Source organism: Lissotriton helveticus, chromosome 6 (assembly GCF_964261635.1).
Source record: "Lissotriton helveticus chromosome 6, aLisHel1.1, whole genome shotgun sequence".
Classification (NCBI taxonomy): Eukaryota; Metazoa; Chordata; class Amphibia; order Caudata; family Salamandridae; genus Lissotriton; species Lissotriton helveticus.
Window position 1 is genome coordinate 933,361,310 of NC_136067.1, and position 144,179 is coordinate 933,505,488.

Here is a 144,179-nt window from a genome sequence, read left to right on the forward strand (position 1 = left end):
GTCAGTTGCAGAAAATTATTACGGAGGCTTATGAGACCGTGGGCCGTAATAGTTTAGGTGTTCAGCCTTTCACGAAGAAAGAAAAGCAACAGGAAGCTCAGCAAGGGTCATCTGATAAGGATGACCGCCCGAAAGTTCAGAAACAAAATTGTAGTAAGAACAAAAAACAGGGGAAGCAGCAGTAGCAGAAACAGGGTTCCATCCCGCTTCGCCTACACCTGCCCCTGTTGAGCGTAAATATGATTTGCGCAACCGCAGTACTATTAAGTCGCCTGATAGGTTTCAGGTTCCTGAACAACGTTCTCCTTGTTCTTTGCAGGAAATATCGGTAACAGCCACCGGTGGAGGAGGTGGCGGCAGTGGTCAAGGTGCCCAACAGAGCCGTGATCAACCTCGTAAGGCTGACGGAAAAGGCAAGCAGGACGAGTCACCATGTCAGAGACCCCAGTTTCAGAAGAAGAAAGTTGCTGCTGTAACAGCGAGATATGCCACAGATAGTGAGAACGCAGCTTCGGAATCTGACATGGGCTCTGACGCTGCTGGACAGCGCGGCGGAGATTACCATCATTCGAGAGGCGCTGCATCCACTACTGAAGGTGACTGTGACTGACACCTTTGTTGTTGTTGAGACAGCAGACACCAGAGTGGCTCCCCCTGATAGGCTTTATGAAATAGTCCTTGTGATTGAAGTTGACATAGAACGTACCATAAAAGGGGTATTTTGGGGAAATCTAACGACTACTTATGACATTTTATTGGCAGAGGTCGACTGCCCCCCACCGTTTGTCGTAGCCGCTCCGCAAGGTTGAGGAGGTGATCCTTCCCGCTTTCGCGCACACTGTGCCGAAGGAGCAGGTGCTGCAGGTTGCAGAAGATTGGGCTAAGGCGCTTGCGCCAGCATTTTACTGAACTCATTGTGGATGGGACAAATTATCCCCTCGACATGAAATCCTTTTGCGGTCCATGCCACAGCCTCAACCCCAATACCCCATATGGCGTGAGGCGAAAGCCTCTGTATCCGAGATCCTTGAACAATTGGAATATCAAGGTGTAATTGAAACATCTGTGTCTCAAATGAATAACCGACTTTTTACTGTGACCAAGCCGGATGGCTCGTACCATTTGGTATTGGATTACCGCCACTTAAACTCACATTGTCGTACATGCGCGGTGCAGAATACTCACAGCTCTGCTCTAGTGGATAGTCTTGTGCGTAAAAGGTTCAAAACCACACGACATTTCCAATTGCTTCTTTGCCCATAACTTGTAACCCTTTAGTAGTGAGTGGACGAGTTTTACTTGTGGCGGCAAACAGAGCCAGTTTCTTCGTTTGCCCATGGGCTACAGGAACAGTCTGGGTGTTTTTGCTGAATACACAGTGTTGTTCCTGGGCTACGAGCTCAACACTGAAGGTAGAGGCTTGGCTCCTCACTTCTTGGAGAAATGGGCTCTCTTGTGCGCTCCCACAATACTGAAAAAGCTACAATCCGTACTGGACTTTTTGAATTTCAGCCGTACATACATTCCGGAATATGCCCAGCGTATCAAGCCACTTTATGCGTTGATATAACCTACTTTTTCCAAATCGTGTGGCTGCCAGAACATTCAGCCGTCTTGCAATCTTTGCAGGCTGACCTACTTGAATCTAAGTTCTTGTCGACTCGTGATAACCACACGAACCTGGTGATAAGAATCGTGCCAGGGGTGGTGGGTTTCACCTACCTCACTTTTAACGAGGCAGACACAGTTCCTATTGCTTACAAGTCACACCTGTACACTTCGGCAGAGTTGCGGATTTCTTATGTGGAAAAAGTTTTGACAGCAGTGCAAATGGCGATTCTTAAGGAACGTGTACTGTCGCATGGAAAACGCATTGTGGTTGTTACTCCGTATCCTGCCTTGGAGGCAGTAACGAAGGCCAGTGTACCTAATTCCAAGGCTTTGCACCCTCGGTGGATACAATGGGCTACATCCTTGACATCCCCGGATGTAACGTTTGTTTTCGATTCCTCTTTGCAGACTAAGGAGTTTTTGCAGTATGAGATTGTTCATCCTGCTCCACTGACTATGCGACCACTGAAGGATTTTCGTTGTATCATTTACACTGATGGAAGTGCTCAAGCGGCTACGGGTTCTAGACACGCGTATTCTGCGGCCTGTGCAATTGTGGTTGGTACAATGGTGGATGGTGAATTCAAGTCAGATGTTGTGCATACACAGACATTAGGTGACTGTGAAGTACCGAAAATTATATTATCACCACCCAACAATAATCATTACATTACAAAATCCCCTTACCATTACCAATAAGCAGTCGGTCGGCAGTGTAGAAGGTTCAAGCGTTTATTACACAAACACAAACTCTGCCAGAGGAGCTCCTTGCGACCTGACCCACGAGGTCCGCCAAGAAGACTGCTGGCACATTGTCAGCACATCACATATATACAGTTGCGTTTGCATCATCATTGCCTAACATGGAAAAATACAAATTGGTACAGGCTAGTACAGTAATAGGAAAACCCATATAAGGCACACAAAGAGCTCCTGGTTTCGCTCAGGCAACAAGGTCAGACGGGTGACTCCCTTCTGTCTTCTCAGAGACGGTCCACCCTGCACCCCTCCCGGAATGTGCTTATCGGCCCTTCTTCAGCTAACTATGACCTTGCCGAGTCTAACGAGCTGAAACAGCAGTTTCTGCAACAGTTGGTTTCTTTCCCAGGAGCAAGGCTTTAGAGCTAAATGAGAATAGGGCCTGTGAATGCACGATATTAAAGAGGGCCATAATATGGTTTTCATATAGCGTAACGTGGTGTGAAGCTAAATTAAAGTAAATACCGCAATACTACTTTTTGCATGTCTACAGTGTGAGTTTAGGGACACCATGCTAATCCTAACATATCGATTATCAATACTACGTGATCAGAAATCGATTCTGGTACCTCAACTGTACCGCCCAATTAGCAGAACAACGTGCTCTGATGCTAGCGTTGGAGTACGCAGACCCCAGTGTGACTACTCTTGTTGTAAGTGATTCCTACTACTGTGTACAGTCTTTCAATGACAATCTACCCTTTTGGACTCAAAATGATTATCGTGACTCCAAAGGTCGCACAATAAAACATAAAATGATCTGGGTACGAGTGGCGGAACTTAAAGAACGTCTCCCACTCATTTTTGTAATTCATACTCTGGGTCATCAGCGCGTGGGGGTTCACGCTGTTGGCAACTGTCTCGCAGACGAAGCTGCGAAGACAGCAGTAGCAACATTTGCAATGGCAGTGGTTACACGTTCCAAAAGTAAGATTGATGATGACATCTTGGCAGCTATTGCCGCGACTGAGAAGGGAGGTAATTATCCTACGGGTTTCCCTTCAAAGTATACTTATCACTTATGTCCCGATAAAGTTCCGTATGTGAGAATTAACGACGTTGGTGACAGACTGATTCCCAATGCGGACCGCAGACAGGCTTTGATAACAGCAGCCCATGCAGGGATGGCTTTGGCGCATGCCGGCGTGTCAGCTACTGTATCTCTCCTTCAACAACAATATTGGTGGCAGGATTTGTATAAACAGACACGTGATTTTGTCCTTCAATGTGGCATTTTTCAGCAAATTAAGCCTTCTTCTGCTGCACGCCCGAACCAAACTCAGTTGTACATATCTAATAAGCCACTTGCTTGTGTTTATTTGGATCACTGCGTTCCTTTTTCCTCTGATTCTGCGTATAAGTACATCTTAGTAGCAGTTGACTCTTGCACGCGCTTTGTGGGGCTGTGGCATCAAAGGAGCACCAATGCCAGAACTGTCATAAGAGATTTGCGTGTCTTTGTGGGAATTTTTACATGTGGCACCTTCCATTCGGACCAGGGTCCAGTGTTCACCTCTAAGGCGTACAAGGATGCCATGGGTTCATTGGGGGTTCAGGTCAAATTTTTGTCTCCATACAGGCCCGAGGGCAATAGTGTTGTGGAGAGGATGAACCGTGACCTAAAGTGATCATTGGCAGCAAAGGTGTTAGGTGCTGGCAGAGAATGGCTCACCCACTTGAATAGCGTACAGCGTGCACTTAATAATCTCTCTAGAAGGTCTCTGGGTGGGCGAACCCCATACGAAATGCTCTTTGGCATCAAGGTGTTTGTTCCGGACCTTGACGGTCTAGACATGGCGGCGGGAGCCGCATCCTTTGAAGTAGACGAACATTCTAATGTTTTGCAGAATCTACAAAAGACCAGAGGAAGTCTTGCAAAGGAACACTTTCCCTCCACGTCTGAAGCTGCGTTGCAGATTCCGGTAGTCAGCTGGCTACCTCAGGTTGGAGAACTGGTCAGGGAGAAGATCGAAAACAAAGAAGAATTTGGTCCTTCCTATCGAGCTCCAGTTGCCGTGCTTGGTATGCAGGGTACAAGAACAGTCATTTTACCTCCTCTTCCTGGGCGAAAGGGGAACAGGTACATTTCAATTGACCATGTCAAACCACACAGGGTGGCCGATACTGTATAGTATGACACCTGCGGTTTCGTGTCCAGCAATGGTGCGACACTCTGTTTTGGCCCCGGATCCTGCTATCAGGCCTGACGTTGCCATCGAAATGAGGCCGCTTACGAATCCTATATTGAATCTACCTGCTGGTGATCCTCTTAATGACACTGAATATACTTACCCAACTGATTTATCTATGCCTGATTTGGAGACCCGTGTGGCTAATCAATCCCGTTTTTCCTTTGACACTGGCTCATTCACATCAAAGACCCCTTCTAAAGTTTCACTTTTTGTTGCCTGGTTAAACATTTTTTTTTTATCCCACCTTGGATTTACATTTCGCTGGTGCTGATTGCAATTTTTTTGTTCATGTCCATAGGATTTGTGGTATATATTTTTCGTTTTATCAATGGACACTATGTTGAAAACGTCAATTCGAGTGATTGATGGAACTTTGGCTCCTCACTCCTCTTCGCACATCATGAAGAGGTACCAGACTTATGTTAATATAACTGCTTGGCCCGTTTTGGATGGGATTGTATGGGATGCTGTGAAGTTCCAGATTCATGGTCCCACAGAGGTTATTAATGCTCCAAATGTACTCCGTGTTTCTATGGGGGATGTGGTTAAACAGAATATTCGCTCTGATGATTGGGATGTTAAAGCGGTTGAAGCTTTATTTACTGATTTGAAATATTATGCTGCCTTCGATGCTGAAGATTTATACTTAGAGTGTGCAAATTATGGCGATTTATACTGTTACCAACATTTTGACAATCATTGTCTGTATAAGACTAGCTCATTCAGAAGCATGGTTAATTTCACACAGTGGGAACATTGTCCTGCGCCAGTGGAAGGTAGCTCCACGTTTTTGAGAACGTTTTCCTATTTTACTGATTTTGATCAATCCAACCCTAGTGCATTTTATTTTAAATTAACTGGAGAGTCATTTTCCAAGGTTAGACTTACCCACACCAAATTACTTTATTCAAAATCCTTTATAGACCAGTTGGCTGTTGGTGGCTATGAACTATGGAGAGATACTATTGATCTTAAATCTGTTTGGGGTTCTAAAATTTGGCAAGTGCAAGGCACGGAGGCTTTGCATCGTGCTTGTCTCATCCCGAACCATATGTTGTTTCTGAATGACACTATTTCACAAACGACATGCTTTGGATTGCTACTTCTAAACAATTTAATACTCCTTTCTTTGCTGGTTTGGGTGCATACCCCGATTGGAATCATCTTACCAGTACACCCTTAAGTGAAATACAGGCATTGCTTAATAATTCCTCTTTTAATGTTTCCAGCATTAATCCCGAAGGCTGGTTGCTATGGCAAAAAAGTGCAGATTCCTGCCAGCATCGCTTTCTGGGTCTGACCCCTGGCTGGTTGTATGATGTTACAACGCGATCCAAATGATCGCGGTACACCACAACGCATCTTTTACTACGTTACCACGACTTGCGCTGTAGGGTGCTGCACTTAGGAATAGTAAGATTTACTATTCCAACTCCAGCCTACGTACAGTAGGGAAGGTGTTGGAATAGTAAATCTACTATCCCTTAGTCTAGAGCGCCCTCCAGCGCAAGTCGTGGTAATGACTTGCGTTGTAAAAGATGCGTCGTAATAGCACCGCGGTGTTTTGACCGCGTTGTGATGGATGTTTACCCCCCTGGCTATATGGCAGTTAGAGTGGATCCTGTTTTCAAACTCACCTTTCAGTAAACACCTATTCTGTTGGCAAGTTGTGCCAGAGTTGGCTCAGACATTCATCCTTAGCGTCTGTCAAGTCACATTTGTCCAAACTCACTGACTCTGTCGATTTAAATGATTTTGTTAAGGGCCCTGCGGGTGGCAGATCGAAAAGATGGATATATGCTGCTTACAATGAAATTTGGAAACTGTCTCTGATTGAAGCTGCTTCTAGGCTTAGAGCTATAGATCAAGCTAATTTAGAAAAAGTGCTAGCTGTGGTAGACAATAGCATTAACACCCTTTCTTCCCGAATTTACACTTTAGATAATATTGTGTCGACTGTGGTCGATATTGTACAAGAAGATGTTGCAGTGTTGTATCATGGGCAAAATCAATTGCGTTCTGTCATGCAGTTTGTCTGGACTTTGCAAACACTTAAGAATGGTCGAGTTCCTTTGGATTACATGAACACAAGCTTGTTATTTCTGCCTTTTAATTTGACTTTGAAACAGCAATTTATGTCAATGAAAGATGCCACGTTTTCCCTGTTGCATATTGAAAAATTAGAACCATTGCCTTTTTCTGTAGCAGAGGCAAATTCGGCTGTTTGGCTTATCCAGGGGTTAATAACCCTACCGTTCTCTCTTTTCAAATTCGAGAATTGCATGAAACACTATGCTATAGGCAGGTTTGAGCCTCTGGGTGGAGCATTCCTTCATGAAGTTTGGAACCTCCCATTCACTTACAGATGTTTAAGGGATGGTAAGGAAGTGTTTTTAAATGGTGAAGATTGTGTCTCTACACCCGATCATTCATTGACATGCAGAAATCTTCAATTGCACGGCTCTTGTAATGTACTTGCACCAAATTTAGCGTGTGTTTTAAAAGGCACCCCAGTCCCGGCCATTACACCAACATTCACGCTGCTTGCTAATGGTAGTTATTTGTTACTAAATAATGAAGAGTGTTGCGGGTTAGCCGCCGGTTTTGCTTACATTGTTACCGTTTCCCAGCGTGTTACTTGTTGCAAGAATGGGTTCTTCTCTCTTCCACATAGCAGGCTTGATGCTTCTATCTGGCCCTCGATTCCGACCTTGAAAGCAGAGTTCAACAAGATGAGGAGAATAACGGCTCTTTTATCTCAGAAGGAAGTTCCCCTTACATCTGCGCGTGAGACATTCTTCCTTCACGTTGCAAATACTCGTACAGAAGTAAATGCTTTATTAAACACGGACCTGCCCTTGCACCTTCGGTGCTTTGATCCACACAATCCTGAATGCCTCGTCGACTACTGGCTTGGCTAATTTTTTTTAAAGTAGTATGCTCTGGCCTTGTTACCTCTTTTCAGACTATATTCGGTGTGATCCCTGCATTTTTTCATTCGATTTTTTCGAGCGTCTTTGGAGGTTCCCCTTGCTCCTGGCGTTGGGCACCAGCATTCTGCTTTTGTTTTGTTTGTTGCAAAATGGATGCACTGTATATGTCCCTAGATGTTCAGTCCCGGCTGCTAGAATACTATGGAGTGCTGCCTTTGGCGACTCTAAGTGTGACGTATGGTTTAACCTTCCGGTTCTCTTTCTTCACTTGCGTGCAGCCTGTTTTTCATTGCCTGGATTGTGAATTCGAATGGGCCCTGGATTTGTGTCTCTGCAACACGGTGTCTCCTGATCTGGATTTTGATCTACTAATGAGTCCCTTAGTTGCTCATGAAATAGACTGTTTTGGTAACGGGATTATGGCCTGGTCAGCGGCACATGGGGTTCTATGCAATTGGAACGTTTGGACTGCAGCCAATGACTTTCTGGATCGCAGTTATCTTGAAGTAAGCACGAGTTGTCCTCTGATGATGCTAGAGGCTCCGGCAATTGAGGAACATGTATGTTCTTTCCCTTTGCTTGATTGGATGGCTGAAATGTTCACGGATGAGAACACCGACTTCTTGTTGGCAGCAGTTGCGACATTGGGTGCTTACACGTTGTTGGAATGAAGTATTGATTTCTTTTTACTTCATAGACACGTGCTAGACTCGTGAATATATTTAATTTTTATCTTGTTTTTCCTTACGAGGCTGTGGCGATTTCCCACTGATTTGAAAATCAGCAAACTTTTCTGAACTTGGTTCTGTCCTCTTCAAACTTGAACTCTGCGTTCTAGCATGTTTGCCCTGAGTGCTGTGTGTTCCCCGAACATGGGGGGGTGTCGTAAGGTCTATGAGCCTCTTTTTGCGTGCATGTTAAGTTAGCATGGCTTATTCGAAGTTTAAACGCCATTTGTCCCTTTTGCTGCTTTTGCACACGACACTGCTTAGCTGTTTTTGCTGATTTAGCTTGGATGAAGGTCTATACATGGAAAAAGGGTTGTTTTTCGATATCTCTAGACATACATCGTATCCCCAGTCTGTACAGCGAGTGCTAAGCCGCCAAGGTTATCATAACGTGAGCCTGTTTATTGGCTTGTCCGTGTAACACATTCTAGACACAACAATTTGGCAGCTGCAAGCTGAATAGAATTCTGGCACCTGTATCATAGCACACTTGCCAGAATTGAACACACTTGGAAGATTCCAGGCATGCAGAGAGACTAACGGATCCTGATGTAATTTACTCTTGCTGAGCGGACAGGTAAATGGGGTCCCCCTAAGAAAACTCCAGAGACCTTCTATAGTTTTGTAATACTTACAGCCAGATTCATCATTCTCCCGTTTTGCGAGCCCCTAATAGCGATTCATAAGGAATCGCTATTAAGGACTTGCAAAACGGGATTCATGTAGGAATTGCAAAAAATATTGCGATTCCTACATGTTCCTTATTTGCGATTAGCAAATTGCTAATCGCAAATAAGGAATAACTCCAGGCCCATAGGAATGAATGGGGAGTTATTCCTTATTTGCGATTAGCAATTAGCTAATCGCAAATAAGGATGCGATTTCAAGGGTGCTGGGGTGTCCAAAGGACACCCTGTAGCACCCCTGAAATGTAATCTACATTGGTGTTGCACACACACATGTCCAAAGGACATGTGTGTGTGTGTAACATGCAACTTAGAAAAATGCATTTAAATGCATTTTTCTAAGTTTTTGCTATTTACCACGAGGTCTGACCTCTCGGTAAATAGCGGCCCAAAATTGCAATTTTGCAATTTTAAAATGATTCATAAATTGCATTTAAGGAATCTCAAATAGAGATTCCTTAAATGCAATTCTTCGCAAATGTGCGCATTCTTTAATAGTGAATTTTGCATTTGGGATGATGAATCCCAAATGCAAAAATTGCACTCGCAAAAGGCAAGATTCTGAGAATCTTGCCCTTTGCAAGTGCAATTTAGCTTGATGAATCAGGCTGATAGTTCCTAGATATGGAGGGTGTTATAAATAGGCATTTTTATCACCAGTTTGCACTATCATTGTAACATGATTCCTCTTTTTGTATTTTATGGAATTGTAACCATGCTGTCCGTATTATTATTATCCATATGTATGCTGATGTTGTTTAAAATACTGCGTGTGTCTCTATTTTACTCCTGTTGTGGACTGATATGAACGTATAACAAAAGAGTGTTCTCACTTCCCCCCATTCCTGAGATGGTTCTAAGTCGCATGTTCTAGGTTGTCTAATCATTGGTTTCTTTGCTATAGGACGAAGAGCTAATGTGACACTGATTGCTAGTGTGGTAGGGGATTTTGGGTACTAAGGTGAGTTTTGGTACACCCTAATTCACTGAGGTCCCAAGTCTCTGTGCACAGTTCTGTGTTTGCGCAGACTCCCTGTTACAATATGAATCTAGCGCGTAATGAATGATATTTTGTCAAAAGCTCAATGTTGTTATTAGCATTTTCCTTCTGTTTGAGGATTTGCAGTCTGCGCAGAAAATGCATGAACCCATAGATATACACATTGCCACTTAAAATATTAACAGCCACTCACCTGCTGTTTAGAAGAACCCTTCCTTTCATTGAATATTTGACAGAGTACTCTATTATCACAGTGTTTCAGGTACACAGTACCTATCAAATTAAAACAACTTATTGCCTCCAATTTCAAATTTAGTTAGGGAAAAATAGAGAAACTATTTTTAAATTAGAAATAATACTCATGAAAGGAAAGCACCACCACACAAATGTTCATTGTACACAGTTTCCCAATTATTATGCACATAAGTAATGGATATTCCACAAGACAGTTGAGATGCATTTTTTCATTGCTAACACCTAATTACGTTCTGCAAGAACTCAGCACTAGTATTTGTGTGATCTGAAGAGCACGAGTTTGAATGCCGGCATCCATCCAATGTCAATACTTTGAGAATCATTTGTTGTTGTATGCCGCTTAAAGCTCTTTTTATCATAGTCATCAACAGCTTAGGGCAAGAGGGTGAGTGCATTTCAGTTCACCCTGTCATACCTCCTATGTGAACAAAAAAGAAGAACACAAAAGAAACCTCCAGGTAAACAGGGTATGGATAAGTGCTACTGCGGTGTCCCTTTTAAAGGACGGTTTCTCTCACCCACATGAAGTTGGCATGCTTCATCATGTGGTAACCTCCCCGTATTATGAACCTTGCCATAATGCGGGCTACAACCCCCACTCTGAGATGGAGGAGCTCAGAAATGTTATATGTGCTACTACAAAAACATCTACTATCAAGCCACAAAGGACTTGATGCCCTTTGAGTTTTGCACCAAGGTAAAGTTGAAGCATATTACCTGACATTTGCGGGCAATATCCACCAGTGGACTCCTGATTGAGTGGATTACCACTTCAACCAACGGTCTTGTATATTGATTGTTTTTTTGTATCACTTCTTGGTTACACACACTTTTGTAGTAGCATTCGCAAGGTCCAGAAGAAGGCAGCCACACCTCTTCTGAGGGTGTCAGGCTGAAACACCTCGACCTAATTTTCACTCTATGACAGGTTTACTCCCCTCCTGTCAGAGCTTGTTTTTTAATCCTGGACTAGGGGGTGCCCTAATAAAGTCTATTGTGTACCCTGTAGCTAGTTTTACTTCACAATTATTTTGCTTTGCACATCTCAGCACACCCAGCTCACCATAGGTTTTTAGAAGACCTCTTTCTAGCAAAAAAAACATCTCAGAGCTCCTACCTCTCAGGGAGGGGGTTGTAGCCTGCATTATGGCAAGGTTCATAATGCTAGGAGGTTACCCTATGGTGAAGCATGCCACCTTTGTGTGGGTGAGGGAAACCGTCCTTTGAACTGGACACTCCAGTAGCACTCATTCATACTCTATAGACTCAGGGATTTCATGTTTTTGGTTTCTTATTAGGGGAGTCAACCCCTGAAGGTCTCTAAACCTACTCTGGCCCTCCTTGTGTTTTGATATCTCCTATATGACCATACCAGGAAGTAGACTGGCAAGCCCTCGCTATCATTTGAAATGACTGTCATCTATTAAGGTTCAATATCCCTCCTATCAGGCAGACACAGGGAAGTATTGGAAGATCAACACCTTTCAGCATGCTTGATCTTAAGTGTGTGACTGCCTGATTCACTTATACATCCTGCCCAAACCAGCAACAATTCACTCTGATGCTTATATTATCTGCATGTAGAGATCTTCAAAACCCACAAGTAGGAAATATAAGAAATATGATGACAAATAATCTCACACATGAACCAGACTAATCCCACAATTAACCAAACAATGGGCCAAAACAGCCATCTGAAAAAAAATCACAAACTATCAATTCAGGTCCTGATTTAGAGTTTGATAGATGGTTACTCCATCACAAACATAACAGGTATACCCTCCGCTGTATTACAAGTGCATTATATTCAATGGCTCTTGTAATGTGGCCTCTAAATTAGGCCCTTAATTCCTACACAAACAGAGTCTAGCTTTTGTCAACAAGCATTTGCAATGCAATAGGTCTCGCATTTTAGAGAGTTAGAGCTATTGGTCTTGTAAATGACAATGTCTTTTATCTATATGTTTTGTTATGGAGTGTAGTGGATGCGTGATTAGAGAAGTTGTTGTAGCACTGTCTAAAGGACTAGGAATGGGGAATTACCACAGTGACCAGAGACACAGCTTCAGCACTGCCTTTAGGACTTAGATTGAGGGAATTACTAACGGACCAGAGAAGCAGCTAGCTGCACTGTCTAGAGGACTAAGAATGGGGAATTACTACTGGGAGCAGAGAAACAGCTAGTAGCACTGTCTAGAAGACTTACAATAGGGCAATTACTGATGAGACCAGAGAAGCAACAAGCAGCACTGTCTGGAGGACTAAGAATGAGGAATTACCACTGAAAACAGAGGCAAAGCTGCAGCACTGCCTTGATGACTTAGAATGAGGAATTATCACTGGAACAAGTGAAGCAGCTGCACCACTGTCTATAGTACCTGAATTAGGAATCACGAATGAGACCAGAGAAGCAGCTAGCAGCACTGTCTAGAGGTTAGAATGAGGCATTACAGATGGGACCAGAGAAGCAACTAGCAGCACTGCCTGGAGGATTAATAATGAGGATTTACCACTGTGACCAGAGACACATCTGCAGCACTGCCTGGAGGATTTAGAATGGGGGAGTTACTGACGGGACCGGAGAAGCAGCTAGCAGCAGTGTCTAGAGAACTTTGAATGAGGAATTACTGATGGAACCAGAGAAGCAGCCAGCAGCACTGTCTAGAGGACTTAAAATGAGGGACCAGCGAAGCAGTCCAGCGGAGCAGCTAGCAGCACTGCCTAACGGACTAAGTATGATGAATTACCACTGGGACCAGAGACACAGCTGCAACACTGCCTAGAGAATTTAGAATGGGGGACTTACTGACGGGACCAGAGTAGCAGCTAGCAGCACTGTCTGGAAGACTTAGAATAAGGAATTATCAATGGGACCAGAGAACCAGCTTTCAGCACTGCCTAGAAGTATAAGAAGGATGAATTACCACTGGGACCAGAGAAGCAGTTACCAGCACTGCCTAGAGATTTTAGGATGAGGAATTACCGGCAGGACCAGAGAAGCGGCTAGCAGCACTGTTTAGAGGACTAAGACTGATGAACTACCACTGGGACCAGCGAAGCAGATGCAGCATTGTCTAGAGGATTTACAATGAGGACTTACTGACCGGACCAGAGTAGCCGCTAGCAGCACTGTCTGGAAGACTTAGAATGAGGAAATACCGACGAAACCAGAGTAGCAGCGAGCAACAATGTCTGGAAGACTTAGAATGAGGAATTACCAACGGGACTACAGAAACAGCAAGCAGCACTGCCTATAGGATTTAGAATGAAGAATTACCAACGGGACCAGAGAAGCAGCTAGCAGCACTGCCTAGAGGCTTAGAATGAGGAATAACCAACCAGACCAGAGAAGCAGCTAGCATCACTGCGTAGAGGAATAAAAATGATGAATTACCACTGGGACTAGAGAAGCAGCTGCATGACTGTCCAGAGGACTTAGAATGAGGAATTACCACTGGGACCAGAGAAGCAGCTTCAGCACTGTTTAGAAGACTAAGAATGAGGTATTACCACTGGGAACGGAGAAGCAGCTAGCAGCAATGTCTGGAGGACTAAGCATGAGGAATAATACCGGGGAACAGAGATGTAGCTGCAGCACTGCCTTGAGGACTGAGAATGGGGAATTACCACTGTGACCGGAGAAGCAGCTAACAGCACTGCCTAGAGGACTTAGAATGAGGAATTACCAATGGGACCAGAGAAGTAGATAGCAGCACTGTCTAGAGGACTCTGAATGAGGAATTGCCAACAGAACTAGAGAAGCAGCTAGCAGCACTGCCTAGAGGACTAAGAATGAGGAATTACCACTGTGACCAGAGAAGCAGCTGCAGCACTGTCTAGAGGACTTGGAATCAGGAATTACAGTCTGGGCCAGAGTAGCAGCTGGCAGCGCTGCCTAGAGAACTTAGAATGAGGGATTACCAATGGGACCAGAGAAGCAGATAGAAGCACTGTCCAGAGGACTTAGAATGAGGAATTGCTGACAGGACCAGAGAAGCAGCTAGCAGCACTGCCTAGAGGACTAAGAATGAGGAATTAACACTGTGACCAGAGAAGCAGCTGCAGCACTGTTTAGAGGATTTTCAGCACTGTTTAGAGGACTAAGAATGAGGAATTATCACTGGGACCATAGAAGCAGCTTGCAGCAATGTCTAGAGGACTAAGAATGGGGAATTACCACTGTGACCAGAGAAGCAGCTAGCAGCACTGGCTAGAGGACTGAGAATGAGGAATTACCACTGTGACCAGAGACACAGCTGCAGCACTGCCTAGAGGACTTAAAATGATGATTTACTGACAGGACTAGAGTAGCAGCTAGCAGCACTATCTAGAGGACTTTGGATGAGGCTTTACTGCTGGGACCAGAGAAGCAGCTAGCAGCACTGTCAAGAGGATTTAGAATGAGGAATTACCCATGGGACCAGAGAAGCAGCTAGCAGCACTGTCTAGAGGACTTAGAATTAGGAATTACCTACGGGACTGGAGAACCAGCTAGCAGCACTGCCTAGAGGACTTGGAATAAGGATGTACCGACAGAACCAGAGAAGCCGCTAGCAAGCCCTGCCTTGAGAACTTAAAATGAGGAATTACCAAGAGGACCAAAGAAGCAGCTAGCAGCACTGCCTAAAAGACTAAAAATGAGGAATTACCACTGGGACCATCGAAGCAGCAAGCTGCACTGTCTGGAGGATATTGAATGAGGAATTACCAACGGGACTAGAGTAGCAACTTGCAGCCCTTTTTAGAGGACATAGCATGGGGAATTACCACTGGGACCAGAAGAGCAGCTAGCAGCACTACCTAGTGGACTTAAAATGAGGAATTACTGATGGGACCAAAAAATCAGCTAGCAACACTGTTTAGAGGACTAAGAATGAGGAATTACCACTAGGGCCAGAGAAGCAGCTGTGTCTAGAGGACTTTCAGCATTATCTAGAGAATTTAAAATTATAAATTACTGACGGGACCAGAGAAGCAGCTAGCTGCACTGTCTGGAAGACTTTGAATGAGGAATTACCAATGGGACCAGAAAAGCAGCTAGCAGCACTGCCTTTAGGACTTAGAATGAGGAATTGCCACTGGAACCAGAGAAGCAGCTAGCAGCATCTCCAAGAGGACTTAGAATGAGGAATTACTGATGGGACCCGAGACCAGCTAGCAGCACTGTGTAGCGGACTTAGAATTAGGAATTACCTACGGGACTGGAGAACCAGCTAGCAGCACTGCCTAGAGGACTTAGAGTGAGCAATTACCACTGAGACCAGAGTAGCAGCTAGCAGCACTGCCTTGGAAAACTAGGAATAAGGATGTACCAACAGAACTAGAGAAGCCACTAGCAAGCCCTACCTTGAGAACTTAAAATGAGGAATTACCAAGAGGACCAAAGAAGCAGCTAGCAGCACTGCCTAAAAGGCTAAAAATTAGGAATTACCACTGGGACATAGAAGCAGCTAGCTGCACTGTCTGGAGGATTTTGAATGAGGAATTACCAATGGGACTAGAGTAGCAGCTTGCAGCCCTTTCTAGAGGACTTAGCATGGGGAATTACCACTGGGACCAGAAGAGCAGCTAGCAGCACTACCTAGTGGACTTAGAATGAGGAATTACTGATGGGACCAGAAAATCAGCTAGCAACACTGTTTAGAGGACTAAGAATGAGGAATCACCACTAGAGCCAGAGAAGCAGCTGTGTGTAGAGGACTTTCAGCACTATCTAGAGAACTTAAAATTATGAATTACTGACGGGACCAGAGAAGCAGCTAGCTGCACTGTCTGGAAGACTTTGAATGAGGAATTACCAACGGGACCAGAAAAGCAGCTAGCAGCACTGCCTTTAGGACTTAGAATGAGGAATTACCACTGGAACCAGAGAGGCAGCTAGCAGCACCTCCTAGAGGACTTAGAATGAGGAATTACTGATGGAACCCGAGAAGCATCTAGCAGCACTGTGTAGCGGACTTAGAATGAGAAATTATTGACATGACCAGAGAAGCAGCTAGCAGCACTGTCTAGAGGACTGAGAATGAGGAATTACCACTGGGAACAGAGAAGCAGCTGTAGAGCTGTCTGGAGGACTCAGAATGAGGAATTACCACTGGGAACAGAGAAGCAGCTGCAGCACTGTCTAGAGGACTTAGAATGAGAAATTACCACCGGGACCAGAGAAGCAGCAGGCAGCACTGCCCAGATGATTTAGAATTAAGAATTAGCAATGGGACCAGAGAAGCAGCTAGCAGCACTGTAGAAAAAGGTACCATAACGAAGGGAGCAGCCGTTGGAGCCAGGACTGGGAACAGCCAGCTATGGCAGGCGATGCAATCCAGGTCCAGCACGAAGACGTATAGGAACTGTAAAGGCTAGGACCCAGGATGGCCAGCAACACATGCTGACATTATACAGGCCATTGACCCAAACCAAGAAGAAAATTGTTGAAGGCAGACAAGGTTGGAACCAGCAGCTGGCTGCTGATGTCATCCCAGTCCTGTGGGTAGGACAATGGAGGCTTACCCTGTCCCAGCAGCTGTGACTTACTGGGCATCCTGGACAAGATTAAGGATAAGGGAGCTTTGCCAACAGAAAGGAACATCAGCTGCAAGTTGCAATATAAAACTCTCCTCCACACTCAACAAATTAGCACAGCTGTTTGGTAATAAACAGCTTGCCTTAAGGTTGGTCATTGTCCTCTTTGCCTAAACTGCTTCATTGTCTCGTTCTGGGGGCTCCCACGATGGGTCCGTCGGGATGCTATCTCGCTGGGGCCTCTTGAAGAGTAGGTGGGCCAGGGCACATTTGGTGGTGCTGGGTGGTGTGTGTCGGAAGGCGCCAAGGAATTGGACAAGTGCCGCTTCTGCATCTTCCCTTTGGTCCACGACAATGCACAGTGCTCGGTTGAGCTTTTGCATCAGACGCTCCACCTCTCCGTTGGCTTGAGGCCACAATGGGGTGATCTTTTGGTGATGAATCGCTCTACTGTCTAGGTAGTGTTGGAACTCCTGGCCCTGGAACGGGGTCCCATTTTCCAATTTGATTTCCTCATGCAGACCCATCAGTGCGAATGTCTTGTCTACGACCCTTTTTATGTGTGTGAACGCCGTCGACGCCACCACCTCCGCAACAGGGAACTTCGAGAAGGAGTCGACCATTACCAGCATGCAACGTCCATCTGGGAAACTTCCGAAATCCATGCTGACCTTGGCCCAGGGGGTCTCGCTGGGTTCTTCGGTGATCACCGGCGCTGGATCTCCCTCTGTGATGGTGCAGGCATGGCACTGTCTCACCATTTCCTCCACCATGGAATCCATTGCTGGAAACCAGACTTTATTCCTCAGCCTGGCTTTTGTCTTGGCCATCCCCTGATGTCCAACATGCGCCAGCAGGAGGATCCGTCTCTGCAGCTGTTTCGAAATCACGATCACATGTCCTCTCAGGATGACTCCCTGCTCACCCATGCTAAGTTCGTGACGCACTTGCCAGATTTGTTGTTGAGCGTTGCTGTCTTCCGCCCTGAGGCCTCGGGTCCCGTCCATGAAATGGGTCCAGCCATTGCTCAACAGTATGGTCTTCACTTGGGATAGTGTCTCATCCTCATTAGTGGCACAGCCGATTTCCTCAAGTGACATAGCCGTGGGGCACGCCTCCTGTGAGACCATTTTCACAAATGCCTCTGAGTTGGATACATCCGCTGATGAGTTTTGAGGCGGCATGGATTCTGGGTGGTGTGATAGGTAGTCTGCCGGGTTGTGGGACCCAGGACGAAAAATGACCTTGAAATTGTAGGACTGCAGCTGCACTGCCCACCGCTCTATTCTCGGGGTGCCAGCCTGGACGATCCTGCAAAGAGCATTACCACTTGGAACTCTTGGCCACACAGGTATAGGTGGAAATGTTGACACACCCATTTTATCGCTAGGGCCTCACTCTCCATTTGGGAATACCTTGTCTCAGTGTCTGTGAGGGCCCTACTGGCAAATGCCACCGGTCTCCAGGCCTCTGGGCTGTGTTCCTGGAGAAGGACCGCTCCAAGGCCAACTGGGCTGGCATCAACGATTAGTTCAGTACGCCGCCCTGAATGGAAGTAAGCCATTACCGTCTTGTCCAACAGCGCTGTCTTGATGCTGCTGAACGCTGTATTGGAGGCCGCGGTCCACTCCCACGTGTGGTCATTGCGAGTGAGAGTACGAAGCGGTTGGGACAGGGCCGCGAGGTTCGGAATAAATTTCCCACAGTATGTGGCCATGCCAAGAAAACTTCGCACTGCCGTGGGGTTCTTCAGGGTGCTGGCTGCTCGGATGGTGGCAGCCTTCTTGGGGTCCACCTGTAGTCCTTCTTTGGTGAAGGTGTACCCGAAGAAATCAATGGATTCCTAGTAGAATGAACACTTTGTGAAGTGTTAGCCCTCAGTCTTAAAGTCTCTGCAGGGTGGCCGGAGGTGAGTGTGGTGTTCTTCTAGGGTGTTTGAGAACACCAGGATGTCGTCACTGATGTTGATCATGCCCTGCAGACCAGACAGTGCTTCCCTGATGGCATTTTGGAAGACCTCGGCTACCGACGACACCCCTAAACTGAGTCTCTTGTACCTCCTGAGGCCAACGTGCGTCGAGAATGTAGTAATGTACCTACTCTCGTGTTCAAGCTCTAACTGGTGGTATCTAGTGTTCAAATCCAGCTTTGAGAACCACTTGGCTCCGTTCAGGTCCACCACTATGTCGTCCATGGTGGGCGTAATGTGGCGTTCTCTCTTGACTTCAATTGTGGGAATAGGATGCACACAATTTTGTCGCTAATTTTCAAACTTGCCACATGTTCTCCTTAGGTTGCGTGCAGACTGATAAGGTGCTAGCCCAAGTGACACCAATCAAGAATAACTTCATGAGGAGGGGCGTCCTCTCGCCCCAAACCAACCGCACAGCTCGATTACTCCATTTTGGCATTTATTACTCCTTTATGTTCATCAATATGTTCTTTGTATTCCATCATCGTTTTTCATATTTGCTACATTTATATTTTCATTGACACGTGGAATTTTATGCCATTTTCAAAATTTCTAATGTCCAAGATGTGTCAGTCCGGACCTCTTTACATGAATACGACTGACGCAGAAGTTCATAAAAGGCAGTGTTTATTCAGAAAATACCCAATGCATTTTGGTCTACAAGGGCCCTTGGTCGGGGGTCACTATAAGTAAAAATAAAACAATAAGACAATAATCAGTTTTTGTTTCATAATTCTACATCTTACCCTATTCATCCTTACAGGTTGATGTACAATTTATAACAATTCCACTTTGCATTTCATATAGCTCGTATGTCCACTCAATAAACACAGTATAAATAATGGTGTGAATGATCACCCTCCTTCTATTAAACAGACCAATGTTTTCCTTTACCGTTACCTCTTATTCCCTCTATCTTTGCCACCCAGTCACCATTCCCTGCTTGCTGTCATTTTACACTTGCGTATACCATTTCCCCTCTCCTAGTCCCTTACCTCCGTCCTCCTCCCGCTTTTCCAACAACGTCCCAACCTACCAACATATTACACAAGCCAGCTGTCACCCATACTCTCTCTCCCAACAATTATCTTTCCTTACTTGCTACCAACATTCCTTGCGCCTGTTACCATAATCACCTTTCAATTCCTTTCCCTCCGTCCTCCTCCCTCTTCTCTACCAGCGTTCCAGGCTGCCCCATTATATTCCAAAACAGCTGTCACCCACCCTCTCTTTCCACTAACTGACTACTGATATGTGTTGATAACCTTCAATGCATACATTCACACGCTTTCATTTAAGTCGCCAGCTCCACTTTTAACCAACAGCTGTTCTCTCTTGACTGCCATGTTTGGTAGCCTCATGTCCACTCAGAGCCAGATGGCTCCAGGCTGCTTGGGTTTGGGAGCCATGACCAGCGGGGACACCCACGGGGTGGGGCCAGACACTTTCTCAATCACGTCAAGGTCTTCAAGCTTCTTTAGCTCTTCTTCCACCTGCGGGCGGAGATTAAACGGCACTCTCCGATGCCTTAGCGCGACCGGCCTCACGGTGGTGTCGATGTGGAGCTTGAACTTCTTTCTTTTGAGTTTGCCCAGTCCTGTGAACAGCCTTGGAAACTCCCTTAGAATGGCTTTGGCGTGGGAGTAATGGATCTGGTGGGCAAAGAAGGCCAGCCCCAGGTCTTCAGCTGTATGGTAGCTGAGCAGCGTACTTTTCCTTCCTTCCATGATGTGGAACCTGGTCACCGTGGTATTCTGTCGGCTGATGATTTTGGCGTGGACGACCCCTCGGAGAGGGAGTGGATCTGTTCCTCCATACTTAAAATTCCGAGCTTTGGTGGGTGTGAGCGGGTGCCGTGGTGATAGACCGGCATACTGCTCCGAGTCCATCACGTTGACAGAAACTCCCATGTTGATGAGTGCCTGGACAGCCGTCCCTCCCACCGAGATGGAGCACATTGGTGGAGCACATTGGTGGCAGCCTTCGGCGATTGTCGGTCCTGCTGACATACGACACAACAAACACTTCGTCATCATCATCCTCGAGGGCAAGGCAGCGTTCCTGGTGCTGGACCTCCCTTGTCGATGGCAGGTCATTGATGGAGACTTGGCAAAGGCGTTGCGACATGCCCCGTGGGCTCGGAGGAGCCTGCCTGGACCGACCGCTGCGGTACAAAAGGGGGTGGTGATGGACGGAGCATCTGAACCAATCAAACACTCACACCCAGTCAAAAGATCTGGGTTTGATCCATCACCGTTCTTTAGCCCACTCTGCCACCCCAGTTCAGACATGGCTATATGCAAATCAGTCTGACCCTGTGCCTCATGGGAACAGTCCAGCCCGAACTGCCAAGCCATGCCTTCCCTGGACCGGAAACAAGCTTCCGAGGACCGGTTTCTGGCATTCCAGCCGTCTTCAGCCCGGCTTGCTTGAATCCAGTGGCAAAGTGAGAAAGGGACTCACGTATGAGCATACCCTGCCACACTTATGGCGGCCAAAGCGGTACAAAAGGAGGTGGTGATGGACGGAGCATCTGAACCAATCAAACACTCACACCCAGTCAAAAGATCTGGGTTTGATCCATCACCGTTCTTTAGCCCACTCTGCCACCCCAGTTGAGACATGGCTTTATGCAAATCAGTCTGACCCTGTGCCTCATGGGAACAGTCCAGCCCGAACTGCCAGCCATGCCTTCCCTGGACCGCTGCGGCACACCTTGGCAAAGTGATTGATCTTGCTGCAGCGGGAGCATGTCTTTCCTCTTGCTCCGCATACAGCCTTTGCTGAGTGATCGTCACCACAGTAACCACAGGGTCCTCCGGTCGGCGTTCTCAGCACTTGGCAAGCCATGGTGAACATGTCGACGGACTCCGTGTCTGACTGCGACGCCCGTCTGAACTTGAACCTCTCAAAGTCGGGGTTAAGTTGGGGGTTAAAATGCCTGTTGAGCGCAGTGACCGCCGCCTTATAGTCGTCGTCATTACCCGTGTTAGGGAGCGTTTCAAAGAGGTCGTAAAATTCTGAGCCTCCGTAGTAGATGAGTAGTGACGTTTTCACGGTGCCATCGGTCTCCCTGGTGCCTTTGAAGTAATAATTGAGCCGTACGACCCACGTTTTCCATTGTGGCGCTGCCGTGGCGGGGTCTGAGGTTTCGCTGAAGGGTGGTAGTGGGGCGACAGCCGTTTGACCGTACCCTGGGGGTGGTGCATTGACACTGCAGTCCAGGTTTCCTCCCCCGGCCTGCTGGCCGGCAGCACCGTTCGGAGCTGGGTCACCCATGGTGACTGCGCGTCTGTGTGCAGGTGCGGTGGTGCAGTTGTGGTGCTATGAGTCCACAAATGTGCTTGCGTGCCGTCACGTGGCCACGTACAGCTGACTGGTCTGTTGGCCTTGTCGTTGCGAGTGAGGTAGCTTCACTCCTTTGCGTCAACTGTGGCAGACGGAGTCTTCCTAGTGTGTTGGTGAAGGAACCTAGTGGGAGCAGGTGTGTAGTGCTGTTCTCCCTGTAAGACTTTCCCCTCTGATGCACCTTCTCCTTTTTTTTGTTTTTGCTGGAGGTGCAGGATGCAGGCAACTCATGGAGCAGCTGTGGGGATTGGGAGCCTAGCGCCAGAAGAGGAGTAGGTCCGGAGCAGAGGCTTGCAGGAAGATGTCCCTTCGCGATGCTGCCGGTGCTGGGAGTATGGGGCCGCGGTACCGCACTTACCCCACAGCGCGGAGGACTCAAGCGAGTCAGGCCACTCACCGCAGAAGGAGCACATGCCGCCAGCAGAACACGCTCCCAGTGCACGGGGAGACGCGTGGGATGGGTGCAGAGTGAAGCGGCAGGGTGTGCGACCCGATCCACGTGGGCATCAGTGGCGGCAGCGGAGACACAGGGCAGGATCTCTGACCCACGCAGGAGCGGAGCATCACAGGTGAGCTCTGCAAGCTCCCAGCTGACCGGAGGACATGAGGCGGTGCACACGTGCAGTGCGACCGGCCTCGTCACCAATGTAGTGCAACGGGACCTCGTGGGTGAAGGCCGCAACAGCTCTAAAAAAATTACGCCACACTAGTATGTTATTGCTGGCCAGAAGACCCCAGGCAGTGTTCTTGACGTTTGTTTCCCCTCTTGTGTCGAGTCCGCCCCGAGGGGTGTATGGATGCGTGTGTATGCGATACATTGTTGAGGAGAGCCCGGGTGGCTCTCTACACGTCCCTCATTTTACGTTACTCTACGCCCTGAAGGACGAGTATGAGTAATCGAGGCATTAATTGCTTCACATGTATAAGAACAAAAAATCTTTTGAAGCAGCGTACCCTGGATAAAAACGACTGTATAACTATGTATGAAACTAAACGCCCACTCTTACCAGATTAAAAAAAAAGTGGCGTTCTATTAAAAATTGTTAAATGTAAAAAAAGCTGACACCGTAAAACGCTCTCCTTATTTTGAGCCTACATGAATACCATTAAATTCTGGGCTTCCTGACATTTACATGCACGCAGTTTAGGTGAAAAATGCTGTTTTTGGTCATGATTTAATGGGAAGGTTCTGGCTTCATAAATATTTGTTGTAAATATTATTCAACTTTTCTCAGAACATTTATTGTCTGTTTACCGTAGCCGCCGAAGGGCAGATTCTGCGCACAGAAGATTTATCTGGGGCTCTTTGGAGTACAGCACATGAGAAGCAGTGCTGGGGCATACGCTGGGGACAGGGCCTGTGTGTGAAGCCACAGAGATGAGCATTAAACTCCGCCGTGACGCTGCAGCCGAGAGACCAATGGAAAGGCCATGCATGGGAGAACCCGCACTGCCATAAGGTAAATAAATTACAGCTCCCTGCTGAATACACCGTGCACCTTGTGGGCACCTGGGGGCAGAACTGTGCCAGCACTTTACTTACAAAAGGGAAGCACTGCAGGTGCCCAGCCTCAAGCAGAGCTCTAGTGGTGAACATATGTGGGATTTGCCCCTCTTCCTTTTCAGATACAAGTAAAGTTTATGACTGGATTAAGTGCACACCTGAGTGCCTCCAGAGCATCTGCCATGGATTACACATACAGGGCAGTTCCGGATTACCAAACATGCAAAGTAAGCACTACTCCTTTTAGGGGTGGCGACAACGGAACAAAATACAACTTAAATCAAAATACAACTTAAAGTACATAAACCAGAGACATGAGATTCACATAACAGTTTGGGCCATATGTAGGTAAATACTATTTACCAATTCTAAAATACTGAATTTTACCGATTCGGCATTTCAGAATCGGTAAATGGTATGTGGGTATTGATTCGGTAAATTTTACCGAATCGGTAAAATTCGGTAAATACCGATTCAGTATTTACCGATTCGGTATTCCCCATTCATTCCTATGGGCCTGGAGGCCCTTAGGAATGAATGGGAATTACCAATTTGGTAAATATCGAATTGGTAATAGGGGGAAGACTTACAAGGGTGGCAGGGTGTTACAGTGACACCCTGTTGCACCCCTGAATATTGCATGGGTGCACATGTGGCACACATACATGCCCTAAGGGCATGTATGTCTGCCACATGGCACTTTTGGAAAAGCACAAATTTGCATTTTCACAGGTTTTCGATATTTACCACCAACTTGTAGTTGGTGGCAAACAACGAATCCTTAGATGAAAAATGCACTCATTTGAGCGCTCCCTACAGTACGGATTCGGTAATTTACCGAATCGGTATTTAAGAATTCGGTAATTTACCGATCGGTAAAATTCGGTAAATACCGATTCAGTATTTACCGATTCGGTATTCCCCATTCATTCCTATGGGCCTGGAGGCCCTTAGGAATGAATGGGAATTACCAATTTGGTAAATATCGAATTGGTAATAGGGGGAAGACTTACAAGGGTGGCAGGGTGTTACAGTGACACCCTGTTGCACCCCTGAATATTGCATGGGTGCACATGTGGCACACATACATGCCCTAAGGGCATGTATGTCTGCCACATGGCACTTTTGGAAAAGCACAAATTTGCATTTTCACAGGTTTTCGATATTTACCACCAACTTGTAGTTGGTGGCAAACAACGAATCCTTAGATGAAAAATGCACTCATTTGAGCGCTCCCTACAGTACGGATTCGGTAATTTACCGAATCGGTATTTAAGAATTCGGTAATTTACCGATTCTTTAAATTACCGATTCTGTAAATTACTGAATTCTTAAATTTGGCCCCTACATCTCAATAGCCTAATATCAGTCGGTAACGGCCGAAATTCGGGAATTTCGGCCGTTACCGACTGGTATTGGGCTACCTACATCTGGCCCTTTGTCTTTTAAAAGCTCATCTTCTGGCACCTGTCAGTTTGTTATAAAAAAACCTGTGCATTGGGTTTTAGGAGATCATTTGCGAGGGGGGGGGGCAAAATGTTAACTGCCAAGGGGCATCCATAGGGTTTAATCCAGCACTGATACAGGGACACCTTGGGCTCACTTCATCTCCTTCAATTGTTCAATGACATCATGTCACACTGGGATCCCACTTCAGGAAACTACTAGTTATTGGTTCCAGTTCCTCCAATCATTCACAGTGATCTTTAGTAGTGCTTAGTTGCCCAGCATATTGCCAAGGGGATTCCTCTAGCTCATCCTTTCCCAGTAGTGGTAACAATAGATGCCAGTTGGGCTGAGAGGGGAGGGTTCTCCAGGAGTTCTGACCGTTCATGGCTTTTGGGTAGTGAAAGAGACGAAGAGCTCTTCCAATTGGAAGAAACTAGTATCACTATTCAAAGCCTTGACGCCCTTTGACCCCTGAGATTTGGACAGGCAGTTCGGATTCGGACAGGCAGTCAGTTGACTTGGGCTTATGTAAATGCTGTGGGGGGAACCAGAATTCTGAGTTGCAGCCTCTTAGCTAAGCAGACACTTCTTTTGGGCAGAATCAAATCTCCTGTCTACTTCAGAAGTTTATCTTCTGGGGATGGGGAATGGGTGTGCAGATTGGTTGAGCGGAATTTTTCTAATGTCAGGTGCCCTCTTTCTCCATCCGCTCGTGTTCCTTTCCATCCAGAGGAGGTTCGGAACATTTAGTTACTTTGTATCATTTCCGAATATTGTTTGGCCTTGGTTATGGTCTCTTCCTCCATCCACTGGAAGCCTTAGCAATAGATGCAATGTCTGTCCAGTGGCCCAGGGGGCTCTTGTATGCCTTTCCCCCATTTTCTTTGTTGTGCAGGGTTTAATAGAAGATCAGAGAAGATCATGCGGATGTTCACCTGATTGCGCCTGCCTGGCCCCAGAAGCCATGATTTCCTCTGCTGTAGCAGATGGCAGAGCTCTTCCCTTGGACCTTTCCAATTCATCCATCTATCCTCAGGTCTCTGAATCTGCCAGAATGGTCTCTTCAGTGCCGGTACCCTTATCTATCCTATAGTCCAGGCGCTCTTGCACTCTTAAGAGTCATGTTAGACACTGGAAGAATTTTAGTTCTTGGTGTGTTTCCAGAAACCTTCGGTTATTATCATATGAGGGGCTAGGATCCCTGACTTACTGAGGGCTGTCTTTTATCTGGGCTTGGCTGCCTCCTCTTGTAGAAGTCAGAAGGATACCATTGGAACAATCAGAGGATCCAATCTCCTTTATTTCGATTTGTTAGCCGACTGTCTGCTGATTTTCTTTAAGGTGTCCAGTGATCCACTCTTCTGTCCTTCCTTGGGATTTACCTTTTTTTCTGCATAGTGGCCAGGTTGATCCTTTGAACGTTTAGATTGCACTCCTTTAAAGTTTTTAACTTTCAATATTTTTATCTTGGTGGCTATATCTTCTGGGTGTAGGGTGGGGTAAACCGGTGCCCTATTGCCCCACTCTCCGTCTATTAGATTTTTTTCAGCTAAGGTACTACTTAGGCCCGATTCTTCCTTTTGGACTAAGATTTTGTTCCATGTTTCATGTGTCTCAGCCTTTGGTATACCTATTGTCTTTCTCGATCTTACGATAGAAGTAGAGGTCCTCTGGCAGTCTCTAGATTTGCATACAGTCTATCTCGATCTTACTATAGAAGTAGAGGTCCTCTGGCAGTCTCTAGATTTGCATACAGATTTAGCTATTTATTTAGATATAACTTATTTTAGGCAGGTGGATTTCCTTTTTTGTCACTTTTGGTTTAGCAAATAAGGGTCATCGTCCTTCTACAGCTACCCTCAGCCAGTGGGTCAAATGGATTATTGCTGATTTACCAGAAAGCAGAAGTGTATCTTCTTTTTCAGGTTCAGGTCTTTCTACAATAAACATTTCGACATTTTGGGCAGCTTTTGGAACTGCCACTATTAAGGACATATGTGCTGTTACCACCTGGGATTCTCCTAATACCTTTATTTCTCATTACAGGTTATTTATGGGAAACCAATAAATAACTCTTTTGGTTTTGTTTTACAGTTTTGAAGTGATGTATTTAAAAAAAAAATAGAAAGGGATTAGAAAACTCCTATTGTTGCTTGGGTACTTTCTCAAGAAGCAATTACTAAGAATGGCTGGACGGGTGAGGAGGCAATGCATCTATTACTTACTGGTAATCTTGATCACTCAGAGTCCTAGTCCTCCTCGTCCCAGGTCAATTTCTCTTCCGCCCCTCCCCGAATAACCATGTTCTGACGTATACATTTTGACTTGGTGTTCAGGAGGGTGAATGGGCTAGTCCATCATTTATCCTAATCGGTGGAGGAGGGGCCAAACCGGTTCCCGGCTCGGTCTGTCTGGTTGATTGACTTTTTGGTATTTTTATAAATATTGGTGAACACTGTACATGTAAGAGACAGAGCCTCAAGAGGTAAGGACTGGGATGATAAGGACTAGGACTCGAACTAATGAAGATTACTAGTATGTTACTGAAGCAGGTGCTCAGTCTCAAGCAGCGCTCTAGGGACAAATGTACAGCCATAGTGGTTTTCGGCACACAAATGCACCTCACATGCTTCACGACTGGTGAGCACCACACCATCCCAGCAGCACTCAACACACAGGTACCATTGCAGGGGTGGGATGGAGGAAACAGACACTGAGATGGATAGAAGATGGGGGGCATGGCACATGTAAGGGACACTTTGACAAAAGGACTACATGGCAGAGGGGTGGAGGAAGGGTGTTGTTGGAGTGAAGGGGGAGCAGCAGGAGGGAGAAAACAGTCACTGCAGTGACCCGATGCAGCTGGTCCAGGGGCAGACAGAGCGGAGGGGCCTCCTTTTTTATAAATGAAAATAATAGCAACAATTGCATTATACTATGAATTAACAGCAATGTGTGTATGAACTACTTTTTTAAGCAGTTCTCCTCCTCGAAATGCCATTGGCTGATACCAGTGCTGATGAACAACTCTGAAAGCAAATGTGTAAGCTAAGCTGGATCACAGTAGTCAATGGCTAAAAAGGGCCAACCAAAAGCCCCTTTCTGTATCTAGAGTATGCCTATGTGTGTGATGTGTTTTGTTTCATGTTGTATGGTATGTAATGGTGTGTGAAGACATGAGCACTTGCCAGACAGCTAAAGATGTTTTCCGGCAAGACCTAAAAGAGAAAAGAAAATCAGTATATTTTGGTTTTCCAGGATGTTGAGGGACAACAAGAGGTTTGCCATACAGCAGGAAGAAAGCTGAGGAAGCCAACACAGAGGATTATAAACCAACTCTCAGGGAATACTTTAGTGCTATTTAGATAGCCAAAGCTAATGTTTTCACTCAGAATTTATAAACGAAAATAGGTCAGTGTGCATTTTGTTACAGGTGCCATCCAGGCAGTACACTTAAATATCACATAAATAAAACTAAAATGGGCTGTAGATTTTCAATTTTAAGAAAAGTGTCAAGAAGGCGTTCCAGCTATGCAAATACACACATATGCTTCAAGCAGTAGTTTGGCTTCGGGACTTTCATGGTGGGACTTTTTTTCTCAACCCTCAGATTTTGTGGAAGGAATGGTGACTGGAGCACAAACCAGCTCTTGCAATTCAGTTTTACCAGTCCTGGGGGTGGGGTGCTAGTGAGAAACACTGCTACTGCTTTTAGTACAGGGGGCGATATTGCAGCTCTGTTGCAAAACCGGCCACCGGTAACAAAATGGCCCCCACCAAACTAAAAATGGCCCCCACCCTTCTGGCCCACTGGGAAAACACCCGGTGCCCGCTATGGCCAGTCTGGCCCTGAATGGTGATCTCTGAGATTTAGTTTTGATCAATTGCATTATGTTTTGCCTCAGAAGAATGTTGAGCTTGCAATAAAGTTGGCGTGTCGAGATGATTGCAAACAATCTGAAACACACTTTGCTTTTTAGCAGCACCTCATTCAGAAGAATACTGATTACTAGACTTCTAAAGCCCCTATATACTATATGTCTGGTCTCTAATGTAGCCTTAAAGCCAGCCTGCTGCCAAGGCCTATACTTGTAGTTAAATGCCCTAAACTCGAGTTACAGGTATAACGAGGGAGAGAGCCTTTAACAACTGGTAAAGCTCAAGGCAGAAGAGCTGTATGGCTCTTAAAGCATTCCACCAACTGAGGGTAGAATGTTCTAAATGAAAAAGGGAGAAATAGAAAGACAAACATTGGAAAATAGTAGCAGAAAGCTTATAGCAGCCATTTTTAGAAGAACCGCTTTATTGTCTTCAAAGAAACTCTCAACATTTCAATATTTGATAATATGTGTTAATTAATACCCTGCTCAATATAACTCATTTGATTGACCTCAGGAGGATGATCGTCTAAGTCTACTTGCTAAGAATAGAACCTGCAATCTTCAGCTTGCAGACAAATTGCTGTAATGAATGTGTTAATCCACTCAGCTGCATGGGGCATTTGCATAAACGTTTGTCTATGTCATACGGTGAATCAGTATCACTAGTCCTTAAGGTAAGAGCAAGTACTTTGAAAATAGTTTTACAATTTAGTCATCAATCGATTTGTATTGGAAAATGTAACATTCATCTATTTCAATCAATGACTAATACTAAAAGTACTTTATTTAAATAATAATTGAGATTAGGCGCAAACAGGATGTTAGCATCTTATGTTTATTAGAGGATAAATGATTTACAGGACGCTAAAAGGGTGACTTAAGAATGGATGGAGGCGGCGATACACCCATCACAAATATTGCTGTTCGTTAAATTCTCAATACATAAGTACCAGGCGATCGTTGCATTTGTAAAACTGTCTGATTGCTTTGCGTCTAGTAGAATTAGGCTTTTGAAGAAAACACGAAGGCTTGTCTTTTTTGTAATTTTTATTTCGTGGGTGTTTCAAGAACATCCTGGGAGCCCCGGGAACCAAGGAGATGTGCATCCCTGATTGTTCTCATCTTGCCCTGGCTGGTTACTTCTTGAGAGGTCCACTATGTGTCACAGGCGTGTACTTAACATAATCGTTTTCTGGAAGAAAAAAAGAAGCATGTGTCATTAAAATCAGTGTTTTTGTTATATCTTTTAATCCCAGTTTAAACCCAGTTTTTTTTTTTTTTGTGAAAACCTTTATTGATTCGATCAAAGCAGTACAAGCGCAGGCCTACAACCACAGAGGCCGGCCGCAAACTCAGGAAATATAAGCAGAAGCATTGCACATGTTTACGGCTCAAGGAGTAATCACGGTGTAATCATAATACATGGTTGTAGGCACCACGAAGCACAAGGATGGAAGAGGTTTCATTTTTTATAGTTTTGAAGAAGTAGCTGTGGCTATATCATCGAAGGCATCACACTACACGATAAACAAGAAGAGACGGGAGGGGCGTATCCCTCCACGCAATCGGGAATCGGTGATGAGCAATACGGCCTAAAACACACTACGCCCGCCGGAGGCAGGCCAGTAGTAAAGGTCAAACAATGGCAAGCAATTTAGCGAAAGCATCATCCGAAAAACCCACCCTTCCGAGACAATAAAATAGAGGCAAGTGCAGATGCCCGACAGAGAAAAGGATGAAAGAAGGAGATACAGCCAACCCTACTAAGAAAGGAAGAGAGAAAGGGACCATAGAACAAAACAAACTAAAATAACAAAACCCCCCCAACACCCGCCACCCTACATCACCGTAATGGCTATGGCCTACCCCACTAACAGCGTGCCTGTCGCCCCAGAATTACCCTAAAGAAAGGAAAATAAAAGATAAAGAAAGAGGGGAGAACAATAAAACACACTCCCGGTCTCCTTAACCCCCCGCCATTAGCGACCTCCCCAGGACATATTATCCACTAGTAAGAGCAAGTATTGACCCCCTACAAGGGGAGGACATCATCAAAAAACTGCCCGACTCCCATTAGAATAAAAGGTACATTTCTGGCATAAATCACAAAGCACGGCTAACTCCAAAAAAGTCAAAAATCAACCCTGACCAGTACGGTTCTTTACAAACGCCCAAGTGGCCCGAGCCACGGACATCAAGGTAGTCGAAGCGTCCAGAACAATTTGGGGCCGCAGAATCGGGTTGAAGATAGGAAACAAAATGGCGACATCCGAAAATACGACAACAAAGGATGATGAAAGGGAAGGGCGATTCTCTCCGAAAGTCACTGAAAAACTGTCCATGTCGCTCACAGCCTTTAGCGACGATGTTTCGCCAAACAGGAATCCGGTATGGAAAGCCAACAACGTTCGTGGGTGCGCCATCTACGAGGCCAGAGCCATAAAAATGGGATAAAGCAGGTTTCCGCTCGAGGACCTCGGAAGGACATGCAGGATATTCCTCGGGAACCATAGCTCACTGATAACTGGTCGGAACATCGTTGTCCGGTCTCAAGCAAACAGTATCCAGCGTTACAGACATTTGTTGGTACGTGACAACAAAGTGAGAGTGGAGCGCCCCAATGGCGGCCATTACGGACCTCAACGATGGCGCGCCGTCCGTCCCCTCCACCTCCGTCCCCCGAGACGAAGCAGGACTCGGGCCACGGAACACCGTCGAGGCACAGGCACACACTGAGCTGGCAATAACAGCGGGTGCTTTCACAGCAGGCAGAGACGGCACCTTCGCCACCCGCGGGGGCCAGCCCGTCAACCCCGGCCTCCCAGAAGGGTCTCCGGGCGTCGGACCCCCGACCGTGGCCACCGATATTACTTGCGTCACCGTAGCATGTCCGTCGAGAAGCTGGTTGCTTTATTATCAGCCGGAAGCGGAAAAGTGATCCGAGATCGGGAGACCGGATGCACCCCTGGTCCCACAGCCGCTGTTGTTCACTTCCAGCCCGAATGGGCCAGAAATCGAGGTCCCGGCGGAAGCCCTGGAGCAGGCCGAGGATAGAGCTCGACGTAACTTCGTCTCCCGGTAAGTTAGAAAAACCGGACTTGCACCTCAGTAGTCAGAAAGACTTCATGCGCATGGGAGTCCGGCACGATTGAAGGATAATAGACAGGATATACGAGCTGCCGGCGGAGGTCAGCAGAGCCGGGAGCTTATGCGGCCATCTTGCTTCGTAGCGTAGCTCCTCCCCTAAACCCAGTTTTTAATAAGCGTGACGTGTGGATTTATTTTCACAAATGCTCACTTTATTCTTCTCTGATACTCCCTCCTACGGACCCACACCTGCATGTATAGGCTCCGTGACGTCCCCTGTGAGCCAAACCATAACAGCCTCAAACTGCGGGGAGCAAGGGGATGTCGCAGCATGCATTCTTCAGCCCAAACAATAGCCAACATTGAATCTTGATTCCACCTCATGCCTCTCTCTCTTCACTGATATATTCTCCCTGCCCTTAGCGTTGGTTCATTTTTAATCCCTGCTTTCTCCCTGGTGTACAGTTTTTCCATCTTTCTTTGACTCCGTATTTCCCCCGTGCTGCTTTCATCGCTCTCCTCCTTGATCAAAGTCTGATGATTAAAAATAAGTCTTTTGGCCCTATTAGAGATAGCGCGCACTTTCTCTTAAAACAGGTGCACGGGTTGCAAACAGAGGAAGTGCCCCCTCTTCTATTGAATGCCCTGCCCCCAGGGCCGCTGCGAACATGCGCTGCCTTGGGGGCTGCGCATTCAAGTGAAAAATGGAGCGCCTTTGAAGCAGCCTCTCCGTGTCTCACTGTGCAGGCGGCAACCAGCCTGCATTTTTCAGGGGGATCAGGGATCCCCTTGCAGGTGTGTGCAGTGAGTGACTGCACCCACCTGCAAAGGGGTGTCTGGCAGGTCCATAGGACTCCCGTTGCCCCCTTCCAGAGGGCTGCTATCAGGGGGTGCACTGAAAACTTCTTTGCCTCTGCAACCGCGTCGGTAATGCGGCGCGGGTGCAGACGCAAAGGGATTCCCTCATTTGCAATGGGGCCAGGCCCCTATGCAAATGAGAAAACACCCTGGGGTGATTGCACTGGCGCCATATGTGCATTAGCACTATCTGTATTACAGAAAGGGCCGCACAAGCATCTGCGACCCTTTCTGTGATGACAAAGTGTCCCAGGGCGCGCAAAGCGGGTGCACATGCCTGTTGAGCCCTCAGAGCACTCTTCATAATATGTCTCCTGGTCCCCAAAAAGAATGCTGAAGGACACAACTTGTAACCACCAGCTTGGATTAGGCATTGGTTGTTAGAAAAGTGATTTTAGGAGACCTCGTTGGCAAGGGTAGGCAAATGGATGTGGACACTTTCGGATACACAAGCTGTGTTAGTAAAACAGGAGCAATATGTGAAAGTTACAGCAAGACATCCTACAACAAGCTTCTGGTTGCCTGTGTTAACTGAGCATGTTCAGCCATTTTTCAGTGAGGGTAAAAGTGTTTTCCACTAGTCTGACTGTTCTGTCAGGAGACAAGTGCCACTACACTTATATCAGAATGCTATATGAATATTGAGTTTTAAAAACTGTGTTATCAGAATTTAGTGAACAAAATATCCACGACTACAATATTGTGTCATGAGTATATATTTGCTGTACTTGACTCCACGTGTAAGTACCTTGAAGATATAAATATTTTCAATTTACGTACATGTGGACTTAAGAATAGTACTTACGACTATTCACTTACCTTCACTAATGATTGTAGTTGATATTCTGGCTACAGGAGGTTGGCCGCACTATATTTTTGATATTCTCACATGAAGCCCTTTTATCATCATGTGAACCAGTGCTTTATATGTTAAAAAATAACTGTCTGGGCCCTCATCAGGAGGCCACTGCAGTTTACATCACACATTGCCACTGTACTTACACAACTACTAACCGTCATACTGCTACTAGTGTGACATTTCAGACTCTTCGAGGCTGCAAAGCTTTAAGAATGGATTGGGCCGCAGGTATTAGTTGTTTTAATGTGCATTGAATGAATAACTGTTTCTCTGCTCATCTTTAAATTACACAAAGAGCGCCATCATGTGGCAGTTGTCATAAGTGCAGGTTCTTGAAATTAAGTGCCAATGCCGCAAATTAAGTGCTGGTTCTGAGTACAGGAAACCACTGGCTCAAATTAAGCACTGATGTGAATCTATAATTTAGCTTTTGGCACGAGAGCTTCAGAAATGTTGTACTAATAAAGGGTACATCTCTTAAGATGATTTGGACTTACTTTGATCTTTTTTTACTTTTATATGATTTTATTGAGAATGATCTATATTGATTTGTTACTGAATTTATAATTAAACCTATTAAACTCTGATCTTAAAGTTCAGTGGATTAATGTGAAGCCACATTGGTTGCACTGTATTGAAATGATAACCAGTGATTTGACTCCTCTTACCGCTCACTCTACTAGAAAGACCTATCCCCTCTGGAGAGAAATTGTATAAATGGGCCTAGATTTGAACAATTGGTAGCATTATCAGATGGTTAGTTAGTGAAGTGAAGGGAATTAGAACTTGACCCAAAGAATCTGGATCCCAACGTTGGTGCCCTTAGTCCAGAATTCAGGATTAAAGCATGGAGAACAGACGGAGTTCAGTGACGTGCATTGAAACAGCAGTGAAGGAGGAGTGAGTATTAGTAGGGATGTGTGTGTGAAATGTATGCTTAGCTTGTGGTACAGCATGGATTGTGTGATGTCTGACGGAGATGTTGTGAGAGTCGTGTGAATGTGTTTGTTGAAGTTGTTATCGGTTCCGAGGTGACCTAAGATACCGGGATATATAATAAAAGTGCAGAAGACACTGTGTTGTAATTGTCTGCTAAGGTTTTGTGTTTTTTTTTGTGACACCTTGTTGATGGCCCAATTGAGATAGTGAACTTTGGTATGCAAGATAGAGTTGTAATTGGTGTGGTAGACTTTTTGCGCAGGAGGGAAACTATACTGATTTGGGTGATATCCTACTGGTCGAGGTTTGTATTGTGGATGTGTGTTTGGGTGAGTGATTCTATCCATTCATTTAGTGAAGCAGGCAATTGTTAGTTGTTTTAGTATAAGCAGAAGTGAATGAGAGAAAGTGTGGGAAAGATGGCGAAGGGTGAACCGTTGAGAGGACTGAGAGTGACGTCAAGGTGTGCAGCGCTGGTATAGGTCGATTGGTGTGATGACGTGCTGAGATTGGCTGAGATTGTTCCTTGGATGCTGTACAGTAATTAGTGATTGTTTTGTTGCATAACCTACATTTTGTTTAATTTGTATTTGAATTAAAATTGTTTAAATAAGAGATTGAAAAGATGAGATGTTTTAAAGCAATAAGGTATGATATGAGGAGTTGTAGGTGTGCCTACTAGAATTGGCGAGGAAGAACCACCGAAGGGTACGCCAGCACATTATATGGCGACAAAAGTAGTGCTACATACTAATATTTGGCACAAGATCACAGAGAAAGAAGGCTTGCTGATGTTTCCCCACCATGGTAATTTCAATTTGAGAATTATTGATCATTTAAGGGGGATATTGTTTGCAATTAAACCATTACCTAGACCCACACAATTTGATGCACTTAATGCATGGGAACATGCAGCACATGTAAAGCAGAGATACAGATACCAAGGGAGGATGACAAAAGCAATGCGTGCATATGCGGATGCGAGATGGGATGACCAACAAAAGAGATGGACACTGGGTATGATTGAGGCAGCAAGACTGTCTCCTGCTATTATAAGCTAGGGAAAATAAGTTGAGAGAAAGCAAAGGGAAAAGAAGAAGAAGGGAAATGCAGACAGTGATAGCGACACAAGTAATAGCTTATTGAATGGATGGTTAGCTGAATGTCCGCCTCCATACAATCAGACACAAATGGAAAGTGAGGGAAATGCGAATATTACTGATAGTTCTGAAAATGCTTCAGCACCAGCTACTCCTAGTCCTGGTGTAGTGGGGGTCATATCGCCTGGGGGGACACAGACTATAACCTCGGGAAACTGTAACTTTAATTTGGCTTTGCAGCTTCCGGATGCTCTTACAGTAACCAGTAACTATTGGCCCAATTGTTCCTATATACGATCCTAGCTCCCTTGGAAATGGAGGTCAGGGAATGCCTGCTTCTACGGAAGTAAAAGTAGTAGAGAGTCAGAGGATGCAATTTGTACCATTAGTTCCGATAAATGAGAGTACACCTTGCGCAGAAAGTGCTGATCCGTCTGCTTTGCAGAATGGATATGAACATGTAAGTTCTTTTCAGCATTAGTAGGTCTTGACTCACCTGTATGGGAAACAATTCCAAATGCATGCAACAGAATGCCTCTGGAGAACACTACTCCAGAGAAGGGAACTTCTGGGGGTCAACATGTATTCGATGTCTAAGACTTAGAGAAGTGGTTGAAAGAGCATAATGAAAAATCATTAGGAAGCCAAAGTACTGAAACCAGTCATGGAACTATTAAGTCAGCTGTAAAAGTGGATTTGGTGGATATGCTCAAATTGAAGATTGAATTGGATGCAATGAAAAGTGGAAGCTTTGAACTCTATTGAAAAGACTCTTATCAACCAGGTGAATTGTTGTTAATGAGTAAAGATGTTACTAGAAGAGCGAGACAAGCACATGAGAAATTATCTGAATTGGCTAATAGATATGACATTGATATGGAACGAACTAAGGCATTGCAGTAAAACCAAAGACTTGCATTTAGTAATCAGGATATAGAGGATATGAGGATACCAGGACTGAAAACACAAATTCGAGAGCTCATACTTTGCATTAGAATTTGGAATACATTTGTTAGATGGGAAGAGAGATGGGGTAAGAGGAAAGCTTCTAAGAGAATACTGGGAGAATCTCCTCAGGGAAGAGAAAAGAGAGTGGGTGTCCAAGCTTTTACTTTGCTAGATGCGCCAAGTGGAGGGTATGTACATGTACCTTGGAGTAGAGGAGAATTTGCGGCATTTACAAATGATTTCCAAAGATTGAGGAAGAAACCTGTGGAGTGGTACTATCAGGTTAATCGACGTGTAAAAATTTCGAAGGTGCTGTGGATTGACTTGAACATATTGTTTGAAATCGTGGCCCCTAGTGATTTATGGTCAGCATGCAAGATAGCTATAGATTGACCTGAAGCTGAGCCTGAAAGATAGGGTGACCAGGCGTCCCAGATTTGCCCAGACTGTCCCGGTTTTTCACCACCTGTCCCGGCAGATTTCAGGAAATTTAGCTCCTGTACCGGTTTTTAGAGAGGGTTGACAGAAACGGCGGGAAGTGTGTTTTTATATTTTACAAAGCAGAGATAGTTAGTAGTTGTTTGAAGAAAGCAAGCTACTGGGTTTAAAAAATGCATTTTATGTATGTTCTAACTGCCTGTTCTTTAATTCTCTGCTAAGGAGCGCTGTCATTCTGTGAGGCAGAAAAATTCTATTCTGTGACTGAGGGCTCAGACTCTTCACTAATGGGCTCAGAGGAGGAGGAGGATATTACCACAGATCTGTCACTAGGGTCAGAGTCGGAAGGGTCCCACTCTAGTGAGCACAGAAGTAAAGAAACACAGAGGAAAAAAAGAAGAACTATGATAAGGCGAGACAGAGATATAGATAGAGCAGCGTCAAGTACAAATAGGAAACTGCTCTGGGACTATGGTAGTACCTCCAAGATGTACCAGGAACACGATTTAGGCGAGGCCCCTGATAATCACCCTACTAATGCCTCTCAAGACACAACTGAAGCACCACCTCAAGCGACCCTGGATGGAATGTTCGCCATGTTGAAACAGATGCACCTAGAGGCTCGCTTAGAGAGCAGGAGAGCTAGACAAGATACTAAAAAAATACAAGCAAGTATCAGGAAAATGAATAAGAAATATGAAGAGGTGGAAGAAAGGGTGGTACAGGTTGAAGAGAGAACTGGGAGATTGGAGGATGAAGTCACGGACTGGCAGGCTTCTAGATTGGAGCAAGGAAAGGTGATTGAGGACCTACAGTGGAAACTGGAGGATTTCGAGAATCGCCAGAGGCGGAACAACCTGAGATTTTTGGGTATAGAGGAAGGAATTGAAGGGAAGGACCCAAGGGGTTTTATGATTAAACTATTGAAAGGCGCTTATCCGGAGGCAGAGTGGCAGTGGGAACTAGAAATTCAGAGAGCGCATAGATTCCCACTGACGCAGAAGAAAGCAAGAGGCACTAGCCAGAATGCTCTACCTAGGGCAATGTTAGTTTTCTTTGGAAATTTTTTGGCCAGACAGGAAGTTATGGAGACTGCCAGACCAGATAAAAAAAAATCATTTGATGGGGTTACATTCTTTACCAGGCCAGACTTCTGTCACACGACCGTTGAAAGGAGATGGAAACTCAGGCAGCTAATTACGCCATTCCAACGCCAGGGTTCTGAAGCTTACCTGATGTACCCATCAAAGCTAAAAGTTGTTACAGGGGGTCGCATAAGAATGTTTTTTTCAGAAATTAAGGCAGGCGAGTACCTCACAGAAATCACAAAGAATCAAAAAGGCAAAAAGAGTAGGGATTCTGAACCAGCATAAGTTCCATATTGCAATACTTGAGTAGTATGGAATATGGCAATATATGGGGGATATGGGTAGGAGAAGGAGGCGACACTACAGTAGTGAGTAGCCACACATAGGTCAAGATTGACCTATTTGCCTGTAACAGGGGGGGGGGCAGCAAGGGGAGGGGGGACGACGGAGGGTTGGGGGAGGGGGGTGGGAGGGTAAGGGGCAGTGTAGAATTAAGGTTATGTACAGCACAAACTAAGAAGATGTGTAAGTATAAACAGGTGACAGTAAACACTTTGAGGAGGTTGATTGCGGGCTCAACTTTTAAGATCAGATGGCGTTAAGAGTGGCTACCATTAATATCTGTGGCTTGAATGACAGTGGGAAAAGACAGAAAGTTGCGGCTATGTGTAGACTATTAAAATTAGATGTTATATGTTTTCAGGAGACACATGTGAGAGGAAAAGACAGATATCTGATGGACCAGCTAGGGTACGAAGTCTTAGCATATACACGGCAAGATTTAAGAACAAAAGGGGTGGCTATTTTTGCAAAAAAAGGGATTATGGTGGTAAAGAGAAAGAAGGAAGACGATGAAGGGAGATGGGTGATGGTAGAAGGGGAGACAGCTGGAGGTCGATACACGATTGTTTCCGTATACGGTTCTAATGAAGATGAGCCTGATCTTTTTGACCTATTAGATGCTGAGTTGGCATTATGGCCAGAACCAATAATCTTTTGCGGGGACTTTAATATTAATGGGTTATCAGGGTTGGGTATGTCGGGAGGGGGGATGAAGGGTGACCGCAAGAAGAAAATGCGAAGAGCTATTGCCAATTTAATGGGTAATAATGCACTGGTGGATGTTTGGTCAGCACACAATCCCACGGGAACAGGCAGCACCTTTTACTCTGCTCCCCACAAAGTCATCGCTAGACTGGACTACTTTCTAGTCTCTAGCCCCCTAGTTCCAGACTTAAAAATAGAAAAGTTACCCCGGGTTTTCTCAGACCACAATCCACTGGTATTGACTATCCCCCTGTATTGCAATGTTATCCATAAAGAATATAATTGGACCTTTGAAAGAGGGTTACTTAAAGAAGGAAATTATGTTAATAGAATGAAGGTGTGGATCAGACAATTCTGGGAGGAAAATAGAGGTACGGCATCTATAGGAGTGGTCTGGGATACATTCAAAGCAGGGATAAGAGGGGAAACATTGGCTTATACTTTTAATAGGAGCAAAAAAGAAAAACTAGAATTAACTAATAGACTTCAGGACCTAACGGTGCTAGAACAAAGGCTTATTCAGGCAGTTATCAACCAAGAACCCCTTGAGGAGGTCCTATTAGAGATAGAGCTGAAAAAAGCAGAGACTGGTGATAAACTGGCAAATAAAGCGGCAAGCAATTACTTAGCAAAAAAAGAAAAATGTTACAAATTTAATGAGCGGGTAGGTCATATGCTAGCAATTCGTATTAGGCAAGATTTGGCAGCGGGAGAAATTAAAGAAATTAAGGGCAAAGGGGGAAACGTTGTGACTAAGGTAGAAGACGTGAGGGAGGTGTTTAGGGAGTTCTACTCTGAATTATATGATCAAGATTTGGAAGCCATGGAAGATGAGATAGAGGATTACTTAACGGGCATTCCTCATAAAGAATTGAATGAGGAGGATAAGGGTACACTGGATCTACCATTAACATTGGGAGAAATACACAAGGCAGTAATTAATCTCCCCTCAGGGAAGGCTGCGGGCCCCGACCAAATTCCGGCGGAATTTTATAGTACTTTCTGAGACATCCTGGGGGTCGATATGCTGGAAACTTTAAGGCATGCACAGAGGGGGGAAAATGTACCACATTCTTGGGCCGGAGCAAATATTATTGTCATTTTGGAAAAAAAACAAATCACACTTGGATCCTGGATCATATAGGCCGATAACGCTTATGAACGCTGATGCAAAGATCTACTCCAAAGCACTCTCACAAAGACTAAGTAGGGTAATTGAGGGGTTGGTATACACAACACAGCACGGATTTATACCTGGCAAGGGAACCACTCAGCATACAAGACAGATGGTTACTATATTAGATGCTGTGGGTGCCACAGGAGACCCTGCCTCGGCCATCTTCTTGGATGCAGAGAAGGCCTTTGACAGGGTCTCCTGGGGGTACCTGTGGAAGGTCTTGGAGTGGTTCGGGATAGGAGCAGGCTATATAAAGGCCATAAAGGCATTATACTTAGAACCCACAGCCAAGGTAAGGATAAATAAAGGGTATACTGAGGGTATACGTATAAGACGCGGTACAAGACAGGGCTGCCCGGCTTCACCACTGCTATTTGCCCTATATCTCGACCCTCTTTTGCGTAGGTTGGAATGGAACCCCAACATTATCCCGATCAAATTACATTCTCACGAGCATAAAACACTGGCCTATGCAGATGACGTGGCGGTGGTCACCCCAGAACCAGGGTCGGCTATTTTGGAAATCGAGCAAGAGGCTGTATTGTTTGGCAATATCGCAGGCTACTCTCTGAACAAAGGAAAAACACAAATTATTCAAAACGATTGGGTGAACTTTCAAGATATAAGAGTAGTTCCCGAAGTCACGTACCTAGGTGTGAAAATTACAGCTGACTTGGACAGGTTAGTTGAAATTAATATGAGCCCGTTACTGTCAAAAATAAAAACAAACACAGAAAGAAAGAATAATTTACACCTGACCTTAATGGGTCGCATTAACGTAATTAAAATGGTAACATTCCCAAAAGTTTTGTATCTGTTTAGATCTATTCCATTATTTTTTGATAATATATGGTTTAACAAGCTGGAAGCGATCTTGAATAAATTTATTTGGGCTAAAGGGAAGACAAGGAGAGCCTATAGACACCTAACAGTAGATAGAGGAAAAGGTGGCTGGGGGGCGCCGGATTTCAGGCTTTATTATTGGGCCGCTGTAATGCAGTACTGTCGGGGGTTAATAGGTGGGGGAGGTATAGAATACAGGATGGAAACTGAGATAGGATCAACTAATGTCTATACTACACTAATGGGTGAGGAGGCTGAGAATGGGTTCTTAAACACAACCAACTTCAATTATTTCAAACATACACGGTTTAAGACTTTGAAGGCAGCATATAGGGTGTGGAAAGGGGTGGCAAAAATATTTGGTTTGGGTAGATTTAATAACTATACGCGGTTGTACGCAAATTGTTCACTGCCAAGGGAGATTTTCAGTGATGGCACTATGAGAGATTGGAACAATAGGGGCATAGTGAAAATTGGGAATCTACTGGACAGCCAGGGGAAGATGCTACAGTTTGGGGCCTTAAAAACGAAATTTGGGTTAGAACATAATAGTTTTTATAAATATCTCCAAATCAGAAGTTTTTTAATGCAAAAACAAGGTGGACCGGCAGGATTGGGTCAATGTAAAATTATGGAATATATAGAAATAGCTAATAAGTGTACGATCAGACAACTTTACGCGGAACTGAAAGACAGTAAGACAGACGAAAGGGCAAAATACTCACAAAAATGGACAGAAAAATTGGGGTCAGGGTTAGAAACCTTTCAACTATCTTTGGACTTGGGTAGAACAGTGTTATGTTCTGCAACTCTTCAATCACAGCATTTTAAGACAATATTCTCACTTTATCACACCCCGGCTAGAATCGCCCAGTGGGGTGGCACGTCAGGAATAACATGCCCACGGTGCAACTCAAATGAAGCAGATATTGTACACATGTTTTCGCAGTGCCCACAATTGTTTACCTTGAAAATGGCCTTTGAAGAATTTTTTGATAAATCACTTAGGATTAAGATTAAATTTACCGATGAATTAACGATATTGGGGGCGACATATATGGCAGAAGCTATGCCAGTAGAGTTTATTTTCATTTCACTTGCAGTGTATCGAACATGCATAGCAAGAAACTGGTTGAATAAGGCTCCCCCCCCATTCCAGGAATGGATCGCAAGCCTTCTCTCTATATACAATTTGGAAAAGGCAATCTATGAGAGGAAAGGCAGGAGGGTTAAGGCATTAGGTAATAGAATATGGCAACCTATTACAAATTGGAAAAACAATAGGCTAAACACAGGTTAGTGAAAGAAAGGTCGCCATAGATTTTTCATGTTTTTTGCTTTCTGATTTTTTCTTGTTAGTTTTTTTTTTTTTTTTTTTTTCCTTCTCTCTTTTGGTCATGGTATAGGAATTGGTAGTATATATTACACATATGTTTGTTTAATGAATTTTTACGTCATAATGTACTGCAATGTATATAAACACCTGTAAAAATTAGAAAGTTGGTATGTGCTGTAAACATATGCAGGAATATGTGGAAAAAATTTCTTGCTTAATAAAAATATTTAAAAAAAAAAAAAGAGAATACTGGGAGAATCTCCTCAGGGAAGAGAAAAGAGAGTGGGTGTCCAAGCTTTTACTTTACTAGATGTGCCAAGTGGAGGGTATGTACATGTACCTTGGAGTAGAGGTGAATTTGCGGCATTTACAAATGATTTCCAAAGATTGAGGAAGAAACCTGTGGAGTGGTACTATCAGGTTAATCGACGTGTAAAAATTTCGAAGGTGCTGTGGATTGACTTGAACATATTGTTTGAAATCGTGGCCCCTAGTGATTTATGGTCAGCATGCAAGATAGCTATAGATTGACCTGAAGCTGAGCCTGAAAGATAGGGCGACCAGGCGTCCCAGATTTGCCCAGACTGTCCCGGTTTTTCACCACCTGTCCCGGCAGATTTCAGGAAATTTAGCTCCTGTACCGGTTTTTAGAGAGGGTTGACAGAAACGGCGGGAAATGCGTTTTTATATTTTACAAAGCAGAGATAGTTAGTAGTTGTTTGAAGAAAGCAAGCTACTGGGTTTAAAAAATGCATTTTATGTATGTTCTAACTGCCTGTTCTTTAATTCTCTGCTAAGGAGCGCTGTCATTCTGTGTGCTTCGTTGATGTAAAATTATAGTCCTTCGTCTATTTTCGTGAAATGTCCCGGGTTTTGGCTTTAAAATTCTGGTCACTCTACTGAAAGAGATCCAGTTACACGTGGTAAGGCACCTATAGTAATGAAGAAATACGAGCAAGTGATTACTTGGTTGAAGACTTAAGTACCACAACAGGATATCGGTTGGGTAAAAATTGACTGGGCAACCCAGGAACCTAAAGAGACGATTCCTGCTTTCTATGAAAGATTACTGCAGGCTTTTAAGCTCTATAGTGGAATGGAATTGCCCAAGGTCATAGGGCACTTTGTGTCTAGATTTGTGACTTGCTTGAGATCTGAGATTAGCATAATGATTCAGCAGCATCTGATCTCTTGGCAGAACAGGTCTGTCAACAATATTCTGCGATATGCAAAGTACTGCTGTGACGAAATTGAAATGAAGCACAAAAGGTTGAAAGAGAAGTTGATGGTAGGACAGATGAAGGCAGCTCAGTGGGGTCAAGTGCAGCCTTACATAGGAAGTACTAACACTATACAGGGAGTTAAGCTGTCTGGAACTCTGGTAGAACAATGTGGAGGCTTTCAGGCACAATGAAAGGGAAGAGGTGTTCTTATTGATCCTCAGACTGAAGTTGATATTGCCACTTTGAAAAACACCAACCGATGTCACTATTGTAATAGGGTGGCGCATTGGAAGTGACAATGTTATTAAATTCCCACTAATCAGGAACAGAATGGGGGTATGGTTTAGTCTCAACTCAGGGAAATGTTGTGCAGCCTCAGAATCTGCCCAGACCAAGATCTAAAAACTTTCTGGTTCCTAAGATTCTGTGATGCAGGAACCACAACCTCCAATGCCACATCAAGCTGGAGGTAACCATAGGTTTCATCTGCATAAGGACATGATTGCAAATCAGAATGTCTCAGAATTTCCCAATGTTGGAGACTTCCACTGATTACAATTCAGATCCATCCCTATGACGGTGCCTAAGGGGGGAGGAAGCCTGTACGCTTGGTGCAGTCTTAGAGGTAGACCAGAGTGGACCATATGTTGATGCTGATGTAGATGGTCACAATGACACATTCTTTATTGACACTGCAGCTACCCGCTCTACCGTGAGAACAGAATAGGCCCCAAACATACCCCTCTCGGGAAAAACAATCCAAGCTGTAGGAGTTGCAAACAAACAAGCTTCAGTAGCTGAAGCCCCCAAATGGAATCAATAACTAGATCTTAAGAAACAACATGCTAGACTTCTTTTCTGACATGTTCAGATTTATTTTGTTGTACCATGTCCAACCAGATGGTGTGAAGCCTTCGTACTTCTGCAAAACGAGTGCTATAAGTGTAACTAATTAATTCAGAGATTAATTACTAATGGAATTTTGTTCTCCAAATCCTTAAAGGGGGTAGTTTTGTTCACAATTACATCTGCTTGCCTGTTCCTCAGGAGCCCAAATGTATGTTCAAATATATAGCGAGGAGGCACTGAAGCAGTATAAGACAATGCTTAATTTGAGCTGGTTGTTGCCAGTGGGGGCACCTGCACTTATTTTTGGGGACCGGCACCTATTTTTTTCTCCAAACAGATGTTTACTGAGTACATAGAGTTAAAACACACAGAAAAGAAAGACAGAGATAGAAACAGGCATCAAAACAGTCACAAATGGAAAGCAGGAACTTTGAAGTGAAAGGGACAAGGGCAAGGAGTGTTTGGAAATGGATTAAAGACTACCAGGCTTGGTATATGGCGGGCCAACGTTTATTTGCAACGGTCACCAACATCTGAGCAGACCTTCTGACACCGGCATGGGAAACATCCTTTACAACGCAACTTTTACCACGCAGTGCCTTTACGACGCAACTTTTACAACGCAAACCATTACAACGCATTGCGCTGGGGGGCGCTCTAGGATAGGGAATAGATTCAATTTACTATCCAACACCTTCCCTACTATCCACGGGGACTGGAGTTGGAATAGTAAATTAAACTATTCACTACCCAGCGCCCCAAAGCACTATGCGTTGTAAAGGTATTCGTTGTAAATATCGCGTTGTAAAGGCATGCGTGGTAAAAGCATGCGTTGTAATGTCATACATCCACCGGCACTCTTTGTTTCACAAATTAAGCACTGGTATAATATAAATATCTTGTGTTAGTATGTCTGATTAGATCTCCTGATTGTCACAAGTGCCAAGTTTGAGTCGCCTCCTGTGAGCGTTATTGCTACAGATTGTTGAACTGACCCTTTAAGCTTCCTTATATTTCTTTTGCCTCCCAGAAGTAGCTATATCTCAAGGCTTCTCATCAAAATCGGTGGGGAGGCCTAGAAATACTCCAAATATTCCATAAATGGATGATTTACTTTTCTTGCTCCAGTCTACCGTGAGAACAGAATAGATCCGAAACCTACCCCTCTCGGGAAAAACAATCCAAGCTGTAGGAGTTGCAAACAAACAAGCTTCAGTAACTAACGTCCCCAAAAGGAATCAATAACTAGATCTTAAGAAACAACATACTAGACTTCTTTTCTGACATGTTCAGATTTCTTTTGTTGTACCATGTCCAACGAGACGGTGTGACGTCTTCGTACTTCTGCAAAACGAGTGCTATATGTGTAACTAATTAATTCAGAGATTAATTACTCGTGGACTTTTGTTCTCCAAATCCGTAAAGGGGGTAGACTGTTTTGTTCACAATTACATCTGCTTGCATTCCTCAGGAGCCCGAATGTATGTTCAACTATACAGTGAGGAGGCACTGTAGCAGTATTAGACAATGTTTAATTTGAGCGGTGTTTGCCGGTGGGGGCACCCGCACTTATTTCTGGGGACCAGCACATATTTTTTCTCCAAACAGAAGTTTACTGAGTACATAGAGTTAAAACACACAGAACAGAAAGACGGAGGAAGAAAAAGGCGGCAAAACTGTCACAAACGGAAAGCAGGAACCTTGAAGTGCAAGGGAAAGGGGCAGGGAGTGTTTGGAAATGGATTAAAGACTACCAGGCTTGGTATATGGCGGGCCAACGTTTACTTGTACCGTTGCCAACATCTGAGCAGACCTTGGGACACCGGCACTCTTTGTTTCTCAAATTAAACACTGGTATAAGATAAATATCCTGTGGCAGTATGGTCTGATTAGATCACCTAATCGTCACAAGTGCCACGTTTGATTTGCCTCCTGTGAGCGTTATTTAGACGGTTAAACTAACTCTTTAAGCCTCCTTATGTTTCTAGTGCCTCCCAGAAGTAGCTATATCTCAACACTTCTCATCAAAATCGGTGGGGAGGCCTAGAAATGCTCCAAATATTCCATAATGGGATGATTTACTTTTCTTGCTCCAGTCTACTAATGTTTGGAGAAAGTGTATGTTTACCGGTGTTTTTTGCCATAGCTTCAGCAAGCAGGGAAAAAATCCAGGCGTGTTTATGTGTTTGTGTGCAATGTGTGTCCACATGCTCAGTGGGTGTGCTGGGGGAATGTAAATAGGTAGCTTCAAATTATGTCACACTGGCAGAGGCGCTGCGATTGTAGAATACAGAACATAGGCCCAGATGAACAAAACCGTTTTTCGTCCATGAACCATGCAATTCACAAAATCACGGGGTTTTGGTTTGCAATCACAAAATGCTGTTTTGCCATGTATTACACCCTTTTTCTGATTCTTACAGGCTTTCCAAATTGCAAAATGGGTTTATTGACTCATTTTGAATTACAATTAGGAGGGGGCATGACAGGGGCACCCCCCAAACCCTATTTGCGATTTGCAGTGAAATGCATCAATGGTTTGCAACACTATTTTCAGTCACAAAGTATTGAAATGCTATTGACTGTACAAAAGAGGTGATAACGGGAACTGTGTTGACAGGCCTTGGGAAGGGGGCAGGCAGAGATTGAGGAGACATTTGGCAACCTTTAAGGAGCACAAGCAGATTAAAAAATACTTTTGTTTTTTTTAAATGTGAACACCGAGATGGTGGTTTGCTGTTTGTTGCAGGCCACCATCCTAAATGAAAGACAGGTTGTAGAAATTCAAGGCCATATGTATCAAGCCAAATTGAATTCGCAAATGCCGAAATTCACAGAATTTCGGCGTTTGCGAATGCAATTTGGACTAATGGTATGAATCAAGCAAATCTGCTTGAAAAATAAGGAATCGCAAAATAGCGATTCCTTATCTTGCGATTGCATTTAAGGAATCACAAATTTTGCGATTCCTTAAATGCAATGTAAGAAGCCAAAAAAATTAGCAAATTGGCCTTAAGGAATCGCAAATTACCACCAACTTCTAGTTGGTGGTAAGTAGCGAATTCCTTTCAAAATGCATATTTTTACAATTTTCGAAGTGCCATGTGACGCACATTCATGCCCTTAGGGCATGTATGTGCGCCACATGTGCACCCATGCCGATTTCAGGGGTGCAACAGGGTGTCCTTTGGACACCCCTGCACCCTTGAAAATATTCACAATTTGCGATTAGCAAATTGCGATTCGCAAATTTCCCCTTCATTCCTATGGGCCTCCTGGCCCATAGAAATGAATGGGAAATTATTCCTTAATTGCGATTAGCAATTTGCTAATCGCAATTAAGGAATTTTAAGAAGTCGCTAAAAAGAAGCTGATTTCCACATACATAGCATTTTGCGAATTCTAAATAGCGATTCCTTAAAAATCACTATTTAGGAATCGCAAAACGGAATGTTGATACATATGGCCCTTAGTCCGCACTTTGCAACCACTTCTTGGGACCAGTCGGTTTCTACATCTGCTCCTATACTTTAGAGCTCTCATTTTAACGCATAACGTTTTTTACATAGCAGAGGACCAGGATAAGTACAAGGGAAATTACCTTGAACATCCCATAAAAATAAATCATACTTTTGACAAACAGACTATTTTGAGAAAAACCCGCCACTTCCCCTGGGACAACTCCCCATGCTCAAAAAAAAAATAAGTATACACGCTTTTTTGTGTTTTTAAATGTATTCTTTTTTCGCGTAGTTAATTACTTCAGATTTGGAATTCGTCCATTCCAGTGAAACTTTCTAGTCCTCATCCCTTCTGTGATCATTCATGCGCTGCGCTAAGTGTCACAACACATTTCAGTCATTTCATCACAGTGTTGTTACAAACAATAACCTAATGTAACTGATTTATGTAGTCTTTTCCGGGCACCGCTCTTCCTCAAAGGCACAATTCCCCATCTAAAACAAAACAACGAAAGAACTGAAATAAAAGGTCACCTTTATGCAGGGTTGGAATGGGATTAAAAATCAGCCCGGGCACGCATAAAAAAAAGAGGCCCACATTTACATATTGCCTTTCTGCACCCCCACTGCAAAAATGCACGGATTGGTTCATACTGGTGAAACGGATGTATGACGTTACAATGCAAACAATTGCAATGAATGCTTTTACAACGCAGTTTTTATATCACAAATACCATTACATCGTATGATTTTACAACGCATGGCATTACAACGCATTTTTAGAAACCACCATTACAACGCATTCCATTACAAAGCATTCCATTACAAAGCATACCATTAAGACGCATAATAATTTTAGCGTGACAGTAGGGTAAATGTTGGATAGTGTAGAGGTAAAAATTACTATTCCCACTCCAGTGAGTGTAACAGTAGGGTAAGTGTTGGATAATGTAGGGGTAAACATTACTATTTCCATGTACCCCAAAACCTATACTCACCCTAAAACAAAATAAATCCCCATTACTTACCTTATAATGTGTTGTAAATGCATGCATTGTAATGGTATGCGTTGTAATGACATGCGTTGTAATGGTATGCGTTGGGATGACATGCGATGTAGTTACATGCGTTGTAACGTCTGCGTTGTAATGGCATGTGATGTAAATTCAGTTGCGCTGTAACAGCTGTGTTGTACAGGTAGTGCGTTGTAATGACCATGTTGAAATGGATGCTTTCCGGTGAAACACATCTGAAAACAAGTGAGGACACTTCTGCTCAGGGCCCCAGCTCAATCTGCATACATTAATGGGCCGGCACAGTGAGAGAAAGGGTAGGTGACACCTCTGCCCATTGATAAAAGGGAGGTAATGGATGTCCATCTTCCTCCAGAAAGGCCACTCAGGCACCCCCTGGGCCGCTGGCGAGATCCAAACAACACAGATACCGCACAGCTCGCTCCCCCTGGCTGCCCAAAAAAGCAGCCGACAGCCAGAACTCTGATAACCGCACTTTGGCCATTGGTCGAGTGCCCGCCTTACCAATGCAACCCTGCTGGTATGGGGTCAAAACAATGAAGATACGTTCTCATCGCTCAAGAGACCCCTAAACTCAATGCTGCCCGGCCAGTGGCGTACGGCAAAATAACGACCACCACTTTTTTTGTTTATCTATATCTTTACCTAGCGGTAAAGTATAGCCAAAGTACTGTTTGAATAAATATGTTGAATGTTGAGTTCATATGTTGAGTTTTCTGCTCCTCCAAGCATCCTGAAGTTTTATGGAAAGAGGGCAGCCATGCCACAACCAGGCAGCTCACTCTGGTGTGCACATGCCGCTGCTCGTAAATAAGATTCCTCGCAATATCCAATTGGAGGGTCATCTGGACAAAGGCGGTAACGTTCTAACAAGCACTGGCAAAGGCACTAGGTTTTTCCTTTGGTATCGGGCGTTGACGTATTGGTTTTGCCAATGTTTTGATTTTTGGAGGGGAGGGGAAAGTTTTATTTAGCGCCAACTAGACCCTAAGGTATCAGAGCACTTAAAATGAGTACCAGTTGCGTTACAGATGGGCACATTAATTTTTTGTTAAGCACCAGGAGATTACGTGATTTGCCCCGAATTTACGGGGTGTGATGGTCTCCAGCTTCAAGGTTGATCGTCCAAGTAGTTAGGCCATGTCCACTCCACAACAGATGGCTGCTGAGGATACGCACTCATTGTAACGGTTTTTCCTATACCTCATGAAAATCCTTACAAGATGACTACTGTGAATGATTGTGCATTTTCATGAGGGACTATCAACTTCTTGATGGGAGGTTTGTGGCAGTTCAGCTTGGATCATTTATGCTTAGCTCATTCAGGATTCTTAGGAGACTTCTGCCCACCATGGGGCATATGTAGGTAATTTCCATTTTGCAATTCTCAAATAGAGATTTTTAAGGAATCGCTATTTGAGAATTGCAAAATGGAATGTAGGTAATAATTCGCAATTTTTTTGCGAATCTCTAACATTCCTTAATTGCGATGAGCAAATTGCGAATCGTAATTAAGGAATGAGTGTCCCATTCATTCCTATGGGCCAAGAGGCCCATAGGATTGAATGGGGATACATTCTCAAATTGCGATTTTCTATGAGAAAATCGCAATTTGAGAGTCGCAATTCCAAGGGTGCCAGGGTGTCCAAAGTACACCTGTTGCACCCCTGGAATGTGCCTGTAAGTACATGTGGCGCACATACATGCCATAAGGGCATGTCTGTGCGCCACATGGCACTTTGAATTTTTAAAAAAAATGCATTTTGACAGGAAATCGCAAAATACCATCTACTTGAAGTAGGTGGTATTTTGCGATTCCTTAAGCCAAAATCGCAATTTTAAAGGCACCCCTACATAACATTTAAGGAATCGCAAAATTGTGATTCCTTAAATGCTTGAGCAAAATAAGGAATCGCAATTTTTGCGATTCCTTATTTTGCTAAGTGGCACCTACATACCAAAACGCCGTTTGCGATTCGCAAACGCCGGAATTCTGCGAATTCCGCAGTTTGTGAATCGCAAACGCCTTCCTACATATGCCCCCATATCTGATGCAATGGGAAAGTGCTGTGACCACCTTAGTTCTATTGGCTTTGTTGCTGAGACGTTTGCAGCAGGTGACTCAGGTTTAGGGAACAGTGTCATTGAGTTGGATAATAAGGGCTCATCTCAATCACTGGCACATTTGCTCATGGGGGGTGTTACTTCCTTGCTCGCAGTAGGTTCTATGACAATACCTGAGAGGAGTTTTTTAACATGAAGGAGAACGTTTGAAAGGGACAGGACCCTTGACACATTTCTAACAGTATTAATGAAAGAGTCATGGCTGTGTGTAGTACTCAATTTATTATAGTAAATATAAGTATAGTAGCACATTGTTTTTCTTAGAAGCCTGTCACTGGGGCTGCCAAATGCAGAGATTTCTGAATACCAAGGCTGGGTAGTTCTGATTCCACCTCATTTCTTTTTCTTCCACTACCCATACTGCCAGTAGCTTTGTTTCACACTTGCAGGTTCTTTTTCATCCCTGCTTCTTTCTCTATTTATCAGCTGGCCTATATTTCACTTCCTCGTTTCTCCATTTTCTGCCTTTCTTTCTCTTGCTCTGGGTTAAAGTCTGATGATGAAGATGTCTCTGTCCCTAAAAATGCATGCTGAAACGCAACGTAGCTAAACACTGGGGGACACTAATGGCTCCGACACACCGAGAATGGCGTGGGGATATGGACACATCAATGGTGGCAGAAAGGGCAGCATATATCCATCGGGGGTGCCCGAAAAAAATGGGAGTGCATATGAGGAAAATGGAACTCTTACAGAGGGAAGATTTGTATACCACCCCCAGGTGAGTCAACAATAGACTCTAGTTGATCGGATGAGGAGCGAGACAATGCTGGGAGGAGCACCGTGTTAATAATTGAAGTACTGAAGAAGCTAAATAGGATGTCTCAGTGGTATGGGGAAGTGTAAATTGAACAACAATGTCATGTTATGTAACCATGTTGTGGAAAGATGAACCAGTATTCAAGATTTTTTTTTTTTAAATGCATGCTGGGCTCTGCCACCTGCAACCATTTGCATGAATTAGGCAGCGGTGGTGTGTAGGTTCCTGGGGTATGTCACAGTTCTAGACTCCATGGCACGGTAGTGTGTTTATAGGGAACAGTGGCTAATCCACTAGTCATGTTCAAATGAAAATACCAGTGATGGAAAGGCCCATTCTTTTTGCTTCCAGGCATTTTGTTTCTCAAGCTGCTTGAGTGGTGGTGAAGAGGCACCTCCTATGTGTGATTGGTGAATGGGATTGACGGGATGCCTGCTATTTGAATGCGACACCTTAGATCAGAACATACCTCCCCAGATCCTAAGTTTAAACTGTTGGCACTGGTAGGATGTTGCTGAACTATTTGTCCTCATTTCTGGGCAACCACTCCCATCAAATAAAATAATCATTCTTGTCTGAATTTACATATATCATTCTGTCAGTGAACCTCTCCAATCTATTCACTGCAATACTGGTCAGCATCTTCAGTACTGAACAGCATTCTAGCACTAAAATAGGGATCTGCCTGAGAACGTAGGTGTGGTCTGGTTCCCATCAGAAAGTACAGATGGCCTTATACACAATTAGAAGTGTATGCATTAAACTGTCTGGAAACTATGGTTTCCTCTCTAATACACTTTGCAGTCCCTCAGGTGGCCCTCCTACTGTCGCTCTGGTTGTCGCTAAATTACACAGGAGGGGGCTTACGCCCTAGTCAACATCTTTAACATATTCTATTGTCAAGGACTCGATGCATTGAAAATCTCTCTTGTTTCCTTTGTGATAGCCCAAAGAAAGGGTGACTCCTCTTGTTATGTGCTTGGTCTAGGCCCATGTAGTGAAGCTGCTAATTTCTTACATTGTCCTATTATTCCCATTAAACATTTCTGCCATGACGTTTTTCACATATTTGCATGCACAACAATATTGAGATTAGTTTCCCTGAAACTACTTTGTTTACACATCTAGTTTCGCTCAACATTATCACAATGCCTCAAACATCATGTACAATGCCCTTCTAGGCACTATGTACAAATGTCGTTTCTATCTTCATCCAAGGGGTGACAGGGCTATCTTCATATTCATAACATCGATAATCTATACGCACATCACAAGGCTTCTTTCTATAATAAATAAAGAGCATCCCATAGGATTAGCAGAGGAGGCACTTCAGCTGACACCGATGGTCCCTGCATGCTGAGACTTCACCACGCAGTGGTCTGACATCTCGTGAGGAGTGTCCAGTTTGTGACCAAGACGGGGTCCTTCATTCTCCCCCACCAGGTAATGTGGTTGGATTATCCCTTGGGGGGATTCTTGGCTTCACACCTACACACACTCTAGGTACACTCAGAGTAAGGTTGCAGTGTAGGAGTGCGCCTGATTACTGCCTTGTTTATATGCCTGTATATATACACTGTTTTAGCACCATGGTAGAACAGTATCTACTATTCACACGTTTGGTGCTTGCAATCACTTTAATCTTCTGTTTACTGATTATCTTAGCACATATATTCTATACAAGAATAACATTGGTTCAATAAATATATTGAAAACGTCCCCCTGTGTATTCTCTGTATATTTCTCTGAGCACAAGTAAGCATGAGTGACTGAGTGAAAGGTTTTGATCTGCTTTCACAATCTTTTAGGAGTCAGGTTGTCGTGTTCAGTGGTTGCCAGAAACCATTCGCTCCCTGGTAGAGTTAGGGGGGCTTGTGGTGGCACTGTGAGCTAGCTGGTCTCTAGGCCAACATATCTTGAGGGGTGCTCGGAATCAGTCTAGGCACCTCACCCAAAGTGTATGTTGTCCAACAAACACGCAGGTTCTATGGATTAGTGGGAACTACACAACACTCCCTACATGGTCACCGTGTACTTCATGTACATGTTAAAGGTGTCAGACGTCTCTTTAAGAGGGTCCTATTTAAAATAAAAAAATCCACAAAGGTCACAACAACCCTCCTTGACAATTTGGATAGCTTTTGATTGAAGTTGAAGAGAGGTCGCAGTTTTTGAGTTCCAAGGGATGCTTTGCACTTTAGAGTGTCAAGGCTGTAATTGGATCAATGTGCAGGATTCAAACAAAGTTAAATGTATTTGTTAGTTCTACAATATAGCAAAAATGTAGTATAAGTAATGATTAAGATGATGTTTGCCATGTCATGGGCAATTAGTGGAAGATGGCGGTGTGGCTTAAGAAGCTTTGTCGGACCGCCACTCTTATCCTGCACCTACCATTATACCCAGGTCCTAGCCGGCATTGTTTGCGACTCTGGTGGGCATGTGGGGGAAGGCTGCTCCCTGGCCTGGACTGAGGCAGTGAGAGCCAGTGGTGGCAGGAGATGCAGCAGCTGATTGATGAGGCCTGCTGCAGAAGCAGTGAGGAGCTTTTGGGGATGGTACTGTGTTCCTTGGTGGGACCGGGCTGCCACCCCGGATACCTGTGGGTCTTTCCCCTCCCAAAAGGAGAGGTGGGAGCCAGGGAGGGGGCACAAATGAAAACCTGCAGGTAGGGCATTACCCTCTCCCATGTGCCAGCAGCGAGATTTCCTTCCCTTGGCCAGTCCACACCCCAACCGAGGTGGCCCAGGTATGGGGGACCACACGTAAACCATAGGGGACTGCTACACCAATGGGCTGGGCAAACCGCCGTGAGGGCCTGCGCAGGATTAGTACATGGGGACCCTTCCGTGCGAACTCGGGGCAGTTGCTGAGGTCCCCTTGAAGTGGACCTTGCATCGTGCTCCTAACCGTCGGCGAAGGAGGCAACCTCTTTGAGGTTGACCGTGGGAGGTGGGTGACTGCTCGTGCTGGCATACCGAACAGGTGAACAAGCGGGCTGCCCAAGCCCCATGCGGAGCAATGACACACACCCAAGGAAGCCCACAAGGTGCATGACTGAGTGAGGCCTCATATGGGGGAGTGAAATGCAACTGATCTCATGAGGAGCCTAGATGCCGAAGGCCTTGCCCACATGGAGATCTTCACTGCTGCAGTTTGGACTTCTCGAGGCTGGGTGGCTGCCTGTGCTGCTTCGCTGAGACCAATGGGCAAGAGCGCTGCATGCCTGGGGTCTGCACTACAGCGGGGGTCCTAGCCTCAAACTGCACCATACAGGACACCGTGGTGGAAGAATAGTGACCGAAAAGAGGTGAGGTGAGACATCACGCTGCTGATCACCCAATAGGAAAGCTCTGATCGATTAGGCTGACGTTGCTTGCGGCGCCCTACATGAATGCGAAAGAGCAGACAATGGAGGAGGCCAGGTAGAAGGAAGGGGACAAATCAATACACCTAATGGCGGCCACAGCACTCAGCGCAGGCCAAGTTGCACAGATCCTGGCAGCAGTGATCTCTTCCAGCACGTCCCTGGAGACCAAGATAGATGAGGTCGCATTGGAGTTGGGAATGCATTGCGAGGATCAAAAGAAGCTGTGAAGCAAATGGAAACCTTTCATCGACAGCTACAGGCCCAGACGGCAGATCTTCAAAACAGGTGCACAAAATATCAGACCATATCAGAATCCTTAATGGCAGGGCTGAGGACACAGAGGGACAGGCCAGCTGCAGCAATATCTGCATGGCGGGCTTGCCAGAGGGCGTGGAGCATCAGGATATGGTCACCTACTTGGAAGGAAGTTTGAAGAAGACAGTGACGCTCCGTGGTCTGCCCACCTTCTTCTCGTTGGAGAGGGCGCACTGGGTAGGGACGAGGCGCTGCCGATGGGGGCTCCCCCTCATCCAGGGGTGACCAAGCTGCTACATTTTCAGGAAAGAGACAATATCCTGCGTGTGGCTAGGCAGGCTGGACACTATGAGGTAGACAACAGCAAGGCCTTATTTTACCGGAGTACACTTTGGCTGTGCAGAGGCACAGGACTTTGTTTATGAGCGTGAAAGGAAGACTCCATGAAATGGGCCTGGAATCAACCCTGCTGTTCCCGGCCTACGTTTGAGTCACACACAAGGGGAGTTTCCTTCTTTTCACGGACCCAACAGAAGCATGGGATTTGGAGAAGATTCACACATTTTCTTCGCAGCCAAGGACCTCCCAAGAATGGCCACAGCTCTCCAGGGGCTTGTGCTGAAGGTGCATGTTAGAAATTGGGTTACGGGTTGACTGGGGTATGTGCCCTAGTCAAGCAGCAACCACAATCCTAGTCATGGTAAGTGACAGGCAAACCCTAAATTAACCTGTGCTCATCATCTGGTAGTTTGCCACAGAGCAGCCAGGCTTAATTTAGAGGCAATGTGTAAAGTATTTGTGCAACACTTCAAACAGTAACACAGTGAAAACCCTACATAAAACGATCCCACACCAGGTTAGGAAAATAGAGCAAAATGTAATAATAAAGCAAAACAAAAATGACAAAATCCAATCAGTAGAACTGGAGTCATGAATTTTTAAACAATAAACTACAAAATAGCACCTAGAAACAGAAAGTACCAACTGTGGCTATCTGGTAACTCTACACCGAGTCAAAGCCAAAAGTTCAGGCTGACTGCGATGGAGCGCAGGTCAGATCCAGATCCAGATGAGTCCCGGTGAAGTTTTACCTTTTCAAATTTTGTGCCAAGAGTTCCGTTCTTGAGGAAGAAGTTTGCCGGGAGCAAGGAGAATCTCTCTGGCGATGGTCGGCAGAGCAGGCCAGGCACCACGGACTGTCGGGCTGGAGCCTTGCAGTGATGATTCATGTGGACAGACAATGCTTCCTGTGCGAAGAGAGGAACGTATAGCGACTCGCGCTGATTTCCAGTGCGAGCGGCACAGTTCTGGTGTGAACGGGCCAGTTTGAGTCACAAAGAGTCCAAAGCTTGAATTTAAAAGCTTGAGAACCAAACCAAGGGCCAAGGACCTGAGTGGCGCCTCTTGGGCAGTTAGGAACATGTGGAAAAAATGCCCAGGAACTGTGGGGATCCTGTTATGTCCCTGAAGACTCAGAGCAAGAGGCCAGCAGACTAGCTCTTTGAGTTACTCTGGGTTCCTGGGTTCAAGATGTATTCCAGGTCCACTTGTCCATCTCCAGGCAAGAGGCCAGCAGGTCAGCACAGCAAGGCAGCAGCTCCTTCCAAGTGTCAGTCCAGTGGAGTTACAGTCCTTTCAGCAGCACAGCAGCCCTTCTTCCGGGCAGAGTATCCACAGGTCCAGAAGTGTACTAAAGTGGTGATGTCTGATTTCCAGTACTTTTACCCAGTTGTGCCTTTGAAGTGGGAGAGAATTAAAAGACATGCCTTTGCAGTGCCCAGATGCCTTCCCTTCCTGCCCTGGCCTCAGACTCACTACAGGGGGGTAGGCACTCCTTTTTGTGTGGACAGGACACAACCTATTCAGGTGTAAGTGAAGCTGTGACTAGCTCCTTCCTCCCATTCTGCCAGAGATGGACCCTTGAGACACACCTTAGTTCCCATTGTGTGTGGCTGTCTAGGAGGGTGTCTCCTTGAATTCCAATGTAGTGCAGTATCTTGATAAGGATGTGGTGGGATACAGTGTCAAATGCCGCTAAGAGGTCGAGGATCCAGGTCACTAATTCTCCTTGGTCAAGGAGGGCTTTGATGTAGTCGGTAACGGCGTTCAGAGAATTTTCAGTACTGTGGTTGGTGCGGAATCCTGACAGGGAAATGTCCAGAAGATTGTTGTTCTCCAGGTGTTCTGAGAGTTGGTGGTTGATGACTTTTTCAAGGACTTTGGTGGGGAAGGGGAGCAGAGAGATGGGACAGTAGTTCTTGAGCTTGCTGGGGTTGTCAGATGGTTTCTTGAGAAGGGGTTTGACTTCTGTGTGTTTCCATTCTTTGGGAAAAGTGTTAATGGACGCTTTGAAGATGGTGGTGAGTTGGTTGCGGATCGACAAGCTTCCTACGTTGAAAATGTGGTGGGAACACGGATCTCCTGAGCTGCCAAGTTTATGATTTCAGTGGTGTTGTTTATGGTTAGCTGGTTCCTGGTGGTCAGTAGGTAGTCGGTGTTAGCGTCTGTGGGAGTGGTGAGGATGTTGGCAGCGGTGGTTTGGGTTCGGAAGTTTTGGTAGAAGGTGGAGATCCTGTTGTGGAAGAAATCCACCAGGGTGTCACAGAGTTCCTGGGAAGAGGTGGTGATGTTTCCTGTGGTTGAGGGGTTTGAGAACGCTCTGACGATGTTGAATAGTTCTTTAAAATGGGTTGAATTGGCTTCAATGAGGTTGGCGAGGCACTCCTTTTCATCTTTTTGAATAGTTGGTTGTGTTGGTTGAGGGTCTATTTGAAAGAGGCTAGGTTTGTGGTCTCCTTGCTCGTTCGCCACTTCCTTTCAAAGCCACTTGCACTTGCTTTTAGTAGTTCTCAGTTTCGTTGTATACCAGCTGGCTTGTTTGGAGGATCTCTTGGGCTTTGTGATCTTGGTGGGGGTGACACTGTCAGCGCAATCGGTGATCCAGGTGGAGAAGTTCTTGACAGCCTGTACTAGGTTGGTTGAGGTGCCCGGGGGAGCGGGTTGAGTGATGGACTCCATAAGATATACATCAACTTGGTCAACCCTTGGCTGACGGCAAACTTTGAATTTCTGGGGCTGAATATAGACCTCCAATGTACAGATTTGTTTTCAATATCTCTGGTTACAGCTTTGAATACTCTTCAGAAGGGAGTCTTTCAGTAGCATATTTCTGGGGGAATATTGTTTCTGTGACCTGACCCACAAATGGCAGGTGGCAAATAGATATTGCAAATTAGAGCCATCAGCAGAGTAGACTATTGATGATGATGATACAGGAATAGAAACAGACAGGCATAATTTTTATCTGAGAAGAATTTCAGGTACTATGTGTAAAACTGTATACTTTACTGAGTGGGGGAATATAAGAAGGTATCTTAATTAGTCAACATTTCATATTTATGATACCCCAGTGAAGCCGATGCCTGAAGGCCAACTCCTAGTGTAACAAGATGCCAGATGACAATAGACAGGTGAAAACACATGATGTTCATTATCCTCATCTGACTGATTCCTTGGGCAAAATAACAGATATTTTGCAATGGGCAAGGGGAGAAAGGGTCGTAATTAAAAATAAAACTGCGCTACTCAGATTGCTTCTAATTCTACACTAGTCTGAAAATTGCATAATTACCTCTTATTCTTTGGTATGTTTGCTGTAATGAGTAAAAGATAGAAGCAAAGTTATTCACCTCTTTTTTAAAAATGTACAACAGACATGTGGAACACAGTTGAATTGGAGAGATGCTAATATAGAAAAATGAGCTTATGGGCTAGGATGGAACAAATATGGTGTGAATATCTAGCTCATATTTTGAGTTGGTGAATCAGAACGGACCGAGGAGCAATGGAAATGGAATATTTGCGATTGTCAGAAATAGAATTGTTCAAGGACTAGTCAGATCATGTGACAATAGCAGAATTCTACTAGATACAGAAACAGAGGTACAACACTGAACATTAAGTAACTAGTATTTTGTTTTTATGATTTTGTATTTGGTTTTCTCTCTGTTTAAAGGGTTGACATTTTCTCTTTTTTTGTGGCAAGCTGTGATCAATAAACATGTACCTGTATGAATTAGAACTTTGGGCACGATATCGTACGGACTGCCACCGACAGGCCGTTGATGGCAGTCTACTCGACATCCAGGGCTGTGGTCCGACCGCCGGATTATGATGTTGGCGGCCGGAGGGCTGCGGGCGGGAGAATGACTGCCACCTCTGACAGGATCAGAGATCCTGTCGGGGCGGCGGTCGGACATGAATGGCAGAAGTGCCTACACAGGGACTGCCATTGGGATTACTATGTCCCTTTCCCTCTGCCTTTTGATCAGGATCCGACCGCCTTGAAAAGGCAGACAGAAATCGACTTTGGGGGTCCCTAGCAGGGCCCCCGTCCCCCCTGGGCCTCTTCTACATCAATGGTGTCTGGTACACGGTGCAGTGATGTTTCTAAACATGCCTTTTTGCATTGAGGCTTGTGCTGCAGCCCTTTTCCGGGCCGCAGTGCAAGCCTAAATGCAAAAAGGCCTGTTTCCGAACTGTCTACATGGCAGTCAGATCGTAATTCGGTGGTTGGCACTGGCGCTTTCTTGTCGGACGGTCCCAATCCCAAAACGATCTGACCGCCATCATAATCAGCCCCATAGTACTGGAATTGCTACTTAATTAACCATTTATTTTTTATTACATTATGCAAGGCTCATAAAAGTGGATCACCAAAAACAACGGTATACCTACCAAAATCATAACATGGAAGGGAAAATGCTTCTTTGTAGGTTGTCTGCATGTATGGATTTGCCCTTTTGTTGTTTGCTGGACTATTGATGGACCTCTGAAGTGTCAAAAGATCAAAGTCATGTCGGTAATTGATTTTTGGCTGTTGATATTCAAGTGATGGCTGAGATCTGAAACCGAATATAAGGCACAAGTGATGATGTAGATAGGTACTGAAAACCATTCACTATAATTATAAATCTGGACCAAAATAAAAATTAAAATCTGAATTTGCCAACAAATCAGATGAGATGTTCTTTCCCGGATACACAGTCAAATACCCTATTGTGATTTGAAGTAAGTCAGACTTCACCTTTCTGCTATTTTTTAACATAACATTCCAGAATGAGTATTCTAGGCACTAAGCTGATCCACAATTCTAAATAATTACTTATTAAACTATGAAAACTCAGTCTTTTCCAGGTGAACAGTGAAAATGTATAGTTCAATTTTAACTTGATCTTTTGGAAGCTTGTTACCCTCCACTTTCAACAGAGGCATCCAAAAGGAGAGCGTTCTGGAAAATTTAATTTATACTAGCAAAAATACATTATTTGCCTTGCTTGCACTGATTGGATGGTCCATGATCCTGTTTCTGTTTGGCAGATGGAAATGGTTGACTGCAGATAAATTATAGTGCAGAAAAGGATTACCATAAAATGCAGGGTTTCTATATGTATATAGGTAGGGCAGAAGTTGTTGTATGAATGATAGCTGTAGAGGTGCACCAGCTATGTTGTAGTTGGCTTGATGGTACATGCATACGTGACAGGAAAATTTAGACCGTCAGCATTTGGAAAGTGCGTGTGACTCATGAGTGGCTCATTTACTGTCACACAATTAAATTGAAGTCAGTAGAGACTACTGCAAGTAAATGTGCATATGTAACCTGGTGTGGGTCAGAATATCAAGTATAAAAATACAGGACCGGCCCATGCAGATAAGATCGGTGCAGCTGGGTTGGGGGAGGGGGGAGGGGATTCGACAGACCACGAGGGAAAACTAAATAAATAATAAATGTTCCCTTGTTGTTGTTTGTCGAAATCCCCGCCCACCTGGCCCCACCACTCTTACCTGCACGGGCCGCGGCTGTAAATATATTGTGTTTCAAAAATGTTGTACCCAGAATATCGCTTGTAAACATATATGAAATTAAGACTATATAGGTAAATATAGACTTACTATAAAGCAATATGTCATCAAGGTACAAATGTGTGGAATTCGGAATAGTAAATCTATACCTTCTTATACATAGTTACCTTTACGTTACCTCTACGTCCCTCGTCCTCGACCCAGTCATCACACATGAGGTATTCCACACGACAGGAAACAAAACAGGAAACGCTTTTAGACTCCACCCACCCTCCTGTCAGGTGCTATAACACACCTCACCACCAGAAGCACATCCTGTTTTGTTTCCTGTCGGATGGAATTCTGATGGGTGACGCTTGGGCACTTACCTGCAACGCCTGTCCTGTGGTTTCCTCCTTTGCTGGGCCTTGGGGGTGCTCGTGGACCTCCGTGGGATTTTGAAAGTCGGGCTGCTGGGCTTCCTGTGCTTTCCTGGTTGCGGGGCTTCTCGGGTCCCCGTGGATTTCTTCCTGTCTTTGGTGGCTTCCTGGATTCCTGGCCTCCTATGGGCTGGTTCGGGCGCGTGTGGGGTGCCCCGGGGCTGTCTCTGCTGGACGCTCTCACTGGATTCGCTTCTATCGTCTACGTTGGACTGGCCACTGCTTGGACCTGGCATGCCGCTGCTCCTCACGTCCTGGCCTTGTCTGCGCTGGTGTGCTGGGCGCGCTCGCCTCCTGAGATTCGGAGACGTCCTTCCTGCTGTTCGGGTTACCTCTGGAGTGCGGGGGCCGTTTCTCCTTTGCGATGCGGGGGCTGGTGTGTCGGGACGTCGGCTGGGAGGCCGTTTCCGGCCTCTGCTCCTCATTTTTGCCTGTGCCGGCGCCTGGGTGGCTCCGGGATGCCTGTCTTCCTTTCCTGATTGGTCGAGATGTTTGGGACGGTGACGTCATCGTTTTTCCTTCGGACTCAGTGCCTTCAGGATGTTTCCTTCGGCGGCCGCTGCTTGGACGCTCGTCTTCGACCCCTCCTTCTTCCTCATCGGTTTTCGCGGGTAATCAGCTGTTGGGTGAGTGTTTCCTCCTTTATTTGGCGGGAGTCAGGAGTTCCTTTCTTTCCTGTGTCCGTCTTGTGGTGCTGCTGTGCGTCCCGAGTCTGCTCTATTTGCTGGTTGCTGTGACTCGTGGGTGCTGCTTTACTATGGGGAAACACCACAGGAAGAGAAAGCATGTCTCTCCTGTTTGGTGGTTCCTCTTCCTCCTCGGACAGTGGGGATTATGCTCCAGCTGCTGGGGGTGCCCGTGGGGATGACACTAAGCGTCTGAAGCGCCTGATTCTGGAGACGCTGTCTGATCTCAAGGCTTCCAGGAAGAGTGCTGGGAGTCGTTCTGAGGCTGCTGCTGCCCTATATTCGGATATTTCTTCCTCTGCTTCCTCGGATGAGTCTACCTTGGGCGCTGTGGATCTCAAGGGAAAGTACATTTCCAAGGAGCTGATGCCTGATCTTCTTTCTCATGTTCGTGAGAATATGGGTTTCCCTGAGGACTCTGTGCCCGGCACCTCCCAGGATGCTGTTCTGCCACAGTTTCGGAAGCCTGTGGCTTCTTCCATGCCTGTCCACCCCTTTGTCATGGATGTCCTCCTTAAGGAATGGAAGGACCCGGACCATATTGCGATGCCCAGATTTATGTCTAAACTCTATCCTTTGCAGGATGTGGAGGTTGCCCTGCCCAATTCGGTGCAGGTGGACTCGATTGTTGCTTCTCTGGTGTGTCGGCCTTCCATGGCGGATGATAATATCCTGAAGGATGGCGTAGATAACAAAGATGGACTCTGCTCTGAAGAAGTCCTATGCTGGGTCTCACCTGGCCCTTCGGTTGGGAGTGTATGGTGCATATGTTGCGCAGTCTTTGCTGGCTGACTTCAAGACTTTGTTTTCTGCAATGCAGGAGGGGGGCAGTTGTCCGGAGTTGCTGGACTCTATGGAACGTCAGGCGGAGTTCCTTTCGGACATAGCCTTTGACTCCGTCAGGGCTTCTGCTATGTCTTGTGGTTCCTCTGTTGCTGCCCGTCGGAACTTGCTGCTCCGGGGTTGAAAGACGGATGCTGCACAATGCTCTATGGACTTGAGATTGCCGTTTTCTGGTACTCATCTTTTTGGGGACGCCCTGGAGGACAAGCTCCATAAGGTCTTCAAGGAGAGGAAGCATTCGTTGTCGTTCCATCCTACTCCTTCTCATAAGGGGTCCTCCTTCTCGAATGCCAGGTCCTTTCGCCAGCCTTCCAGATTTCAGCAGTCCTCGTTTAAAGGCCAGCTGGGTGCTCGTAGGTCCTTTCCGAGGAGGTTCCAGAAGAAGCCCCGCCGGATGGTGGGTCTGGCGCTCCTCGTTCCTGACTACGCCGTTCCGGTGCCCGGTCTCGTTGGTGGTCAGCCCGCGGTTGGTGGGAGACTGCGGATGTTCCTCCATGCTTGGCTGCTGACGACCTCCGACCAGTGGGTGCTGGATGTTCTTTCCAGGGGTTACCGGATAGAGTTCCTGTCTCCTCCGCCTCCCTCGGGTGTTGTGGTGACCCCATTGCCTTCGGACCCGTCTCACCGACTGGCGTTGCTGGAGGGTGTTCAAGTTCTGTTCAACAAGCTGGCGATTGTCCCGGTTCCCCCCCTGGAACGTGGGCTGGGGACATATTTCATCGTCTTTGTGGTCCCGAAGGTCACGGGGGGTTTCCGTGTTGTCATCAATCTTCGGGCCCTGAACTTCTTTGTGCGGAAGATCCCATTCAAGATGGAGACTTTGCAGAAGGTGATTCCCCTGATCCAGGAGGGTTGGGTGTTCACCTCGCTCGATCGCCAGGATGCCTACCCCCATGTTCTGATGGCGTTGGGGGATCAGCAGTTCCTGCGCTTCTGCCTGGAGGGTCATCACTGGCAGTTCTGTGTCCTTCCCTTTGGTCTCCGGTCTGCCCCCAGGGTGTTCACCAAGGTGGCGGCTCCCTTGGTGGCTCATCTCCATCTCCTGGGGCTGTCCGTGTTTTCATACCTGGATGACTGGCTGCTGCGGGCTCCGTCTCCGGAGGTCATGTCTCGCCACCTTTCCTTGACCATGCGTACGCTCGGAGGTCATGGTTTCCTTGTCAATCTGCCAAAGAGTCACCTGGACCCTGCCACTCGGAGGACCTTCATTGGGGCTGTGTTCGACTCTGTTCGGGGCAAGGTCTTTCTCCCGGAGTCCAGGATTCTGTGTCTTCAGTCTTTGCTGAGAAAGTTGCTTTCCTGGGATTCGGCTCCTCTCCTGCAGTGGCTGGTGGTTCAGGGCCACATGTCTGCCACTGTGTTCACGGTGCCCTGGGCCAGGGTTCATCTTCGGCCTCTGTTGTGGCATGTTCAGCGTTGGGTACCCTTTCCTGTCCAGGACTTCTCGATACCTGTGCCTGTGTCTCATGAGTTGGTGTCTGCTCTCCAGTGGTGGCTGGATTCTTCAAATCTTTCGAAGGGCATGTGGTTCCATCCTCCGCCCCCCTTGGTGTTGACAACGGATGCCCGCGATTCCGGATGGGGTGCGACTTTGGGCCCTTGGGCGGTGCAGGCGCGTTGGCTTCCTTCGGAGTCGCGCCGTTCTTCGAATTGGAGGGAGCTGTCTGCGGTGGAGAGGGCTCTTTGCCTTTTCAAGGATCGTCTTCTCGGGTGCAACGTGTTGGTGAGGTCGGACAACACTGTGACTGTGACCTACATCAACCACCAGGGCAGTACCCGCTCCCTTTCCCTGAACTTGGTGGCGTGTGCAATTGCGAGTTGGGCCGAGTGTCATCTGTTGGCCCTCTCTGCTCTGCACATTCGGGGTGTGGACAACGTGGTTGCAGATTCCTTGAGTCGGAGGTTCCCGTCCTCTCTCTCCCTGTGTCTCGCCCCTCGGATTTTCCGGTTGCTCTGCCGGAGGTTCGGGGCTCCTGTTTGCCTCCCGGGCCGATGCCCTGCTTCCCCTGTTCTGCTCCAGGACACCGGAGTTGGGGGCTTGGGGAGTGGATGCCTTGTCTGTCCTTTGGCCTCCTTGGTTCCTCTATTAATTCCCCCCTTTCCTCTGATCCCTGCTTTCTTGCTGAAGTTTCAGCGGGTGGGGGCTCAGGTGGTGGATGTTCTCCCTTATTGGCCTCGCTGCTCCTGGTTTCCTCTGCTGCTGAGTCTGGCGGTGTGCCCTCCGTGGATCCTGTCCCGCTACCCGTCTCCTCTGGGTTCCCCGTCTCTCTCCCTGTTAGTTCCTCTCACAGTGGCGGTCTGGAGGTTGAATGGCTGTCTCTTGAGGTCCGGGGTTTGCCCGACCACCTCATCACTGTGATGCAGGCTTCTCGTCGGAAGTCCACTCTGTCCTCCTATTCCAAGCACTGGGCTTCCTTTTCTTCTTGGTGTGCTGCCCTGGGCCTATCCCCTGCCTCCTGTGATGTTTCTTCTGTTCTGCAATTTTTTTTGGATGGCTTTCAGAAGCGTTATGCTCTGTCCACTTTGAAGGGTCAGTGGGCTGCTATCCGGGCCTTTCGGGATCTGGCTTCTCTTCTGCCTTCGGACGGGTTGTTGGTTTCCCGTCTGTTTCGGAGTTTCTCTCTTTCTGCTCCTTCTGTCCGCTCTCTGGTTCCTCCTTGGGATCTTTTCTTTGGTTTTGGGTGCCTTGCAGTCCCCTCCCTTTGAGCCTTTGGAGTCCGTAGAATTGAAATTCCTGTCTTTCAAGGTGGCCTTTTTGGTGGCTGTTACTTCTGCTCGGAGGTTGGGCGAGCTTACGGCATTATGTTGTTCTCCCCCCTTTTTGAGGTTTCTGGACGACGCAGTGGTCCTTTCTTTGGACCCCGGGTTTTTGCCTAAAGTTCGTTCCCGTTTCCATTCCTCCCAGGAGTTGATTCTTCCTTCTCTCTGTCCTTCTCCTTCCTCGCCTTCTGACATCTTGCTCCATTTTTTGGATGTGAGGAATGCATTGTCTATGTTGCACGGTCTGCTGGGTTTCGGTCTTCTGACTCCCTCTTTGTGACCTTTGGTTTGGCTCGTAGGGGTAAAGCTGCCTCTCGTCTTACTTTGGGTCGCTGGATCAAGGCTGTGATCTCTTTGGCATACCAGGGCTCTGGTTTGCCTTGCACGTCGGGGGTTCAGGCGAGATCTACCAGGGGTGTGTCTGCTTCTTGGGCTGCTTTCCATGGAGTTCCCCTTGAGGAGATTTGTAGGGCGGGGACCTGGGCGTCCGAGTCCACTTTTGTGCGACATTATCGCTTGAATTGTGCTCTGTCTGGCCGCCCTAATTTTGGTTCTGGAGTGTTGCAAGCTGCGGGGGTTCCCCCCCTGTTTGATTCTGTTGGTTTCTGTTGTTTATTAAACTCTGTCTTGCTGCACTCCTTGGTGTCTGGTCTGTTTTTGTTTGTGGTGTGCCAAAGGCCTTTGTGGGGGTTGCTTTGGTATGCCTCATGTGTGATGACTGGGTCGAGGACGAGGGACGTAGAGGTAATACTATGATTACTGGGGGTAATCCCCATTACTCTTAGTCCTACTCGTCCTCGACCCAGTCATACATCCCGCCCGCCCTCCCTTTCCAGGCCTTTGGTGCTTGGTACATCAGGATGTGCTTCTGGTGGTGAGGTGTGTTATAGCACCTGACAGGAGGGTGGGTGGAGTCTAAAAGCGTTTCCTGTTTTGTTTCCTGTCGTGTGGAATACCTCATGTGTGATGACTGGGTCGAGGACGAGTAGGACTAAGAGTAATGGGGATTACCCCCAGTAATCATAGCAATAAGGCACCTATTCGTAGTACGATATTTAAAACTCTATTTCCTGACAGTATACCATGTAACCTCAGCTGAAAGCCTGACCAGTAATAACAAAAACAAAGCTCTAACGTTTACCGAATCTCTGCTTCCAATTGTTGGGCCACATGTACACGCCCAAGCTCCCCAGGATAGGTTCCCCGGGCATCTGTCCCTTGACGATGAGCCGCGCTGAAAAATACATCACAACATATATGTTTAAGCAACCATTTTTTCAATGTATTTATATGACGGTATACTTGCTCTCATCTCGTCATTTTATTGTTTAAGCCTCACATGCTGCTGATTAACCACCACTAAGCACTTTGATAGATAGCTACACAGAAAAATGGGACCATGGAGAGAGTAAATTAGAAACAGAAAAAAAGATGTTTCACCAAGCAGCATGTAGGTAGGCCCTGATAGAGTTAGCAAACAGCTTGCTGAAAAAAAATGCACATTTTCAGTGTCTTTCTAAAGTGACCATCATTTTCCTCATTGTGCAATACATCTAATAACAGATCAAGTCAAATAAGGGTGGCAGGTGAGCTAACATTGCCAGGTTTAACCTAATTTGTACGGAAGCACAGACAAAAATACCAGGGTAATTTAGGGAGCCAATCATGTGTGAGAAACATTCCTTCTCAGGTGCTGAACGAGTGAAGCATCGCAAGAGATAACTATTCCTCATTAGGTTATATTGGCCTTAGGTAAAAAGGGGATTTCTTGGTCGCAAGGAATGGAATATGCAAAATCACAGGCTTTGTGATTGCAAAATCCAAAGTCAGAATGTGCGTAAAGTACTGTGGGAATCAGAAATTTCTTTCCGACTCCTAAAGTGTACGATTTGGAAAGAAGAGCAGCCATGAAAGGGGTGTCCATCTCTTCCTCCCGATTAGAAATGCCATGAACCTATTGCTTGAATACTATAATTGATCTCAGGCTTTGTTGCTGAGGCCGAGCACCATATATGCAGGACAGGTCAACTACTATCTGGGGGAGGCCGCGAACAGTCCACAGCTCGTTTATTTATCCCATTGGGCTGTAAATACTTGGCCTCTGGGGGCATGCGATGAGGCGGCAAGTCACGAAGAGGCCGGATGGCACTTTATAGCCCTCCTCAAGTTAGTTTGCGAATCATAAATCATCATGGTTGTCAGGGCTTGCACTTTCTAGCCTTCACATATATTCTTTGAGGACTAGACTGGGAGCTGGGTTGGGTCGCAGGTTGTATGGCTGTATTCTCCCCTGGCAAGCTCCTTGCGTGCAGCCCCTTCTATCTGTTCAATCACCCCTTGGAGTATCGCACTCCCTCTGGTCAGATTGCCCTGTCAGGCCGTCCTCTGTCTAAGGGGTGCGTCCTCCAGGAACGCCTTTATGCTGCTGCTCCGGGTTGTAGGAGACCCCCTCCTAGCGTCCTTGAGGCTATTTCGTTGGGTCTCCCGGTTCAGCACTCTCAGCGACCTGCACCTCTTAGGTTTACATATTTTTATTGACAGACATTGCTGCAATGGAAACAATCCACGTTTGTCATACAGGCATTTGCTAACAGGAGGTAACCAGAGGTTAACCCGGCCCGAGAAGGCCCTGGTGCTACTGACAAAGTCCGCCCAGTCTGGGAAAGAACAGCAATATGCAATATCACGTTCAAGAACAACCCATGGACAACTCCCCCCAACCCCCGGTCCCACCCGTCCCCCCCTAGGCTTCTCCCCCCTCCCCCTTCCGGCCCCCATCCAGTGCTCATGCCCACCCCCAACTGACCCAACTCCCGTGTCTTTGAGGTCACTCCAGTGGCGGCTGCCTCAGGAATCTGTGACTGTTCGCTCTGTAAGCCGCAGCAGCCGAAGGTATCAGGGGCAAGTGATCTCTATAAATTCCGTGAGTAGCAGGGATCGAAATGGCTGCCAGAGCTCCTCACATTGGTCCTTATCTCCCACCAAGGTGAGGGACAGTTTTTCTGTACCTAGCACGTGCCACATCCTGTGCATCCAGCCCGTGGAGGAGGGGACCGTGGTGGTGCGCCAATGTGCAAGGATGTTTCGCACCGCTGAACCTAAGGCGATGGCTATTTGACGTCCCCTACGAGAACGCAAGGGATATGTCAGCGGGTTAGGAAGCCCTAACAGAACATATGCGGGGAGACGTGGTAATTCTGTTTGGAAGTGTTTATCTACCTCGTCAAGCACTTGTGCCCAATATGATTGAAGGTGAGTACATTCCCATAATAAGTGTACCAGGTTGCCTACTTGGCCGCAGCCTCTCCAGCAGAGCTTATCCTTAGTTCTATCCATCTCGTGTAACCGCTCTGGGGTATAATACCAATATGTGGTGATTTTCGTGAGTGTCTCAGTGAGCCCAGTGTGGTACGCGGAATGGCGTGTTCTATAAGAGATCTTCTCCCATTCTATGTGGCTAAGGGCCCTGCTCAGCTCCCTCTCCCAGCGCTCCCTGCCCGGATTATGAATGTATGTTGGCGGTGTCTGTATCATTTTGTAGATATCTGAGATAAATTTGGCGTCTGAAGTGCGTGTTATTAGCCACCGTTCAGATGGCGTGAGTCGTCTGTCTGCGGTCTCCCGCACCTGCGGTTGAAGTGCCCAAAGCCTCGCCTGGAGGTATCGCATGCGTTCCGGGGAAGCCATATTCTTGTTTGAAAAGTGGAAAGGGAAGCACCCCTTCTGGGCCATACATGTGGTACAGGAAACGGCATCCTGCTGGGCGCCAGTGCGCTAAGGTCCCTTTCTCCGTACCCGGGGTAAAGTCCGGGTTATCCACTAGCGGCGTGAGTGGGGAGGGAAACGTCATAAGGTCATGGGTGACATTGATGGCGTCCCAGACCTCCAAGGGAACCCAGGTGATATATGAAGCGTAGAGGTTTGCTGGCCTGTACGTCTTGGGAAGAAAAGGGATTTCCTGCAGTGGGCGTCCTGCTACAGCCTGGTCTTGAAAGAGCCAGTGCTTTTCAGATTCCCACTTGCTCCACTCTACCAGGTAGCGCAGCTGCGCCGCCTGGTAATACTTATGCAGATCAGGGATTCCCAGGCCCCCGGCCTCTGGGGCCAGCATGGCTATCGTCCTCTTCAGTCTGGGCTTCCTGCCGTGCCAGATAAACTGGGCAAGATCAGCTTGTACCTGCGCCTCTTAAACCAGGACATGTTCCGGATCATGCTTTGATCCCTGTCGGGCAGTGGTGACAATGGTTCCCTGGATCTTGGCAACTTGCCAGGACTCCCTCTTAAATGGTGCCCAGAACTTGTTGCTGGATGGGACCTTTGATGAAGACCACATTCCTGATTTGGAGGGTCAGGCCCACGGCTCCACAGTCCCTGTTGGCCTGATCATTGATGGCCTTCCCATTCCTTTGTACCAGCTTGATACCCACGATGGGCGGTCACCATTGAAAACTAGTGGCGATGCTATCTCTTGCGTGTAGCCTTAATCAAGAGATCCACTGGGGCACATCCTGTGGTGCTGTGTGACATTTTTCTGTAGGCCCTCAGAAACTGATGGAGGCATTCTTTGAGGTCATCTCCTTGGTCGACCCTTATACTCAGTGCTTTCTTTAGGGGGCGCATAAACCATTTGGCCTATCCATTCGCTTGCAGCCTTGTTGCTGAGGCCGAACACTATACATGGAAGAACTCATACGGACAGGTCAACTACTATCTGGGATTGGTCATGAGCTGTTCGCATCCCGTTTATTTATCTCCTTGGACCATACCCGGCCCTCAGGGTGCGTGCGATGTGTCTGCAAGCCAGGTAGAGGCCAGAAATTTGTGGACCATTTATCAGACACTGACCTGTAATGGCAGGCAGTTGCAATATGCAAAGTGGAGGCTCTCTGCGCCAAGCCCGGGCTTCGGAGGTTTGGAGGGAGAGAGCAGACGTGTCCTCTTGCAACATAACATTTATTGTTTCTGAATGTAGCCTGTCCCTTGAGGGAGAGAGGCTGTAGTCGGAAGGCATTTTTCCAATTCCAAGGCCTGCTGTCCCTTGCAGGCCTCCATAGCTACATTCACACAGACACTAGGAACATTAATGAGGAAGGACTCTGTGAGTACTACCAAATGGGCGTTTTGTGCTGCAGTTTGTTATGTACATCGGTTGCAGCTCAAAATGCATTTGGGACACGGAGGTGTTGATGTGCAAAAAACATAGATTGCGTTGCAGTCCCAACTTTGCACACTGGCCTGCAGTAACAGAAAAATGTTAAACCACAGTGTGAATAAAAACCAAGAATCGTTATGGGCACAATAGCTTCTCCTACGATTCAAGGAACATTAATGTTCCTGTAATATTAGGCAAGGCAGCTTTAGGAGGAGGCTTCAGGCAAGGCCAGAATGGGAACCAAAAACAACCTTGGCAAAAATGTTAAACCAGCCCTGCTCCTTCCCTACTCGCTCTCATCTATCTCTCCTTTCACTTTTCTTTCCCTCTTTCCTATCTCTCTTTCCTGAAGCCCCATGTGTATGCTGTAGTTACCTGGGGAAGTTGGAGAAAGGGACAGAGGTTCAGGCAGTGGCCCTCTACCCTAAAATATGGCCTCCAAAGGCTCCAGTCCACCAGGGAAATGGCCACTGGAAAGAAAAAAGTAGTCTGGACCTGACTTCAAGGTCATCATACCCGTACCTTTTTGTTTCTCTGAGTTCAATGTACATAATGACAACAATGATAAGAACAAGGGTGTCAGCTCATGTACAAAAGATCTCTTCTGTGTCTGAGCGGTGTCTTGCTCCACATTCACACTGTTGTTTAACACCTTTTGACTATTTTTGGTTCATTATTCATTTTTAAACTCACTTCGGTGAACTTCTTACCCATACTCTCTTGTAGTAGTGTAATCAGAGTTATGTTTGGCCAAGCTACCAAAAGGATAACCACATATACTACGTTTACAAGGAGCAGAACTGTAGGTGCTGTTAGACCTCAGTTATAGCACAGAGAACCTTTATTCTATCTTCCACCTCTATCAGGTCAGTAACTACCCCACAGTTTTATATAGAAGTACAAAATAAGTACTACTTGAATTGCAATAGGGCTGAACCCCAGAAGTTGAATCATTGACATAATACAGGGATAAAGTGAGATCATTTATATTATCTAAGTCAGCCTTTGCACATAGACCTTGGAAATGTCAGCTCCTTTAGTAGCCAGAAAGTTTATTCATACCCAATAACATGGCTTTTTCTGTTGAGATGTTTTCCATCGAAATTATTTTTTTCTCATTTTCCTTCTAAGAAATGAAACTAGTTTTCCTGCGCATAGCCACTTGATTTAATTTACTTCTCTGGGTCATTACCTGGCTATATGCAACACTCTAGCAATTAGAAGAGTTTGGAACCTGCAAGAACTTGTGTCTTTGTAAAGTACATTTTTTAACAAATGTAGGCAAAGCCATGAGGTTTGGGCTGTATTTTCAGCTATAAGCAAGACCTTTTAGATGCACTGAATTTGTATGTTCAAGAGCAGGGCAGCTATTAGGTGGACTGAATCTGATCAGCGACCGAGCTGCTGAATGTGGTTTGTAGGGTCACCTAAGGGTCTTCCTCTGATGGACACAATTAAAGAAATTGCCCTTTGGCTTCCTTAGTAGTTCATTTGTTTTGTTGTGAAATGAGCCAACATTTTTTGCAGTCTAAAAAATAACAGCTAGGGTTGCTTTTTTACGAAATAGATGTATGAGATAAAGAATAAATGAATGTGACTAAAGTGTTATGACTGTACTTTTAAGGTGTACAATAGACCCTCAGGTATTGCAACAGGTGTTACGACAAAGTATCAAATTAAAATTATTGCGATACATAAATAGTTGGTAAAGAATATCATGATGACAAAAATATCTTGGACAGGAATATCGAAGGTAAGAATATTGTTTTTAATATTCTTGTAAAAATATTGTTGAAAGTTATATTGTTTTTATGGGCTAATTTAAAAGTGGTGTTTGTAGTGTTTTCTTTTAGTTGTATGTTAACCTTTGTGTTAGTATGCTTTGTACATTTTTTTAGTAATTTAAAAAGTTAGCATGTTATTTAATATATTCAAAAATATTTACATTGGGTAATTTTTAATCTGTTTATTAATATTAACATTTTAGTTTTCATGTAAATTATCTTAAATTTTTTATAAGAAATGTGCAATTGTGTGTAATAAAGTTAATAATTTTGGAGAATTTTTAAAAATAATTGTCATTTTTGGAATAAGAATGTAATATTGAAAATTGTATATGCTTTTTATGTTTAAAAAATTTAATGTTGATATGATTATTTACTAATTTAAAAATGTATATTTCAAATGTATATGTATTTTTTACAAATATAATCACAAGGAATATGTTTCTGTTTTTTGTTGAAGAATAAATAAGAACTAAATGTATTATTAATTATTGTACATAAAATAGGTAAATATTAACATATAAACATATTATGGTGATTTAATGTAAATATTTTTTATATTTTCACTTTTTAGGTTTTACATGTAATTAGTTTGTATTTAAACAAATTTATGTTTACAAACTTACTAATAACGATGAGTTTTAGGATTAGTTAGTAATTTGTCTTCAAATATAATTTATTTTTTGTTATTCTATGTAGAGGAAACATAATTGAAATTATTAGTACGTAATTGTATTCATAATATAAATATTTATGTGTGTAATCAAAAATAATTACATGTTATATATGTACAATAATTAATACATGTATTTTCAAAATAGAATTAAGAAATAATGTCTGTAACTTTGTAATATGCTTGCTTACTGTTAATGTGTGATGATATGTTGTACTTATAAAACTTTTAAATTGTTTATTAATAATATTGACTATTTTGTAGCCCTTTTAGTGTTCAACACCTTCCTTAAAATGGTTTAGGTTAGAGTGGGAATAGTATATATAACCCCTTTAGTGTCCAACACCTTCACTAAAATGGTTTTAATTGAAGTGGGAATATTAAATGTAACCCCTTGCGCATCGAAAATCTTCCCAGAAATAGTTTAGAGTGCAGTGGGAATATTAAATATAAACACTTTATTGTTCAATGCCATCCCAAAATTATTGAGATTGGAGTGATAATATTAAATGTAACGTGGGAGGACTGGGTGAAAAAAGAAGCGAGGAGGCTAAATGTGCTTCTTAGTGGTGGAATCTTTTATTATCTTTATGACATTAAATGTATAACAATGCTTCTCTTCCATTAATTGGTTGCCCTTGTGTGGTTTTCTGTGGCTTCTTCTTTGCTTTCTTCTTTTTCAGCACATCCACTTCTGCCAGAAGCTCAAAAAGAAAAAAATGGCAGTATGAGTACTGTTGCGGGGATTCTTCACATAAACAGAACAATGCGCAGGAAAATAGGACCTCGGTGCATAGGGGTTGTACCTTACCATACCTTAGAGCCTATATGGTGTACATCATAGGAAGAGCATAACTCTTCTCCAAGGAAAGGTCTCTCTCCAAGTGCATGTGAACAACATGCAATCCCCGTTATATCAAAGCACGAGTCCCCAGCAGTGCAGCTGTGTTTAGCATGTTTTGACTAGGTGCTAGGGACTGACCAGAACAGCATAACAAGGGTATGCTTATCGACCTTGCACATTGTGTTCAGAATAAACTCCAGGAATAAGCAGAGAGCAGACAGTTCTCATGTGAAAGGCACAAACAAAGTCTTTCAAAATAAATTCATATAGTAACGTACGCAAAAGCAGCATCATGGCAGCAGAGCTCATGCTAACTTAGCAATGTCGAGAATGACCCTAACAGCCATATAAGAGTACTTTCTTCGGTACTTAAAAGTTAGAAGCTGCCACCACACCCCATAGTTGGTGATTTTGTGGTCAGAACGACTCACTCTCGTGAAGAGGTGTTCACACAATCTTGTCTGCCCTGGATCGCTGGCTAGGTTCACCTTTAACTACCTAGAGGAGGGTGGACACTGACACCTGTTGGCTACTTTCCTCTCCCACCCTTCCCTCTTATTAGGGATCTCAAAGAAGTAAAGGGATACACAACATAGGATATGTTTAGCTTCCCTAGAGCAGGGACTTTTTTGAACTCGAGAGTCCTTTAATAAAAAAAAAATAACTGTAACAGAGAGAGCAAGGGGAAGATTTAAATCAGGATATCGGCTAAGGAACAAAGGCAAAGTAAAAGAAAAAACAACACAATACCAACACCCAGCTGTGCGAACCTGCCTATGTACCGGTACCACCCTGACTGCCTTAAAGCTGTCCCACCCTTTCCCATGTTCATGTACCCATGTCTGCTGTAACTCTCCTGAGTTGCAGCTGCTCGTCAGCTCCCTCCGTGGGGGTCCACCACTCTTTACTCCACAAGTCTGGAGCCTCGTCAAAGTCAGCGTTGTCCTGCACCTGTTTTGAGAGATCTGCTGGCATTCCACCCACAGGTCCTTAGTTTCTCCCTGAACGATCTTCTTCTTCCCAATGGTTCTGTCTCCTTCCTGCTGTGACTCCCTTTTCTCAGTCCTTTCAGCCCTGGGATTGGTCAGCCAGGCTTGGGTCTCCTACCCTCTGCTGGAGACAATGGTAGTCCCTTTTAAGCATCTATGTACTTTATTTATCCAAGTCCCTTCTTTATTTTCACAGATCAGGCGAGGGAGACTAGAAGAAAATGAGGAAGGCATCGGAGGAACATAGGGTAAGTAGTGTGGATCAGGTGGGGTGGGAGGCGTCTCCTCACAATAACTCCTGTAGTGTCCAACACTTTTTTCAAAATGGTTTAAATTGTAGTGGAAATAGTAAATGTAACCCTTTACAGGCCAACACCTTTCTGAAAATGGTTTAGGGCCTTGTTATGACTTTGGCGGTGTGGGACCTGGGTCACTATGCTGCCACCTCAGTCCCACACCACCAAAGCCAAAACAGACCGCCTGCCAGATTATGGCTTTTTAAGTCACTGGCGGGCAGTTCTTTGGCTTTTCCACGGTGGTGTCTTTAACCACTTCGATGCTCATGAAGGAATGGTTCCGTCATAAGCATTGGTGCCCCTGTGCTCATGACGGAACCATTCTGTCATGAGGCCAGGGGCACGAAATACCTCTCCTGCAGACAGCAGAGAGATTTATTTTTCACCCCTTTGTCCTTGGGAGCTGGGGAAGAGCTTCCCCAGCTCCCGAGGCCTCCTCCCTGGTTTCTGTGCCATGAAGATCAGCGCGCACGTCGCGCTGTCGTCATTGCACAGAAACCGAAACTGAAATGAGCCTTTAGGCTCATTACAGTTTCACTTTCTATGTTCTCAGGGGGCTATCCGGGGCCCCCTGACACGTAGAAAGATGGGAGAGGTATCATTGGAAAGGGGAGAATCTCCCAGTGGATCCCTGCTTGGGGCCTAGCAGGGATCCACCCACTAGACACCAAGCAGGGAGGAGATGCCCCTTGGGCAAGGGCCTTCACTCCCCCCATAATGAAATGGGATAAATTCAGTCTTTCTGCTCCCCCTGGGAGGCAGATGGGACAGTAGCCCCCAATCTGCCCCCAGGAGGGCAGAAAGCCCACTAAACGCCAGGGATTATCTTTGGTGCATTTTTTTCGGGTGGGGGCTTCCTGAAATGGGCAAGCCAATGCCCCCACCCCCTGCCACCATTACAGCCTTTTTATCCCCCGGGGGCAGGCTAAACGCCAGGGATTTTTTGTGTGCACTTTTTTTAGGGTGGGGGCTGCCCGAAACAGGCACGCCTTTGACCCCACCCCCGCCACCATTACAGCCTTTCTGCCCCTGGGGGCAGTAGCCCCCAATTTGCCCCTCCGGGGAGGCAGAAAGCCCACTTGGCGCCAGGCATTTGTTTCGCTCAATTTCCACCCCCGCCACCATTTCAGCCTATTCTGCCCCCATGGGGAGGCAAAAAGCCCACAAGACGCCAGGGATATTTTGGGCCAAATCTGAATTAGGGTGGGGCTGCCCAAAGTGGGCATGACAATGCACCCACCCCTCCCCCGCAAAAACTATAGCCTTTCTGCCCTCCCCTGGGAAGCAGATATGGCAGCAGCCCCCAATCTGCCCCCCGGGGGGGGGGGGGAAGCCCACTAGATGCCAGGGATTTTTTTGGGCAAATTTTTATTAGGGTGGGGGCATTGGCATGCCCGTTTTTGGCAACCCCCACCCTAATTTACATTTACTCAAAAACATCCCTGGCATCTAGTAAGCTTTCTGCCCCCCCTGCCCCTTGGGGGCAGATGGGGGCATTAGCCCACTAGTAGCCAGGGATTTTTTGGGGAAAATTTGAATTAGGGTGGGGGCTGCCCAAAACAGGCATGCCCATAGCCCCAATCCTGCAAAAATTACTGCCTTCCTGCCCCCCCGGGGCAGATGGGGCAGTAGCCCTCAATCTGCCCCCCCAGGGGGGGCAAAAAGGCCACTAGACGCCAGGGAATTTTTTTGGCAAATTTGTATTAGAGTGGAGGCTGCCAAAACGGGCATGCCAATGCCCCACCCTAAAAGAAATATGTGGAAAATTTGTTTTTTTTCAGCTAAATTTGAGGTTTCCATGGCATTTTGGGTAGGAAAACGTTGGGGATCCACGCAAGCCATACCTCATTGGACTCCCCCAGATGTCTAGTTTTCAGAAATATTTGGGTTTGGTACTTTTCCAAGATGGCTGCTGAGCCCGAAGCCAAAATCTCAGCTGCCCTCCCCCCCAAAAACCAAGTAGTTTTGCAATAGGTTTTGAAGTCTCCACAGTACGATTTGGGCCATTTCCTGTTGCAGCCACTTTGCCTACCCACACAAGTGAGGTATCATTTATATCGGGAGACCTGGGGGAACGAGGGTGGGAGGAAATTTGTAGATCCACATAGATTTCAGAACTTTCGCACACAGAAATTTGAGGAAAAGGTAAACTTTTCGGCAAAATTTGAAGTTTGCTGGGGATTCTGGGTAGAAGAATGATGGGGGACCCACGCAAGCCATACCTCGCTGGACTCCCCGGATGTCTAGCTACCAGAAATGTGTGGGTTAGGCAGGTTTCCTTAGATGGTTGCCGAGCCTCGGGCCAAAAACTCATGGGACCCCCATGCAAAACCAGGTTGGTTTGTGATAGGTAATTTTGATGTCGCCTCAATAGGTTTTTAGCCCTTGCCTGTCTCGGGTCCTTGACCCACCCTCGCAAGTGAGGTACCATTTTCATCAAGAGACCTGGGGAAACGCTGGGTGGGAGGAAATTTGTGGATCCACGCAGATTCCAGAACTTTCCCACACAAAAATTTGAGAAAAAAGTGCATTTTTCTGCCAAATTTGAGGTTTGCAGGGGATTCTGGGTAGGAGAATGATGGGAGACTGACACAAGCTATAACTCGCTGTGTCTAGTTTCCATAAATGTGTCGGTTAGGTAGGTTTCCCTAGATGGCCACCACGCCTGGGCCAAAAACTTAAGGGACCCCCCTTGCAAAAGCAGGTTGGTTTGTGATAGGTAATTTTAATGTCACCTCAATAGGTTGTGGATCCTTGCCTGTCGCGGGTCCTTGGCCCACCCACGCAAGTGAAGTACCATTTTTATCGGGAGACCTGGGGGAACGCTGGGTGGGAGGAAATTTGTGGATCCATGCAGATTCCAGAACTTTCCACCACAGAAATGTGAGGAAAATGTGTTTTTTTACCATGTTTTAGGTTTGCAAGGGATTCTGGGCAACAGTACTTGGTGGGAGCCAGTCACCCCATCCTGGATTTACCTGGATGTCTAGTTTTCAAAAATGTATAGGTTTGCTAGGTTTCCCTAGGTGCCGGCAGAGCTATGGTTCAAAAACTACAGCTAGGCACTTTGCCAAAAAAGGGTCATTTTTCACTGCGAAATTGAGGTGTGTCCACCTTGCGTTTTGCGCTGTTTCCTGTCGCGAGAACTAGGCCGACCCACACAAGTAAGGTACCATTTTTCTCTGAAGACTTTGGGAAACGTGGGGTGGGTGGAAATTTATGGATCCACGCACATTCCAGAACTTTCCATCACAGAAATGTGGGAAAAATGTGTTTCTTTTGACAATTTTATAGGTTTGCTAGGGATTCTGGGTAACAGAACCTGGTGGGAGGCAGTCAAGTCACCCTATCCTTGATTCCCCTGGGTGTCTAGTTTAAAAAAATGTATAGGTTTGCTAGGTTTCCCTAGATGCCGGCAGAGCTATGGTTAAAAAACTACAGCTAGGCACTTTGCCAAAAAAGGGTCATTTTTCAGTGCGAAATTGAGGTTTGTCCATGTTGCATTTTGTGCCGTTTTCCTGTCACAGGCACTAGGCCTACCAACACAAGTGAGGTACCATTTTTCTCGGAAGACTTTGGGGAATGCGAGGTGGGTGGAAATTTGTGGATCTATGCAGATTCCAGAACTTTCCACCACAGAAATTTGGGAAAATTGTGTTTTTGTGGACAATTATTTAGGTTTGCAAGGGATTCTGGGTAACAGAACCTGGTGGGAGGCAGTCAAGACACCCCATCCTGAATTTCCATGGGTGTCTAGTTTTAAAAAATGTATAGGTTTGCTAGGTTTCCCTAGGTGCCGGCACAGGTGCTGGCACAGCTAGGGTTAAAAAACTACAGCTCGGCACTTTGACAAAAAAGGGTCATTTTTCTCTGTGAAATTGGGGTGTGTCCACGTTGCATTTTGCACCGTTTACTTTCGTGGGCACTATGCCTACCCACCCAAGTGAGTTACCATTTTTATTGGGAGACTTAGGGTAATTCATATTTGTAAAGCAACTATTATTACCTATTGACTTTTGATGCATTTCTGCCTTCCAAACGAAAAATAAGTCATTTTGAAAAATGACCGATAATTCTCATGCTAGTATGAGTATTCCCAATTTCGGAAATGTGCAAATATCTACTGTTTCTAACCTCTATATTTTGTTCCCATTTCAGAAATACATAGGTGTCTTTCATACTGATTTTCCCATGTATACATTTTCCCACAATAATTTCTATATACCCAGTACATAATAAAAAGCCATTGCAAATTGCTGCTCAGTTTTTGACTCTAGGTTCGTCGAGTTCTTGGTGAACCTACAAGTCCTATATATCCCCACAACCAGTAAGGTCCAGAAAATGTAACGGTGCATTGCTTTCAAAGAGTTGTCATAATTAGAAGAAGTTACAGGTGAAAACGATGACACAAAATGCTGTTTTTCTCAACTATTTTTCAGTTTTTCCTATATGTAACTGTTAGTTTCTATTAGGAAACCTTGATGGATCTACACAAATAACCCCCTGCTGAATTCAGAAATTTGTCTACTTTTTCTCTACTTGTGTATTTCCAGGATTCATTATTGCTTCATACCCATTTCTACCATTAGGTTGAAAGCACAAAAAAAAGCAAAAATAGGCTATGTCCCAGAAAAATGCCCAAACTTTGTAAAAAAATGTTGGGTTTCTGACAAAAGTCTGTAATTCTCTAAAGGCTGGGAAATGGTGGTTTCAGCCCCACAAACCCTTTTTTGATACCATTTGCAGGGAAAAACCTAGACGCTTTCATTTACAGCCCTTTTTTCCAATTTTTCCCCTGAAAAATAAAATTTAGCTGTATTTTGGCTAATTTCTGGGACCACTCCAGGGTAATCCACAGACCCTGGGTACCTTTAGAATCCCCATGATGTTGGAAGAAAAGGACGCAAATTTGGTGTGGATACCTTATGTGGTCAAGATGTTACAGGGGCCTAAACACGCACTACCCTAAATAGCCCAAAAAAGGTGTAGCACAGGGGGGGGGGGGGTGTTTAAAGACATAGCAGTGAAGGGGTTAAACTAGGCACTGCAATGGGAACGTCAAAGCATGTTCCTGCAGGGACCGAAATCACAATGTTGTGCATTTCGTTCCATGCAGGAACATGAGGGTGCAATCAGACCCCCTTGCATGCCCCCCTGGCGCAGAGGCATTTGTTTTACTCACCACCACACTTTCATAGCGGTCGCACTGCCCTGAAACTGTGGCGATGAGGAAACTTGAAATATGCTTGGCGGGGCCGCAGTACTTGTACACATAAGAACACAGTTTCATTGTTTTATTTAAATACTATTTTAGTAAATTTTTTATATTATTTAAAACATGTTCATCGTTTTTTAACGAAGTTGTAGATTTCAATTTTTTTAATATTTTTAAGTGTGGTGCATTTATTTTTTATACTTATATACACTCATTTCACATACATCTTTGTTAACAATTTTTAATAATTTTTCTAATCTATCCTAAATTATACTACATAGTATTATTTATTTTATGTTACATAAGTATATAATTTTTTCATATAACTTTTATTGACATGTTTTTACATTTTCTAAATGTTTGTACATTTTTTAAAAACATTTTAAACATATTTTCTATTTAAATCCACATTGTTTTCTATGGTTAGATAGTGTATTTTGTAGTCTATTTGTGCAATTTTTCATTATTTTTTCTGGAAGTGAGTTGTGGAAAGGTGCTGCTGGTCGTCAGATCAGGTAAGACCTTTTTAAAGGTTTTCTATAGGTTTTTGGAGGTAAGAGGGATTTAGGGACAACTAGTAAATGGTAGTTATAGTGTTTCTAGTTTTTGAAACGTTTATTTGTAGTTGTTATTATTTTGTTTGCTAATGTTCTGTGTTGGGCCTAGTTAGAGTTTGGTAGCACTGTATCATTATTTTATATTCTGCTATGTTATGTCATGTGTTCTGTAAAGCTTTATTGTAATGTTCATGTTACGTTTGAAGACAGAGTTTTTTTGGGTGGGTGTTGTACGTTTTTTTTAAATGATTTTACGAATCCAAAGTTATCATATGGATGTGTGAATGTTGCTTTTTTTAATTAAAGGAAATCATTGTGGTTTCTAGTAAATTAATATTTTTAATTTTGATTTCCTTAGATTTTTCAGGTTTCCAGGAGCATTTTCTTTTTTAATACTCTTTTTCAGTTTTTTTTAAGGTACCTCAGGACTTTAGATTGCTTTGTTGAATTTAAAATGGACCAGTTATATTTTTGCAACTTTTTATGGGATATTTTGGAGTTATTTTCCCCATTTTTGGTGGATTATATTTTTGATCACATGGATACGAATGAAGATCTTCAGTTACAGAACAGGACACTTTCTTTATATAGGTTTCGGTGAGAAGTGTTATGTTGTATTATGTATGTGCATTTGATGTGATCCGAAGTTATATTACATTTTATTTATTGTATTTAATTGATTCAATTTGATTGTATTTGTAATTTTGAGATTTTTGGTTGGTGACGTTTTAGTTTTTGAACTAGTTAAGGTACATCTTAGTTTTATACGTCAGTCTTATTTGCTATTTTAGTTGTATATTTTTTGACTGGTGTATAAAAATGTTTTGTTTGATATTTAATGAAAAAATCTTAGTTATATTGGATTGAATTTTGGCTTAGGTTCATTGGTTACTTTATAGATAGTTGTTTGTTTTTAGTAGGATTTTAGCTATTGATTCTAAGTAGTGTACTCCCTTGTTGTTCATAAATAATTTAACTTTACATTGTAGCATGTTGTACATTCTATTAATTTGTTTGCAAATTTTAGGTTTAACTTGCATTACTGATTGCTCCATTCATAGTTGTTGGTAGATTTGGGAAGGTTGTCTTCCGAGTTGGGTTCTGCCTAATGTAGTTTGGAAGGCATTTCGCCATCCTTCTACTGCGTTGTTTGTTTTGACTTGTTGAGCCAAGAGTAGTGCGGTCGGTCAACCCAAGTGTCTTCAAACTAGTCAACTACTGGAATTAGTTTGTGTTTGTTTTGCTGGTAGAATGGACTTTCTGTAGGTAACTTGTAGTGGTTAGCTACCTCAGTTACGAGGAAATAAGCTAGTACAATCATTTCTTAAAACTTTCAAATGCAAATTGGCTGTGTTACATATTTTACACTTATGGCCTGATTACGATGTCGGTCGGAAAGCCTCTGACTGACAGTCGGATTCTCCTAGACCGTGTCGGAACCCATCCGCAAACTTGGTCGGAAACATTTCCCACTGACCATTACGATGCTCGCGGTTGCATGAGGAACCGTTTGGTCGTTCCGAATTGGTTCTGACCAGCATTCGGAGAATCCGAGTCGGTCGGAGCCAATTCATACAGCTCAATGGACAGCGTTTCTGACCGACTGATTACGATGTCGGATTCCGACAGCCTTTCCGTCTCGGTCTGTCCGACATGAAAAGGCTGTCATAAACTGACTTGGGGGCCCCTAGCAGGCTCCCCTTCATCCTGAGTCTTCCAGTTTGGCATCAAGGGGGTACCCAAGAGACCCCCCTGTAATACCATGCACAGTGTGGCAGGCACCATGGGGTGCCCACGACAGGGTGCAAGGTTTTCTGCAGACATCTATTTTCCCCACAGGAGGCTGTGTTGTCGGTTGGAACACAGGCACCCATTGAAGTCAATGGGAATCCTTCTGAAGGGTGGTTTATTTTATATTCTTCTATAGCGCCTGAATAGACCCCCGAAGGGGTATCTCCGCGCTTTGCCAGTAAGAATATCCTCAGATAGATGTGGGTAGTACATATAAACAGAGAGGGATCAAATGCTGGGGAATAGGTACGTTTTTAAGACCTTACGGAAGGTCAGATGGTTAGTGAGTATTCTCATCTCAGAAGGTAGGGAGTTCCAGAGCTTTGGTCCAAGATGGGCCAGAGCTCGCCCTCCTTGTCTGGACCTCTTTATTCTGGTTGAAGGCATCATAATCGGTAAAGAGGAACCACTGACTGGAAGTCGGTCAGAACCAAATCCGACAAGGAGTCGGGCGGTTTAGTTTCCGACCGACATTGTAATTAGGCCCTTTAGTGCAGATTGTTGGCAGTGTCTCCAAATGCTTTGGGTAAGATGGTAGTAACAGCCTTATAATGGCTGTGTGTGGCTGGTGTTTAAGGATAGTTTGGATCATGGCTTGTTCAAAATGAACTATCATTTTATGTGGGGAGTAGGTGTTTGTTTTTATTTTAATGTGGTTTAGTAGTTCATAGTAAATGCTACTTTGTTTATTAGGTGGCAGAGCATATATGAAAGGTAAATTTGTGTTTTGATACTCACACGTTTTGGTGTATATTGCAATGAATGGTTTAGGGCACGTTTTGAATGTCCCATCTATCATCCATGTTTGACAAAGGCTCACTTTTAAAAAGTTATCTGCTGTAGCAAATATTATAATGTGGTTTCCATTGTTAAGGTTAACTTATAAGAGAAAGGTTTCTTCATTATATGTGGTGGTTAAGTGTTCAGGAATTTGGATATCTTGGTATCTTCTAGGGACAGGAGTGGTATCACTGGTGGCTTTTTTGGTTTGTGCTATTAAGGGTCTGATTACATTGCAGCTCGTAAAGGCTTTGACTTTCGGTTGGAGATTTTACAGCGCATCCTAATGGGCTGGTCAGATTCCTTTCCGGTCATCTCATTTTCATAGAGGCAGTCGAAATGGAACCCTAGCAGTCATTCTGGCTAGCTTCCAACGGGCTCAGAGAGCCCTTCCGCCAGTCGGAATGCAGCCTGTAATCTCAAGGGTGTCGCTTTCCGCCCTTGAGATTACAATGCACGGTTTTTGACATGGTTTCCATGCTGGTCTGTCTGACATGGAAACCATGTTGGAAAGTGTGTTAGGGGGCCCCCAGCAGGGCTCCTTTGGTGCACAGCCTCTGGTTGGAGGCCGAAGGAGCACTAGTTGATCCCTGCACCCTGCAACTTGAGGTGCCTGCCACTGGGTGCAGGGATGAACTGCACTTTTCATTTCACTATGGAAGCATGCATTACGGCCAGTTACGGCTGTAATGTATGCTCCCATAGTGAAATATAGGAATGCGACCGAACAGTATTCGATTGCATCATAATGGGGCGGTCTGGACCGATGACCGGGTATCGGTTGGCCCCATGAATGAGTCGGTTTCGGATGGAAGTGATTCCGCCCGACATCGTAATGAGTCCCTAAGTGTTTTAAGGTGGGTATAGCTGGTAGCTGTCCTGTGATTTTTTCAGGGACTTTAGAGAGTATGGGCCAGATGTAGGTAATCCCAATTTACCTATTCTTAAATACAGAATTTTACCGATTCGGTATTTAAGAATAGGTAAATGGGATATAGATACATTTTCTGTAAAAATTGCAGAATCGGTAAGATTCGGTAATTAAGAATCGGTATTTACCGATTCGATAATTCCTATTCATTCCTATGGGCCTGGAGGCCCATAGGAATGAATGGGAAGCCATTCAATATTACCAATTTGGTAAATACCGAATCGGTAATAGGGGGAACTCATGCAAGGGTGGCAGGGTGTCACATTGACACCCTGTTGCACTCCTGAATAGTGCATAGGTGCACATGTGGCACACATACATGCCCTAAGGGCATGTATATCTGCCACATGACACAGTAAAAAAAAGCACAAAATTGCTTTTTTTTAAGGTTTTCAAAATTTACCACCAACCTTTATTTGGTGGTAAATACCGAATCCTTAACTGTGCAATGCACTCATTTGAGTGCTCCCTACATTCCAGATTCGGTAATTTACAGATTCAGTATTTTAAGCAATCGGTATATTACCGATTCCTTAAATTACCGATTCGGTAAATTACCGAATCTGAAATGTAGCCACCTACATCGCAAAAGCCCAATACCGGTCGGCAAGGGCCGAAATTCGGTAATTTCGGCCGTTACCGACCGGTATTGGGCCACCTACATCTGGCCCTATATCTTTTAATATTTTAGTTGTGGGCTCTTGGAAACTAGTGCTTGCCTCCCTTCAATATTGTAGTACATACCTTACTTCGATTTTGGTGACATTTGTGGAGTGGCTGCATTCTTTTTTATTAATGATAGCATCATGCATTAGAGTAATATTTAGTACATTTCCAATTAAAAGTTTCCTTGCTTGTACTTTGTTGGTAGTAGGTGTAGCCGAAGTGAGAGAGTAATTGGCTCCCTTATTGTGATGTGATGTATCTTGCTCTTTCATATAAAGTTGTGAAACAGGTTTTCTATTTTATATTTACATATGTTTTCTTAATGGTAATTGCAGTATTTTTTCTGGTTTCCTCTTTGGGATGTTGTAATGTGATTGGATGGCTTCTTATCTGTTGGGGGGAAAAGTTGCTTTAGTTTTATTTTAAATGTATGTTTGTTGGTAGCTATTTGGGGCTGATGGAGTTTAATTTTATTTTTAAAGTTTTAGGGTGAGTTGGTATTTAGAAATATTTTTCATATACTTTCTTTTTGTGTGCCTTTTTAAAAGTGTGTGATTGCTGTAGTTTTTTAGTAGATTAATAGTTTGTCATTGGTGTAATAATGTATCTGTAGTGTCTACAGTCTAAGAGATAAAAGAAGTAGAGTGTTTTGTTAATTATTTATTTTATGTTTTTAATTAATTAATTTATACGTTAGTTTGCATAAATGTTTTGTTTACTTTAGAAGGTAGGTATGTATTCTTCTACTTCTGTTTTCAGATTGTCTCAGGCAAATCTGGCAGAGTATCATCGTCTTGCAACTTTTGTCGTTTTTGGTGTGGTAAGTAAGCACATTTTGTGTCCCTTTTATATTGTTAGATTAATTTATAATGTAATTGTATCCATTAATTTGCTTTATGGTTTGTTTTTATTGGTTAGTGTCAATTTAGTTGGAGTTTTTGGTCAGTTTTTGCCTTTTATGGTGAACGCTGATGAAAGTTTATTTTATAATGTTGAATATATTTTCTTTTTTTGTGTTATTTTGGATGTATTTGTGTTTATATTTGCAAGTATTTTTATTTAATGTTTATATGTTAGCATTTGTAAATATATATTTTTAATAATATTTTGATGTATTGAAGTGTATCATATTTTAGGGGATGTTTTAAGTTTATTTTAGAGATATGAAATTGTCATAACATTGTGAGATTATTTATATCTATCTTTTTTGTTAAAACATAAAATGCATGTTACATTAATGTTTTGTAGGGAAATGTCCTTATATTATGTATTTAGGGCCTTATTACGAGTTTCGTGGTCCGTGGACCAGAGTACCCGCTGCCCGACCGCCATGAGACCAGCGTTCCAACTACCGTATTAGGAGATGGGAGTATTGCATTTTCAAAGTCTGTGGCTGAACCGGCAACACTGCCAGCACACCGCTGACCTTCAGGGTCGAGGTTTGGGGGAAAATAGTTGCCATAGAGCAGTACAGAGGAGTTACACCGCCGTCTGTATTCCGAGTTGGCTTTCTGAAGAGCTGACTTCAGTGGTCCGACCGCCAGCTTCAGGTCAGCAGAAAAGAAGGTTTTGGGGTGCATACTCACCCCTTTCCTGTTATTTCCAGCAGCAGTCGACGTGGATCCCTTTCTCCAGGGCACCCCTTTACAGCAGCATCTTCACCCCGAGGAATATGAACCTGTCTGCGGTGATGTGCAGCTAAGTCCTTTTTGTACCACATATGGGTCAGACTCCGGCAATGGGTAGGTGGTATTTTTCCACTTGTATCATGTATATGTGTGCAATCAACACATATGCCGTCGAAATACTCACACTTGCATCGATACATATGGAAAAGTACTCGCAAGACCTCCATAGCCACACTGCAGACACCATGGACAACTCGTAATGCGGCAGTCGGAAGACCGCCTGCACTGTGCTCTTGAAAAGGACGTGACTACAGTCTTTGGGCAGTCAGACCGCAAAACTCGTAATAAAGCCCTTAATGTAGTTGATATTGGGTATTGCTGTAGTTTTGACAATTTATATGTTTTACTTTAAAGTAACAATATTTTTGATATTTTGGTTACCGATATTTGTCTTTCTATCAGTTAAGTATAGGAAGGTGATATTTTTGCAACCAATATTTATTTTTCGATATTGTGAATTGATATAGTTGCTATTGATATTATGTCATTAATCTATTCTAATGGAAGAACTTTCTATTATGAGAAAGTGTTCACCAAACAGACAACTGCAACAGCAAGAAAATACATCTTTGGGCTGATCCAGGATGCAATTGAAAACTTCTCAAGCCAGTGGCAGAAGGGGCTACCCAAGCAAGCCAATGGTTTGAAAAATATTTTGCCCCAAAACCCATTCTCAGTGTACTGAACACAAGAGGATGGCTTTGCCAGACCTAAAAAGTAAATTAGCTTCCAATCTCAGAGCTTCATTGGTAAAATAATAAATACCAGTGCCTAAAGATTTTCTAGAAGCCCGGGATAGGTGTTGCTCAATGTTGGGGTTAATGAATACCATAGTTACATAGTCTTGATTCAGCCTCAGACCTCCTTCATCCACCACTATATGCTTCTTGCTCCTTTTTCTCGTTCCTGCAGATCCTTTTTTCTTCCCTGCTTTCTATATCTGTCATTGTTTTCCATCTATCTCTTACTTCTTCTTTCCCCTTTATGTGTTTTTCTCTCTTTTGTTCTCGGTCAAAGTTTTATGAGAACAAATAAGGGCCAGTCCTAAAATATGACTGCCAGTGGGCCTCAGCTGCAACTACCGGCTCAAAGTAAGCACTGTCAAATCTACATTAGACTGAAAGGCACTACAAAGCACTCAGAAGCTTTCTGTGAGCTGTTTTACAGTTATACAACAACAATAGGTATATAAAAAAAACACAAATACGGTCAGCATGAACCTTTCCATGGGTACTGAACTCCACAAACATTGCTTTTTCAGCAACAGTCTTTTGCACTTGTTTCCCAATGTCTTTCTCTGAATCATGCCTCCACGTATTATCTGGTGTGAGCGGACACAAAGCACTTGGCTACTGGATGGGTCATTTTGTAAGGGGTTGTACAGCCTTTGGTAGGGCTCTGGTTACAAAAGCACCCAACTTGGAAGTAATTTGAGTTCATTGTCACATGGTGAATTGTTTAATATGTCATGTGTGAAATGGATTGGTGGTCTTGTCCAGCTCTATGTGATTTGATATCTACTTGGGATATAAAACACAGGTGAAGAGGGAACAATTGACATCCGTGTTGGTGCATGCACGGACACGCCACGAGGGCGTCACTTTTCACACCGTTTTGCAGGGCTTAGGATTTGCTGCCATGTGTCCTGGTTGGATTTGGAGCCCATCCTCTTACGATGGGGCAATAAGCCCTTAAACAGAAGGTGTGTGTGAATTACACCATTTCCCAGCATTTATATTGTACTTTGTGTCAAATATATCACTGTTGTATCACTAGTTTATTAATGTACAAGCCTGACAAACACTTAGCAGCATTTTGCCTCATACTTGCTCTCATACTGACTCTTTCACGTTGCCTCAATTGCTCCAACACATAAACCTCTTACCCAAAATTTGGAGTCCAGTCTTTAAATTCCCTTAGTTTTATTGCTGTAGCCGGTCCTGCCATTGCTGCTCCTGAAAGGAACACATGGATCACTATTTTAAATAAGAGTAAACTAATTGCACATTAGAGAGTGGGTAAGGATTATGCATTACACTTTATTTTAAAATACAACGTTTAATATTATAGTCTGTACCCTGGACAAAGGCTTTGGATTTAAACTATTTCACATTTTGTTATCTTTGCAGGTATTTGCATTGTGCTGCATTTGAGTATTGTATTTATATAGAATTTCCTATAACAGTTGTATAACTTCGTAATGCTGTGAAATAAAAGCTGTTACGATCATCCTAGTCATTGAAACTTCAGAATGATTAAAGACTGAATTGATCACATCTAACCTCACACCTTGAGGTCACATATAGGTCTCTGCAGTACGTTCATTAAACCACTGAACTATTTTGCCTTATTTAAAAACTGCACCCACACATGAGTTAAATATGAAAACATCACAGTGCATTGTGGTGCGGTCATCTTCAAAACTTCTCAAGATGTCTGTAGTATCTCAGAGGGTCCCCCAATGATCACGGGACACTCGGTATCTTCGATCAGGTATCTTTTATTACTTATCGTGTTACAGCCTCACGAGTGTGCTTCCTTCCCCTGCCCCGCTCCCAGCCTTCTGCCCTTTGTCCCCCTGACCGGATGTGGTGTCCGGTGTCTTCCCAGAGTCCGCGACCCGTGGGTCCTAGTGCCCAGCTGTCTGGTCACGACATCTCCCTCTTTGTTGCAAACAATTGTTTTCAATGACGTAATCTGAGGTCACTGCTAGTGAGTGCTGATAGAGAGAGATGGAGATAGAGAGAAAGAGAGAGAGAGAGAGAGAGAGAGAGAGAGAAAGAGAGAGAGAGAGAGCTGGTCACATTACATCTCTTTACATCTCTTCAATCAGTCTCTGTGGTCTCTTGCATGTTCTCCTTGGTCTTCTGTCATCTTCGTTCTCTGGGTCATTGTCTTCTTCCTTCACTGCCATAGTGGTTGTTGCCAATGGTTCTTCTTCTTCGCTCTTCAGTCCTCTGAAATGCAAACTGTTCCTTGTGATGTGATATCGACCCGCCGCCGCGGTTATCATCGGTCCTTTTACTTCCGTCACGGTCAGCGGGTCTTTCGAGAATGTGCTATCTGATTTCCTCCGTTGCCGCACTACCACTGTGTCACCTTCCTTTATTTTTGGTTTGGCAGCATGCCTCCTTTGATCCGCATAGACCTTCATTTTTGCCTTCGCTTTTCCATCTTTGATTGCTATGTCACCTCTGTCAGCATCTGTCAGCGCTTCCATTTGTGGTAGCCTGGTCTTGCTCGAGCGTCCTAGAACCAATTCGGCCGGGTATCGGCCTGTGGAACTGTGAGGGCTGTTCCGGTAGTCCCTCAGTATCTGGCATAGTGCCTGTCCTATTGATATTTGTGTCAATTTTGCTCTTTGAACGGCCTTCTTGATGGTCCCCATGAATCGTTCTGCCATTCCATTTCCTGGTGGCCACAGAGGTGTTATCTTCCGGTGTCTGATTCCAAGGTATTCCATAAATTTTCGGAATTCCTCTCCTGAAAATGGTGGGCCATTGTCAGTCTTCAATGTTTGCGGAGAGCCCCAGGCGGCGAACACGTCATCCATTACTGGTAGCGTTGCATTTGCTGATGTTGAGGCTACCTGTCTCACTATTGGGAACCGGGAGAATTCATCAATGATTACTAGTAGGTAGTTTCCTGTCTCCAGTGGTCCATAGAAATCTGCCGCCAATTCGGTCCACACCGCCTTTGGTAGTTCTGACATTTGAAGAGGCTCCGGTTTTGGTGGTGGTCCCATCACCTGGCAGATGTGGCAGTGCGTGACGATCGCTTCAACCATGCTGTCTAGCCCCGAGAACCACACTTTTTCTCTCAGCATTTTCTTGGTTGCCACTATTCCTCTATGTGATTTGTGCGCTAGTTCAAATGTTTGCTTTCTCAGTGTGCGGGGCATCACTATCCTTGTGCCTCTCATCATGATGCCATTTTCGGTCCCTGACAGTTCTTCATTTATTTTCTTGAATGCTGACAGTTCATCCTTTGCCACCCCTTCCTCCATAATACTGTTGTTGTTTATGTGCCTCCACCTTTGTTGTCTGGTCACCTTCTTGATGGCTTGCATGGTGTGGTCTCGTTTTGTCTCTTGCTCCAGCTCTGACATTGTTATTGATGCTGGCGTGTTGTGCTTCAAGATGAAGTTTAGGTACTCCTCTGCCATTGTCGTTGCTTCTGCTTTTTGTGGCAATGGATGTCTGGACATATAGTTAGCTGGGTTGTGTTCTTTGCCAGGCTTGTGTATTATTTTGAAGTTATAGTCCATTAGCCGAAATCCCCACCTCTCTATTCTTGGTGGTATCTTAGCATTTGGGTTTCCGTAGATTGTTACTAGAGCTTGGTGATCCGTTACTATCGTGAAAGGTTTCCCTTATATGAACATGTGATAATGTTTGCATGCCCACACAACTGCCAGACTTTCTTTCTCCGGTTGAGAGTAAGCTCTCTCTATGTCTGACAGGCTCTTGCTCCCGTAGGCCACTACGCATCTTGGCGAGTCCTTTCCTGGTCTGTGTTGCGCCAATATTGCCCCAATCCTACTGGGCTTGCATCTACTGTTAGCTCTGTACACAACAGTGGGTCAAAATATGCTAGATGATCCACAGCAGTTACTGTTTCTCTTATTTCTTCAAAGGCTTTGCTGCACTCTTTTGTCCATGCAAAAACCTGTCCCTGTTTCGTCAGTTCCCGCAGTGGTGCACTTACTGTCGCAAAGTCTTTGATGTATCTTGCACAGTAACTGGCAAGACCAAGGAATGACCGGACTTCGGCTACATCGCTTGGTGGCTTTGCTTTTTCCAATGTGTCTACCTTGCTGCGATCTGGCCTCATTCCTTTTTTTGAAAAGATATGTCCAAAAAACACATGCTCATCTCGCCCTAGTTCACACTTGTCTTCATTTAGTGTGAGGCCAGCCTGTTCTAGTTGGGCGCATACTTCCCGCAACGCCTTGTCGTGTTCTTCATCTGTCTTGCCAAAAACTAGGATGTCATTGCTGTAGTTGAGACTGTTTTTTACTGGCCTTATTACTTGTCTGATCATTTCCTGAAATATTTCTGCTGCTGACGATATCCCAAAGCTCAGACATTTGTATAGGAACAGACCGAGGTGTGTCGAGAATGTTGTTATGTATCTCGATTGCGGATCCAGCTCTAGCTGGTGGTATCCCTTGCATAAATCCAACTTCGAGATTCGTCTTGTTCCTGTCAGGCAGCTAATCATGTCATCGAAGTGCGGTCCAGGGTGTCTTTCTCCTTCGATTGCCATGTTTGGTATCCTCATGTCAACACAGATCCTAATTTTTTATGTGTTTTTCTTTGGTACGGCCACTATTGGCGACACCCAAGGCGTTGGCCCTTCTGCCGGCTCAATGATGTCCTGTTTCAGTAGTGCTTCTATTTCTTCCTCTACCTGAGGTTGCAGGTGTATTGGTACCCGCCGGTGGTGCTGAGTTACTGGTTTCTTTGTTTAGTCGATATGTAGAGTAATTTGTCGCCCTTTTAGCTTCCCTAGTCCTTTCAGTAGCTGTGGATATTCTTTCAGGATGCTTCCTTTTTCTGACATGTTATATGTCATCTCCATCAGGCCCATTACTTGTGCTGTGACATTACTCAGTAGGCATGGTGCTGGAATGTCCCCTCTCAGCACGTGAATCTCTTCTCTTAGCGTTTGGTTCTTGTATGTTATGTTTTCCGTGAATTTCCCTAGGTTCATTACTGGTTTTCTGAAACCCCAAGTGAATACTTCATCTCTTGATGGTTGTAGCGCCGGTTTTATTTCCATCTTCTCGTATTCTGACGCACACATGATGTTACATGTGGCGCCGCTGTCAAGTACGAACCGTGCCTTGTGAGGTCCGACATCTATTGTCACAGATTCTGTCTTTTTTATTGGTTTCTTATCCACCATACGAATGCTTTCCTCCGTTGGGCCTTCATCTGTGGACATGAGGTATAGTCGTTCCACTTTCTCTTCTTCTTCCTCGTCTTCTGACTCTACTGATGAACTTCTGTTTGCTGTTTCTATGTGCCTGACATGCCTGCTTGTTGCCATCCGCGGCCTTCCCGGTCTTCCTCTTTCATTTCTGAATTGTATTCCTTGGCACACACTGGCGAAGTGGTTGCTCCTGTTACACTTTCTGCAAGTTTAACCAAACGCCGGGCACGCGCCTTTATGTGGAAATTCTAAACCGCATCGGTAACACTGTGACTCTTGTTGTTTCTTTGTTGCATGTTCGTTTTGTCCTTTCTTCCAGTTGCTGGCGCGACTGTTATCTGTCATGCGGTGCGCCTGTTCAATTCGCCTTTCCATTTGCTTTATTTGTAGTTTTGCTCTTGCTTCTGCTCTTGCTAGAGACAGGATGTTTTCTAGCGATGTTGGTTCCTTCAGTATTCGTGTGCGGAACTCGGTGTCACGACACCCTTCGATGATCCTCAGGCGAATTGCTTGTTCGTTATCATACTTGTCGAACTCGCAGTGTGTCACTAACTTCCTTAATCGCGTTGCAAAGTCATCCAGCGACTCATCTGTCTGTTGGAAAGCTATGGTGAAGGTGTATCTTTCGAAATCGATGTTTCTTTGAGGGTCAAATTTCTCTGTCAGGCACTTGATGAGCTTTTTGTAGTTCGATGTCTCACTTGCTGGTAATGTTACTAGTAATTCATCCACATCATCACCCACTAGGTTTAGAAACAGGCCCAGTTTCTTGGCGTCTACTACGTCGGTAGCCTCCATGTACCTTTCAAACCTTGCGATCCATCGCTCCCATCTTATTCCGACTTGTGGTTCTTATAAATTGAATGGTAATGGTCTGCGATATTGGGCGCTTGGTCTTGGTTCTGCCATGTTTCTATTTTGTGTCTTTCTCTTTGTTATTTCCTTTTGATGCTCTCTGTGGCACTTCTTTGGGGCTCTTTCAGGCCCTTTGTCTTCTTTTTTTTGTCTGTAGTTCTTTCTTTATTCTTTATTTTCTATTTTCCTTTCTTTGCTGCCTTTTTCCTTTCTTTCGGGCCCTTTCTAGCCCTTTTATACCCTTTTTTTTGCCTTTGCCTGACTTCAAAATGGTCGCCAACGTTTTCTGTCTTCCTATTGGCTCCTTCGCCTGACCTTAAGATGGCCGCCGAGACTCTCGCGAGACTTCGCGACCAATCGGGCTTTTGCCTGACCACAAAATGGTCGCCCGTCTTTCTTGCTCGCTGATTCCTCTATTCTGCCTCGTTAAAAAATGGCCGCCGAGACTCCCGCGAGAGCTCACGCCAATTTCGTTTCTTTCGCGCTCCTTCATACAGCGCTTACCGGTCACAGGCGATCTTGTTATTATAGCGGTCGGGTGGACTCCCGCGGCGCTGCTTTTCTTCACCGCTCCCACACAGTTTCACTTTCAGTTTGATGGGCACAATCCAGGGTGGGATCCTGCTCCTGGTCCCCCAATGATCACGGGACACTCGGTATCTTCGATCAGGTATCTTTTATTATTTATCGTGTTACAGCCTCACGAGTGTGCTTCTGTCCCCTGCTCCACTCCCAGCCTTCTACCCTTTGTCCCCCTGACTGGATGTGGTGTCCGGTGTCTTCCCAGAGTCCGGGACCCATGGGTCCTAGTGCCCAGCTGTCTGGTCACGACATCGTCCTCATGTTTAGCACACACATACAGCTTCTATAGCAATGCTACAATTTAAAACTGCAACAAGTATAGGGAATATATATCACAAATGTTATTAAATGCCCAGTACCTAAAGAACCAGACTTTCCAACCATTAAGCCACCAAATGCAGATTCACCAAAATGCCAGGAATACCAGAAGTATATATATATCCGTAAGAGGTTCTTTTATAAGACATTGCTCCTGATTTTTTAAATATCATAAAAAATCAGATTCATTCGCATCTCGTGTGTGGGACTTTCACAATCTATGTCAAAATTATTTATTGAAGGCACACTGACTATTTTACAACTGGGACTATACTCTACTCCACTCTATGCTATTCCACTCCATGCCAATTGACTCTATGCCACTCCAATCCACTCCATACTGCTTCACTCTCTGTTATTTCACTCTATGCCGCTTTGATCTATGCCCATCAACTGCAACACACTTTACAATGTGCCACTCCACTCTACTCTGCGACACACCACTCCCCTCTATGCCACTTCACACTACACCACTCCATTGTACGCCACAACACTGTACACACCACTCAACTTTTTGCCATTCCACTCTACTCCATTCCACTTTATACTCTATCCCACTCTACACCACAACATTCAATGCCACTTCACTCAATGCCACAACATTTTATACTCCTGCCCTTTATGCCACTCCACTCTATGACACTGTACACCACGATAATGTACGCCACAACACTCTACGCCACTACACTCTGCATCATTCTCTTCCTCTCCACTCTATCCTATGCGATTCTACCTAACACCACTCTACGCTACTACGCTCAACTGTACGCTGCTCCACTCTGCACCACTCTGTCACTCAACTCTATGACACTTCACTCTACATTATTCCCCTCTAAGCCACTCTCTGCCACTCCACTCAATGCCCTGCCACTGTAACACAATGTATGACATGCCACTGTATGACATGACACTCCACTCTAGTGTATGACATGCCATTCCACTCTAGTCTACAACATGCCACTCCACTCTACCCCGCTCCACTCTACTCTTCTATACCCCACTCTAAGACACACTACTGTGCGGCACTCCACTCCACAAGGAATTCAACTATTCACATTTGACGTACCTAACCCCACACAGGCTCAACGTGATAATGCAAACACAGTCCCAACGCTGCCCTAGATGTGCCTTAGTGGACGCAGATTTTACCTCTTTGTGGGAGAGAGTGGCAGCAGACTTAGAGAGAACCCTTGGTAGACGAGATATCTGCATAGCAGAGTGCTGCCTACTGGGTTTGTTCACGCGTCGATAGAAGTGGAAAGTAGGGGATAAGTTTGCGGATCTTGTACTAGGCCTTGCCTGGATAGACATTTCACACCTCAGGAAGTCCCCCGAGGGCCCACCGCATAGTAGATCACAGGCAGAGGTGAACACTTGGGCAGCTGTGGGGAGAGCGACACTACAACTAGAGGAGGCCAGAGACACCCCTTTCAGACAGGTGGGCAAAGATACTGACAACCTTTGAAATGCCGTAAAAACGAGGTGCCATGTCACCCATTTGGAACCTTAATGGGCACATGTTTCCGAGTTAGCTAGACATCGTGCTCACAGTCACCCAGGAAGGAGTGCTGGAGACACTCTGACCCACCCCCGATACTGTGACCCAGATAACACGTGCAACACGAGAGAAGCAAAAGGAGGCCCTCAAGGTGAAATGCTTCATCTACACAGGATAAGACCATTGCGTTGTTTTCCACAAGTTTACAAATGTAATAGACTCCAATATCATACGCTCACCACTGAACATTGGGAGTCAGTGTATTAACTTGCTAACTCATTACTTATCTGTGACTGATTTGCTTTTGTTTTGAATTGAAAATGTATGTACGGATGACTGATAACCATGCACTGTGTAATCGACCTGTGAATGGAGCTGTATTTGTTTGTTACTTGTGATTGGAGAAATTAATAAAAGCACTTGGGAATAAAAAAGTAGTGTTTGCTACTATTGATTCTCTTAGAATTCATTTGGGGAACCCCCTACAGGTTATAAATAGGCATTAAGTTCAAGATTTGACTAATGTTTCTGGCCCACCATACTTTCGTTAAGCTAATGCACACAACCACCATTAACATTTATGACCATCAAACCTGTGTGTGTCCTTTTATTATAATTATTGAAACTTCTATTTGTGTATTTTCTTTATAGTGGCTGTTTACACTTATTGTGTATTGTACAGACAGGTCGCAGGCACGTCAGGCTTTTGAATCTTAAGTGTTATCAACTTTGAATGGAGTTACTTTGCATTCAATGGAGCCCAATGAAAGCGAGTTCTGCTGCCCAGGAGCCACCAGTGCTTTCCTATTACTGAATGAGAGCAGTGACCCCAGCCATGGTTGAAGAGTGCAGTTTTCAAAGCCTATTACAAGTAGTCTAAGAATTGCTGTCTCCACCCACCAGGTGACAGCGTTGGAGGGCAATGGGTTCTACAGACCCTGCTGGTACACCAAAGTGATTGAGTATATTTAGTGACTGAACCTCTACCTTTAGGAGCCCTCTGGCTCCCACAGGTAACACGGATATCTCAGAGCAGTACAACTATGAGGGGTCGATTCAAGTTGAGCGAATTGGGGGACTACCGCTCAACGCACATACAAGTGGCCCTGTGTTCCTGCATCTAGGATTAGCGAGTGCAGTAAAGCCGGGCCCAATTTTACCAGGTGTATATCGGGACACAGTAAAACCACTGGCAGAATGAGGTAGAGGCTCCAGCCATTGGCACAACCCAACCCCCGCCTGACACCATGAGAGAAGCAGGCAACACAACGACCTGCCCTAGCCCCAGACATCCTCCGGACCCCTGCCCACCCTTGTTCTACATCTCTCTCCAGCTCCTGCTCAGAGTTTCCCCTGCCAATAGCAGCCGCTAAATCTGACTCGGTTGGTCCTAGGAATTAGGGATAACCACCCAAAAAAGGGTCTGCATGATTATTTCTCGTCCTAGTGGGCAAAAACTTGAGAAGGAGAGTGTGAGCTCCAGTGATACCAGCCAGAATCTGTAATTCCAGCCTTCACAGTGGGACTTTTTCAACAATAGGCTGACCTGAATGGCCAAAGATGACTTCTCTGAATCTGACAGAATGTGTAGTGTGGCTGTGAGCATCTCTTCTGAAATTAGAATGTCAAATCCTATTTGATATTTCAGCTGAGGTTTTTCATATGCACTTGCAGCGCACTTCAAGGAGTCCTCCTCTATCACAGGCAAACGTTTGCTGATTCCTGGACAATGCCCTCTTTTGTCCCCCCAACCAGGCATTCTACATTCACAGTGGGTCTCTTTTTTTACATTAGTGTCAAATCCTGCTGGAGTGTCAAGACCTGCTCGACAGGTCTGCTGAAGTTTTACATATAACATGTGGGCGCACTTCAAATGGCAAGGACAGGGTACTGAAACAATTCATGTGGATCCAATGTCTAGTTGCTGGAATGTGTAGCCTTGTTAAACCAGACGTCTGTCTCTGAGTTTCTTGGGGGGGTACAAAGAAAGCTTCCAACTGGAATTTGGTGTTGGAGATGGGAAGACTCTAGGATTACTATAGTGCACTCCCTACACACCCCCCAATCCCCGGAGCCGAAGTTTAGTGTGGCCGAAGAGTTCCACCATTTTGAAAAAGCTCAAAGTGGGTAGGTTTAGTTTGGGGAACCTTTACCTCATTCTTTTTGATGTACTCATGGGGCATTCCCACCAACTAGCCGGTGTCAAACATAAATATGGCACCCACAGGCACCCACTTCAGAACACACCTGGACCTGTAGAAGATCAGACGGAGGGCTGAATCTGCTGTCTGAGACCTGAGAAGAGCCTAGAAGACTGGACCTACTTTAACTCTGGTACCCAGGACAAAGAAGTGGATTCCAAGTGTCATAAGGCTGACCTCCTCTTAAAGCTATGGGTGACACAACAAACTGCAAGAGGCCTTTTACTGCAACCTCCCAACTGGACCTAGACTGTACCCTCATCTTGGCCTTTGCTTACCACCCTGTGAGTTTCTAAGTGCCTCCCCTGAGGACCTAGCGGTCTTTACAGTTGTACTTCCTTGGTGGACAGGACTTCAAGAACTAAAGTCAGAAGGTAAAAAGTTTGAAAAGGACACATTTGGTTAGTGTATGCGAACCGCGTTCCATTGCAGCCAGTGTCAAAATGCACATTGAGTCTGTTCTACCGTGACCATTCCTAGAGTCTGTTCTAGCGTGACCATTCACTATCATTGGCACTTTGTGCTTCTTGACATTATTTGTACTTAACAATTTAAAAATACATCTCTAGTTCCCTTTTTGGGATTTTTTGTCATTTTGGTGTCATTTTGTTTATTACATTTTATTCTATTTTTTTAAATTAATTTATTGTTTTGTATTTTGACTTTATTACTATTTTAGTACTGAATGAAAATTGTACACATGGCCTCTAAGTTAAGCCTTTCTGCTGTGTGCCATAGCTGCTAGGGGGTTGAACTTAGGTTAATTTAGTGACAGTAGGAGTTCACTCTGACAAAGATTGTGATTATTACTTGAGGTGTGTACTCACCTCCCTTAACTAATAACCCAATGTTTTGTAGACAGTCCATACAAGGGATGGAAAATCATGAAAAATGCATCAAGGCAGTGGCTGCTTATTGTACTTTTTTGATGAATTGACGGTGCAAGGTACTTCACACGGCTAAAGCTGTCAGGAGCCAGAAATACAAACAGTTATCTCCAGTGCTTAGTTTGTAAAATATAATGGGGCAGATTTATGATAACTGGCGCATCCACAGGGATGCGCCAGTTATCTTGCGCCGCTGCTCCGCCACCCATGGTGCGCCGCATTTACAATGCGGCGCACCATGTGGCAAAAACGGCACAGATGCGTGACGCATCTGTGCCGTTAAGGTGGCGCATTGCTGGAGTTGCGTCGCAAGCGCCACGCAGCTCCAGCAAGACTCGGGGGTGCCCCATCTTTGCAATGCTGCGTCAAGACCTACGCCTGCTTCAAGCAGGCGCAGGGTTTTGACGCAGCATTGGCCTGAAAGTGACTGAGTTAAATCTTATAGATTTCACTCAGTCACTTTTGCGAGGCGCACCTGCCCCGGAACGCCCACCCTGCGCCGGAACGCCCACAAGCGGCGCAGGGCTTTACAACGTGACGCATCTGCCTAGATGCGTCACGTTGTAAATCGGTCGTAGGGATGCGCCACGTTTATGCCGCCTTGCGTGACGCAACAGCGGCGTAAACGTGGCGCAAGGGCCTCATAAATCTGCCCCTAAGGGCCAGGGCTCTGACCAGGAGGCAGGAGGCCACTGCAGCTTGCACCACCCATCACCCCTGTCATTGCTGCCAAAACAACTACTAACCATCTCTCTCGCATGTAAATGCGACTGTTCAGATTATTCCAGGTTCCCAAAGCTAAAGGAATGAATGGCTAGGGAGGCAGGTATTAGTCATTTTTTTATGTATATTGTTTTCCTAAAAAACTATTATACTGCTCATCTCTAAATTACATGAGCGGCGCCACCTTGTGGCAGACTTCCCTAAGAGTGGTGTTCACAATTAGGTGCTGGTGCCGAGCACCGGAAACCAATTAAGTGCTGATGCTCAGCACCGGAAAGCTCTGGCTCAAATTAAGCACTGGTTATCACCCTCATTTAACTCAGAGTTGAACCACCTGCCGATGCACAATATTACAAAGCTTCAATGGTGCACTCTGTGTTGGTTACATGCCATATCACCCGTCGTGTCTCTGCCAAAGATTTAGTCAGGGTGAGTGGTAAACAATGCAGGGCCTCTCCTTCCAAAAATAATTTATTTTGTGCACAACGTCTCAAGTCAAAGTGAAGGCTGTCTTTGCTCTTCGGAGTTTAGAAAACCAGAAAAGCAATCGTCTCTTTTGGATTGTGTCTGCAAAAATGCAAATCAACGGGCAGTTGTCGAGAAAACAGTTGCAGTGGGGTAATACAAAACACTACAATGGCCCCTTTAGGTTGGATTGTGGAGACCATGAGGGTGCCTCCACCTGCAGAGTAACTGCCACAATAAACAAAAGCATAGATGTCAACCGACCTCAATCCTGAGGACGGTTTGTGGGCAGTCCTGGCATTGCAAACAACCGAATTATGCATGTACCAAAACATCTAGGGGCAGATTTACAACCCCTTGCGCCACTTTTGCGTCACTTTGAACATGGGAAAAGTGACGTAAAAGTTGCGCAAGGGGCTTGTAAATCTACCCCCTAGTGTCTTTGGCTGAAATACGATGACCTTTGACATACAGCCAGCTGACAGCCCCACAGTGAGCTGTAAGCCGAGAGCTTCAGAGGTGAATATATCCAACTGCTACTAATATCGGCTACCTACTCAGAGAATTACAATCCACATCACTGCCCAAAACCGCTTCCTCCCCCATGTGCCAGTCACTGTTTCTCCTTTAACAGGTCAGGACATTCGTGCAAGCAGGAACCCTCTCTTTCAGTAGCGCTCTTCTGTTTGCACGCGATTTACAAGTCATAGGTCAGTAATGGTCTAAAACAAACCTATTTACACAAACCATAACAAAACTCAAAAACTTACCTGAGCGCCTCTTTGTTAGCTGAGGCGAAATACGTCTGCCGCAGTCTGTTTCAGCTTGTAACTGGATAGGTGGCCTTTGTTAGAGGAGCCGCAGTGACGAAACATTCACTATGGGGACGGGGAATACAGGTTTTGTTCTTCAAGCTCAATTCTGGTTTGACAGTGAGCATTAACTCTAAACTCTGGGTTGACAGCTGGAGGGCAAACCATCTCCAGGGCCCGAGAGGCGATAATCTATCTATTGAACTCATCCATTGTTTGTTAAAGCAGTTGCTGTGACCTGTGAGCAAGACACTGCAAGTGCGATAAGGGGGTGGTTATCAATTTCATTTTATATTATATTATTGCTACAGGCAGAGCTCTATTTTGTCTTGAAAGCTAACAGATCATTCTTTATACTTGGTCTAATAAAAGTAGCATCTCTGCAAGCTCATATGTTGCTTTTCTGCTTTTTTGAAAATAACAAATATTTGTGTTGTTGTTGCTCATATAACATCCCCATATCTTTCCTATTTCTATCGTTTTTTGGTATGAACTGTTTTTATCTATTGTTTTACCCAAATAAAAAGCAACACGCTGTCTAGATAAAAATGTCAACAGTGCTAAACACGAATTCCTTATATATTACATTTTATGCATATTTCTATGCTCCTTGGCAAATGTATGGAAACACACTGAAGCACGTGCTTTAATAACTAAGGCAACGCTGAAAAACATTTAGAGGCAACCTGACTTTTTCTTGCCCGAGGCCTTTTAAACACAGCATCTTTCACACTTGGTTGAGATGGATAGTTTTACTTAGAATACAATTGAGGGTTTTAACCAGAGGCGATGACAGTCAGTTTAGAAAACTCCTGTAAAATCCACACGTGCTGCTAGCTCTTATCTATTTGTCTAGTGTGGGTAGTTTCCCACAGCTGTCTGTCAAAGCCCATAAAGCTTTTTTCAAACATTTATTTATTTATTTATAAAGTTTTATATAGCGCGAACTTGACCCTAGAGGGTATCAGAGTGCTTTACAGATTAGTTAAATAAGTACAAAATAGATAACCAAGAAAGATAAACGATGACGATGCCTTTTGCAATCAGGAGTGAGACAGTGAGTTATAAACCAGTACTTAGACAGCGTGCAAGCCCTAGTTGGAGAACAGCTGGTCAGATCAATATCCAGAGAATAAGTTTGTGGGTTCAGGGTAGAGATTTGTTAATTAAAAGCAGTTTGACTTCTTTTCTGAATGAAGTGGTTGAAGGGATCAGTCTGATTTCAGGGGGCGGGGAGTTCCAGATTCTATGGGCCAATCCGGAGAAGGCTCGGTTGTAGGTTTTCTTTTTTTGGAATTTTTGAGGTTTCAACAGTAAAGTGCTGGTGCTTCTAGATGATCTGCCACCGCCGGACAGTTCCAGTTTGTTAGCTAGGTACTTCGGTGTATTGAAGTGTAGGGCTTTGTGGGTCATGCAAGCTATTTTCATCTGAATCCTTGCCTCATAAGGGAGCCAGTTTAGTGCCTTCAGATCTAGAGTGAGGTGGCTCTACCTTTTCGATCCAGTGATAAGCCTTGCAGCAGAGTTAAGGGATGCCCTTAGTGGATCCACCTGCATCGTGGCAGACCACATAGGGTAGCACTCCCATATTCTAATCTGGGGATAACTAGCGCTTGCACCGCTGATTTAATGTCTTCGCAGGGGAGGAAGGGTTTTATTTTTCTTAGAATACTCATTTGGGAGTTTGCTCCTCTGGTGGCTGAACTGATGTGATGTGCTCTTGCATGTTGAGATTTTGTCAAGTGCAATTCCTAGTAATCTTGTGGAATCTATAATGTGTGGAGTGCAGTTGAAAACTGTTAGGTGTTTCATCCAATCTTCGATGTCGAGGGATCTTTTTGGTGAGGCAATTAAGAGGAATTCGGTTTTGAGCGTGTTGAGTTTAAGGTGGTTTCTGGTTAGCCAGTTTTGGGTTTTTTGGAAAGTTGTGTTGAGTAGCCGGATATCCTCAGGGGAGGAGATTTTAAGGTATAGTTGGGTGTCTTCTGCATGCATGTGGTATTGTACATTGGAAAATTTCAGAATTTTGGATAGAGGCTCCATAAACAGGTTAAAGAGAGTAAGTGATAAGGTGGACCCCTGTGGGACCTCTAAAGTGACAGGAGTGGACAAGGATTGGCTAACCTTAATTCTTTGAGTTCTGTTGTGTAGAAATGAGGCAAACCAATTTAGGACAACCCCTGATAATCCCATTCTGGGTTTAAGTAATTCAAGGAGGCTGTCATGTTTGACCGTGTTGAAGGCTGAGGATAGGTCTAGGAGGATTAGGAGGCAAGATTTGTTCTGATCTAGCATTTTAAGTGTGTCTTCTACTATGTGGGTAAGGACTGTTTCCGTGCTGTGACCCGGACGAAAACCAGATTGGAATCGGTCAATAAGGTGGAACTGATCAATGTGACTGCATAGCTGGGTATGTACGCATTTCTCAAGGAGCTTTGCCAGAGAGGGAATGGAGGAGATGGAACCAAAGTTATCGGGGTTCGTATTATCCACTGTAGTTTTTTTTTAGAATGGGAGTTACCTGCCCTGATTTTAGGCAGTCTGGTAAAGCCCCTTGGAGTAGTGAAGCATTCACTATCTTATTCCAGAGAGGGAGTAAAGAGGTTTTAATCTCATTGAAGAAGTTAGCTGGTAGTATGTCGCAGAAGTGGTTTGACGGTTTAAGTGTTGTTAAGATATTAAGAATGGCATTTTCATCAAAGGTTTTGAAAGTGTCCCACGACGCATTGTTTTTGAGGGAGAGTCCATGTAGGTTGGGGCATGATGTACAAACTTTTTGCATCATAAACACCGTAATTCGCAAAATAGGTGCATTTGCGACCTCAAAATAGGTTTTTCTATGTACTAATCCCATTTTAGGAGTCTGTAAACTTTTTTTAAAATATAACTTTTTATTGAGGTTTCCCAGACAAACAAGAAAACAACACACCTGAAGCGTAATAGAATCACCTCATCTCATATGAGTATCAAATATCAACAACAGTTCAACAACATATGCATAAGGACAGTTTGATCCCCACAATTCACAGTGAAAATGGCAGAGGCAAGCGTCCTTCCTTCTACTTAGATGACAACGCATCCCTGAAGATTCTCCCTCCCAACGCAGTCCATCTTCTTGGGTCTCGCGAGGGGAGAGGGATGCCCCCATTGTTGTTCCAGGCAATCCAGAATTTATAATGTTTCTGAGGGCATGCCATCGCATTGTAGATCGATATCTCCATGCACATGGTACTGTCTGGACCCCCTTAATTTCCCTGAGCTTAAGGGGGAAGGGGTGGTTGGAAGCGGTTTGAGTCTTTCCAGTGTTTTTGCTAAAGAGCATTCTAGCCATAGGAGAGCCTTTTTGACCTGCTAGGGTCTAATTCCTCAGCGATATTTATTAGGTCCAATTTGGGGTCATGTGGCCATCGACCAGTCCAGAACAATCCCAGATTGTCGAACACCCCCTTCCAGAATAAGGACAGTGCACCACAGCTCCAAACCACGTGCACAAAATCCCCATCATTGCCGTGGCATCTTTATCACTTTCAGGAAGGGATCATACCTCTCCTCCAAAGTTGTTCCCTGATAATAGATACTGCATGCAAGTATTTTGACTAGATAAGGTGGTAACAAGCAGCAGTAGCCGATTCTCTGCAGGGCGCTAAAGCCTACATCCACTCGGCATCTGATATAGGGCCCAAATCCTCCTCCCATGCCCGACAGAGCTCATCAAAGGAGTCAGGGGTCGGAGCAACCAGGGATCGATAAATATATGTTATTTTGTGAATCTGCATGTCACCGTATAATAACTTTGCTTCAAGTGGGTTGAAGTCAGGGAGTAAGTATCTCAATGTGTGATAAATAGGGAGTGAGTGCGTGGCACCGATAAAGATATAACAATAATTGGGTTTATGTAGCCGAAATTCCTCATGTAATTGAATAAATGATTTAAGGGTGGAACTCATCATGTCTCCCAACTAAGAGATTTCTATGGTGTCCCAGTGGTGGAAGCCCTTGAGCGCTGACACTTAGGGAAACTGGAACGTTCTCAGAGAGGAGTTTCCTTATTTAGTTTCTGACCCCAACTCAGTCAGGTCCCTGAGTGTATCTCTCCACAGTTGGAAGACAACACTGGTGGCCTTCCAGGGTGGGGTTCACTTTGGCCTTGTTATGGCTTTGAGCATTCTAGTAGCTGGGCGTGGGTGGAGTCATGGGTGGAGGAAGAGGCGGGGCACGAGCAGGAAAGAGTCAGTTAGAGTAGGGACGAGAAAGGAGTGTATTAATAAAGCTCCTTGAACATCAAGTAGTGTCTGTCATTATTGCATGCACAACACTACAGCTGGCGACGAGGGTGGGATGAAGTAACCTGCCATCCCCACATTGAGGAAACGAGTGCCCTGTCCCTGGGCAGCATCGAGAAGTAGTCGCCATCGCGACACGAGTGCCCCCAGAGAAGATCGCCGCCTGAGGACCCAGGCCAGCGACAGCTGTGACAGCTCCATGATCCGTCGATCGTGTGGAGCGCTGCCGAGTGAGTGCTAAAAAAAGTTTGCTGCCGAGAAGTCACTTCGCGCCAAAATGGGAGCTCACCCCAGATGCGTGCAACTTGGCAAGGCGTTGGAAGTGACAGTGAGCGAAGCGACAGAATCGCGAGCCTACCGTGGCCCCTTCGCGAAGAAGCTCCAGAGAAAGCAAGTGGAGCGCGGCTGCTACAGTGCTACTGACAAGATCGGCGATCCGGTGAGTCTCAGTAACTGGATCGGAGTGAGGAGAATGAATGAAGTTGAAATCTCGCGGGAGCCGAGATTTCGCTAGCGGCGGCCATCTTGAAGTCAGGCAGCCCGCAGGACAATCCCTATGTGCAAATGAGAAGCGGCCATTTTGAAGTCAGGCGGTTCTCAGCTCCAGCAAAAAGGCATTGGTGAATGCGAAACAAGCACTGGTAAATGCAAAACAAGCAGTGATACCTGAAAACGGGTTTCGACAAAACGACTGGCACCAGTAAGATAAAAGGTGATGTAGCCAATCACGCTCAAGGATGTCGAATCCACCGCAAGAGAATGGCCATGCTGCCGTGGCTACCTCGACTGAACCTCGAATATCACACGTGCGTCCCCCTGAACCCCCGCTGTCACTCCGAAACACTCCCGAGGAGGTTGCTAAGAAAAAGCCATAACTTTGATGATATAGAAGAAATGACAAGGGTACATGATCAGGCGGAGGAACACGCCAAGTGCATGGAGACAGGAAGAAGCGAGAGAAAAGAACAAGCCTTCTGGACGCACAGCACCAAGACTCGCAGGAGGTCAGGTGAACAGCAGAGAAGGTCCAGACCGGCCTCTCGTCATCAACACAAAGGACGCAGACGCTATGAGTCTAGCCGGAGAGCCAAGAAGGCTGAACCTGCAAAGAAACTGGACAGGTCTAGAAAGTGCTATAGATGTGGATACGATTATCCGCATTCAGACATCTGTCCAGCGATGGGTCAACAGTGTCACCAGTGTGGGCGCAAGAACCACTTTGAAGCAATGTGTGGAACATATAACAAAGAAAGGAGAGGTGAAACGAACAGGCGGCAGTCGGACCCCAGAAGACACCACGCCAAATCGGTGCAAGACCGGGCGATGTCATCCTCTGGATCGTCCCGCTCCAGCCGAGACTCTCGTGAATCTCAGACCAGAAGGTCACCGAAACGATCACCGTCGAGAGAGTCCAGATCGACGTCGGCAGAGTCTAATTATACTGATGAATATGTCTGCATGGTATCAGACCCTGATCAACTAAAAAGGTATCCTCCATTGGACATAAAAGTGGGGACTCATGCGACACAGTTCATGCTTGACAGTGGGGCATCCCTGAACTACATGCCTGTGACAGAATATAACAAGATGAAATCACCACCTCACCTGAGCCCAGCACACGTAAGAGTTTTCACCTGGATGGCGAAGAAACCACTTCCATGCTTGGGCAAATTCGAAACAATTATCACACACGAAGACAAATCGGTGACAGCATATATCCATGTCATTGAAGGTCCCGAGGCGGAGTGCCTCCTCAGACTGCCAACGGCGGAACGTCTCCACCTGGTGGAGATCCTTTACAGAGTCAGTGATGATCCGGATTTAATCCACAAGTTTCCCAAATTATTTACTGGGCTAGGCAAAATGAACAAATGCCAGATCCGCCTCCACATCAATGATCAAGTGCGCCCTGTGGCTCAACACCCTCGACGAGTGCCTTTTCATCTTCAGCAAGCGGTGGAGGAGGAAATTCAGGAGCTGTTACAAACTGACATTATCGAAAAGACAGATGGTCCTACGCCATGGGTGTCTCCTGTCGTCATAGTCCCAAAGAAAGGCACTCCAGACAAAGTGCGCCTATGTGTAGACATGAGACTTCCCAATACTGCCATAGAGAGAGAGCGTCACCCAGGACCCCACCTGAGTGACATGATAACCGCCTTGAATGGAGCCCAAGTATTTTCCAAACTTGATCTGAACAAGGGCTATCACCAGCTGGAACTCCATGAGAAATCAAGATATATAACAACTTTTGCTACACATTTAGGTTTGTTTAGATACAAGAGACTAAGTTTCGGCATTTCATCAGCAGCTGAAATCTTTTAGGAAATAATTCGGCAGACCATCAGACACATACCCAACTCGCTGAATTATAGTGATGACATCCTGGTATATGGGTCAAACACGCAGGAGCATGTTAAGGCGCTGGATCGAGTATGCCATGCTCTTCTGGAGGCCAACTTAACTCTCAACAAAGATAAGTGTGAGTTCCACCAATCCACTCTCAAGTTCTTTGGCCATGTGTTTTCGGGAGCCGGCATGAGGCCTGACTCGGAGAAAGTGACTGCACTCAACGCCACTAAGAGTCCCCAAGATGTCAGTGACATTCGTTCCTTTCTGGGCATGGCGAGCTATTGTGCCAGATATATCAAAGACTATGCCACCATCAGTCATCCCCTGAGAGCTCTCACCAAGCAAGGACAACCTTTTGTGTGGAGTTCCCAATGTGAGAGGGCCTTCCTGGAAATCAAACAGGCTGTTGAGGCTGCAGACAATCTGGCATACTTTAGCCCCAAGAGAATGACTGAAATAACAGTGGCTGCCAGACCAGTAGGTCTGGGTGCCATCTTGGCCCAGTATGACAAAGACAATGATCAACAGCACATCGTGGCCTACGCCAGTCGCAGTTTGACTGAAACAGAAAAGGCCTATTCCCAACTAGAGAAGGAGAGTCTCGCAGTTGTCTGGGCTTGTGAGCACTTTCACGTCTTCATCTATGGCAAGCATTTCACCATGATAACAGATCATCAGGCGTTGGTCACCATATTTGGCAACCCTCATGCCAAAATACCACCTAGGATAGAACATTGGGGCCTGCACCTACAGGAATACATATACACAATCATACACAAACCGGGGAAAGGGGAGAATCCGGCAAACTACATGTCCCGACACCCTCAGGAATCCCAGGCCTCGCCTCCGTCAATTGCTGAAGAATACATCCATTTTGTAGTAGGATCAGCCCGACCTCCGGCCATTCCCTTAGAGGCAATCCAGGAAGCCACGGCCCAAGATGGCGTTCTTCAGAAAGTCATGCGCCGACTGCGCACCCATCGATGGAGACACGACAGTGAGGAGGAGCAGAACGATCCTCAGGCCCGCCAAGAAATGCAGGCGTTCAGACACATCTGTGAAGAGCTATCCGCCACCTCGGAGGGGCTCCTCCTGAGGGACCATCGGATTGTCATCCCGAGGCAGTTACGACAAGGAGTCATTAACCTGACTCATGAAGGTCAGCGGGGAGTGGTTGCAACCAAAAGAAATCTCCGTGAGCGAGTCTGGTTCCCGCTGCTCGATACCATGGTGGAGGCCACCCTCGAAGACTGCCCCCAGTGTCAACTAGACAGCCATGGAACAACCCCGGCTCCGCTTCAAATGACTAAACTACCAAATGGAATCTGGCAAGAACTAGCCATGGACTTTTACGGACCCCTTCCATCTGGCAAGTATGTGGTGGCTATCATGGATGAGTACTTAAGGTTTCCGATAGCCCAATTTGTGCCCTCCACTAATGCCTCCTGCACCATCGCAGTTCTTCATGAGGTGTTTGCTGCCTGGGGTGTCCCAAAGGAACTCAAAACGGACAATGGTCCTCCTTTCAATGGCCAGGAGTTTAGTGAGTTTGCACGACACCTTAACTTTAGACATCGAAAGGTCACGCCTCTGTGGCCACAGGCTAATGGCACTATTGAGAGGTTCATGGCAACTCTGAAGAAAACATTCAAACAAGCCACGCTTGAAAAGAAGGACTTGCAAGTTGCCCTCAACGAAGTCTTGCGATTCTACCGGACTACCCCACATGCCACCACAGGAAAGTGCCCAGCCACCCTCATGCTGGGGCGACCCATCAGAACCAGAATCCCGCCATGGGAAGGTGCTCTGCGACCAGTGTCTCCGACACATGTCCACCAAGAGGTGGCTCTTGCTGATCGTACCAATAAGAACAAGATGAAATCATATGCGGACCATCGACGGCGAGCCAAGTCTCCTTCCTTGCAGACGGGGGACTGTGTGGTGGTCAAACAAGAACAATCCCGCAAGACAGATTGCAGGTTCAAAGACGAACCGTTGGTTATCACCCAACAAAAGGGCACCATGGTCACTGCGGCATCTGACAAGAGAAAGATTACCAGAAATGTGTCTCACTTTCAAAAATGCACGCCGGGCCTGAAGGAGGCTCTTGAACAAGATGGAGACATACCGGACACACAAGGACCCAGTCAAGTGGGCACAATCCAAAGACTTGATCAGCAGACTGAGACTGAATTGGATGCTGGCGGTATGAGTCTGCGACCGAGAAGGAACATTCACAGACCTAAAAGACTGATTGAAGAACCTGAATAAAGTTAGTTCGTTCTTTTGTTAACAATGGAGGAGATGTTATGTCTTTGAGCATTCTAGTAGCTGGGCGTGGGTGGAGTCACGGGGTGGAGGAAGAGACGGGGCACGAGCAGGAAAGAGTCAGTTAGAGTAGGGACAGGGACGAGGAAGGAGTGTGTTAATAAAGCTCCTTGAACATCAAGTAGTGTCTGTCATTATTGCATGCACGACACTACAGGCCTCATAAAGAGGTTGTAGTACAGACATGGCACCCATCGCCCATTTATCTGGAGCAAATGCTAGGTCGTGGTGCGTTTGGTAGTACCATTCATTAATAATTAGAAAGTGAAATGCTCTATAGTAAGATACAATACCAGGTGCTGCAATGCCCTTTCAAAGGTCAAATTGAAGCATTTGGTCCGACCTACCCTCCTTGTGCCCTGATTCAACAGAAACCCTCTAAGGAGAGAGCTGATGATTGCAAGTGAAGCTTGGGGAATGACAAATGGGAAATTTTGTAGCTCATGCAATAGACGTGGAAGTGCCACCATTTTAAAGATGGCCAATCTGCCCAATAGTGGGAGTGGGAGCCCCTACCAAATTCTAATATCATCAGTCAGTTTATCTTGTATTGGCTGATGGAGGAAGTGACCCGATTTCTGGGCCACCCAGGTCACCCACGACCACCTCTTTGCCTTCTATGACATGAAGAGTTGGTCAGACAGTAGAGAATACAAACCAATAATTGTTTATTCAAAGTTCGCTCACAGCTGAGCCCTGTGTACCCAGTCGCTAAGAAGTACATTTCAGAATCAGTGAAAACATGCCCGCCATGGAATTTTTCAGAGAACTGCAACTTGAACAATAAATTACAAAGGAGTATGTTTCAGTTCTGAAGCCGGGCACACATTATCTATTAGTCAAGGTATGCGCTAATAAGAACAGTGCATTCATTAGTGTAGCAAAACTCAGTTCTGAAGAAACATAACCTAGAGAAAGTTGTTTCTTGGAAATGGCAAAAGATTGGTTTCAGTCATGATACAAAATGGCGCTGATACACAAAATGGCGAAGCGAATGCTAAATCACTAAAAACAAAGTGAAAGCATGATTTTTATTCTACCAGCCCCTCCTTTTAGCATGAGCTAAGAAAACATATTAGGATAACAAAACACATGTCATTCAATAGGGCATGATGTGATTTTAGGAACATTCCATGTCTTCAGGTTCAGGAAGAGAATCAATAAGGAGGGAAGAAGTCTCAAAAATACCCTTGTCTATCTGCATAAGATTGTTCACTTCCTTTTGAATCATAATTGTTGCATTAGTATCATGGATTGAGACTCTCTTAGGGGCGAGAAAGGTGGTGCAGTAGGAGCAACATAAGGGGAGACACTGCACCAGAACACAACAAGCAATCAGGATTATAACAAAATAGATCACCCTTTCAAGGATCCAACCCCATCCACCAAAGAGGGACCAAGTCCAATTTCCGCTTTCCATTGCGTTAACTTTTTCAAAATATCTAAAAAGGTTGGGTAATATTCTTTGCCATATTAGTGATTCTGACTACAAACTGGTCTCCTACTACTGCGCACACACCACCGCTTTTAGCTAGAATAAAATTAACATCACATCTAGTTTGCTCAGAATATATTAGCATACTTTCTAATTGGGTGGTGATGTCACGCAAAGCCACTATTGTGGAGTTAGATAGTATCTGCAATTTACACCCAAAATATTCACTGGCCCTTTCACCCCTGGCCATAGCGATACCACCAAAAGTAATAATGGAGGAAAGAATGTACCCAAAGGTAATTCCATTACTATAATTATTGACCTCCAGGTCTGTCACCACCTCGCAAAATTCCTTTGTCAAATTCTTTTAATCCACCTGACCTTAGGCTTCGCATGTTTACAGGGCACACCTAGAGGCAACAGCATCCCAAGGGCCACATCATTTGCAACATTGTGCATATTGGAGTAAGTCCCATTGGATAGAAAGAAAAAACATTGGTGTGCATAAATAGGCCTATCATAATCCACAGCAGCATACTTAGAATTCCACCCAATAGTACTAGGGTCTTTTTGGTTTACCCTAGAGTATGTGCCCTTACGCAAAATTATCCCTGAGCAGTTGACATACAAAATGAGGTGGGTGAAATTAACGATTGGGCAACATGCAGGGTAATAACCAGCCTCTCAGGGAACTGTCAATTGTTTGTACTGCCAACCTATCAACGTTACATTCTGTTATTCCATATAGAAATTGTCACAATAAGTGTTATTGTTACATCCTAGATAACCTATACCTTGTGGCTTTCGATAATACAGGTATGGGCCTGGATAACCAAACCCAAACGCTCCTTTCACTTCTATGAAACCAGGGGGCCAAGTATAAGTATAGTTAACAAGTGACAACGGTTTTGCTGTCCATAAGCTAGTGACAGACTCAGTAGGGTAACAAGCATTACCTTCTCCGAAGAACCTTTTATGTGTATTCGAGAAATACATTACACGGGGCTGTCCTTTTTGTACGAACTTGAGAAACAACCCTGTGTGTAGAACACAATGGGGTATTATAACCACACTCCAAAACCCAAGACACCCCTCCCAATATCCACAACAGTAGTAAAACAAAAACAGCACAGAGCAGTGTTTTCTTAGTAGACCAAACATGTCGTACATGAACGAAAGGAATTGATGGCTCCTCTTCGTCACCAACCATTCTGCCAAAGGGGTGCCTAATGAATAGGGCTCCCGGTTTTATGGTATTGATTTGTTTGTTATTTCCATCTGTATTTATCCATATTTATTTATTGTCAGCTTTATATGTACTTATCCATATTTATAATAGGTTTTGTGAAAAAAGTAAAGCTGAAACTGTTATATTTCCACATTTATTTAACCAATAAATATGCAGTCTTGCTTGAATACCTGCCAGGGTGATATGGACACCTGCAGAAGATAACTCAATGCACTTACATGAAAATATGCATAGTTCACTATCAGCCTTGTGCATAGCTTCTGCTGTTTAAGCCTCTTTACTGAAACGTCTTTTTTTTAAACCCCCTTACCTATCAATCCACACAGCTATTGGCCTGGTAGTCATGGCCTGGTAGTCATGGCAAAGTGTAATACGCCAGTCGCAGTTTGACTGAAACAGAAAAGGCCTATTCTCAACCAGAGAAGGAGAGTCTCGCAGTTGTCTGGGCTTGTGAGCACTTTCACGTCTTCATCTATGGCAAGCATTTCACCATGATAACAGATCATCAGGCGTTGGTCACCATATTTGGCAACCCTCATGCCAAAATACCACCTAGGATAGAACGTTGGGGCCTGCACCTACAGGAATACATTTACACAATCATACACAAACCGGGGAAAGGGGAGAATCCGGCAGACTACATGTCACGACACCCTCAGGAATCCCAGGCCTCGCCTCCGTCAATTGATGAAGAATACATCCATTTTGTAGTAGGATCAGCCCGACCTCCGGCCATTCCCTTAGAGGCAATCCAGGAAGCCACGGCCCAAGATGGCGTTCTTCAGAAAGTCATGCGCCGACTGCGCACCCATCGATGGAGACACGACAGTGAGGAGGAGCAGAACGATCCTTAGGTCCGCCAAGAAATGCAGGCGTTCAGACACATCTGTGAAGAGCTATCCGCCACCTCAGAGGGGCTCCTCCTGAGAGACCATCGGATTGTCATCCCGAGGCAGTTACGACAAAGAGTCATTAACCTGACTCATGAAGGTCACCGGGGAGTGGTTGCAACCAAAAGAAATCTCCGTGAGCGAGTCTGGTTCCCGCTGCTCGATACCATGGTGGAGGCCACCCTCAAAGACTGCCCCCAGTGTCACCTAGACAGCCATGGAACAACCCCGGCCCGCTTCAAATGACTAAACTACCAAATGGAATCTGGCAAGAACTAGCCATGGACTTTTACGGACCCCTTCCATCTGGCAAGTATGTGGTGGCTATCATGGAGGTGTACTCAAGGTTTCCGATAGCCCAATTCGTGCCCTCCACTAATGCCTCCTGCACCATCGCAGTTCTTGATGAGGTGTTTGCTGCCTGGGGTGTCCCAAAGGAACTCAAAACGGACAATGGTCCTCCTTTCAATGGCCAGGAGTTTAGTGAGTTTGCACGACACCTTAACTTTAGACATCGAAAGGTCACGCCTCTGTGGCCACAGGCTAATGGCACTATTGAGAGGTTCATGGCAACTCTGAAGAAAACATTCAAACAAGCCACGCTTGAAAAGAAGGACTTGCAAGTTGCCCTCAACGAAGTCTTGCGATTCTACCGGACTACCCCACATGCCACCACAGGAAAGTGCCCAGCCACCCTCATGCTGGGGCGACCCATCAGAACCAGAATCCCGCCATGGGAAGGTGCTCTGCGACCAGTGTCTCCGACACATGTCCACCAAGAGGTGGCTCTTGCTGATCGCACCAATAAGAACAAGATGAAATCATATGCGGACCATCGACGGCGAGCCAAGTCTCCTTCCTTGCAGACGGGGGACTGTGTGGTGGTCAAACAAGAACAATCCCGCAAGACAGATTGCAGGTTCAAAGACGAACCGTTGGTTATCACCCAACAAAAGGGCACCATGGTCACTGCGGCATCTGACAAGAGAAAGATTACCAGAAATGTGTCTCACTTTCAAAAATGCACGCCGGGCCTGAAGGAGGCTCTTGAACAAGATGGAGACATACCGGACACACAAGGACCCAGTCAAGTGGGCACAATCCAAAGACTTGATCAGCAGACTGAGACTGAATTGGATGCTGGCGGTATGAGTCTGCGACCAAGAAGGAACATTCACAGAACTAAAAGACTGATTGAAGAACCTGAATAAAGTTAGTTCGTTCTTTTGTTAACAACGGGGGAGATGTTATGTCTTTGAGCATTCTAGTAGCTGGGCGTGGGTGGAGTCACGGGGTGGAGGAAGAGGCGGGGCATGAGCAGGAAAGAGTCAGTTAGAGTAGGGACAGGGACGAGGAAGGAGTGTGTTAATAAAGCTCCTTGAACATCAAGTAGTGTCTGTCATTATTGCATGCACGACACTACAGGCCTCATAAAGAGGTTGTAGTACAGACATGGCACCCATCGCCCATTTATCTGGAGCAAATGCTAGGTCGTGGTGCGTTTGGTAGTACCATTCATTAATAATTAGAAAGTGAAATGCTCTATAGTAAGATACAATACCAGGTGCCGCAATGCCCTTTCAAAGGTCAAATTGAAGCATTTGGTCCGACCTATCCTCCTTGTGCCCTGATTCAACAGAAACCCTCTAAGGAGAGAGCTGATGATTGCAAGTGAAGCTTGGGGAATGACAAATGGGAAATTTTGTAGCTCATGCGATAGACGTGGAAGTGCCACCATTTTAAAGATGGCCAATCTGCCCAATAGTGGGAGTGGGAGCCCCTACCAAATTCTAATATCATCAGTCAGTTTATCTTGTATTGGCTGATGGAGGAAGTGACCCGATTTCTGGGCCATCCAGGTCACCCACGACCACCTCTTTGCCTTCTACGACATGAAGAGTTGGTCAGACAGTAGAGAATACAAACCAATAATTGTTTATTCAAAGTTCGCTCACAGCTGAGCCCTGTCTACCCAGTCGCTAAGAAGTACATTTCAGAATCAGTGAAAACACGCCCGCCATGGAATTTTTCAGAGAACTGCAACTTGAACAATAAATTACAAAGGAGTACGTTTCAGTTCTGAAGCCGGGCACACATTATCTATTAGTCAAGGTATGCGCTAATAAGAACAGTGCATTCATTATTGTAGCAAAACTCAGTTCTGAAGAAACATAACCTAGAGAAAGCTGTTTCTTGGAAATGGCAAAAGATTGGTTTCAGTCACGATACAAAATGGCGCTGATACACAAAATGGCGAAGCGAATGCTAAATTACTAAAAACAAAGTGAAAGCATGATTTTTATTCTATCAGCCCCTCCTTTTAGCATGAGCTAAGCAAACATATTAGGATAACAAAAGACATGTCTTTCAATAGGGCATGGTGTGATTTTAGGAACATTCCATGTCTTCAGGTTCAGGAAGAGAATCAATAAGGAGGGAAGAAGTCTCAAAAATACCCTTGTCTATCTGCATAAGATTGTTCACTTCCTTTTGAATCATAATTGTTGCATTAGTATCATGGATTGAGACTCTCTTAGGGGTGAGAAAGGTGGTGCAGTAGGAGCAACATAAGGGGAGACACTGCACCAGAACACAACAAGCAATCAGGATTACAACAAAATAGATCACCCTTTCAAGGATCCAACCCCATCCACCAAAGAGGGACCAAGTCCAATTTCCGCTTTCCATTGCGTTACCTTTTTCAAAATATCTAAAAAGGTTGGGTAATATTCTTTGCCATATTAGTGATTCTGACTACAAACTGGTCTCCTACTACTGCGCACACACCACCGCTTTTAGCTAGAAAAAAATAAACATCACATCTAGTTTGCTCAGAATATATTAGCATACTTTCTAATTGGGTGGTGATGTCACGCAAAGCCACTATTGTGGAGTTAGATAGTATCTGCAATTTACACCCGAAATATTCACTGGCCCTTTCACCCCTGGCCATAGCGATACCACCAAAAGTAATAATGGAGGAAAGAATGTACCCAAAGGTAATTCCATTACTATAATTATTGACCTCCAGGTCTGTCACCTCCTCGCAAAATTCCTTTGTCAAAGTTCTTTTAATCCACCTGACCTTAGGCTTCGCATGTTTACAGGGCACACCTAGAGGCAACAGCATCCTAAGGGCCACATCATTTGCAACATTGTGCATATTGGAGTAAGTCCCATTGGATAGAAAGAAAAAACATTGGTGTGCATAAATAGGCCTATCATAATCCACAGCAGCATACTTAGAATTCCACCCAATAGTACTAGGGTCTTTTTGGTTTACCCTAGAGTATGTGCCCTTACGCAAAATTATCCCTGAGCAGTTGACATACAAAATGAGGTGGGTGAAATTAACGATTGGGCAACATGCAGGGTAATAACCAGCCTCTCAGGGAACTGTCAATTGTTTGTACTGCCAACCTATCAACGTTACATTCTGTTATTCCATATAAAAATTGTCAGAATAAGTGTTATTGTTACATCCTAGATAACCTATACCTTGTGGCTTTCGATAATACAGATATGGGCCTGGATAACCAAACCCAAACGCTCCTTTCACTTCTATGAAACCAGGGGGCCAAGTATAAGTATAGTTAACAAGTGACAACGGCTTTGCTGTCCATAAGCTAGTGACAGACTCAGTAGGGTAACAAGCATTACCTTCTCCGAAGAACCTTTTATGTGTATTCGAGAAATACATTACACGGGGCTGTCCTTTTTGTACGAACTTGAGAAACAACCCTGTGTGTAGAACACAATGGGGTATTATAACCACACTCCAAAACCCAAGACGCCCCTCCCAAAATCCACAACAGTAGTAAAACAAAAACAGCACAGAGCAGTGTTTTCTTAGTAGACCAAACATGTCGTACATGAACGAAAGGAATTGATGGCTCCTCTTCGTCACCAACCATTCTGCCAAAGGGGTGCATAATGAATAGGGCTCCCGGTTTTATGGTATTGATTTGTTTGTTATTTCCATCTGTATTTATCCATATTTATTTATTGTCAGCTTTATATGTACTTATCCATATTTATAATTGGTTTTGTGAAAAAAGTAAAGCTGAAACTGTTATATTTCCACATTTATTTAACCAATAAATATGCAGTCTTGCTTGAATACCTGCCAGGGTGATATGGACACCTGCAGAAGATAACTCAATGCACTTACATAAAAATATGCATAGTTCACTATCAGCCTTGTGCATAGCTTCTGCTGTTTAAGCCTCTTTACTGAAACGTCTTTTTTTTAACCCCCTTACCTATCAATCCACACAGCTATTGGCCTGGTAGTCATGGCAAAGTGTAATAAGAATCACTCAAAAAGCACCCAGTTCCCGTTTTTATCCACATTTAAAAATAAATACAGACAAGAAAATAAATGGTTTTCTGTCTATATTTATCTGTAGAAATCAGTGAAAATGGAAAACAGGGAGCCTTAATAATAAATAATAAAGCATAAGGGGCAAATCTCCAGCAAGAGAGATATACAAGTTCCCAGTGTCTGTCAGTGCCTCAATGGTACAGGCTCCTGTTGTTCATCAAACATTGGCGCTCTTGAGCACTGGCAGTTGAGCTTGCTCTGTCCTAAGCTCTTGATTTATCCCACGTTAATCAGGACAATGTACTCCTTAAGAGAGTATGTTCAATCTATCCTGTCCAATGTCCAGTGCACCAATCTCACATCACCCTAAACTAACCCCGTTGGTACTACATCAGAGTACACCCTAATTTACACAGTCCATCCCTGTTTAATCTGACTTCTCCTTTTGTGCACTATTCCCCAGTCGGGGTTCCAAATTGTAATTGGTGACTCCAGGCACAGATGGATCTGTGAAGAGAAGCTCCTGAATAGCTCTTATCTCTGGTGGGACAGCCTCTTTCAGGATATCATCATTCTCCTTGACGTTTTTCATCCATGTGAGGACAGCGTCACTGAATGGAACAAAACGAGGAACCTGCTCACATTCCTGGTCAGCTACTCCTTCTTTGGACAACTGATCATAGGGCAACTGGAGGGGCACCCTCTTGCAATGGGAGGCATGAATCCAGTCCTTATGTCCAGAAACGTTATTGGCATTCCGAGTTACCAGCAAAACCTGGAGTGGCCCCTTCCAACACGGCTCCAAACTCTTCTTCCACTGGAAATTACGAATGAGGACCAAATCCCCGGCTGAATGTCGTGTACGCGCCCCTCTGGTGTAACTGGCAGGAACTCACGGACCTGTTGGTGAATAGAAAGCAAATTTTCAAATAACTGGCACAGGTAATCAATCAACAAAGGGTACTCGATATAAGCAAACCGTTGAGAACGCAGGACGCCCCATACATTTGCTGGGTGCCCAAACAGGACCTCATATGGTGACAATCCTATCCTAGAATGTGCTGTAGTTCTTGTTGACAAAAGTGCTAATGGCAAAACATCTGGCCACTGTAACCTCGTTGTCTCCCGAATCTTTGCCATCTTCAGCTTGTTTTATGTGCAAACCATCGCAAATTAACTGAATGAACTTGGCATTAAAGTGACTTCCATTATTACTCCAAACCAAAGGGGCAAGCCGAAATTAGGAAAGAACTCCTTCAGGATTACCTTTGCAGTCGTAACAGCCTTATTGTCTTTAGTAGGATACGCTTCAACCCCTTTACTAAAATCACAAACAACTACTAAAACATATTTCAGATTATTGCACCGCTCCATCTCTATAAAGTCCATCTTAAGGACTTCAAAGGGGAAAGTAGGAGGTGCTAAATTGCCGGGAGGGGGTGGAGTACCTTTTCCGGGATTGTGCATCATGCACACATGCAATACTTCACTAAATGTGCAGCAGTCTTCGAAATGTTATCATTCTGCCATACAGGATCTAGCAACTTGCAAATTCCCTTTGTAATAATGTGGGATGGTCCATGGGCCATTGTAACTACAGGAGAACATATGCATCTGGCAACATCCATCTCTGATTTCCTGACTTGTCAAGCCAACATCCCTCCTCGTTCAATTGTGCTGTACTTTCTTGCCACATTGCTAACTCTTCTATTGTGGCCTCGCTTTGAATCTCCTTCACATTCTCAAGCGTGGCTTCAAACATAGTAACCTGAGGCACCCACCTAGCAGGTCCTGCTACAAACATTCATTTTAGTTTGGTTAGGGCCATCTCTTTAGCTGTCTGATCTGCAAAAGCATTTCCCTAACCGACATCATCAGTAACTTTCCAGTGAGCACTACACTTCCATGTGGCCAATTTCTTAGGGAGTGTCAAAGCAGACAGAAGCCGCAATATAAGGTGCCTGTTGTGTATTTTAGTGCCAAGCGAAGTAAGAAACTCTCTCTCAGCCCAGAGTCCAACCATTCCCTCATTTAATTCACAAGCTCGGATTAGGGCAACAAGCTCTGCAGCTTAAGCCCACTGATAAGGAAATCAGGATGTCTCAACTACTGTGCGTTGTGTGGTGATAGTATATGTGGCAGTTGTAGTGCCATCTGGTAATTTAAAACAAGAGACATATAGATCGCCTTTTGGGTCAGATAAGGGAACATAGGTCAAGTCTACCCGTCCTTTCATCTCTTTCTCTGTCCGGAAGATACAAACATGTCTATCAATCTCATCACTCTCAGAAGGGAGGGGCAGTAATGTGGCTGGAATCAGAGTGGCACATTTTTTCATCGTAATATGTTTTGCGAACAATGTTAATCCATAACCTGTCAGACGTGCACTGGTGAGGTGCTGTGTCTTGATGTTATTCAAAAGTGTATCCACAGCATGAGGTACCATGACTGTGAGATCAGTATCAAGTACGAGTCCAGCTGATTGTCTAAAAGAAACAACACAGTGGTGTCTGCTCTTAGCCAGCTGGGGAGGGCTCTTGCAACAGGGTCAAGGACAACAGAGAAATAAGCACAGGGCTGTCGCTTATCTCCATATTTTTGTGTTAAAACAGAAAGAACACAACCGGCCATCTCATGGACACACAACACAAATGGTTTAGTGTAGTCTGGAGTGTGAAGTGCTGGAGCCGAACAAAGTGCTGTTTTCAATTGCTCAAAAGACTGCTGACAGTCAGGCGTCCAAGGCAGGGGCTCATGCACATCTTTTAATGGTAGAGCAAGCAGTGGTTTACTTAGTAGCGAGTAGCTAGGTATCCACTGCTGACAGTAGGAAGTGATACCTATGAAAGTGCACATATCTTTCTGAGTTTGTGGAAAGGGCATTTTAACAATGGTACTGATGCGCTCCGGGGTCAACCTCCTACGCTCCTTTGACAGTAGTTGACCCAAATAGGTGACCTTCTGTCGACAATACTGACATTTAGAAAAAGAAACTTTATGTCTGTGATGTGCCAGATGCAACAATAACTCAACTGTACTGTCCCTACAACCTTGTTCTATTTCAGAAGCGATGAGCAAGTCATCAACATACTTCACCAATACATTACTTGGGGGAAGTTAAAAGACATCCAATTGACTCTTTACTGCTTGACAATAAATACTCAGACTTTCTGTATAGCCCTGAGAAGCTCGACAGAATCTAAAGCTTCTACCAGCTAGAGTAAAACCAAACAAATATCTGCTATTTAGATGAATAGGGATACTAAAGAAAGCATTTTTCAAACCAATGACAGACATTTTTTTAGCAGTAGAAGGAATCATTGTCAAAAGAGTAGTAATATCAGGAACCACTGGAAACTGGGAGACAACTATTTTATTAACTTCGTGCAAATCAATCACAAAACGATAAACATCTTCATGGTCATCAGAAGAACCTGGGGGCGCCCTTTTAAGAATTCGAAGAATGGGGCTATTACAAATGTTAGCAGTTGTCTCCTCAACCACTCCCTTCTCAATCAAATCCTGTATAATTTACAATAAAGAGCGCTATCCTGCCTGCTGTGTTTTATACTGAGGGATACGAGATAGATTAGCACCATCCTTAACCTATATTGAAACTGGCGATATCTGCAACAATCCCACAACTGTGTCGCCTGTCGCCCACATAGTGGGTGCCACATCTTTAAACTCAACAGGAAGAGGAGCATCTTTAGACACGCACTGCTCACCACAGTAAAAGGACCAATAGTCAATGCGAGAGGTTTTGAAATGGGGCTTACAACCGGTACACCAGAAAAACCAACTGACACATTATTATGGCCAGACAGGACCTTATTTTGACAAACAGAACTTTTCGTCACACCTGTGTCCACCAAAAATGCATTAGTTGAACCTTGCAATTCTGATGTAACATAAGGACCACACTGGTCTACAGGTATCTGGACTGGTCCCTCCCCCTCTGTCCCTGGCTGTCCTAGCTGTAAGACATACCTGTCACCTCATCCATATCGTAATTGTCATGGTAGTACTATCCATCTCGAGGGTCATCAAAATAATTATTATCAGAACGACCCTGTGAGGCAGCAACACTATGTGCCCTATCAGCCCCACCAGCTCCACGACCCCGTCCATGAGAACCTCGTCCTCTAGGGGCTGCCACCTTCCGTAAGAGCACGGGGCCCTCCCTACACCAATGTCCCTCCTCGTCCTCCACACTGATTTTGCCCCACAGGCGTAGTATTCGGCTGCCTACTAGTGCGTGGAAGCTGTTGGGCAGGACCACCACGTCCTCTGCCGTTTCCTCTGAAAGCCTGCTGCAACAACACCTTTGTCTTCAAAACCTTATGCCTCTTCTCTGTCCTCTCCTTTTTTTCATTATCCCTGTGCTCATAATATTGTGCCATATTCGAAATAACAGAGGGAGAGGAGGTGGACCAGGCACTCTCAGAGGCTTGCAATCGGTTCGCGATTTCAGGAAGCAAATTCGAAACAAATCTGTTAACAAACAACCAAACACCTCCCTCAATATACAAATCCTTTATGCTATAAAAAAAATCAGACACACTCTCATCTTTCTTTTGCCAACAAGCGGACAATGTATCCCAGTCCACCTTTATCGGGGGAATTAGAGAATGCATGTAAGTAACGATGCAGCCTGGCAAAGCAAGTATCTCTGCCCGCAGCTTATCACCTGGCTTTCTTTCCTGGTCCCATGCCTTGATTTGATCCCAAGTACCACCCAACTCCGGTACATGATCTTAAGCATGGATCTACCTCCAAATATCATCTGGAACAAGAACATCAAAAAACATTTCAATGTCGGCAAGAGTCATTACCGTCGAAGAAGCAGCTTCAGTCAATTCTTTATAATAAGCAGTAGGATTCTTTCTAGGGTCTGGCAAATGAGTTTTAAGAGATAAAACCTCACTTTCTTTTCTATGGAGTATAAACCCATTGCTCCTGAAACCAAGCTGCTACTCCCGCTCGAGTCACATTACCTTGCCCGTCCGTTAACTCTGGTATCTCTTGGTGATATATGGGATGAACGTCTCTCATAGGGAACTAAGACACCGACCTGGGACTTTTCCCATGTAATCTCCCCCTGTAGGCTATGATTGTCACAACAAATGATTGTGGCCCCAATTCACTGATATACACCCAATCCCTAATGTCATATAAAATTTGAGGCGCTTCCGCTTCAAAATACTGCTGCCAAAGACTAATTAAAGTTGCACACATATGTTTAAGGGCATGCTGTTGTACGAAAGGCTCAACATCGCTCATAGTCGTCAAGGCGTCCTCTACACTATAAATGGGATTACGGGCCCACTGGGCAGCCTGATTAGCTATTACCTGTTTCTCATCCTCCCCCACATCAGATCGCACTAACAGTCCCATACGTTCCCTAAACTTCATTCAATCTCTATCCTCAAGTCCAAGTACCGGCGTCCCACTACTTACTAATGCCGGAGGATGAAAACCATGAGAAGCAACAGAAGTAACAGGTACTATTGTCGCTAATGGTTGTGTCGCGGAAGAAAGGGACGCTGAGATACTAGGTGTGGCAGGAGTACTAACAGTCACAGGCGCAACAGACGGCAACGACACAGTAGAAAGAGGAGGCGGAGGAGCCGAAGCCACAGCCATTGATGTGACAACAGTGGACACAAGGACAGAGGCAGTAGATGCAACTGTAACAGGAGGGTGGGAGGGCACCGGAACAGTGGGCTATATTCTCTGCAGGCATATGGGGCGGGGATCGGGCTTCCAACAATTCTTCCACAAAAGCATCATCCTCCTCCTGAGCCACATATGATTTGTCAATATGTAATCGAAACCTTCTATCTTCACATCCAATACCCTTTTCCTGATTTTCTCTGTCATATGTTAAGGCCTTCTGATTCAACGTCTGCATTCTCCCTTTCCGGGCCTCCTTCTCGGCTTTCATTCATCTCTATTCAGTTGCTTTTTGCCACGTTCTAAGGGAATCAAACATAGACTACCCACTCCTTCTCTTGAACAGCTGTTCTTGTAAATACTCAATCTTTTGTTCATTGAAGGTATCTGTCAATGGCCATTGTAACTCGGCATTGCCCCTCGTATATTTATGCCATAATGTCCTATACATAATAGGGCCAAGACCATGCTTCACATACATGTCAAAATTTGGAGTGCTTCTGGAGGCGCAGGCTGACTTTCTTCTAATTGAGCATCAGTAGAACAACGACAACACAAAGAAAATAATTTACTCAAAGTAGGCATTTTTAAAAGAAAACAAGTTTACTATTTTATGCCTAGCGAAACAATTGCGATCGCTTTTATCCAAAAGACGGTCCTTTGACCATACCAAATACAAACCAAATGGTATCATATCCACAAAGAACCAAAACAAACTCACCTGATATATGCAGGTCAAAACTAATCTATTCGCCACTACCGACTCTTCAGACCAAACGGTCTGATCCAAGAGTTTCGCACTTCAAGACTCTAGTTGGGATGACCACTGGGCGAGGCACCGACTGGCGGGACAGAAGGGGCAGCTGCGAGTACCAGTAAACTCTTTGTGCAGGGATCCCTGATCAGCCCGTCCGACCTGACGATGGCCTTAACCCCCCCCCCTCTCCCTTCCTCAGAAGGGGGTCGGTCACTCACCTGAAGGAGTCCCTGTTCAGGCACCAACTGAATGAGGTGACCTGATTTTGAGTCACCCGGGTCACCCACGACCACCTCTCAGCCTTCTACGAAATGAAGAGTCGGTCAGACAATAGAGAAAACCAATATTTGTTTATTCAAGGTTCTCTCAGAGTGGAGCCCTGTCTGCCCAGTCACTAAGAGTTCTGCAGAGAGAGTCTGACTTCAACAAGTATAACAATACATTATGTACATTTCAGAATCAGTGAAAACACGCCCACCATGGAATTTTCCAGAGAACTGCCAATTGAACAATAAATTACAAAGGAGTAAGTCTCAGTTCTGAAGCCGGCACACATTATCTATTGTTCAAGGTCATCCTGCCTGTGCCTGCCACTAGACAAGTTGGAGAGGGCTTACATCTAAAGGAAAGGTATGCGCTAATAAGAGCTGTGTATTCATTAGCGTAGAAAAACTCAGTTCCAAAGAAGCAGAACCTAGAGAAGGCCGTTTCTCGGAAATGGCAAAAGATTTGTTGCAGTCATGATACAAAATGGCACCGATACACAAAATGGTGCAGCTAATGCTAACTTACTAAGAACAATACAAAAGCATGATTTTTATTCTAACACTGAATGTTGCGGAACCACTTCCCCCAAGGGTCCTGAGTGATGTAAACTGCCAAATATTTGAAACCTCCCTCCGTTAGCTGGAGGCCCTGATCCCAGTCCAAACACTGTAGGTGTCTAACTATAAGAAACATTGAGGATTTGGGCTCAGTCCACTAATTTCCTCCAAAATGTGGTGGATCTGCAGAGCTCTGGGGTATGACCATTCTCAGTCTGAAAGGAATAAGAGGACATTGTCAGCACATAGAGCACTCCAGGCACTTGCCGACCCTTAGCTGAACCTGAAGCAGGCGCTTTGTGGGAGGCGCGGTGTTTTTATGCACATTGACATTTACTTTTTTTAAAACTGCTAAAAAATGATTTTGTGAACCATTGCTGTTAAATACCAGAACTGCTGCTAATCATCTCTTTATAAATTGTATTTTAAACTGCACCAATATTTTTAGACCATTTTACTTTTGGTTGTGTATTGTTACTGTGATTACTATAACACTTGATTGCTCTCTCCCCCTTGCAACCCGAGGTTGCCGCACTAGTTGTTTGCGCTCAGGAGGAGCGAGGGAGGTGGGAACTGACCTCATCACCCTTATGTTTAGGCCCGCGGCGAGGATGCACCACTGGTACACCAAAGGCAAGCCCATCTGAACCCATCCACGTTTGTTCCACAGCCAATGCCAGCCACCATGCCCAGATTAAACCAGGTAAACCTCTTTCACCCAAATTCCTAAAAAGCCTCAGGAAGAAACCCTCACCTAAATGCCATATATGGGACCCAGCACTCTTAATGGGCTTGATATTGTGTATTGGCTTCAGGGATAAATTTGGTCTTTTTTGAGAGCTATCCCATGCCACCTAACATACATTCTTACTAACCCAGACATCTCTTCCGGGGGGGGCTCATAAGCACATGCTCTCTAAGCAGACATGCACAGGATGTCAATGTATTAATCATAGACTATTAACTTGGCCTCTTGTTTATTACTGAAACGTGGCTTAAACTCTGGTGGAACCCTGATGCAGCCATAGCTGAACCCCCGGGTATACAATTGTGACACAGGACAGAGCAGAAGGTCAAGATGGTGGAGTAGCCATTATCTAATGCGACAGTCCCAATGCAGCTCCTTTGACATAGACACCCTAAAAGGAGCAGAAAGCCTAGGCTTCTGCCTTAAAATCAACACCTCTCAATCCTTCACTAGTTGCCTACTCTATCACCCTCCGAGTCCAACATCAAGCTTCCTAAACATTGCTGGGGAGGCACTTTCCTCTTCTTAATTCACTACACCAATTGCACCATCTTAGGAATCTTTGACTTTCATTTTGTGACCCACACAACTCTGAAGCTACCATCTTTCGGGACACCTTAACAATAATTGGTCTCCCCCAACTGATAAATGTCCCCACCCACTCATTGGGACACACCCTTCATGGGATTTGTACGAACCATCCTGTGCTAACACCTGGATCCCCTATTATTCAATCCTGGCCAGATCACCGTTTAGTTCCTTTAACATATCAATCAGGACCCATGACCCTCTTTCCCGTACAAAAATACCCTACCTCCATCAATCTGCACAAATGGGGAGCGATGAAATCAAATCCAATTCTAAGTACCCGACTGTCCACCACTGTCCGAACTCTCAATGGCAGGTTGGTCAAAGACATTAATTTCTTTAACACGTGGATTACCAACACAGCCAATGTACTAGCACCTCTTATCCGCACTAATAATCGCCATCCACAGCAATCCGTACCATGGTTTTCTCTGACCCTAATTGAACAAAAGTGCTATTGTAAGCAGTGTGTATGAAAGTGGTGTCAGACCTACAAAGTTGATGATATGTCCCTCTTTAGAGCTACCCAGAAATATTCTCATAAATTGATCTAGAGAACCAAAAAATCATATTCACTACTAAAATTGAAGAGGAACATTGTGACTCAAAAACCATCTTAAATATCTCTTAAGCTTTTCTTCAGTCTAAAGCCCTTTTCAAGAGATATCCCCCATCCCAGGCACAATGTGACCCGATTGCAGCCTTTTTTAAGGACAAGACCCAGGCCATACAACAGAGATTCAACTCCATCCCTCTGATCGACTCTATAAGCTCTCTCCCCCTAAACAACACTTTTTAATACTACCAACATGAGCTTGACCACATTTGAAGGTATTTCCTTAACACAATCACATCGAACTATCCTTTCCTGCAAGTCAGATTCCCCTCATGACCCTTGCCCACCAGCTATTTAATATGAGGCTCTAGTCACTGTCAACCCACTCATCAATAAGGTCCTAAATACATCCTTAGCAACAGCAGAGTCCTCTCAGCCTGGAAACTGGTAGTTGTTAAGCCTTTACAAAAAATGCCTCTGGCAGACCCCTCCAGTCTGTCTAACCTCAGGCCTATTTCCGTGTTACACGTAATATCTAAAATACTGGAAAGAATTGTGAATCAGTGACTCATTGCCTTTCTCGAAAACGCCAGCTCACTTCAATCCTCGGCAATCAGGTTTCAGAGCTAAACATTCCATGGAGTCAGCCTTCCATGGAACTTCATAAACCATCAAAATGACTCTAGGCGCTAAAAATAATGCAGTGTAGATACTGTTGGATCTCTCTCCAGCAGCCAATACCATTTCACATGATCTCCTCCTCCAGTGAATCCAGGACATTGGGATTTCTCATTAAGCCTTACACTGGATCAAATCATTCCTAACTGATAGCAAACAAACAGTTATTTAAAGAAAATTTTCTTCAACAGAAAGATCATTCACTTTGGGCGTACTACAGGGTTCATCCCTTAGTCCTGCCCTTTTAAACTTCTATATGACTCCCCTCAGCTCCCAGATCACTTCCTACGGAATCGCAACCACCTCATACACAGATGATACTCAGTTGATCCTCTATTTAGACATGAGGTCACCTGTTTCTGAACTCATCTTTCAAAACTGTCTCTCCAATGTTCTCTTGTTAATGCAAAACAACCATCTCCAATGCAACTCAGAAAAATCAGATATTCTACTCTTCAGAAAATTAAACCTATTTTCCCCCACACAATGGTGACCGAATTCCGTACCTATATCACCCGTCACTGTAAAAGTAGCCAAGAATCTGGGGGTCAAATTTAACACCGATCTCTCCTTTCAACCACAAGCCTCGGAAGTGCCAGGGATGTGTTTTAACATAATTACATCCCTCAATTTTTTTTCTTCACTTCATCCCACTCCTGCAAGGAAAACCATAGCCTTTTTCCTAATTACACAAAGACTTGACTATTGTAACAGTCTATAAGCGGGTTTCTCTAAACAGTTAGTTCATAGGCTCCAAATAGTCCAACACATGACAACTAAAGTAATGCAACAACTTCCTAAGAAGATCTCTGCGTCGGTGGCTCTAAAAAAAACTCCACTGGTTACCAGTACACAAAAACATCCTATTCAGGACCGTGCTGTTAGTCTTCAGAGCCTTCAAGTCCACTGGCCCCAAATACCTCACGGCCCAGTTCTGCCATTATAAGACCCAGAGAACATTGAGATCCTCAAATGCAAATCTCTTGAGGGACCCCTCCCTTTAGACTAAAAGCCTGAGGTGGAAAGTCCTTTATGGTGCTAGGCACCAAAACCTGGAACCAACTTACAAACTACCTCTGTTTTATTGACACACACTAAACATTCAAAAATCTTTAAAGACTTTGTTCTTCTTTGCCCCGGAGGCACTTTGTCACACCCTTATTTGATCAATTTATTTGGTTTTATGCTAAGATCTGCAGTGTTCCCTAGCATAGCGCCAGGACGCTCAATCACAAGTAATAGTGCGCTCTATAAATGCATCATTCATTCATTTATTCATTCCTTCATTCAGCAACCCCACCAGGTGCCCACTCAAATCACCTTATTTGGGCATCTATTCTGATCCACTCATCCTGCAGGTCTATAGCCAATGCAAAGAGCAGGGGTGATAAAGGACCACTCTGACATGTACCCCTTTGAGTCTGAAATGGGTTGGAAACATCTTTCTCCACTATCTCTAGCTGAGAGGTCCATATATAAGAGTAGTACATACTTAATGAAGGTGTTGCCTAGCCCAATTTTCCATAGCCATTCGAAGAGGTAGTTCTACCCCACTGTATTGAAAACGCTCTTGAAATAGGTAAGGAGGTCAGCGTTCGCTGTCCAGATGATCCGCCAGGACACTATTTAGGTGCCTAGTGTTTTGATGAGTGGCCCGTTTCAGCAGGAAACCAGATTGATCCAGACAAATTGGGGAATGAATGACAGTGAGCAACCGCTTCACTAGTATTTTGGCCAAGATCTTGACCCCCATATGTATTAAGGAATTTGGGCTATACAATGGGCATTGGCTGGGTGCTCTGCCCGATTTATGAATGAAGGCTCTGTCTGCAATGCAGAGGTCTTGTGGTAGTTATCCAACCCAAAGAGACGTAGAAATCACTTCCACAAGGGATTTAAGGGTCATAAACATTGAAAAACTCAGCTGGGAATTCATTAGGGACCGGTGTTTTCCCTGATTGTAATTGCTTGAGAACTGGTGTCAGTTCTTGTGTAGGAATTACTTCCTACAGGATGTCACGTTCTGGTCTGATAAGCACCGTATGGGAAAGTCTGCTGTAAAATTAGCCAAGGCGCTGGCGTCTGGCTCCCACTCTGCTGAATATAGCCTGGAATGTGAAGTCACAGATGTGTTCGCTATGTCGGAGGTGTCAGTGACCTTCTGTCCTCCCTCTGTCACAATACTGAACATGGGATCCTGTCCAGTTACACTATGACAGAGACAATGGAGAATTTTGCTTGTCTTGTCCCCCAGTGGTAAATACATCTTTGCTCCACCAACCACATCAGGCTGGCTTCATCTGTCAGTATCTGCTGAAGCAAGTGTAACATATGCCAACTCCTCTAAAGTGGTCGGAGAGAGGGCACATGTGTGCCACAGCTCTAGTTCCAGGTCCAACATCCCTAGATCTGCCACATTTTGTTGCCAGCAGCATTTAATATACGCTTGAAAACTTGTAATGTACCCCGTTGAGGGTACCTTGCAAGGCACACCAGAGAGTGGTCCGGCAGCCCTAGTGCCCATATACGGACCCCAGTCATCAACTCCACTGCTGATGGAGGCATGAGAAGGTAGTCCATAGTAAGGAATGTGCCATGCACTCCAGAGTAAAAAGTATAACCCATTTTGTCGGTATGAATAGTCTGTTAGACATCCATTATCCTCAGTGCCCCATGAATTTCATGAGAGGTGAAACTCCCCGTTTTGGGGTCCCGGAACCTCCCCCTCTATCTCGTATTTAGTCTTCCTTTTAAATCCCATCCTAGGACTCAGAATCCTTAGGGAAGCACTCCAGCAAGCAGCCAACAAGATCTAGACAAGAGAAGGACAGAAAGGGTGAGTGTATAGATTGATCACAGAAAGTGGTTTGCCATATAATGACCCTTAAAATATAACATAACAGCCCACGTAGTCAATTCAAGTGCATGTGATGTGCATTGGCAGCCCTTCTTGGAGGAGGATGGCGACCCCTCTAGAAGCCTGCATAAATCTTGCGTGAAACACCTAAGCAAACCCCATACAAGCCAGGAATGGACATCTCATTCCCTGGAGATGCATCTCTTGATGAAGGACTACGAGTCTGTAAACTGTTACTACTTCTATAACGGGATTGCGAATGGACACCAATTGATTTGCAACGTGGAACAGGAATGTTGTGGGCATCCCTTCCAAATTGCAAATTGTTATGAGATGTATCAATGATTTGCAACCAGCTTCCGGTCACAAAACATTGCAAAATAATCTGCTCCTCAGTAGTGTTGGTAATTCATTTAAAAATTAAAAATAAATGTGTGTTGGGGAATAGGCATTGGTCATTGGTCAAGGGACCACCGCCAACTCTCAAACTCTTAAAAAAAAGTAAAGTGTTTTTTTTTAAAACCTACCCCGTTTCCGCTAAGGAAAATGGGATGCATTTAAAATTAAACAAAATAAGTTTACTGACTCCAGCTGGCCACCATCCTTGTTATGGTATCCAATCAGAGTAAGTTGAAATTTGTGACCTACCTCATTAATATTTATAAGGTTGTCCCCTACAGTGAATTGGAATTTTACTAACCAATCTATTAGTACATAGGTCTGTTTACAAAAATTTGCAACCAGTATTTTGCAACCAGTGTTTTGTACTCCAGGCCTTTGGTCCCTAATCAAATCTGCACAAAGACATTGATAAAGCTGTAGCTGGAATCTTGACTCATCTCACCTTTTAAGTATTTATTCTCCACTGGCATTGACCTAGAATGCATCAAGTCTACAGTTGTTCTGCCTCTACAGAAAATTGATATTGCTGATCCCTCCAACCCATCTTACCCCCATACAATATCCCAATTTTTTCTTTTAAAACATCCATGAGTATCTTGTGGTCAAATGAGCCATTCCCTAATTATTCTCCTCCAATGTACTAAACTACGTGCATTATGGCTTTTGCATATTCCACTCCAATGAATAAGCTCTGCTTCATGTGTCTCATATTCTCACATCTGCTAATCTTAGACACCTTTCCGCTGTCCGCGATCTCTCCTCAGCATTCATCAAAATTTACCACTCTACAGTACTCCTCACCATGACTTCTTGGGTGTTTTAACTAGGAAAATGAACTGACTCTCCTCTTAGCGCTATGAGTGCTCTTTCTCTGCCTCCTTATGCTTTGTGCTCTTTATTCGTGCCCGCCACTAGTGTGTGTACTCCAGAGCTCTCTCCTGGGGCCGCCACCAGTGATCGAGCCCTAGGGCTAAGCCCCGGGACGCTGCCAGTGAGTGAACTCCAGGGTTCTGTCCTGGGATTGCTCATGTTCCTGTCCATTTGTGACATTATCTCCTCATTCAGTGTCTTGTGTCGGTACTCTGATGACAGTTACATCTTTCTTTCCTTCCTTCCCTTCCACCACTCCTCCCAACCGAAATTCTAACTTATCTTTTTTGATAATCAAGTTTATTGAGTTAAGAACAAACCACAAATTTCAAATTTACAGTGGCAGCAATACTATCAAGCATACTATCTGGGCAGTGTACAGCCGTATAAGAAACGACAGAGACATATGGCTCAATCTGCAGGATAGACTCTACATGAAGTTATCATGAATCAAAATGGGAAAGGAAAAAGCACACCCACCCCTTAGGACACCAGGTTGAACCATTTACCCCATATCTTTTCGAAGAGTTCAGGACAGCCCCGCTCTTCATAGAGAGGCTCCTTCTGAGTTCCGCACCAGTCCAACCCCCGTCTCCACTTCCGCATAGTTGGGGGTTTGGCTTGGGACCATAGTGCCGCTATAAATCTCGCTTCGCCACTGCCACCGCTCTAACCTGTCTTACTGTGTTGGGGGCTTTACAAGCTCCTAACATTCTCCCCTTTCCCATGTCCTCCTAAAACGTCTCCCACAGCTAGAGAGATAAAAGTACCTTTAACTCCACCATAGCCCTAGAACCCATCAGCATATAGACCACTGTGACTGAGATGTCAGCTGCTTACTTGAAGAAACATTTACAAACATTGTTCGTTTCCATGTTCAACACTCTGATGATGAGCAACCAGTACTATTGTAACAACTTCCTCAGGGGACTCCAGCTTTACTCATTATCACCCTATAACATAATCCTTTGCTCTGTCATCTGGACATTCTCTGATTTGCTGAGATCAGTCATTACCTCATTTCACTGACATGAAGCAGGTTGGTTTGCCACAAGCTGGGCTCATTTAAATTCTTAAATTGATAGTTAAAACCAAACATAACACTGCCCCTTCATGTTTCTCCAAGAGGTCAGACAAGAGGTCAGACATTATTCCCCATTGTGTCCCATGTATTCTGCCAACCTGCATTATTTAATTATTCAAGTTATTATCCTATTTAAGCTATTAACCTAGGGAAGATCTAGCCACAAGAGGAATGGAGCGCTCCACATTAACTGGATCAAATATACGCTTAGGGTGGTCATTGTAGAGATCAAGTAATGCATGCCTATATTCATAAGTCCAAACGTTTGATGGTTCAGCACTCATTGGTTCATCGTAGGCCCTTGCTGATGATGTAAGCTCGACTGGGGGGGCTCATATGACAGCAGAGCATCATGCCATTGGTTGAGAGAGGCATCGAGGAGTGCCAAGGGTGAACTTACTCATACACCACTTTCAAATGGGGAGACAGAAGCAGTGCTTGGTATTGTCTCTGGTGCTCATGTAATAGATTAATCTTTGGCCCTTATAGCAAAACAAGCCACTGGCAGTTCAGGTATTTGTTCCAGTGATAAATCCAGGATGATCTCAGTCCTACAATGCATGCTCCAGAATATGTCCATTTTCCAGAAGTTTAGTATTTAGTTCTCACTTAGTTCAGATAGCCAAGCATGTCCTATGTAATTAGCAAGAATTTCTCCGCATCTTTGTTCAGCTGGATAGCTGGATACTAGTGCATCATGATATTGGTTTCCTTGTCAGAATATGAGGAAGATGATGATACCACAGCTGACTAAAAGTAGAATGGTCGGTACTCCCCCAAAGTACTGGAGAGTAAAGAGCAATACAATGATGCAATCAATCCAAATACTGCCTTGAACCCAGTCACCAGACTAGGTTTGATATTCTTAAAATATGCACAATACCAGTGGTCACAGATGAATTGAATATCAGCAAAGTGTGTGGGGTACTGCGTATACAGCAGCCTCTGCTGAAGCAGTTCTGGCTGGCCGCAGATTATATACCTCAGCCGCTGAGTTCACAGGGACTTCTTTTTGTAATAAAACTGACAATAGTTTATTTAGGTCATGGGGGGCGTGGCCAGCCAGGCAGCATGGCGGACGCGACTCTTTAGAGCTCTGTATACTGGGCCCTGAATTCTCCTACAGTTCTCCTGGGAGTGTGGTTCTGGTTCCTCTACACCGGGCGGAACAGCCGTGGTTTTGGTTGAGGAGTCCGCCGGTGTGTACAGCGCCGGTGTCTGAGGCCGCGACAGAGGAGAATCGGCTACCGGGCTGCAGAGGGGAGGAGGAGCCCTAATGGCGCGACAATTGGCCAGGGCCTCGCTGGGCAGGGAGACTCCCAACATTGGCACCGGGGCGGAGGAGAGGAGATTTGGTGCTGCGGATCCCAGCGCGGCCCGACAGCTAGCAGAGGCGCCCCCGGAGAGAGCAGTGAGGCGGCAGCGGGTGCCCCGGGCGGCCGGGACCTCGCCAAGCGGATGGACTTCCGAGCTGGGGGCAGAGGAGGAGAGAGCCGTGCCCGATTGGCGCCGCGGGCCCCAGCTCGGCCCGGCAGCGAGCAGAGGCACCCCTGGTGAGAGCGGCAAAGCGGCAGGAGGGGATCCAGAGCAGTCGAGAGGGGGGCCACGATCAGAGGCTCTAAGGTGGCCGGCTCCGCGGAGCTGAGAACAGGGGACGGCGCGCTGAGCCGCGGTGCGAGAGCCCCACGTTGTGCGACCACAGGAGAGGCCTGAGGCAGAGGCGGGGGCGAGACTTCTCCTTCTGGAGGGCCCAGAGTGGGGCCAGAGGCGAAGAAAGCAGCGAGGCAGCAGGTACAGCGTGCCAGCTCTGCTGGTAGAGTGTCCTGAGGACCGTAGGCGGGGCTGTGACGGCGGCGGTGAATTTCTCCGGACCCTGGCGATACACAGTGGTGGCCGAGTGACGGACTGCGGAGGAGAGGCCTGGACTGAGTGAATGGCGGCGGAGTCGATGTGAATGGTGCCCGCCCGCAATCGGTGAGTTGCTGGAGACCCAGGGACACAGCGCGCTGGTGCCTAAGGGCTGTGGACACACTGCGAGCTGCGACAAGAGCCTAGGGACTTGGCGAGGTGGTAGCAGCTGGGACAACGTGGAGTGGTAGGCGCAACGGGCCACGGACCCTGGCCTCCCCAGGCGCCATCTTGTCTAGGATGCCATTTTACTGGCTCCCACGAAGCGAAGCCTCCCCCTGAGATAGACACTACTGTACTTTGAGGCCGCTACCGCAGTACAGGACTGCGAGGGAAGGGGGGACCCTCCTGTGGTGCTGGAGCGGGGTGTCGCTGTCTGCAGGGGCGTGTCCTCTGGCGGTGGGGGCGCGCATAGCAGGCCTGGAGTCAGCCTGGACTGAGGGTCGCTCTCAGTGTCTGAGCAGGGGAACCGGATAGTGGAGGTCGGCCCCTGCTGAGTCCCCGCCTGCATGACGCGCAGCCCTGCTTGGCCGAGCGCGACTGCCTCCTCCGTAGCCATGAACAGAGTCTGGGACGGGTCGGTGGACACCTTGGGGACGGTCGCCGGCTGCACTCCCTGACATTGGTGGGAGAGGGCTCGGGCGCCGCGACGAGACCGGCGACAAGACGGGGTTGATGCCTACTGCACAACAGCTTGTAATGGGTAAACTGCGGGACAGAGCACTCACGAAGCAGAAAGACGCGAGTCGGCCGGACCCCTCGCGGAGGCAGGGGCAAGGGGTCATGGAACCCACAGACACCCTAGTGGCCAAGATGGACAGTGTTTTGGCGGCGGTGGAACGCATTGGAATGACCCTAGAGCAAACTAAGACGTCTTTAGAATGGTGGATTGATAAAGTTACATCTGATTTCACGCTGCTACATGCGGATCATCGCAAGCTGGCGGAATCCGTCGCTGAGCAGGGCCAAGCAGTCCAAGAGATACAACCCGTGGTGCGTAGTCATGCTTCCGTGCTACAAGACCTGGTGGATCCAGTCCATACACTGGAGGACCGCGCGGAGGATGCAGAAGGACGCTCTCGATGCAACAATATCCGAGTAGTGGGCCTGCCGGAAGGGGAAGAGGGGAGAGACCCCGAGCGGTACACTGAAGCCTGGCTGCGAACACTCCTGCCGGATGGGGTGCTGTCCCCGCACTTCGTGGTGGAAAGAGCGCACAGGGTGCCTGCGCAACCCCAGAGGGCTGGGATTTGACCTCGCCCGTTCCTCTTTAAGCTCCTCAACTACAGGGACCGGGACACAGTGCTCAGGGAAACTCGGAATCTGGGCGACATCCAGGTGGGCAACAGTCGCGTGCTGTTTTTCCCGGACTACACAGCAACTGTGGAGAGGTGGCGTGGCTCCTATATGACAGTGAAGAAGCAATTGCGGGACTTGGAGCTGCCTTACTCATTGTTGTTCCCATCTCGACTGCGTGTGGTCGCTAAGGAGGGCACCCGCTTCTTTGAAGCCCCATCTGAGGTTTGGGCCTGGCTTGAGGAGACTGGGCGCTGGTCGGGGACAAGGCCGGCGGACCCTGAGGGCGGTGGCTGGCATGGACAGCGCTCCAGGAAGCGGAGGAGGAAGAGAGGAGATCGGCGGGGACCAAGTCTGGGACGGGCTGCGCCCAGCCCGGAGAAGATGCGGCAGGAGAGGCAGGAGGCTCTGGAGGCAGTTGCGACACTGGGAGCGGTGAACGTCCAAGGCAGTCAGGACTACAGACAGCAGAGCGTGACCGTTGCCAGCAGATCCTCCTCGCCGTCCACCGCACCGTCAGAGGATGCTGAGATGCCTGTGGTGACACCCCAGACTGCAGACTTCATAATGTGATAGATGGCGGCCCTGCCATGGACTACAGTGTTCCTTGTGTTACCTACAAGATCTACTATATCCTTTATTTGTCTAATGTAACTTGCTGATCTATCTAGCCGATGCAATTAGAGCCCTGAACTTATACACACCTAGTCATAGAAGCCACTGGTGCGTTACAGGTACAGGATCGCGCCTTGCGTTGGGGCGCAGGTCTAGACGATGTCGCACAGGGTGGTCCCCATGAGTGGCATGCATTGGCCCGATCCGTTTCCTTGGCTGAGTCTGACTAACCACGCCTCCACAGAGCTATGGGCCCCTAGGGGTGGGAGCGACCAAGTAGCAAACTGACTGCGCGTTTCCCCGCACGCACCTCAATAGCGGTCACGACATTTTGAAAGATAGTCACATTCTTCAGTTTGGACGCATGCCCCGTTGGAAATACGCCCATAAAGTTACACGGTTACTACTAGTTCATATGATTCAGGAGCAGCACTTAGGGACCCCTGCCCCCCATGTCACGCCCACTGGCCCCCTGGGCGGTTATGATACAGCAGACCACATGGCGTGCACTAACATCATGACATGGAACATTCGAGGTATGCACACCCCATCGCGCCGGTATTCAGTCTTTGCATACATGCAGCGACATCAGGTGGGGATAGCGCTCCTCCAAGAGACCCACATGTCCCAAGTGGAACTGGAGCGGCTTCGTAGGCGATGGAGGGGACAGATACATGGCACGACCTATTCAGCAAACGCGCGCGGTACCTTGATATGAGTGTGGGCAGGAGTTCCCTTTGTGTGCGCAGGTGCGCAAGTAGATCCAGAAGGGAGGTACTCATTTGCGAGGGGGAGGCTCAATGGGCAGGAGGTACTGCTGGGTTCCATCTACGCCCCTAACACAGAACAACCCGCCTTCCTGGCGTCCTTAAATCCCATTCTTCAGCGCTATGCGGGCATCCCCTGGCTGTTGGGCGGTGACTACAATATTGTACTGGATACGCAAATGGACCGCTCCTACCCACCCCTCAGAGCGGCGGCGACGGCATCGGCGGCGCAGGCGCTTGGGAACTGGCTAAGGCACTGGGACATACACGACCTCTGGCGCACACAGCACCCTGAAGATAAAGCATACTCATATTATTCGGCGGTACACGATCTCTACGTCCGATTGGATCGAATAATAGGCTCCCAGTCCATGCTCCCGCTTCTGTCAAAGTCAGAATACCTGGGAAGAATGCACTCAGAGCACAATCCCCTATGGCTGCAGATCAGCTGGATGGCAGACAGGCCCCCCGGTGACTACCTGGCGGTTGGAGCCGGCTGCGCTAGAAGACGCCGAGTTTAGGTCTTCACTGGGCACTGCCATTTTGTCCTACTTTGAGGACAATGAGGGTTCAGCGAGTGACCATATGGTGGAATGGGATGCCCACAAGGTGACCATCCGGGGGCACTGTATAGGGGCCACCTGGAACATTCGCGCGCAGGTGTCCGCGTCTCTGACCCGCATAGAGTCGGAGCTTCTGAAGTATGAAAGGGAGGGGGAAGGAGCAGGCAGGCATGCGGCGAAACTTGGGGACCTTTGCGGGGAACACGAAGTCCTCATTGAGAGGCTGCGATGCCACAATTATGCAGCGCACACCGCCAAAACGCACGCCAAGGCAGATAGAGCTGGCCGCTTGTTGGCTTGGCTGGTACGGACAACAGAGCGCAGCACCCCGATAGGCGCCATTCGCTTAAGCGATGGGACGGTGGTGAACACGCAGCGTGAGATCCACCGGGCGCTCACTGATCACTACCGGGACCTCTACAGGGCTCGAGGTGCTGGTCATGCGCGCGAGGCAGCCGACTTTGTGAGGGCGGTGGCGCCGCCGGTTGTCACGGAGGACCAGGGGGCGGAGTTGGGTGCCCCGCTCAGGTTGGAGAAGGTGGGAGATGCGATCGGAGCATTGGCGACCGGGAAAACCCCGGGGCCTGATGGCCTGCCGGCTGAATACTACAAGGCAAATAGGGACATCCTTGCGCCCCAGCTCCTTCAGGTGTTTTGGGCCTCAATAGACGCGGGCCACCTCCCACCATCTATGCGGGAGGCATTCTTGGTGTCCTTGACTAAGCCCGACAGAGACCCCATGTCCCTAAGCTCCTACCGCCCATTGGCGATGCTCAATACTGATTACAAGATACGAGCCAAACTACTTACGGAACGACTGGCACCGGTGGTCCCACATTTAGTGCACCCGGACCATAATGACTTCGTGCCGGCGAGGTTCACGTCTCTGAACATCCGAAGGTACTTCCGAGTGGCGGATGAGGCGGCGGTGGTCTGGCCCAGGGCGGGGTGTCTGGTGCTGGACCTTGAAAAGGCCTTTGATTGTCTTGAATGGAACTATTTGCGGACAGTGTTAGAGGCGTATGACCTGGACGGAGGTTTCCTACAAATGGTGGGATTGCTGTATAGGGACCCTGTGGTTAGGGTCAGACTGGGGCTGTACGTATTGGACGAAGTGGCGGTGGGCAGAGGCACTAGGCAGGGATGCCCGCTGTCACCGCTGCTCTTTGCACTGGCCATGGAGCCCCTAGCCGCGGCCGTGAGACAGCTTCTGGCAGACGGTATCCCTTTAGGAGACGGCACCCATCAAGTGTCTCTGTATGCCGATGACCTTCTGGTCTTTGTCAGGGACGTGAGTCTCATACAGGAGCAGCTGGCCCCGTTGCTGAGCCGCTTCGCCGACCTAAAAGGGGCTCCGTGTTAATGCAGGCAAGTCCTGCCTTTACGCCTTTAACAGTGAGATGGCAGACCCGGAATACTGTCTCCATGGCACGCGAGTCCAGTGGCGGGAGGACACGTTTAAATATCTGGGGATCCAGATCTACCGCCAGCTGACGGACCTGCTGGATGGGAACCTGGGAAGGGCGGTGACAGCGCTTAGGGCCCAGATCGGCTTCTGGTCCACGCTCCCCCTGACGCCCACTGGCAGGGTGGCTCTGGCCAAAATGGTGATGCTCCCTCGCCTTCTTTATTATTTTGCGAATCTGCCCTTGTTCGTGCCTGCGTCCTTCTTCTCCAAACGTAACAAAATCCTGCGTGACTTTATCTGGGGCGCATCCAGACACCGTTTGGCACTCGGGAAATGTTTTTGCCCTTGCCCACGGACAGAAGCAGATTGGCCGCGCCCTGCTTCGAGCACTATTACCTGGCAGCGCAGCTCCAGTGGATTGCCCGCTGGCTGGCGGACAGGGGAAGGGAAGACACTGCCACGCCTGAGCTGCCCTACACCCTAGAACGGATTGCCACGCTGTTCCACCTGTTAGCGGCACCGGAACGCCCTACTCCACTACTATTAGCAGTGGCGTACAAATGCTACTGCAGAGCGCTGCGTCTCACGAAGAAGGTGCTCCCTTATGCGCCTGCGGTGCCATTGGAGGGCTTGCCCGGGGGAGAGGGAGTCCTCACCCACCGCATGTTGGAGCAGTGGCGGGAGGCGGATGTCCAGACGCTGGGCGACCTATATCAAGACAGGGCTCCTCTCCCCTTTGAGACGTTAGTTGAGGAAGCGGGGCTCCCCCCGGGGGGGTTTCTGATGCATAGATCCCTCACGGCCCGCATGACGGCTGGCTGAGGCGACATCACCGAGGAGCCTCCGCAGCACTTAATAGTGCAATACTTGCATGTCAGGGGCAGGGGCAGGCACCTGATTAAGTGGTTTACTGCATCCCTACGGGCACACACGGAGCTAGACCTGACGCCACTCAGGAGAAAGTGGGAGTGCAACATGGGACGCCCGCTGGCGGATAAGGAATGGGAGAAAATCCTGAAAAGCCTGGTGCGCATCCCCAGGAATATGCGCTTCCGCCAGATCCAAGTCTGCATAGTGCACAGGGCCTATCTTACCCCCGACCTAATAAACAAGTACTTCCGCAGAGCGGATGCATCTTGCCCACGATGCGGCGAGCTCAATGCGGATTTCCTCCATCTTCTGTGGCACTGCCCGGGGCTCGGAACCTACTGGAGAGACGTCAGTACCCTGCTCACACAATACACTGGTCGCACGGTCCCTTGCAACTGGCCCGAATTCCTCTTGCACCACTTCAAGCGGTCGCCTACAGATAAGGCGTCGTCCCGTTTCCTGGATCTGGGGATGGTAACGGGAGTGCGACTTCTTACGAGGAACTGGAAGGCAAGTGACCCGCCCGGCGTGCAGGCCTGGGTCTTTATCCCTTCTGTCGTGGGCCCGAGCAGAATGCACTGCCATCCGGAGAGAGGAAACGGCGGGGCTCCCAAGGGAGCCCATGGCGGAGAAGTGGGAGCGCATGCTTCATGCTCTGCAAGGGGCGGGGGCTACTGCGGCTGAGGGGGCGGGTGGAGACCCGGCTGTTGCTGTGGGCAGAGGTGGGGGGTGCATGGCGATCGGCACCACCGACACATGAGCTGGGGCGTAGCATGCAATTGTGGCAGAGGTGAAACAGCAGCGGAAGCGCGCGCATGACCGGGGGGCGAGGGGAGGCGGGGAAAGTGCACAAGGGGCAGTTCTGAGCAGGAGGGGGAGGGCGGGCCTTGGGGGTAGGAGCGGGGGGATGATTTATTCTGTATCCTGGCGATAGTGCTGCACCTGATGGTTTATGTTTTATGTTTTTTGTTTACTTGCACATGTTCTGACTGCAATTGAGTCACGTATGTAAAACTTGTCACCATACGAGGGAAAGGGACACATTGACCTTTATATAACGCGGGCATGCCTGGAAGACTAGGACCCAATTGTATTTTATCACTGTGCAACCACTGTAGAGACTCCTTGGCAGGCTGCATTAACTGCGTAATGGTAACTAGGCAGTGCTGAAGGCCTGCCTGGACTGTGTTGACGTACCTCATGTATTGCTGTGACATTTAAATGCCAATAAAACAGATTTGAAAAAAAAATAGTTTATTTAGGTCATCAAAACGCACATCATTCTTACTAATACGAGGCCAAAGAATTACATGGTTAGAAGGAGATAACAAGTTCTTCCACAACACTGTATTGTTTTTGAAACCGTTATCAGGCAGGTCTGGCCTGGTTCCAAGCTATAGCAAGTAATAGTTGGCTAAAAATAAATAAGAAACATTGTTCCTTAGTTCATGATATATAGGGATGGAAATAGTGGGACTTGCAGATAAGATACTATTCAACCATGCCCAGAAGTGCTACACATGCCGTGCAAGGTAATAGAATCATACAGAAAGGAGAGTCCAAAGGACGTTTCCAACTCGCTGTACTGATAAACACAGTGTCATCTTCATTTTTATTTATGGACCCAATCTTTTTATTAATATAATCAAGAATCACAATAGAACACAGCTTCATGCCTACATCCGGAAGCCGGCATTGTGTACATTTAGCAAAGTTACACAGCTGAGTGCCAACAACCCTGGGGCCAGCAGCGTCTCAGTACGCATGTCAATTCGTAGCTAGCCTTGAGTCGTTTGCTAGAACCAGAAGCAAACTAAAAACAAGCATTTACAATGCAATGGTTTCGCCTTTTGAAAAGTTTGAGCTATTGGCACTGTAAATGACAAAATTTGTATTTATGTGTTGGTCTTCAAAACAGATAAATAAATGGCATTGTCATTTACAATGCCAATAGTTTAATCTCTGGCAAATGCCACACAAAAACACACATACAGACACACACAGACCCACACACACACCAACAGAGCCCCCCCCACACACAGAGCCACACACAAACACACAGACCCACACACACAGACCCACACAGAGAGAGAGCCACACACGGAGCCACACACAGAGAGAGCGACACACGGAGCCACACGCAGAGCCACACACACACACACACCCAGAGCCACACACACACACACCCAGAGCCACACACACACACACCCAGAGCCACACACACCCACCCAGAGCCACACCCACCCACCCAGAGCCACACCCACCCACCCCGAGCCACACCCACCCACCCCGAGCCACACCCACCCACCCCAAGCCACACACAACCAGGAGAGCAAGCACAGCGAGGGGGCAGGGAAGCAAGCACAGCGAGGGGGCAGGGAAGCAAGCACAGCGAGGGGGCAGGGAAGCAAGCACAGCGAGGGGGCAGGGAAGCAAGCACAGCGAGGGGGCAGGGAAGCAAGCACAGCGAGGGGGCAGGTAAGCAAGCACAGCGAGGGGGCAGGTAAGCAAGCACAGCGAGGGGGCAGGGGAGCAAGCACAGCCAGGGGGCAGGGGAGCAAGCACAGCCAGGGGGCAGGGAAGCAAGCACAGCCAGGGGGCAGGGAAGCACGCACAGCCAGGGGGCAGGGAAGCAAGCACAGCCAGGGGGCAGGGAAGCAAGCACAGCCAGGGGGCAGGGAAGCAAGCACAGCCAGGGGGCAGGGAAGCAAGCACAGCGAGGGGGCAGGGAAGCAAGCACAGCCAGGTGGCAGGGGAGCAAGCACAGCCAGGGGAATGGGAACCAGGGGGCGGGGAGCAAGCACAGCCAGGGGGCAGGGAAGCAAGCATGGGCAGGGAAGCAAGCACAGCCAGGGGGCAGGGAAGCAAGCACAGCCAGGGGGCAGGGAAGCAAGCACAGCCAGATAAAATGTAATCACCAAAATGCATCTGTCAAAGTATACAATGGAAATACTGGCCGCTGCTTGATGATGTTGTAGTAATCGGTAGATGAATACTTCCA

General features: G+C 45.7%; 1 protein-coding gene across 1 annotated transcript; it reads right to left on the reverse strand.

Moving 5' to 3' along the window:
• Nucleotides 1-29,651: 29,651 nt before the first annotated feature.
• On the reverse strand, nucleotides 29,652-89,525 carry SPMIP3 (sperm microtubule inner protein 3). The gene is made up of 4 exons (XM_078646902.1): nucleotides 89,458-89,525; nucleotides 67,348-67,440; nucleotides 60,371-60,537; nucleotides 29,652-30,029 (listed from the first exon to the last, which is right to left on the reverse strand). Exons 1-4 carry the CDS (start codon nucleotides 89,517-89,519, stop codon nucleotides 29,974-29,976), a joined length of 378 nt encoding a protein of 125 aa, XP_078503028.1. The 5' UTR covers nucleotides 89,520-89,525; the 3' UTR covers nucleotides 29,652-29,973.
• Between the last annotated feature and the right edge of the window lie 54,654 nt (nucleotides 89,526-144,179).

Excerpts from the sequence above, each read along its gene's own strand:
- SPMIP3 (XM_078646902.1), bottom strand. The coding sequence starts at position 89,519 with ATGGCAGGACCGGCTACAGCAATAAAACTAAGGGAATTTAAAGACTGG. Across the intron at positions 67,441-89,457 it reads GACTGGACTCCAAATTTTGG|CGCGGCTCATCGTCAAGGGA; the intron begins GTAAGAGGTTTA and ends TGTATTTTTCAG. Across the intron at positions 60,538-67,347 it reads CAATTGGAAGCAGAGATTCG|ATCTCAGCCATCACTTGAAT; the intron begins GTAAACGTTAGA and ends ATTCGGTTTCAG.